A 126,760-nucleotide genomic window follows, 5' to 3' on the forward strand; every position below is an offset into this window, starting at 1 on the left:
CGAAAGGTCATCGTTGGCCTTGCGGAGCTTGGCCAGTTCTTCGTTGACGCTCCGCCGCTCGACCGCCCACGTGGAGAAGGTTTCATCCACAGGGACCTCGGGATCCAACCTCTCTGCCATGAGGAAGATATCTCCTATATTTTTCTTTAGGAGGCCCACCTCAGCACCTTTTATGTTGCGGCACTTTTGCACGGTGTGCAGGATTGACCGCAGTTTGTCTCCCATCTCCTCCCTGAAGACGGCGAGCGAGTCCATCTCACCCTTAGAGGGCTCCACCCTCTTCGCTGAAGAGACCTCCTTGGGGCGGACAAACACCACGCCGCCATCAGGGAGGATCCCGGTCCGTCGGCTTTCCTGCTGGGACACCGGCAATGTCGCAGGAGCCTTCTCTCTCTCCGTATTTGAGGGAGGCTTTCCGCCCCGGGACGAGGAGCAGGGTATTTTAGATGGTTGGGTACCACTACCCATCGCCCCGGGAGGGACCCGCCCCATCTGTGTGTGGCCGCTTAGCAACGGCCGTCCTCGTGAGCCCGTCATCACGGGACACCAAACATCCGGACAACTCGTCCTCCACCAACATAGATCGCGTCGAGCGCGTCGAGCGCGTCGACGACGCCGATGACGGACGAGATGCCCGTGACCTGGGCCGCGAGACGGGCCGCGACCTCACCGGTTGGTCCTCCATCTCCAAATCCGCCTCAGTTACTGAGTCTGACATGGACCAGAACTCAGCAGACCAAGGGGATGGAAACTCCTCATTACCCCCCCGGGGAACGGGAGAAAGTAGGTTTGGTGCCTGCTGGAACTCAGCCTGCAACCAACAGATGACCACTCCCAACCTAAGTTGGGAGGGGGGTGTTTGGGAGGCTAGCGCCTCAAAAACTACTTTCGGGGTTTCCCCCGGAGCGGACACACTGGGCAAGGGTGACCCCCTGTACAGTGCAGCCGCTCCCGGTGAAATCACCACAAACACCTCAGCACAACACAAGATAGAAAAAAAAAAAAATACTTAACCTAACTAACCTAACTATGTACAAAACCTAACCTAACCTAACTATATATAACATAATAAAAGAAAAGGATAAAAAAGAAGGAAAGAAAAGACGAAAGAAACAAACAAATAAACACGAAAGGGTTGCGCTTAAAAACCAATCCGAAAACCTCCCAAAAAATGTGGTCCAAAATGTGGTCAAGTTGTCAACCTAACTATATATGTACAAACTTAACCTAACTAATTAATAAAAGGAAAAAAAAAAAGAAAAGAAAAAAGAAAAACACGAAAGAAAAACAAATCACACAAAAACACTACAATAGTTGCGCCCAAAAAATGTGGTCCAAAAAAATGTGGTCAAAACAATCACTCCTAACCTAACCTAACCTAACCTAACCTAACCTAACCTAACCTAACCTAACCTAACCTAACCTAACCTAACCTAACCTAACCTAACCTAACCTAACCTAACCTAACCTAACCTAACCTAACCTAACCTAACCTAACCTAACCTAACCTAACCTAACCTAACCTAACCTAACCTAACCTAACCTAACCTAACCTAACCTAACCTAACCTAACCTAACCTAACCTAACCTAACCTAACCTAACCTAACCTAACCGGAGGTTATAGTTGTGGTCCTTTTACTATATTGAGTGAACAGAATGAAACGTCATCGCCTTTTACTTTTGTCTGCGCGCCATCTGTTGTCAAGTTGGTTAACTTACTTCCCATTTGTGGTTTCAAGCGCCATCTACTGCGCAATAGTCGGTCGTCGTTGTTTAATCGTCGTTGTTTAATATATGGCGCTATAGATGTCGCTATACTGAGTTTCGTCCGTGTACGATTATTATTATTTGATATTATGTTATAGTTGTACTATTTATTGTTATTATTAATAATAATAATATTATTACCCTACTGTGCTATTAGTAGCAATGTTTATTGTAGTGGTGTTAATGTTGTTGTGTAGTAATAGTAAGGATAGTTCTTTGCACACACTGTCTACGATTACCTCTTTCTATGCTGAGTAGCGCTGTGAAACTGAGGTTTTCCTTTACCTCTATGTGCTTGTAGTATCGATAGATTAGGATGTATACAGTTGTTAATAAAGTTAATAACGTCTAATGCATGGAGAAATAAGGGAATGAATCACACGCTGACATTAGTTCACGGGGTGAACCCACTCATCATCATCATCACACTATGTAGAGGTAAAGTTACTACAATATAGTACTACATACTACTATATAGGTTTTGAGTCTCATTCATTTTTTTTTTATTTTTCAACGCACGTGGCAAACAATTGTTACTGTACCACTCTGCTGTCTCTACTGTTTTTCGATCCTCTAAAAAAAAAAAAAAAAAAAAAAAAAAAAAAAAAAAAAAAAAAAAAAAAAAAAAAAAAAAACGAGTTCACGAGTATGACGGATGAGCCAGCCATCACTGCGCTCGACCATATTTTAGGGAGCCCAATGATCTTCTTCCTGAAAGGCTTCCTGACCGCCAAATGTTCATGGAGGATTTTGTGCACTTGACTCAAACCAATTATTGATTGTGCTTTCTGTTTGCTTTGGGAGAAGTGTAAATTTTGTACTTAAATTTAAATGAAACGACGTTGTGTCTTCGCGGTTGTATTTTGGCGACTGATTGTAATGTACACAAACGGTGGCCGGCCGGCAGAAACACACATGACTGTAACAAGCGGTCCTATATAGACCAACCATACCGCCCACCAAAAGGACTGTAAGTCCTTTTTACAAATGTAACTTAAAACTACACTGTATAATGTTTGATCATGACTAATTTCTGCATGTTTTAACTTTCCGCCCACCCTGGGAATATCATTCTTGTCCAGGTATGGGTTTAGTGATTTTAATCTACACTTTCTTTTCACTTTCTCTGTATTCTTTAGTAGTAGTCTATTTCTTCGGTTAATTTCTCAATATAATGTATTTGCTTCTGTGAAGTTTTAAATTATTGTATCTTCTAATTTGTTTGTATCAGTTATTTTCTACTTTATAAATCTGTTTTTATATTTTACGCTTTGCTTTTTCTCTCTACAGGATACTCCGATTGTCTTCATATGCTTTGGTAAATAACAACATTCTGTACATTTTTAAATATTAATCTCATTTTGAGGTGCATGTTCCATAAATGTTGTACATTTCTCTTTGAATTTTGGATTTTTGTTAAGTTCTCTTACTGTATTTTCTGTGTTTCCATTCCGAATTTTTATGTTTTCTTCTACATCTACTTGAGCATGCATTACAACGAGCGGTTCATTGCTCGGTGCTGTATTTATCTCTCCAAATAGGATAAAGCCCAGGGATGTTTTTTTTTTTTTGTGCACTTGGAGTCCCTGGTTTGCCCTTTGATTAATTGATTTTCTATTATTTTTGAATAAACCTTCACACCCAGAAGCAAATCAATTACCCCAGGTTTGTAGTATGTTGGATCGGCTAAGATAAGTCCTTGTACATGTTGCCACTTATGTCCAGTGACAACCCTCTGTGGTATTTTGGTGGTCAGTTGTTTTGACATCACATATGCTGATATATGATGACTGCTATTGTTGTGCCATTTAGATGAAACCTGAACCTGCACCACTTGCTTTAATTGTGACTTCTTCATAGATCCCATTCCAACCACAGTTGCAGCTAATTGGTGTTCTCTCTAATTGTAATAATTGAGCCGCCTTTTCACTTATAAAACTCTGTTCAGACCCTTGATCAATTAATGCCCTTAATACAACAGCATGTCCTTTGTTGAGGGTCCATTTTTGCAATGACACAGTGTATGATTCTCTTTGCACATGAAACACGCTTTTTCAGTAGTTGTAGCATGAAAAGTTCGTTCCTTAGTAGCTACTGGCCTTTCTTTTATTGATGATGATGTATAGGATTAACAAGCTCCAATGTACGAAATTTAGATTCCAGAAACTTCTTCAGCTCCGTCCACGAAGGTAAATCGTCTGAGTTTTCTTTGTATGCATACTCTTCCCACTCCTTATGTGACTCTAAGTCCAATTTTTGCACCACCAAATATATAATTACTGGATCCCAAGAGTCCGTAGGTATATATAAATTATGTAAATTATTAATACATTCTGAAGTGGTATCTAGTAATGATCTTATATTGTAGGCTGACTGTGTAGATATCGTTTTTCTGGCCAAACAATCGCTTTAAAATGGAGGCAAGTATCATACGCCTGTTTCCATACCTGTTTTTGAGAATATCCCATGCTTGATTGTAATTGTTATCTGTAAGTTGTATGTGTTTCAACAGGTAAGCTGCTTCCCCGGCAGTACTGGTCTTCAGATAATGTAACTTTTGCACGTTACTAAGTGATGTGTTATTATGCACCAATGATGTGAACAAGTCATGATATGTAGCCCAGTCCTCATATTTCCCTTGAATACGGGTATAACGGATCGGTGGACTGTATGGGTGTCTAAATGATGAAAACACGTAGTTTGCAATAATAATATATTAATATGTGCAATTGCGAACTATACGAAAGACAATGATAGAATAATAAAATAAATTGAAGTATATCAAATAGCATGACATATAAAAAAAAAAAGAACTCTTCAAAAATATAAATTTAAAAAAATTATAAAAATATCTTAAGAGTTCGGCGGTCGGTCGCCAACATACCGGGCCCCCAGTGGAACACTAACTGCCGGTGGTGACCGGCCGCGCTTCTATTGTAATTAAAATTAACCTAGCTATAAGCACCACATCACCCTCGACTATGTTCGACGTCATCCTGTGCGGGCTTCTTGGTCGTAGTGTCGGCAAATATTCGTGCAGCTACCGTGCCCAGATGTCCTCAATGGGGCGCAGCAACCACCTCCAGTCTTATCTGTTTGGTGGGTCGGCGATGGGCGGTCAATAAATATCATAGGTTATCGTCGTAATCGAGTATATCCCACTATATGTACATAAAGGGCCAGTCGCTGGTCTGTGGCTTAATAACTTGCCATTCCATCTTTATAATACTGATGGTATTGTACGCTCTTAAATTCTAGACTTTCTTTCGTACTGGGTGAATATGATGACAGAGCATCAGAAGTCGTACAAAGTAGCGACGACAATGTAGTATAATGAGTGATACTGTATTCGTAATAACCCGCTTTCCTCTGGTACCGGTGCGTGTTGCAAAATAGCTGGGCACGGGCTGCTTGGCCTTCCGCTCTTCAGGGAAGTTGTCTATTTCAGCTTGTTGAGGCGTCTTCTGGGCTTCTGTGACGTCTCTTGCACAAAGTCGTGAGGGAAATGTGGTGCCATCTAAAAACAATTTAGAATTTGAGAGTATTGGCCGAGACAGCTTAAACCGAAATAGACATGCATCTTGGAGAATACGAAGCCACGGAGGATCGGGTAATGGGACGCAGGAGAGCAAGTCTAGTAAAGTCTCCTCTGCGTCGGTGATGTTTACATTTAACCCGAAATCTAGTAGTTCTAAAAGAAATCTGAGAGGGCTAGGAATCCACCTCTCATTGTACGGATTTATGTAAGCAGTAAAATAATTAAATGACGGCCTGAAAGGATTGAATAAAAACGCGCGTAGAATAATCTGTGTGCATCGCGTAAGTGCCGTCTGTAGCTACAGTAGACGTATGGAGAGCGGTTTCAGTGGTGCTATACGCCCTTTACTACACATAGAAACATCACTGATAACACCGTTGTGTGTAAAATGCAGCGCGAGCTTATGCCTGAATGCAGTACAGGTATTTGCTCGTTTGTCATTATCCCTAATTGACGGTATATTTGTCGTACACAAAGAATCAGTGTCGTACTGTTGTTTTATGGGAGTATCTAGGACGTTATGACAGATAATATCGTCGATGTTTTCAGATGGATTGGATGATAATGAAAGTGCACCGTGGAGTACCCATCCCAGTAATGTTTTAGAGGCAACAGGTTCGTTCTTTTTCCGCTTCGTACTTCGCGACTGAGAGATAAATGCCAATCAGGAGCTCCAATGAGAACAGTAGGTGTAATGTTTGCGTATGAAAGTTCATCGGATAGATCTGACAGGTGCTGGTAATGCATGTAGTTGACGGTATTTTCATTCCGAACGCGCAGGCTTAGTGGGTTGATGGCACGTGCGTGCTCCACTAAGTAGCGGTCGGAAAGGTTACGTCCTCGGATATAAAAATTCACATAACCAACTTTAACGTCTTTAGACATACCATTTACACCTTCAATACGAAGATGCTCACCACAGGTGGATTTGGCGCCGATGCGCGTTGCTACCTTATCATCGATTAGCGTCGCAGTGCTATCCTCGTCCAGAAGCGCTGTGGTTTCGTACTCGCCATCAGGGCCTTCGAGGATGACCGGTAAGACTTTCAGCAAGCCACGCGGACGTAAAGGTAAACTTGTCATATTGATTAGGATGTCAGATGAGTTGATGGTTCTATTTGGTTCGTTGTTGTGACTATTACTACCAATATCACTAAGAATGGGTGAATTGTCTGGTAGTATTTGAGTGCAATGGATGTTAGATATTGGACTAAGAGTAGGATCATCGTGCGGCATGCCGTGAAGGAGTGAGTGGTGACGCCGTGAACATCCATTGACTCCGCAACATTTAACACGACAATTGTTTCACTTATGAGGGTTCGATTTGAGACAGCGATAGCAGACTTTGTTATTTCGAACCCAACGCCATCTGTAATCTACTGCGAGGGATAAAAATGTTTTACAGGATTTGATACTGTTTACAGTACGAACATTCGAGTAGATTATTACTAGAAGGCGTCATGCGTAATGTCTCCTTTTTTAAATGACTATCAGCCATAGAGGGATGCGTGGTGTATGGTTTGACAGTATAGTCTTGCACAAAATTATAACGGAGTTGCTTGTCCGCTTCTACTAATAAGAATTGCGACAACAACTCTAATTTTGGTAGACATTGTTGCTCACTTACGTAAGTTGCGGCAAAATCCGTAAAGCGAGCTCTAGTATATTCGCTTAACTTCAGTAAAATATACGAAATAGCTCCGGTGAATATAAATAATCGTTTTGATTCACTAATTTTAAAGTTGTTATAAAATTACGCAATCTGTACGCAAGTGAATTTAAATCCTCAGGAGAACTTAACTTAGGGGTGTTACGTAGCTCTGCGACCTCACGGGCGACGAGAATTTCTGGTCGGGCGTAAGTCTGCTCCAGTGTCCTCATGACGACCTGAGGGTCGCTGGAGGTCCACAGGAGTGATGCCATGGCCTGGTACGCTGGTCCCCGAATAGCGTTGTTTAAACGTGTTAGGTTCACTGCTGTAGAAAAATTGGATTTAGTCCTCTCGTAACTACACTTAAAGGCCATCCATTGATTTACGTCACCTGAGAAGGAGACGAGATCGGGCCTTTTGGAATGGTTAGACAGACTAGTGATTGCGTATGTAAGTTGTACTATAGGGTCCGCTGGTGGATGCTCAATTGGTGGAAGACTCGCAATAGTTGCGTAGTTGTTGTCGTCAATGGTACGTGCAGGTTTCGATTGGTTTGCGTGGTTGACATGTGGTACATGTGACGGGACCGTGGTGGAAAAGACAGCCGGCTGTAATCTGGGGCCTTGGATATCATCCAAGGTGACAGTCGGTGTCTTCCCAGGTATGTTCACATGTGCCATGGTCATGTTCGCATTTTGTTGTGAAACCCATGTCGCTGTACGTATTTCGGTATCGCGAATGGAAAGACGAGAACTACGTGAATGCGCAGACTTATCTTTGCAATCCAATGCGGCGAGCTTCGCTTCCAACTCTCTCTGCTCAGCCTCGGACTCCAGGCGAGCTAGTTCGTGCTCGCGTTCCGCCTGTAGACGTGCGAGCTCACGTTGCCGTGCTAATCTGCTCCGCAGGAGTTCCGCTTCGATGGCGGGCTTCTGAGCGCGGACAGTCGCGGACGACCGCGAAGACTGCGAGCGTTCTTTACTGCAACAGCTTTGTGTCTTATGAGATGATGATGTATGGGCATCGAGTCTTTGATGTGAGCTAGCGGTGTCACTAGGACGCTTGGTACAGCGAGATGATGCTGGTACCGAAGTGGTGGCGTCCGCCGTTTGTGCGACTATTCTAGCCGATGATGCCGATACGTTCCTAATTGCGGTTGTTGAAGCCGGCCGGTCGCGGAGCGATCGCTCGGGACGATCGCGAAGCGGCCGTTCGACTTCTACAGCCGTCAAGTTCGCAACTGATTTACTTTTGCTACGTGTTTCCACCATGTTAAACAATGAAAATTATGACGCAAAATAGAAATGATAAATGATAAAATGTAATGCAATATGAAAATGAAAATGAAAATTTGGAAAATAATTTAGGTCGATAAATTTCAACTTACGGCAGCGAAAACAACCAAAAAGTATGAAATTTCAGTATTACGGCGACGAAAGGACCAAAATATAACGGATCGGTGGACTGTATGGGTGTCTAAATAGAATAGAATAGAATAGAATAGAAAATCATTTATTCAAATAAACTTACATTGAAGCACTTTTGAATAGTCATAACATTTTTTTTTTTTTTTAATCTACCGCTCATTCGGAATGCTGTCTCATCACAAGAAGAACAAGCAAGAAACTTGTGTGTTGCTCTTTTAAATAATTTATTCTTACTTACAATTTAAGTTTAAGTGTGTGAATACAAACCACCGATTAGCACTAATTCAATTAAATACTCAAAAAGAAAAAAATATTGAATACATAACCAACTGGTTAAACAATTAATAAGAGGAAATCAGTCATAGTGATTAGAGCAGACCAGTCCCTACAAGCAGCACCCGTTCACGAGTATGACGGATGAGCCAGCCATCACTGCGCTCGACCATATTTTAGGGAGCCCAATGACCCGGCCCACCACGCCGCCACAAGTCTGGACATTTTAGTGAGCATGACTACTCAAAACACCAGACCACGTCATAGCTACTCACAATTGCCATCTAATGTTTATAGTATTCACATTTCACATAAGAATGCATGCGGCAATTAATACAAAACCCGCTACGCTTTCATATTTCTAAAATAATTGAATCAAGAAAGCAATGAGATAAACAAATTGATGAAAACACGTAGTTTGCAATAATAATATATTAATATGTGCAATTGCGAACTATACGAAAGACAATGATAGAATAGTAAAATAAATTGAAGTATATCAAATAGCATGACATATAAAAAAAGAACTCTTCAAAAATATAAATTTAAAAATAATAAAAATATCAAAAGAGTTCGGCGGTCGGTCGTCAACAACGGGGATTTCAATTCTGGGTAATTTCACTTGTGAAGTCCTTTCTTCAACGTCTACATTGCTATACGAAGTCGATTGTTGCTCTTTGCTTCGAGTCTGCATACCACGTAACATATCTTTCAGGTCCGCTTCTAAACACAAATACAGGTCTTCTATAATAAAATAATCTCCATTGACAAAGTAAGGTATGTCGGCACGTTTATCTAGAGGTGTAGATTTGCATAGATTTTGATTAGTTTCTTTGAAAGTGTTCCAATATTCTTCTATGCATTTTAATCTAGTTTCTATGTACCCTTGTGTTAATCGTTGCTTTGGACACTTCTTTAAATTGATTTGTGCTCTTTGTAATAAGCTTGCTGTGTCTTCTATTACTGTCATGTATTGTTCAACAACGGACATCTTGTTTAAAACGACGTTTCGTAAACACTTCAAATCTTCTAAAATCCACTTTGTATTGCTGCTCACTCCCAACAGCAGTAAACAGCTTGAATATGCTTATAATGTTCAAGTTTCAAAACGTTGTAATTCTATTATTCATTATAACTCACAAAAATTAGATATTACTCGAACTCCTTTTGTCTTGAGACCCGTGTTATAGTCCTATATAGACCAACCACCAATCCTTAAGCTTGCCCGGATCTGCTGATAGGTCACTCTTTTGTCAGTCTCTATCATACGCCGCACAACACGGATGTTATCTTCGGTTGTCGCCGTAGAAGGCCGTCCCTCACGCAAATCATCGGTGAGATTAGTGCGACCATGTTTAAACTCATTAAACCAGTTGTAAACAGTGGCACGAGACGGGGCTTCATCGTGGATGGCCGATCGTAGTCTATCATAACTTTCTTGTTGACTTCGACATCGAAAGCCATAAAAAAAAATCACACGAAAATTTTCTCGTGATAGTTCATAGTATCGTTACACAGACTATTTTCAATTTGCTGCCAAACCGTAAAACACATGACAAACGAATAAATTATACACTCAGTATTATTCGTAAAGTGTTCCATTTTCAAAATTTTAACACGCGACACGGTAATTTATATATTGAACGAACTGCTCTTTTTGTAATATAAAAATTGATTCTACATCAGCCGCGCTGCCCCACAATATAATACCATACGACATTATACTATGGAACTAACTTAAAAAAAAAAATACTAGCTTCGCTGTTGCAGTATCAGTTAACTGTATAATTTTTCTGATAGCAAAAGCAGCCGAGCTAAGTCTTTGGCCAGTGTGAATATATGTGGTCCCCACTGCAATTTATTATCTATTACAATACCAAGAAAAAATAATTAATATTTTTAATATGACTGGCCACCATGCATGGTCAAATGCCCCTTGTATATCTAAGGAGGTAGCAACGACATGTTCCTTGTTGCTCCTTGAATATTGAATTAAATTAATAGCATGATGAAGTGCGTGTGTCGTTGAGAGACCTGTTTTGAAACCAAATTGTCTTTTGTTATTTTGTTGTGTAATATATAAATGTTGATTGAGACGTTGCATAATTAACGTTTCTAGTATTTTTCCGAAATTATTGAGTAATCCAATGGGTCTGTACGATTTAATATCTGTGTAATCTGTTTTACCAGGTTTGGGAAGGATTTTAATTATAGCTGTTTTCCAATTTTTAGAAAATATCCGAGTGACAAACAGCGATTCATTATGCCTAGAACAATACAGAGAAAGCATGTGATGAACATTTGACATATGTCTGCCGTTAAGTGATCTTCTCCAGGTGCTTTCCTGGGATCCATCTCATTAACTGCGGTTAAGAGTTCCGTTTCCGTAAATGGTGTATCAGGTACTCTGTTTGGTTTTAGGTTAGCTATTGTGCGTGTTTTGATATGGCTGGGTTTACTTTCTGCGGTATCGTCAGGGATTTTTTTTTTCCATTATTGTTAATTCTGTTTCTTTGGAGTTTTGTGTATAAGTGTTTTGTTCAGTTTTCATAGTAGCTATTGTTGTGTTGATTTGGTTAGTGACTTCCCAGACGTCTTTCTTCCTTTGTCTCTGGCAGAATTCCCTAAAATTTCTAGTGGAAGCTTCCTTCATATCAGCTGAACTAATGAACAAGTATATCCTGGCTTGCATGAGATAGTTATGATACATGGTCCATGTGAACAATTATTCAAAATGCACCGTGTCTGGTAGATGGCAAATGTTCAAAGCACTATCCAAATGATGAAGAGAACAGAGAATTCAAATGATGAAGTAACCCAATACCAAATGGGCCGCTTATTTTTTTTCTTTTCCAATTCATGAAAGCATCCTGCTCACTTAGCTGTACACTTAGAAAATGGACAGGGAGTGTATTTCACAACTCAGAATGCAATATAGAGATAGATAGAGCACACCAGCCACCATCTATTATCTTAACTAGATTCCTATTGCGAAGAAAACAAGAATAACCAGTTCCAGGATACCCAAGTGGATATTCAACAGATTAGAATAGAATAGGTCGAATTTATTCCGTTCATCTAAGCAAAGACGAATATTTTTATTTACGGCTGTTATAAGTCAATGTACGTGTCCCAACATCATTCCAATACTTACAACAACAGTTGATGGTGAATTGTGTGGATCTTACAGAGAAGCCTGTTAGAAAATGATGCACATTGGGATCAAACTCTTAATGATGCTGTAATTTCATCACAAGGTCATCAAATACGAACATTGTTTTCCATTATCGTATCTACGTGCATCCCATCAAATAAATACAAAGACAATATGTGTGACGATATTTTGTTTAAAATACCGTCACACATATGAGTGTCATGTTGATCAAAATGATCAATCTGGAGACATATTCTCTAAACAACTCATTGATATTGGTAATAGCAAATTCTCTATAGACGTGCTAACTGGCATCACCTTTGCTGAGAGTTTTTGTCATTTAACTCAATCAAAATCTGAACACATAAAAAATAAAATAAATAAAATACTGATGTAAATGAATTAAATTTTAATATTCAAAATGTCATTCCTGGCGACGTGAGGACATGTTAAATAGTTGTTACGACAACAAACGAAGATATCGTGAACTATCCACTGGAATTTTTAAACTCACTATTTGCTAGGATGCCGCCTTACAATGTTCATTTAAAGGTTGGATCTGTGGTTAAAAACTGAATAATGTAATAGATGCAATCATATTGAAAGGAAAATATAAAGGAGAAAGAAAAGAAGACGTTTTGATAACCGCATCCCAATGATTCCGAGTGACGTACCATTCGAGTTTAAACGACTGCAGTTTCCAGTACGGCTTGCTTTCGCTATGACTATAAACAAATCCCAGGGGCAGTCGTTAAGTGTTTGTGCTATTAATTTAGAAAACCCATGCTTCTCGTATGGTCAATTGTATGTTGCCTGTTCCCATGTTGGGAAACCATTGGCTCTGTTTGTTGACGCGCCAGGTAATCAAGCAAAAAATATAGTGTATCATAAAGTACTACAATATAAATGAAACGTAATTTAAAATAATAAAAAAAAAAATTCATTGCGATATTTTTCCTCTACATCTGGCTCCGGCTATTTGTTTTGACTTTTTAATTTATTTCAGTGTTTTATCATTTTTATTTTTTAACATAATACTTGTAATGTTTAATTTATTTTATTATCTTTCTTTTGATTTGGTTACTCGCGAGTACACGAGTATACCACTTCATTTACGTTACCACTGAATGTGGTAAGGTCCACGGGTAGGAGCCTACTATTTTTTTTTAAGTTGGAATTAAAAATAAAAAAATAATAATAAAATAAAATATAAAAATGATATTTGCCAAGCGAGACAGTTCCCTGTACTGTTTGGATGTTGACTGTTGTATGTTGCGATAGACATCACCATCGTGACACTCACTCACCGGCATCGGCATCTACCACACGACGACGATACAAATGCTGCATCAGTCATAATCCCAAACTCTTCACGACGAGCATACAATTCAGGCGGGTCAAATCGGTCGGGCGGTATCCGCTGAATGTCTTGGCAAGAAATATGAATCTTATAAAATAGATCATATTGTGTGTATTATATGTTTGTATGTCGTTTCTTTATGTGCAGAAAGCTATTGCATCTACTCTATAACTATAAGTGACTTTTATGTGGTCAGTGATAAGCCATGAAGTCCACACCACATAGACTAATACCGTCATCATGACAACTCATCTTAACTTATAACCATCGTCTTTCAACTTTGATTGTAATTTATGAGGAGGCAGTCGAGGCGATTCCGATGAATTCAATTTTGAAATATTCTGAAATGAAGGACATCAGGTGTTGGGCGGAATGTTCTGTTGTTGTTTATTGTTTTTATTTGCAACAGACTGTGATATTACATTTCTTTCATATTTGTTGTAGTTTTATATTATACTGGCTTTTACTCGCGGCTTAGCTCATATTTAAGAAAAAAAAATTTATTTGAACAAAAAGTCCTTTGTTCATTCTAATACCTCCAAGGACATGTTAACAAAATTTCACGTGTAAAAAAAATATGTCTGTAGTAAAAAATTGTAATGAATTAAAGAAAATTGTAATGTTATGGAAATTCCTAAAAGTATAAATCATATAAAGTAATAGATAATATATTACTTTATATGATTTATACTTTTAGGAATTTTCATAATATTAGAATTTTCTTTAATTCATTACAATTTTTTTTTTCAAGATTACCTACAAGCACCTACATCACTGCGCTCGACCATATTTTAGGGAGCCCAATGACCCGGCCCACCACGCCGCCACAAGTCTGGACATTTTAGTGAGCATGACTACTCAAAACACCAGACCACGTCAAAGCAACTCACAATTGCCATCTGATAGTTATAGTATTCACATTTTACATAAGAATGCATGCGGCAATCAATACAAAACCGCTACGCTGTTCATATTTCTAAAATAATTGAATCAAGAAAGCAATGAGATAAATAAATTATAACGTTGTATGCTAATAAACTAATTATTTACTTGATATGTTGTCATCTATCAATTCGTCTATCCTGTTCTGTTGGACGGTTTTTGTCCCTAACTTTGCCAGATGGTCGGCATTTTCACTGCCTTCGAAAGAGAACTTAGTTGTGGTTTGGTTGGCGGCGTGTTGATAATATACGAGTAAGGACTGACATTAATGACAGATTTAATATATCACGAGGTATGCAATATATCCAGAATAAAAATAACAAATACTAATTACATGTAACAACTTGCCAAATCAATAATTAGTAAGTGAATAAATTTGTCGTTTTGTCAATATACTTTTCAGTGAATGTATTTGTGTTGTATGACTGTTGTGAATGCAATGAGGTTGGCAGCCTACAGTTAAGTTAATTAAGTTAATTGATATTTACTTAGTAGTAACCTATTTAAATATAAATATTTATTATTATTAACACGTGTCAAATGCAATTTAGTTACCTACCTACGTCTTTAATCTGCAATATTATCTTTCAACAGAAATATATATCAAATTCCTACATAATCTTCGTTTTTAGTATTTCATTTATTAAAGCAAGATAATTACAGAACAAATAACACCTGTGAATTCATAGAATTGTCTATGTGTCTATGTGTCTTGTATACTGTATAAGATAAATATTATTTGACTATTGTTTGTTTTTATATCTAATATGTATTACTAGATAAACGTATGCTTGCTTTACTGCAAGATGGTTATGTACCTTTACGTATGTATGCAGTATGCAGGCTCGCATACATGCACCCTGGCAATGATAACTCTGCCATCATTGTCGACGTGGACTTAAGGTGTCTTGGTCACGAAAAGGATCTGATTAATGTATGAATTAGTTCCGGGACAGGTCGAGCTGGAAGCTCTACCCATTGAGTTGATTTATGTGTGTCTGTATTACGTGATATGTTTTAATTGTAACGAATCAATTAGTATTTATAATGAACACATATTGTAGACGATTCGAATTTACAACTATATACATCCTGTACCTTTCCTTTTCTGTACCTTGCCATACATAGCATATTTTCTATGTCTATACTCTAAGAACACTGAATGTACGTCTGACGTTAAATCATTCTACAATAACATTTTCAGAATATGTTTTTTAATATATATCTATTAGCCAGCCTTTTGATATTATTTCCTCTTTAAACCTCTTTCTATGTCTAAATATTCAAATTAAAATTTTTAAATATCGTCGATTAAATAGAATTATGTAAGTTTACCAAATTGGAAGCTAGAATTGCCTACTTGTATTTATGTCAACTAAATTAACCACGCCGTCTTAATAATTATCTAAATACTTTTAAAATTATATACATATAATACTTTTGCGTAAATTTAAAACTTTAAAAATAATAATTTATATAAATTTAAAAAAAACTTTAAATGCTGCTAAAAAATGTACATTTTGAATAGTGTAATTTTTCTATTTAACCGACGATATGTAGAAAGATATCTGATGACTATTGTTCGGTGAGACGCAAAATGAATCCTGCAGAAGACTGAAGAAGCTTTCAGAGACTAGAGATATATACACTACAAACGTAGTAAGATGTTACTCTCGCATTAAATAAACTATATCTATGTATCACCCTGGCTCGAGTGGAATCTGTAACTCCAAGCACATAAACTGGAACTGTTGTATGGTGCTGTATTGACATCAGGCATCGAACATTGTGAAGCGTACCAGTGCCATGACCTTATGACCTAGTCCCTGAGCACTAGTCACCAACGCTCCGCGTCAGGGAGACGCGCCGAGGCGACCATCAACGAGGACCAGCTCCCTATTGCAAAATACAGTAAAAGCTATTTATTCGCTCTGGCTTACTTCGCGGATTAAAATAAAAGAACGTCACGTAGGAACGTATCCCCTATAATTCCATATAAATTATCATTCCGTGTGAACGGTTTCTGTATTCGCGGCGTATTTATGGAACATATACCCCGGGAGTAAAGAGATGTTACTGTCTCACACACTGTATCACAACTGACCGGTCAGTAAACCCAATATAATGTAATATAATATAATATTCACTCCCGGAGCTACGAAGGTTTATGTGTATAATACCGTTTAGGTCATAATTAAATTAGGTTTGGTTACTTCCTGTAAAAATGTATATATAACATTGTAATAAATTTAAATCCACATCCTTCTTTTAATTTTATTCATACACCTGTCCACTTAACGTGACAATATGAAATGACCCAGTTCGATGCACAATTAATTAAATGTAGCGAACATAGTACGTGGGATCAGATCAATACGTGACAACCGCGGACCTAAGGGACCGATTCGGTATTCGGTATTCTAGACTGATTTAATTTTTTGTTATGAATAACTTTTTGAAAGGATTGCTGATTGATTCGATCAGCAATGTTTGGTGATCGCCGTCTCTCCGTTACACTTTAGGACAACGTACGATCGTAGGCAGGACGCAGGAGGCAGGAGGTAGGAGAGAGGCGCGAAGTGAGCCGCGCTGCGTCGCTCCTCGTGGCGGCGGTGCGAGGGGTGTGCTGGGAGGCAGGGGGGAGGGGGGGGGCGGCGGAGGAGGAGGGCCGGTCACGACCGCGGCCGCCACTTCACACCGGTCGGATCAGTTCTGCGTCGGCGTGCGCGCGCGCATACGTACTCCACACTACACCGCCCGCCGCCCGCCGCCCGCCGCCCGCCGCCCGCCGCCCGCCGGCCGACGACTCTCTCCGCGCTCTTTTTTTTTTTTTGTCTACCAATGCAGACCGATTTCAATAGGAACTCTTAACAAAGTTTTATTGGAATAATAGTACGGGAGGACGACACGTCGCGTTTGTTGTGATAGGTGTACTTTCGTGTGCTTCCATGTTTTTTTTCGCGTTGCAACTTTTGCATCCCGAGTAGTGAAGTGAAGTGGCGGTGTGATACAGTTCTGTGCGTGTGTTGGATATCGGGTCGGTGCGGACCGAGCCGCGGCCGCTCGCTCCGGACCACTGTCCAGATTACTGTGAAATTATCTTCACGTAAAACACAACCGGTGAGTGAATGCTGACGAGAGCTATGTTATTGGTTTTCATTCGATGACTATTGGAGGTTTGCTGTTGGTGGCGTACACGCAGCGACCCCCACCCCCTCCACCCCTCAGCTCTCCCCAAACAAAATATACTCCTATCATCAATCATGACATCCTACGTTACGTGTTATAGAGACTCGAACCAGCTCTACGTGTAGAGCACCAGTCTTTTGTAGAATTTTAAGACCAGTGTCGATAGGTATACCTACGCACACACCAGGTTACGGAGGATCAGAACTTATTATGCGGCAGTGGGGACGTAACAACTGTGCAGTGGAATTCATGGCAGAAAGAAAAAAATGTCCATGTACGCACACAAAACAAAAACAACATCACAAACGAGCTCGCCAAAACGAACAAGAAATGAGGTACAGCGGCCTGTTCCTGATACAACGCACTACTTCATTGACGGGATGTTTTTTAAAACCAGAATTTTGGGGATATTATATAAAATAAATATTACTGCAGTGTGTCGATGTGACTAGGAGGGTCCTAACGCAAGCTTCCCTCTAATATTTATGATTTCTCTTATTGTAAAACAAAAATTAACAACATATAAATGTTCGAAAAAAAAAGGATAAACCCCATCTTCTTCATTGCCTCCTCCCGTCACGCGGGGCCGGCTTCCCCAATTCGTAAAGGGCATTTAGTTGGTAAGCGTGGTCCTTTGACAGGCCCAACTCCTGCATGTCTCTATGGACATTAGTCAACCAGATAGTTATTGGCCTGCCTCGTTGACTTTTCATTGTAGACATGGAGCGGCAATTCTTCGCTGCGAAAAATAAAGTGTAAACAATCAAAATTCGGAAAATATGTACGTATATAAAATAATATGTACGTACGTATCTTAAAACAGGTAATGTCGCTGTAACATGATAGAGTAGTACAGGCTGGGTACAGTCAATAAATACATTTATTAGTAGCTTACGAACGTCAAGTTTGTTATATTAATATGATTTATTTTACATACCCGCAATATTATACATAATACAATAAGTTGTGTTTTGTTGATGGCTGATAATGGAATGGTGTGTCCACCGATCAGTCTGTGCTAGTGTATGCTCTATGTTGTGATATTGTTATTGTCCGGCGGTGAAAAAATTACTTAATTGCCTTCAATGATATCTGATAAGAGGCGGGTTACATATGTACAACTTGTGTAAAGTGAACTATTGTTGTTAGTGCTGGTACCTGATATATTTCATCATTGAATTTAAATCGCTTCATTCACGGCTACTGCTTACCATAAGGCGAGCCGCATTATCGTTTGATAGCTATACTATGTAATTAAACACACACACACATATATACGAAATCCTGTCCTGTTGAGGGGGGACGGGGAGTGTTAGTAACGTGTGGACCTGTTGCTACCAATGTACCATACCAATTTGACTTCCACGCGGTTCCTCTGGACACCATCATGATAAAATACTGGTGGGCTAACTGACCTGACCTCATGTTCATCGTATCATCCCTCACTGGTGCTGCGCCAGCGTATACCGTCAGCGCAGGCGGGTGCTCCATTCTATTATCATCAATTCAAAAAGTGTCCTGTTGATGCGTTTCTTTCTACAATTGTACCCGTGAATTACAATACATAAAGTTATCTGACACACTCGCTCTCTCACGTTGCTTTGCTTTGAACTGTAAATACACAAACTTTACAAGTTATGTGGTGGTGTGGCGTGGTGCAGTAAATATTGACAGCAGCTACGTGTCGTCGCCTGTTTGATGAATTTTGCAGAATTTCACACGTCTGGCAACACCAGCACACGCGTCCACTACGTGTGTACTGTGTACACACACACACACATACACACACTCATCAGCCCGGACAAATTTTCAACATTCTCACTTAAGGTTACATGTCTTCTTCTTTTTTTTTTTTTTTTTTTTTTTTTTTTTTTTTTTTTTTTTTTTTTTTTTTTTTTTTTTTTTTTTTTTTTTTTTTTTTTTTTTTTTTTTTTTTTTTCGACTAGCAACACCAACGACAGTTGTCATTTTCAGCTGGCCGTAATAAATAAATAATTTTTAATAGTCTATCACACGAATATTATATTTTCAACATCGTTATTAGTGATATAATAGTGCAATAAGTGTCGATTATTGTTTGTGTACAATTTGGTAGTGTATTATTTGCAAAAATCGACATCAAAATAGTGTACCGGCCATCTGTCAAACTTCTTTCGTTGGTAAACAACTAATTTTAAAACTATTTTTATTACTATTTGTTGGACTTATTCAAAGAATTTCATAATATATACAAGTTTTATAGAAATATTCACATAAAGTTAAATTGATATTAATAATTGTGAAGTTCAGTTGTTGCGTACGTCGAAGGAAAAAATATACCCACAAAATATATTGTAAGTAATTTTATGTTTTATATTAATATAATTTGAAGGAAAGGAGCACAATCTAATTCCATTTACTTAATCTTGTAAAATATAGGTTGTATAAATATATCTAACAGAAATTATTCAAAATTTTAACACAAAATAAGTAAGGTTCAGTTGCTGTTCTCGTTGTGATACTTTGTTTCTTTTAGAAATAACTCACTTCACTCTCCCTAGTAACTATTCATATATTCAATAATGTCACTATCTACCCGTTCCACAACTGCACGGCAGACAGAGATGAAGCTTAAAGTGGCCCTACAAGAACTTCAGGCATCCAAAGATCTCAGTGACAAGTTGATCAGGGAGAGAGAAGAGAGTGAAGATGAAATTTTAAAAATTATAAATAAAAATACCCAATTAAAATCAGAATTGTCAGAACTTCATAATAGCCATCAGGAAGTTATTGAGCAGCGGGATCAGCTTCAAGAACTAATAAGTAGCTTTCATCAATGTAGTGACACTCATGAGCAAGCCTTGAGGCGTATCACTGAATTGGAGCTTGAGTTAAAGCAGGCATATTCTAAAATCAATGATCTAGACACAAGATTGGAATCTCAACAAAATAATGAGATTAGTAATTTATATGAGGAACTTATTAGTGTTGACTGTGTGCCTCCTTCTACTACAGTTCCATGCACCCATCCTGTTGTAATTGACCTTACTAGTGATACATCACCTAAATTAGGCAACTATAACAGTAACATTTGTATGTTGACTAATAATAAATTAAAAAAATATTTAAAACTAAAAAAGTTTATAATTAAGAATCGGAATATATTAAATAAGCGTTGCAAAAAGGGACAGTTATTGAAAAAAAACACTTTAAATAATTTAAAATTGCATGATTACATTAATATATGTAATAATAAGTTAGTGGAAAGCCAAAAGTTATATGACATTGATACAGACTACCTAACTTCAAAAATCAATAGTTTAGAATCTTCACTTCATGATTTAAATACAAAGTATATTATCTCTCAGAAACAAATCCAGGAGCATATTTTAGCAATGGATGATCTGATTGATGTCAGTAAATACAATGCTGACCGTTTTGAGTCGTTGACTAAGCATTGTACATGTAATCACACAAATATATCAAATAATAATTCAGTTGTAACTGTGCTGGAAAATGAAGTTCAGGGTGTTTGTGCCAGTGACTGTAACCCTAAGAGTAGCACAATGGTGTTCTCTGACAGAATAGGCTGTAACTTTGGGTCTATTTTAAAGTATCATCTTAAGGGTGATTTATTAAACTACTGTATGCCAGAAGCATCATTTACACAAATAATAAATAAAATAAAGTCTACGAAAATGAACAATATGACCACAATTGTGTTATTTTTTGGTAATAGTATTCAATTAAATAGGCAGGATGTAATTAAAGGAATTGAATATTTATTACAATTAAATGTGTATAAGATTGTATTGTGCGCTTTTCCTTACACAAAAGGACATCTTCATAAAAAAATTAACAGTAAGGTACATTACCTGAACAACTTATTACATACATTGACATGTCGTCATAGTGACATTTTTACATTTTTTGATACTAATAGTTTTATTAGTGATTTTTATTTGACAAAAGATACAATGTATCTCTCTAAATTATCTAAAAATAAAATAGCCACTTTAGTGGCTTATAATATTGACTACATGAACAGTTTACATGGTAAACTTAAACATAAAAATACTGACATAACAAATAATTCTATTAATATTTGTGACATAAATACTATGACTGCAGATTTAAACTGCTCACAAAGACAAAGGGAAAGCAATCAGAATTAATAATTGTTCATCAGAACATACAAAGTTTTCCCGGCAGCGAGTTAATTATACAATTATTTTTAGAAAAGTATAATATTGATATTGTCTGTTTCACAGAACATTGGCTTAAAGAGAGCAATATGATGTTCAATTTAAATAATTATAACGTTGTCAGCTGCTTCAATAGAAAGTCAGTTAACAGAGGCGGGTCTATGATAATTGCAAGAAATAATATTAAAGTAAAGGAACGTGCTGACATTGTTAGACTTTCTATTGAGTGTTGTATAGAATTATCTTGTATAGAACTAGAAAATTATATCCTTATATGTGTGTACAGGCCTCCTAATAGTGATTACAATGTATTTGAAGGGGTGATGGAGGATATATTAAAAAAAATATTTAATAGTATTAAAAAAATTATTGTATGTGGAGATTTTAACGTTGATATTCTTTGTAACACACCCACATGTACAAAAATTATTAGTTTATTTCAATCATTTGATTTAAGTCATGTCTTTCATGAACCCACTCGTGTAACTGCCACGTCTGCTACTTGTCTTGACAATGTTTTTTGTAACTGTGAGTATACAGAAAAATTCATAATAAATAAACTTCCTTCAGATCACTGTGGTCAAGTTGTTAAGTTTAACAGTCAGATCAATAAAGTCAACAATAATAAAAAATCAAAAAGACAAATAAATGTTTACAATATTAACAAATACAAAAGCGCGATTAAAAATAAATTGGATTTGCTGTTACAATCTAGTAATAATCCTGATTATCTTTACACCAAGCTAATTAATATTCTATCAGGAGAATATGAACAATTTTTCAAGAAAAAAGAAGTTTATGTTAAATCTAAATTCACGGAATGGGCAACAGTAGGTATACTTAAAAGTAGAAATATTTTGTTTGATTTATACGATCAAAAAAAATATCGATTTGATGACAAATTCACCACTTATGTGAAAAATTATTCAAAAATTTTTAAAAAAGTTTGTATTACGGCTAAATCTAATTATATTAATAAACAAATTAACCAGTCTTCTGACAAAATTAAAACCATCTGGGGCATTATAAATAAAGAAACCGGAAGATCTAAATTAGCCTATAATCAATTTGCATTAAATTATGATAATAAATTAATAACAGCAACAAAAGATGTAGTTAATGTTTTTGAAGATTTTTTTGCTAACATTCCGATTAACATTACATCTTCTCTGGACTCATCTCCATCTCGAGCAAAAGTATTACTAGAGTCTAATATCGGTTGTTGTGCTTTAAGATTTAAATTTTCACATGTTAGCCCCGTTCATATCATAAAAATATTCAAATATCTAAATTTAAAAAATACAGAAGACCTTTGGGGCATGTCTGTAAAAGTAGTTAGTTCTTTCATAGATATTGTTGCTCCATATCTAGCTACTATTTTTAATAAATGTATTGATAATGGCACTTTTCCACAATTAATGAAATTTAGCAAATTAATCCCACTATTTAAATCAGGTGATAAATTTGAGCCAGGGAACTATAGACCTATATCTATTTTGCCAGTTCTAAGTAAGGTGTTTGAAAAGATAATGTTAAATCAAATGTTACAACACTTTAGGGATAACCGACTGCTTCACAGTCAACAATATGGTTTCACCGCCGGCAAGTCTACCACTGACGCAGGTGTAGCGCTGATAACACATATTTTCCAATCATGGGAGAAGTCACAGGATGCACTCGGAGTTTTTTGTGACCTATCAAAGGCATTTGATTGCGTGGATCATAAAACACTTTTGTACAAGCTCGAACATTATGGTATAAAAGATAATGATCTAAAATTAATGAGAACTTATTTAGAGGATAGGGTCCAAACTGTAGATATTGACGGTATAAAATCTAAGGGAGCTAATATTGGGATGGGCGTTCCACAAGGGTCAATCTTAGGCCCCTTTCTCTTTTTAATTTACATAAATGACCTTCCCTTTATGGTAGAGAAAATTGCAGATATAGTGCTGTTTGCGGATGATACTTCGTTAGTGTTTAAAATTGGACGTCAAACTAATCAATTAGACGATGTAAATTGTGCTATGTCTGCTATATTAAATTGGTTTACATGTAATAACCTATTATTAAATTCCAGCAAAACAAAGTGTATAAAATTTACACTTCCTAATGTAAGACCAATAAATACACAGTTATTGCTTAATGATGAAATAGTAAATTTTGTTAATGATACAGTTTTTTTAGGTATAACAGTGGACTCGAAATTACAATGGGGGCCCCATATTTCAAAATTGGCCAATAGACTCAGTTCAGCTGCATATGCAATTAGAAGAATTAGGCAATTAACAGACGTGGCGACGGCTAAACTTGTATACTTTAGTTATTTCCATAGCATTATGTCATATGGTATACTACTGTGGGGTAAAGCAGCCGATATAAATACTATATTTATTTTACAAAAGAGAGCCATACGTTCTATTTATGGTATGGGTTCAAGAGAGTCATTACGTCAGTGTTTTAAAGATTCAAATATCCTCACCGTTACTTCACAATACATTTATGAGAATATCATGTATACACGGAAGAATTTAGAGAGTTTTAGAAAACTTAAAGACTGTACAAATAGAAACTTACGCAATAAAAATAAGCTAATTTTACCTAAATGCCGCCTGCACAAAGTCAGTAATTCATTCTATGGTAATTGCGTAAGATTTTATAATAAACTGCCAGAATCTGCACTAAATCTGACAGAGAGGCAATTCAAATCTTATATTAAACAATTTTTGTGTAAGAAAGCCTATTACAGGATAGACGAATTCATAGACGACAACATATCAAGTAAATAACTAGTTTATTAGCATACAACGTTATAATTTAATTTTCTCATTGCTTTCTTGATTTAATTGATTGATTTTAGAAATATGAAAGCGTAGCGGTTTTTGTATTGATTGCCGCATGCATTCTTATGTAAAATGTGAATACTATAACTATCAGATAGCAATTGTAAGTAGCTTTGACGTAGTCTAGTGTTTTGAGTAGTCATGCTCACTAAAATGTCCAGACTTGTGGCGGCGTGGTGGGCCGGGTCATTGGGCTCCCTAAAATATGGTCGAGCGCAGTGATGGCTGGCTCATCCGTCATACTCGTGAACGGGTGCTGCTTGTAGGGACTGGTCTGCTCTAATCACTATGACTGATTTCCTCTTATTAATTGTTTAACCAGTTGGTTATATATTCAATATTATTTCTATTTGAGTATTTAATAGAATTAGTGCTAATTGGTGGTTTGTATTCACACACTTAAACTTAAAAATGTAAAGTAATAATGAATTATTTAAAAGAGCAACACGCAAGTTTCTTGCTCGTTCTTCTTGTGATGAGACAGCTTTCCGAACGAGTGGTAGATTAAAAAATGTAATGACTATTCAAAAGTGCTTCAATGTAAGTTTATTTGAATAAATTATTTCTATTCTATTCTATTCTATTCTTCCACCATCCATTCTTCATTAGAAGAAAAAAAAATATTTGTATCAATATAAAAAATCAAGAAAAAAACAGAATATAAATATAATTAGCCGGAACAAACAAACAGACAGACTGACAAAATTGTAAAAAATGTTATTTTGGTGTATTTAAGTACCATATTTATATTCATAGGCATGTAGTTAAAACGGTTATTTCAATATTACACACAGACTCTACAATTTTATTTATATGTATAGATTATAATAATAATTATCTGCTACACAAAAGGTGTTATTTTTAAAAGAATCTACACACATACACACTGATATGTTGTGTTATCTGTTTATATAAATGCGACGTTTAAATAAAACCTTGCTGCAGCGAGCTGCGTAGTGTTTTAATAAATATAACGACGCGGTGAGGTAATTACGACCGGCCTGACTGATACACTGATACACTGATAACAGATAACAATCTCATCAAATACAAAGATGAAATAAATAATAATAATAATAGTCATACGCGCAACGATATCGATACACATGCAATAATACGAGTAACAGACACCTGATATGCACGTCCGTGTGTACATTACGTATACATATATGTATATATTACCTATAAAGACAGTGTCGTATCGCACACATACAAATACCTATAAACACAATAAGTACCTACATTTGCAGTTTTTAACGCACGATAATTGATAATATAGAATGAAACACGTGTTACAATCTACAAACTAATTAATATCGGTGATATAATGATTGCGATGTCTCACTGTGTGCCGTGTGAACTGTTCGTTTTTATGTCTGGTCGTAGCTATGTTATCACATACCCGCGGTGCACGCTTGCAACTTTATACCATCATGATGATACACACACACACACACACACACACACACACACCGAGGTAGCGACTGCTCCTTCTTTCCTTCCCTCTTTACTTCAGGCAGCGCTCGACATGCCAAGCGCCTGACTGATACATTTTCCAGATTTATTTTCTTCGACTACTTATTTTCGCAGACTGTTCCTTACGTTCTTCATATCCACTAAACTTACCTGACTGATATGTCATCTCCAGCATGTACTCGTGTACGAGTTTTTTTTTGTGGATTATAATGAAATGGTACACCCGCCTGCGCTAACGGCTTACGCTGGCGGGACACTGTAGTAGTGCTGTAGTGTAGCATGATAAGATGAGCATGAGTCATCAGTTAGTCAGTCAGTCAGGTCAGTTAGCCCATCGTGACAAATTACGAGGAATTTATTACGACGGTTTCTAGGAGGAACCGCGTGGTGGTCAACCTAACATACATTACTTATAACAAATATTGCTTTGGTACATTGTTTGCAATGGGGATTACTACTTGCCATTACTAACAATCCGCTTCCCCCCACTCGTATTAAGTATATTATATATATGTCCATGGGCTCCGGTCGCATATCTAAGTCGCTACTTCCTTTGTTGATGTAAATATAGAAATCATTTAAAATATATTGTAAAAATTTTTAAAATGATAATGTTACGATTTGTGTACATTTTAAATAGTCACCTACGTAATACATACTTACATGTTCCTCTATATTTATACATATATATACATAGGACGGTGGTGCTATCTATGCTATTAAGAGTCATTTGAATCAATAATCGTCATAAATCAAAACGTCCAAACAGCGAGCCGCACGCCGGCCGCCCGTGCGCCGTGCGCCGGCCGACCGGGCGACCGGGCGACACACCCGCGCGCTGATACCATTTACATAAAAGCCTAATGTGAGACGCGAATGTTACTTGTATTAGAGTGAAAAAAACTGATGTATGGCGAGTTTATAAAGCCATTAACACGGACGATTTGTTACCAGCGGTCACGACTACTACGCGACTTGTTTTTATACTACTATATATTATATATGTTGGCAACTAAACATACAACCCATCTGATGGTAAATGGTTACAGTAGCCTATGGACGTCTGAAACAGCGGGGTGTTACGTGCGCACTCCGCATCAACGACCCTTAAGAAACCTTAATATGCCCTTCTTGAAAACCCCATGCTGTACAGTGTACTTTAGCAGGGAATTCGACCCTATGACCCCCCCGATCGAACTGTTTGGTTAAATTATCCTGTGGGTTCCCGAACCCTTACACTCTCTTACAGTCTCATACTCAGACTGAAGTCGTATCCCTCAAGCGGGAGATGGCCTTCGGTCGCTCCATCCTTCTATCGTATGGTGAAGTTCTGAAAGCCAGCTGCGGCCAACAGCATTAGAGTAGTCCGAAAAAAAACCTCATGCTGCAGTTTCTGGAGAAAACCACAGCAAGGAGTTCATTTCACAGTTTCGGGGTGTCGTGGTTGTATTAGTGTTTCGCCAGCGATGTGCTGTAACAGTTCGTTACACTAGCTCATCTTTTGAGGGTCACAGGTTCGATGTTCGCAGAATACATATTAATATATATTTGTAATGTGTGTATATGTGTTTATATTTATTTCGTACATTTGTTTCATATTCTCACGTGCCTGGCAGGCAGGTCGCCGCCGCGCCGGTTGCGTGTCGCTCGCGGCTCTATGTGATTCCTTTAACAAACTGCTCATAAAGAAATAGTAAACACCGCCCCTTTACTGCAAAAAGTGAAATATGATTTTATTATTATACTAGTAGGCTGTTATTAGATTTGTAATTAATTTGCATATGGAAACACCTTTTAGGATCAGAAGTGGAAGTAGTTAAATAATGACCCAGTAGTTAAATCGCAATCTGCCACGGTAGCGCCGTTATAGCACCTCCTACGGGCAGTAGTCCTCCTGCATGAAGGTGGGCAGCATGTCGCTGGGGATCCACGCCACGAACACCTCCAGCTGTATAAAAGCCAGTTATATAAAAATTATATTAGAAAAAAATATAATTCAGTTGACCTGTGAGAGAATATTGCGGTGTAAAAGAGTTATAAATGTTCAAATATAATAAACACATATTAGACCTACACAATAAATAAGCGTTGGTTTTATTTATATAAGACTAGCGACCCGTCCTGACTTCGTACGATTATATTATAAATCTTTGAAATTCTCGGCTCGTTCTATACTATAACACGCATGTATTACACATACACCTTCGTCTTGAATCGCTCTATCTATTACTAAAAAAAACATGAAAAGTCTGAATAATTTAAAAGATATAAACGAACAGAATATTGTGATTTTGTTTCATACTATATATGGATGATCACGCTAGTCTGGCTGCAGTGTCTGAAGACGGACGGTAGGCCCGCGGTCACACGTTCACTCTATTAGAATAAAGAAACCATAAATTAGCTAAATCGATATTTAGCGTCTCTTAATTAATGGAATTCATAATAAATCTATATATTAAAAAAAAAAAAACGCCGCGAGGAAATGATAAACAGTGATGGGTCATTTAAATCAATATTAGACCTCCCATCATCATGTGTGTCTCCGGCGACATTAGCATAGCTAATGAAGACGTCGCAAAGCTTGCACCGCGCCACAATATAGTTATGATATTTATCATCGGATTAGTGTTCATTAATATTCTGTATATATCCTTGGAAATGTACGTGTTATGTATGGAGATCGTGTAGCGCGGTGGGTTGCATGTGAAAAGTTACAGCTAACTATACCACATCGTAGTATGGAGTCCAATCAATATGTCCAAATGTGTGATACAATGTACATATCACTGGTCTGACCGTAAATACTGTTACATAAAACTTGTTTTTTTTTTTTAAACATTTTGAATTTAGAACACGTATTATTTTAAAAACTTTTGGACTCTGGAAGACTGCCCTCATCTAGCCCAGAACTCAACCCTTTAGACTTCAAATTATGGTCAGATTTAGAGGACATGGCCTGCTCTAAACGACACGGCTGTATTGTCTTAAAAAATCTTTGGCTAAAGTAGTGGCCAAATTTCCCTTGGAAACAGTGCGTAAATCCATAGATTCGTGGCCAAACAGATTAAAGACCTGTATAAAAGCCAAAGGTGGCCATTTCGAATAGAATATTTTTTTATTTATTGCTGAGACTTTAATAAATATGTATGTATAAATTTTAATAATATAACATTACTTCATTTAAAAAAATGTATTTTAATTTGTAACAGTACTTATGGCTGGACGTATTAGGTCCTTACATATGAAATTGTCGTTTTGTCAAACTGGCCATTTTGATTTCAAATATCTCCCTTTGGTTAGGAATTCCAATTTCAATTTTGTACAGCTATTTACTCATGCATTTGTTTTTTGAAAATCATAATCATCAATCAATTGATGAAATAAATATATTATATTATTAAAAAATCGACTTTAGGCTACTCCCTTACAAAACGCCAATTTCATATTTTAGGACCTAATATGTGCATATCATGTAGTCACTAGTCACAGAGTACACGTACATAGTACATATGTAGCGCCCACACACCGACACCAACACCAGATGTACTTCATTCGACACTGTAGTTAATGTAAAAATCGCAGGATAATGTGCTGTCTTGAAAAGCCACATCATCGGCACTTCACGTCCACACTTCACATCAGCGACGCCTCGTCCTCGTCCTCCTCCCGCTCCCCCCGCCGCCGTCTCTATCTCGCACCGTTATCATTACTATATATTGGCGGCCGTCCAAAACTTGCAAGTGATCCACTTACGTACCGTCAGTGAGCAGTGAGCACCCTCACCGACCACTGAAGTTCATAACATCGTTATATTATTTGAATGCACACGCCGCGCCGCGCCGCGCCGCGCCGTACCGCTACCTACGGCTACGTATTATTTTTTTATAGATGACTAGCTACTCACCCCGTCTTCGCCCGGGTGTATATGTATTATATATATAAAACTATTCCTCTTGAATCACTCTATCTATTAAAAAAACCGCTTCAAAATCCGTTGCGTACTCTTAAAGATTTAAGCTAAATTACTAAACTTTTAAACTTTTAAAGATTTAAACTAAGTTAATTTTTGGGACGGTCGGACAGTGGTACGGACGGTTGGACTGGCGAGTGTGCTGGCGGCGGCGCGGCGGCGTGCGGCTCGCTTCACTCAGTGGTTTGCTCGCTTGTATAAAAGTAATCGTTTCCAATGTGAAATTTATTAATTTCAGTTCACATGTCACTACTTTCCATTATTCCACTGCTCCATACAATTAGGACAGATGTCAAGGTGGTCGTTGGAAGCGACAGATTGTTCCACGCATATATAAATAACATGTAGGATCATCGCTATTTTTTGTTTTACATTTCTTATTTAGAATGCAGTATCTGGTATATATATATATATATATATGTATGTGTTTTTGATGTTGGCGTCTGTGTTTAAAAGTAAAAGAGTTTTGTGTAAAATGCATTTGGTATTTGTGGTCGTGACCAACCGCCAGACTGCCGCACCGACCTCCACCGCCAGAACGAAATAGAACAATTAAGAGGTATCCAGTATCGCATGGCTCGGGGCTACGAGTTCAATATCGGTATTGGCATTGTATTTAAGTGTCTCATGTCCTGAGAAGTAGTTCCCCATTTTATTTACACCGATTCAGAACGTTCTTTTGAACGAATTGTTACTACTATATATTCATACATATGTTCTGAGATTATTTATAATTTTTATCTGTAATAATGTATGCAACAAAACATTCTAAAGTTGCTACTGATTCTAATTCTATTAAAGTATTACATGTGGCGTATGTTCTTAATATTATAAACGCGAAAGATTGTGAGTATAGATGCATGTTTGTTACTCTTTCATGCAAAAACTACTGAACGAATTTTGATGAAACTTTAATATAATATAGTTTATACATCAGAATAACATATATACTATTAATATCATGCTGGTGAGTAGGCTAGTAGCAAACCGAGTGCATCGTGAAGCTAGCGTATATAACTGGTGTGGTCGCGGCGCTGGCTCTCCTCTCGGCTTATTGAGGCACGTGGGTACATAGATGACATAGGTAGCTACATACAGCACGACTAGAGGTGAGATTCAGAGAGCGCGCAGCATCCCAGCAGCGCTGCAGCGCAGCGTCCGCATCGCATCGCATCGCCCACGGCCCAATGTCTGTCCAATATTAGAGTGTGATCGCGATCTATGTATACCACACGGTAGCTGTCTACCGTTACGTACGTACAGAAATAAATACATTTCCCTCCTCACCTATCCACCGTAAATACATTTTATTCCAAACAGTTCCGGTTCGAATTTGTGCTGCAACAATTTAGGAAACGAGTTTTGTATGTCGTCATAGGTTTCACGGATGTTTTGAGTTGCTTCCCCAAATTGTTCAAAAGTTCGCTATTAGACTTTTAATATACCTAACTACTGACACTAGGCAATAAAGTTAGTCATATATTAATTACCTGCAATTCACTACATGACGTTCATATTGAATTTCATAATTGTATTCATGAAATTGAATTAATTTTCTATAATATCAAATGTAACATTCAAATTCAAGTTTGCTATTTAGCAATTTGTATTCACACTGAATTTCAAATACTAGCAATACGCAGGTTTCTTGCTCTTTCTTCTTGTGATTAGATTGCGTTCCGAATGAGTGGTAGAATAAAAAAATATGACCGTTTAAAAGTGCTTAAATGATTATTATTTGAATGAAGATAATGTCTATTTCCAAGTAATTTAACAAATAGTTTATCAAATATTATTTACTAAAATGTTTTTGTGAGAAGTATTGCACGTAGTGCAGTTGCAGTGCTCGGGCTCGGGCCCGGCCCCGCCGCCCGCCGCGCGCCGCGCAGTCTCCGGCCTCCGGGCCGCGTCTATTGTAATAACAATGTGAAATACAAACAAACCAACCAATTATGTAGTACAAACTGTACGTAGTACTAATGATATGATACACACATGTGAGTTATGTCTTGTAGTTGAAACATGTATCATTTAGTATGAGTACGTCTCGTATCTGCTAATACTATAGTTTAAAAAGCTCAGTTTCTGCTGTGATGTGCGCGAAACATCGCACTTTGTAAATTGGATTTTATGTTGTAGGGTAAAATTGGGCAATACCATCCTGACAACCTGGATGAATGATGGTCCTCCACCGTGCGTTTTTCCAGAAACTTTTTGGAAAATTATTCTACAATGTGGTTGACATTGTAGAATAATTTTCCAACAATGGTATTTCCGATATACGATACGGTAGTTCAAAAAAAGAGTTTATTCCTATTTACAAAGCCGGCAACAGACTTGTAATTTTCCTGGTGATGCGGAGCCCTTGGGCGCCGGTAATCACTTACCATCATGTGAGCACCGCAAGTACGTCTGTGCCCTGTGCTATAAAAAAATCTAAAGTTATCACTTATCAACTGGTGGCCGTCATGCTTGTTTGTCTATACAAATTTATGTGTATTAAAAAAAAGCGAAATCTTTAGGGTTTCACTTAAGCGATGGTAGCCACATGGAACCAGCTGTACCTCCAGTCCAGTGCTGCGGACCAGGCGTGGTGGTGCCGCTGCTGGCCGGAGTCGGGGCGCGGCGTGAGTCAACATTGGCGTTTATTTGTAGCCCGTTGCCAACCGACATTTCCCCACTTTTCAAGTTTATTAGGTTTTTGCACCTTCACCGAACTGATTTGACTTTTTTGTGAACTTGTCTCTGATTAGCTGTTTTATTTTTAATATAATACTGAACAGTCATATTTTTTTTTCTTATTATCTAATGAACTGTGTGTTCTTTCTTTTTGCATCATTTGTGAATTAATGATTAAACCTCGATAAATTATTACCCAATTTGCTTCTCCCAAATAGTTTTCTTAAATTGTATCTATTATTTAACAAATTTTATTGATGTCAGATTTATAGTTGTGCTACCTACGCACCTCTGCGTATGGCGAGACGCCTCGTTACCGTAGTTTACTGGTTTGAGGGCAGGACGTAGCTCTCTGCCATGAATCTATCAGATAACCTAATTGATACAAAATATAAAACATGTTTTAAACAGACACTGGAATTAGAAGTAATCAGTGAAGAGAGTGCCTAGAGTTCGTTGAACTGTGGCTGCGGGCAGCACGTGTTGTTCTTGTATATATCAGGCGGTGCTAATTAAACAACTGTTGAACGTGAGCTTCCTCGTCACAAGACTATTTCGGAAGTCGGGTTTAATATAACAGCATCGCATTACTGTACGGCGACCAGTGTGTGTCGCAGACATCGCTACTCACGACTCACGACTCACGGGTCGCGACCACAACACTTGAACACTGTCGCCGGCGACAACCGGCCGGTGGATGCGGCGCGCGTCCGGCTCCGGCTCCGGCTCCGGCACGGGACGGGACGGGACGGGACGGCGCGGCGCGGCTGCCAATAATTGATTGAAATTGTATAGATTACAATAGAAACAATAGTTGATTGTTGGAAATTGTAAACTCAAAATGATATGTGATACGTTAGAAAGTGACAGACTGCGTAATACGTCTGTACTGTTTACACAGTTTAGTTTTATAATCTATGAAATTATATCACTAATTGCTCTGTACATTAAAAAAGTGTTTTTGGTAATGCCGGAAGCGGAAGCGGTACTGTGTGTGTCTTGTTGCAATAAAAATCATTAAGTCGAATATATTCATACAGATATTATAAATCTGAAAGGTCGTGTGAATGTCTGTCTGTTTGCGTGTTTTTATCATTTCACATCTAAATGGCTGAAGGGATGCTAATGAAATCTACCTGACAATATGACAATCTATATGACATTTTACCTCAACGGATCTTTAATCTCAAGTAAGCAAACGACGGGGTCACAGCGAGTTAATATTGTAATTGTCTGTTTGTATTTGTTAACATTGCGGTTTTGGGACAGACACATACATACATTAAAAATATTTAAACAGACTAATGTAATTGGGCATACCTTATGGCATAAAAAAGATATCTTCAAGTGAATAACTTCAGCGTGTACCTTATGTGTACCTTACATTATAGTAGAATGTAGGAGCGCGGGGAGAGTGCGGGCTAGTGCGGGCCGGTGTCGGTGGTGAGCGGCCTCGGCTCGGTGCGGCTCAGAGGGCATCTCTACAGTAAAGTTGCCCAATCCTATACTTACAGGCCAATAAAAGTTTCATTATTATAAGTTACTTTTTGATTTATTCTTTTTATAAATAGTAACATGAACTATTACTGTTACACAGTGGTATTCAATATGATCTAATAGCAAAGTTTGTATGATGTTATGATTCGACCCCACTCTCGAATAAAAGCTGGTCCAACATAACAATTTCGAGCTGCTCTCATTTAACGTACAGAGAGAAAATAACGTCGATTAAATATAAAAATTTCATTTTTCAAAGCTAGAAGCTAGAGTTGCCTCCTTGTATATAAGTCAATTAAATTAACCACGCCGTCTTAATCATTATCTTACTTTTAAAATGATATACAATACTTGTGTAAATTTAAAACTTTAAAGGAAATAATAATTTTGAATAATTAAAAAAACTTTAATGCTCGTCTTGTAAAAAAAATTTACATTTTGAATGGTGCCATTTTTTTTTATTTAACCCACGATATGTATTTATTGTTTAAATCGCAGCTAATGAATAATAATTAGTTTTTGTGAATTGATTTAATGTTTACTAAAATGTGATTTACTATGAGTAAATACCTTGACTACACGCGGAGTACATTGAAGTTGAGCCACACAATAATACACTTACTATAATATATTACGCGACTTTGTCCACGTGGAATTGAACTTTATTTATCTAACATAAAAGTAGCCTAAGTTACTCCTTATTACATCAGCTACCTGCCAAAAAGAGTCCCGTCAAAATCGGTCCAGCCATATCAGAGATTAGCCAGAACCAACAGACAGACAAAAATTGTAAAAAATGTTAATTTGTTATATGTATCGTATCTATATTCATATGCATGTACTAAAAAACGGTTATTTCAACAGACACTCCAATTTTATTTATATGTAAAGATTACTTGCAAATATAGCTCTACGATTTCTTAAAATTATGTACGTATAATTATATATCACTTAGCTATCTATTGAGTTAATTCATCTGACAAACTTGTTTTGAAACTTCAAAATGTAAAATTTGTAAACGAAAGCGCCATCTACAGTACGTAGAGAGAATCTACAGCCCATTGAAGTAGGATTCATAAATAGCATAAAGTAAGTTTACGGCATGAAGCCGCCGCCCAAACACAAACCGCCCGAATGAACTCGCGCGGTGTTCAGGCGATTTCACAGATGTCGCTGTAATACATATAGAGCAGCAAAATAGAAAACGGCAGAATCGTTTTTACGATGTAGCTGCAGATAGTTGACAAGTCGTATGCTTTGTAGATGGTGATTGAATATATATAGTACTCGTGGATCAGATGGCAGTTGAATGTGTTGGTGGTGTCGTATCGTGGGTACATTGTGATACGTGAGTGTATGCAGGTGGCGCGTGGTTGTGTGTGCAGGTGTCGGGCGGCGCGTGTGTGTGCGAGCGGCGCGCGCGCAGCATGCGCGGCGTCACGTGACCAGCATGGCGTCCGACGCGCGCCCGCGCTCGCCACCCAGCGGCGCGCGCAGGAGACGAGACTTCAACAGGTGCCCGCTGACCCGCTGATTACAGACAACACTACCTATACCTCAATGTCCATTATTTGATTCGTAACATCGACCATCATGTACATTAGAATTGAACAGCACTACTACCAGTATAACTGGTGATTTCAGGTGATCACTTTATCCTCGTATGATGGGAGACAGGAACAGGGTGATATTAAGTATTAGGAGATTCCTCCTGAATGTTTGTCTATTGTATGTGTATGTATGTTTGAAAACTGTAAACATCGGTACGAGGTCGCCGTGTCGCCAATTCGCCAACGTCCATCTATTTATAGGTGAAGCGTCTTCCGTTCGTCTGTTAGCCACCTGCCGTCCTCGCCCCTGCGCTCCGACTCGCGCAGAGCTCACGCTCGGCGAGCAGTAGGCGACCGTGCGATCTCCCGATAGGTTATCTAGCGACTGGACGGATCTCCCGCACGCGGAGACTTCGGCGCGGTTTCGAACCGCGGCGGACCGGGTCGCGGGGAATCCTCCCGGAATTCGGGTGCGAGTCGCGGGGGAAGCTCGGCCGCTCTAAATCGGTCGCACTCGCCGCGAATCCGCCGAGCGAAGCGCGCGCGACGCGACGTGGAGTGCGAGCGCGACGCGCGCTCGAGAGCGAGGAGCGAGGAGCGAGGAGCGAGGCGTGAGGTGTGACGCGTCGCGTGCGCAGGTCGCCGCTCGTGGCGCCGGGCGCGGTGCGGTGCTCGGTGCGCCGCGCGCCGCCGCCGCGCTCGTGCCCGTGCCGCTGCTGCTCCGAGGAGGCGCTGGCGGCGTGCCTCGGCCGCGCCGCGCCCGACCGCCGCACGCTGGAGCGGCTGCAGCGGCGCCTGGGCCGCGGCGCGCGCGACGAGCGGCCCTCGCGCCACCAGCGGCTGCAGGCGCTCACCGAGCGGCTGCTGCCGCGCGCGCCGGCGCCGCTCTCCGCGCCGGCGCTGCCCGCGCCGCCGCCCGTGCCGCCGCCGCGCGCGCGCCACCGCCACAGCCCCGCGCGCGGCCTCTCCGTCGACCGCTGCGACGACTTCGACGCCGACAACATCACGCTGGTGCGCGTCGAGCCCAGGTCCATCGTCGGCTCCTACGCCCAAAAGACTATACCGTACCGCAGCGCCTCCTTCTCGCAGGGCGACTTCGCTCAGGACGAGTATTATCGCGGTGCGGCCGTTCGTCAGCGTTCCATTTTCGACTTCGGAAGACGGCCGGCCGAAGCGGACGCCGTCGGCGCCGGGGCCGCCCCGCGCGACGACGCCGAGTCCTCGAGTATAGCCGCCGATGAGAACACGACCGAGGGCGGTTCGGTCGCCTCGGTCGATTCGGCGGTCGGTTCGGACGAAGGATTGTTGGCCCATGCGTCTCCGGCCGCGCGATCTCCTCCGCCGGACGCCTCGCCACATAAGCAACTCGGTGCTCGATCGTTGACGCATCCTCTTCCGCGTCGTATACCCTCCGTGAGAGAAGAGGGATCCGCTGACGCCGGTGGTAGTTTACCCGCGCTGATGGCGCCGCGAGTGTTGCACGAACTGCGTGAAGAAAGTGATGGTTCGCAGGCGGATAGTGCGCAAGCGCACAGTGAAGGAACCTCGCCGTTAGAGCCAGCCCAACCCTTCGCTTTTCCTCCGCTTCCCGCTCCTCCCCCTAACGCGTGTGCCAATTTAGACTGTGAATGTGCTAGCGTTCCTAATACGTGTGACAATACCGTGAGTGCAGTGGAAAGTTCTATTCCTGTGCCCGTATACGAGTGTATAGTGAAACAGTGGTCGAAAGAGTTACCGCCGGAAGAACCACAACGTTCCGATCATGCATCAGATGGGTCTTTAGATAGAGATAAAGAGGATGAAACGATTACGAGTGAACAAGTTGCAAATTTATTAGCTGCTGTACAAAATCCTTGTACTCCGGCTCCCGTCGGAGTGCGGGAGCGACGGCGACCTTTTGACAAAATTAAAAGAAGAAAAGGCATATATATCACGACAGCTAGCGATGACGGAGGAGAAGAGGACAATCTGACCTCCATAAATGGTTGTAAGCGCGAGAATAGTGACGCGTCTCTTCAAGAAATGCGGCTATCTACTGAGACTAGAAGTTCTTCATTATTAGGTGATAAGTCTGATGATTCATGTACAAATGGACCTCCGAGTCCCTGTCCATCCGACGTTCCGACTCTTATGTGGCCCAGATCAGAAGAGTTAAGGGCAAGAAGAGCGAGATTCTCACAACAAAGTTCTGACGAAAGAGAGGATGATTCATATAAGACGAGACGAAAATATGGGGTTACATCACGAGGAGATTCCCCTTCTGAAGCCGAGAGCGACTCCTGTTCGCGAGACCGCACGGCGTCACCCTCTCCGTTCAGTCCCTCGGACACATCGGATGTAGAAGCGAAACGACAACAGTATATGGCAAGTCGAGGACCATTTGGAAAGAATTTAGAAGCACCTAGTCGCTCGATGGAAACCAGTAGGAGAAGCTTTTCGGATGCCACAGTTCCTAGTCGAAAAACGAGTGCTGGAGCTGCAATCCCTGTAAACACGAGACCGCGAGGGCCAACACACGTGAGGGCGACATCATCTCCGTCTAAATTGGTCGGTGTGAAGCCGGGCGCCGATCTGCTGGCTGAACTGCTGCGTGGAAGCTCAGAAGCGCTGTCCAACTCGACGGCTTTCGACAACGTCGTCTTTACTCTGCATCAACATAATGTGAGTTCTATTTTATTTTTAATTCTATTTTTTTTTGTCTTGAATTGACCATCTATTGCTGACTTGATTTAAATTTGAATAATCAGAGTGAAACCTCAACGGGAATACTGTAGGTAGCTAAAACCTATACTATAGAATTCAATAATTATGAAATTAAAAAACGCCACAGTTTAATTGGCGAAACAATCTCTGTGTTATTATAATATTAAATATATATTAAACGTTTCATTTTAAAGGCCGTCGTTGCGTGTCCTCTGGTTGTCAGTAAACAGGACATTTCTGTTAGCTTTTTTATTATTCCATTATCAAATTCACGGCCAAATGTTTTTAAATACATGACTCGAGTTCTGCGGCATTTCGCGGTCCAATGTCGTCTGAGTCACGCGGCAGCTGTTCCAGAGACTATTAAAATCATAAGGGCACGGAAGTTTATTTACACATGTGTCACCGGCTCCGGTGTTACGGCCGGCTGTCTGTATTTTGACATGCAAATTAAAAAAATAATACAAGCGTAATATAATATTATACAACAATGGATGTTAATCTTTGAACATTGTCACTCCATCTTACTGAACATTGCAAGCCCAGTAACTTTGTTTTACACCTATTGTCAGTAGGCTCCCATTCCGGCTGTACTTCTTAAAATACCTAATGTACGGAGTAGAAGAAAACTGGAAACATTGCTATCATTATTTTTATTAATGAATAATAAAATAAATCTCGTGTTGACTTTAAAGTGTTTTATGGGGTTGTTTAACGGTTTAGTACATCACCTTACTTCCGAGGGTCGCGATTTCGATTCCTCGCACGGCACAAACATTTGTATTCAAGAGTATGAATGTCCATATCTGGGTGTTCTTTTTGTATATTATGTACGTATTTACAAAATAATGTATTTTAAATGATTATTGCAGTTGTCTAGTACCCATAACACAGGCTTAGCTTAGCTAGAAGCGCTGTGAGAATTGTCCACGTTCATTACAAAAAAAAAAACAGTTTACACAAATTTTAGTTACACAGAAACTTATGACGTATTATTTTTGATGTTACGGTGGTAGTTTGTTTAATTGGTATCAATATTTTTTTTTTAAATAGAAATAGAAATAATCTTTATTCAAATAAACTCATTACAAGCACTTTTGAATAGTCATATTTTGATTCTACCACTCATTCGGAATGCAGATTCATCACAAGAGGAATGAGCAAGAAACTTGTTTGTTGCCCTTTTGAATAGATGTTTTTTTTATATAATAATTACAGTATAACAAGTAAGAGGCATGCGATAATCAACATAGAAATCGCTACGCACTCATTTAGTAGCATTAGTGTAATCAGATAATATTGTCAGTGCTATGGATTTAAAGTTTTTCTATAAAAACAGTATTGTCGTTAACGAATTCTTCAATTTTATAGTAAGCATTTTTCGAAATTCTGTATACTAACTTTAATAGTAGTAGACCGTACGTTGTAAATGTAACTTTTATTGATGAATGTGAATACGTCATTTTTCACTTTTTTAGGTTAGATTATTAAATATTTTTGCTATCCATGGCAACTATTCCACGCAGACGAAGTCGCGGGCACAGTTAGTTCTACATATATTTCCACATTGCAGTCTCTCTTGTAGATTAATTTTAAGTCTACAGCAGGTATTACCTAACAGGATAACAAAACCGAAGTGAAGCTTACATATAAAGGAATAAGCTCTTTTCTTGAAGGTTTCAATATCGTATCGGTTCGGAAATACCATTGCTGGAAGGTGATTCCACAATGTGGTTGTGCTTGGTAATTCATCCAGATGATCAGGATGGTACGGATGGACGCTGCAACTTTGCAGTTAAACTGTTGCTGCAGTTTTTACCTTGAACAAGTTCCTGTTTAATGGGTTTATTTTAACAAATCCAGAAATATTCTTGAACACAAAGTGACCGTTGTGTAATTTGCGTGTTGCGAAATTGTTAGTAAACGATCAGTAAATAGTTAGAGCAGAGAGAGTGCGGCACACGCGTGCTACAGAGTAACGTTACTACCGCCGGCGTTGCTGTTCATTTGGAATTAAAACTCAAAATATCTTTATTCATGCAGGTCTATTACAGACCCTTATGATATGTCAAATGTACCGTCAGTTCGGAATGATTTCGAGACGAGAAGAACTGACAAGAAACTCAGCTCGTATTCTTTATAAATAAATGTTGTACATGTTTACAATAATACAGATTAATTTTTAAATTCAAATTTGGGAGAATCGAGTGGCCAATTTGGAATACAAACCACTGCTGCCGGAGTGGCCACGCTTGAATATTTTTCACAATTAGTTCTTTCAGTGGCGACTGCGATGACTGTGTGTCTGTATTTTTGTTGGGGTTAAAAATATGTATTATAATTTGTGTCCGTCGCATGGAAATCGCCGATGCACGGCCGCCGCGGCGTGGATGATTCATGAGGTCAAAAAACTATGTAGTGTTTCTTTATTTAGATCCTGCCGATGGCTGGATCGGTTTCACAATCGCAACTTTTATAAACGATAAGTACCGTAGCAATCGAGTGATCTGTTCGCGCCGACCTAATAATAACCAGATTAAACTCATAGTACATTCATATCCCGACTCATTTGTCCGGCTTCATCCATTATTCCTTCGCCGTTCAGGCAATCAAACTCTGGAATGACTTACCTCTTGATATCAAGACCGCCATCAGTAACCGCCACAAATTGCGGGAACATTATTTAAATTTGTAACTTTTGTTACTGTGCTTCTTCTTTTTTCACATCTTTCTGTTACTTCCCTATGGTCTCTCAATATTTTCTTACTTTCAATTTGGGGCCGTACTAATAATTTGATTATCGGATCATTATGTATTTATTTATATAAATATTTATATATATATGTTTATATTTATATATCTTTTTGTTGACATGTCTCGTTTATATTAGTGCACCGCCAACAATCTGTCTCTGCGCCACTCATGGTTGGTTGCCTGGTAGATAACGCCGCATGGTATTAACTCCGCCATGTGTACACATTGTTTTTGTGCATTAAAGTTAAATAAATAAATTGTTGACAATTAGAATTCGCCAGTGATTTATACAATTAAACATTGCGACCAATATGTATTGTATATGCGTGTAGCAGCAGTACCTGCACTCGATGTACATATACACGTGTAGGCTTGCTTTAGTTATTGATCTGAGATGCACACACACACACACACACACACACACATACACACACATTGGTCGCATTATGTCAGTAAGTAAATGTTTGTGAGTGCCAAGACGTTTTATTATTCGATTGCATTCTGCCTTTTGGACTTTGAACTTGACTTTAAAACGTGACTGTGGTTGCAGCGGAGTTGTTTTAGTGGCAGACTTTGATGAACTAATATAAATAGTAACCGGAAACATAATATTATTTTAATTTATTTATTTATTTATCAAATTACATCCTCTTGGTAAGTATTACAGTGTAATACCTATTAAAGCACTCACCAAGCTATATATAATAATAATAATAACAACCTACACATACATATACATACATATATATATATACTCGTAGATACATACTCGTACATATATAGAGCTATCACTCACATTATTTCCTCTATAACCTCTATGCCTGTTAGATGTGTATTTAATTCTGTATATGCAAGAGTTATAAAGATATTGTAATGCAAGCTCTTATTATTTTGGAGTTAAATCTATAATTAATGTATTCCATACATTTCTATTACCTCGTATCTGCCTCTACTACAAACAAGTAGAGATTTGCACACATACAATGTGAATCAATTTATTTAACTTTACTTAAACATTGGGCATACTTGGGATGTTTTTAATAAATATGAATGAAAATTAAGAATACATATATATGCTACCGTTTTCTTTGTTGAACTAGTGAGTCCTACAATCGTGTCGTTGTTAATGTGAGTTTGTTTCTTAATTACTCAGTTACGGTTAAACGGAAAACGAATAGACTTAAAATGTGGTACACTGTTGCGAGTTCACACGGGCGGCGCCGCGGGGTACTGCTAGTAATCAATAACGCCCAATCGAACATTCTCGTTACAAACAGACAGCAAAACAATGTACGGGAAGTACGCGCACCATTACCATAGTGCACAGTCATGGTTAGTGGCCAACTCTTGGACGGCGAGTTCCAAGAACACTGCCACCACTCCATCACTTTCTGTTCCGCGCCGTATTAAAACTATTATTACCATAAAATCAGCTCGAGAACTATTCGGCGTTCACAATAATACATTGAAATCTAGAATAAGTATACTTGTATAATGACATTTAAAGGATGCACTAGAGGTAGACGAGTTTTTACATTCATCGGAGATGGACTGTTAAAAGCAATCTGGCCAAATAGTAGCGCGGGGAGGCTGTAAATATATAATATATACACCAGCTGTCCCGGCAAACGTTGTTTTGCCATATAAAATAATAATGCTATAAAAAAATAGGGGTTGGTGATAGAAGGGTGAAAATTTAGTGTTGTATGTATTTTTTAATAACACATAATAAAAAAATATAAATCAAAAATTTGCCCAAAAAATTAAAAAATAATGTTAGGGGTACCCCGAAGTGATAGTAGCCGATTCACAGACCTACTGAATATGCATATAAAATTTCATAAATATCGGTCAAGCCGTTTCAGAGGAGTATGGTAAATAACATTGTGACACGAGAATTTCATGTATAAGATATACATATATATATATATATATATATATATTACAGTTTCATTGACTGTGTCACTTCACGAATCGATCAGAGATCTCGTTAACTGTCATATGATATCTCAACGTGATCCTTTGTGGTCTCGCACTCGTGTAATTAGCGTGTACTGTATTCATCGAGTTGACTTCATTAGATACAGTTCGAGGAGGGCTGATGTCGTTCCAGTGTTATAGAAATCAGCCAAAATATGCCCAAATATTATGATTTATTTTATAGAGAAAACACATTGTTTTAATCCGTCCATTTAATTCTAGAAATGATTGGGTTACCTGGTAATACCTGGTAACTAGTATATAATAAAAATAGCAACAAATCATTGTACATTTAAATAAAATTGTAGTGTCTGTTTATAATATTTGAATAACAGTTTTTTACTACATGCATATGAATATAAATACGGTACATACACCAAAATAACATTTTTACAATTTTAGTCTGCCTGTATGTTTGTTCCGGATAATCTCTGAAATGGCTGGACCGATTTTGACGGAACTTTCACTGACAGGTAGTTATGTATGTATGTAATAAGGAGTAACTTAGGCTACTTTTATTTGACTGCTTTCGGACGAAATTTTGTACACATGTTCTTGGAAATATTAGAATGAACATAGAATACTTTTTATAAAAAACAAATATTTTTGATTCAATGCGAGCGAAGCCGCGGATAAAACCTAGTAAATAATAAGTAGTAACAATATATAGTGTAGAGTTTGAAGAGTAATCATTTAGTCGTTAATTTGCTACCAAATAATGTGGTTTGTTTATTGAATTGATTATCTGTTAGTGTTTGGTATCGCGGGTGGTGTGGTGGTGTGCCGTGGTGTGTCGCTGGCCACGCGCCGCTGCCAGTTAGTTGCAAGTGCAGTGTTTATTTTAGCGGCGCGGCGCGGCGCGATATAGAGCGGGGATCGATCTGAGTGAGATTTAGATGTACATAAGTAAGTATATGACATAGTAGCGGAGGGCTGGCGGCCGGCGTCACGTTTATTTCGGGTGTGGCGGCCGGTACAATCATTACGTATGTCATCGTGCTCGGCAGAAAAACGACGGAAAACTAGCAGCAACGTCGACATTTAGGATCCGCGACCGCGACTGGAGGCTTCGCGAAATTAATTTGCAATATATTTATTTCAAGATATACACAAATACGATTTTAATAATAATCTCAGGATAATTCACAAAGCGCCATCTAGACCCAAGTTAAGCTAGATTAAGCTTGTGTTATGGGTCCTAGATAACTGATACAAATACATGAATATATTTATTTTCGTAAATACATAAATATTATACATACATAGAAAACACCCAGACCGATACAAACAATTGTACTAATGAATACAAATGTTTGTGTCGTGCGAGGAATCGAACCCGTGACCATCGGAAGTAAGGCGGTGTGCTAGACCACAAGACCACCGAGACCGTTAAATTTATATTTATTAACTCTTACTTGCTTGTGTTTTATCCATTTTTAATATCGTTTTTAATTAGAATTGTAATAGTAATAATCTGTTTAGTATAAGGTAGGCCGAAAAAAGAGAAACAGACGGATGGACTGTGTGAAAAATGATATGGCAAGAATGGGAGTAAATAAATAAATATATATAGTAAATAATAAACAAATAATTTCAGGCGTTCATAGGCTACGGTAACTATTTACCATCAGATTGGCCGTATGCTTGTTTGCCATCATAGTAGTATAAAAAAAAATAACTGGAAAAGAAAATCATATTACGCCGACATCAAATGAATGGGATAAGGAAGAAGCAGATAGATGATGGTTAGTATAGAGAGGACATTGTACAATGTACACACAAAAAAATTTACGACTTTTTTTAAGACCCTCAGAAAAGTGCTTGTAAGTGGTGTAGTGTGAAAGAGAAAAATAAGTAAATATTCCTGGGCATATTATACAGCGCCATCTAGTCACAAGCTGTGCAACCAGGCCACTGATAACGGTTATACTCACGAATTGAACTGTTTGGGGGCCGTCCATTAATCACGTGATCTTTTTATAAGCATTTTTTACCCCCCTTCCCCTTTGGTGAGGTTTAAAACTACCCACCCCCCTCCCCCACTCAACATCACGTCTATTTTGGTACCTACAAAGAATCATCTTTAAATACAGGTATACAGTATAATCTTATTTTATTCTGAAATTAAGGACCATGATAAAAATGTCTAGACAGAAAGGTTGCAGATTGTTTTTGATTGGCATAAAATAAATACACGTGATGTCTTACTAGACCCCCCCCCCCCCCCCCTTGTGATATTTCATAATTTTTGTCCATCCCCTGCCAGGGGGGCACGTGAGGCTTACGTGATTAATGGATGGGCCCTCGGTGCATATATTGCAGCCGCAACCTTCAGATTGTTTACAACGTATGTAATATCGTCGGTATATTTAATAATAATAATAATGTGTATTTTATTAAAGAACTGAGATTCGTTTCCGCTATTTAGTCCGCCGCGCCGCTCGCCAATTCTCCATATAAGGAGGTAAAGCGAGCTGGCAACACTGACACACGGCGCGTCGGTCGCGTCGTGCGTGTCGCCACGATTTATGTGGTAATTTGTCTTTCGAATATTGGCAACTTTCTTCAGTAATTAAGTGGAAATTTTCGCTTCTAGCCGCGACTTTAATTAAACTTTTATTTGCCGTGGTACTTTTCAACTGTTTGTATTTATATATTACTAGCTACTCGCCCCGGCTTCGCACGGGTGTACATGTATTATATATATATCTATTAAAAAAAACCGCTTCAAAATCCGTTACGTAGTTTTAAAGATTTAAGCTTGCATAGGGACGGATAGACAGCGACAGCAACTTTGTTTTATACTATGTAATGATTCTGATGATTTTTCGTAGGATATAATAACGTATTATAAAATATATTGGAATAATGTAAATATACAAACATGCGTCGTGGATTTTTTAACTGGATAAATACATAAAATTGCCCCTCTTTGCGCTAACACTACGTTCTTCTGGCGGGGCACCAGTCCAAGATGATATTATGTTATGTTATTGTTATGAGCATAAAGACATGTCATAGCCTATCATGGCGAAATTAACAGGAATGAGGTAGACCTGTGACGATGCACTGCAGTTACTTGGACCTAGTCCCCGATACTAACAAGTCCTTCCCCCAGCGTGGATACCAAGAGCTAAATATTTATGTCAGTCTGTATATTAGTATGCTTCCTAATAAATGTCATAACTATTTATGAAGCAGTAATTATTACGAATTTTAATTATTAGTTTAGACATTTACGGTCCTTATCGCTCGTGACATTGTACATCTGTATGTCAGGATTTCAACGTCGGGGTTCAAATCCGGCACCCAAGATGTGCTACTAACATCATAATATGACTGCAGCTATATAGCTACGTATCCTGTTAAAGATGTAGTTTGCCAAGTGCAAACGCATTTTTCAGTGTCAGTATATATATATGTATGTGTTTGTGTCTCGATTGAACTAAAGAAGACGCATCGTCATGTGTCACCGCGGCCGGCGCGGCACGGCGCGGCCTCACATACAACACGCAACGTTCGCCGTCTGTACTGCACGTATGTATATATATATATATATATATACATACACACTCGTGTATGTATGTATGTATGTACGTATGTAGAGGCGGCGCCGGACAACAAAGGCCGGTGATTGTGTTAATTGAGCGATAGTAAGCAATCGTCCGCATCATTACATACATGTAGGATTACAACGCAGATAATTCTCTAACAATACATAATTATTATACTTATTAATCTCCCATCGTTCAATACATTAGGTTCACCACTATATGTATGTGAATCGATTTAAAAAAGTAACAGTTCATTACTGTTGACTCTGCAACGTGTACGAAAGCTAAGTGACTATTATCTGAGGACATATATCATTACATAGCATACAACAAAGTCGCTGTCGCTGTCTGTCTGTTCCTATGTATGCTTAAATCTTTAAAATTACGCAACGGATTTTGAAGCGGTTTTTTTAAACAGATAAAGTGATTCAAGAGGAAGGTTTATATGTATAATATACGTGCACCCAAGCGAAGCCGGGGCGAGTAGCTAGTAAAATAGAATAGAATATTATATGGAATTACCCTTAAATAAATTAAAAACATCTGTTAAATCATATTTACTGAGCAAATCACTGAACGATTACTTGAATGACGAGCGTGCATGGCAATAGTAGTTCATGCACTGAATTTTCATTTAATGTTAGACATAGACACCTATGTAAATATACATTATAAATAAACTGTCATTTAAAAACAATAAATAAAATATACAACTGAGTTTCTTGCCAGTTATTCTCAATTGGATCTATATACTGAACTGTACGGTAGAGAAAAAATGTTTATACAAAAAAAAATACATTTATAAGCGGCTAAAATGTTCTACGTGAATAATTGATTTTTTAAATTTTGAATAATCTAAATATATATATAACTCAAAGGTGACTGACATAGTGATCTATTAACGCACAGCACAAACCACTGAACGGATCGGGCTGAAATTTGCCATACAGGAAGATGTTAGGACGTAGGCATCCGCTAAGAAAGAATTTTGATTATTTCTACCCCCAAGGGGATAAAATAGAGGATGAAAGTTTGTATGCAATTTTGTCAATTTTAAACCGATCGGGCTGAGACTTTGCATGCATAAAGCAACTATGACGTAGGCATCCCCTAAGAAAGGATTTTGATAAATTCCACCCCTAAGGCGCGAAATAAATAAAGACTAAATTAACGCGAGCGAAGCCGCGGGCAAAAGCTAGTAATTTCATATGTATCTATTAGGGAGAGCGACATCTCTCTTATCTATCTTGCTTTGCCAAAAAAAAAGACCAACTTGTCAGTCGTTACTGTTCGTTATTATTGTTGTCAGTTTTATATTTAATATAAGCTCATTTTGGTTAATTACTTATCTTTTTTTATTAAACCTACGGCCCGGCCCAGCGACGTAGGTTCCAGTTTATTCGCGTTAAAAGTCAGCTTGCAGTTAATTGCATGTGATTTACGACATAAGTTGGTTATAATTTATAAATTACGGCCGTATGTAATTAAAGTTCCTCCGACACTCGTCCTGAGCGTGTGTCAACCCACCATCGTACCACCATCGTATCTGCTTGTCATCGAGATGTTATTAAACGAGCCCCATCTTGAGGAACTGGCTCATACTCGTGAACGGGTGCTGCTTGTAGGGACTGGTCTGTTCAGGTTCCGAACACTGATTAGACTTTTGCTTTTGCAATAGCAAGTGCTGGTGGTTAATCTATTCTCCCAAATTTTAATTTAAAAATTAATCTGTAAACATTTATTTGAAAAGAATACGAGCTGAGTTTCTTGTCAGTTCTTCTCATCTCGAATCATTCCGAATTAATGGTAGATTTGACATATCATAATAGACCTAGACATAGACATAGACACATGAATAAAGATATTTTGAATTTGAATTTGAATTGTACCTACATATTTGCTTTCTTTTTTAATTAGAATGCCCCAATAGCAGTTCAGTAGCATAGTTACCATAATATATATTAATTGAAATAGGACCCATTTGTGTATGTAAACATTAGACAACACATTAGATGGCAACAAGAGCTTCAATAACTGATCACAACTGATCCTCAAAATCGATCAGAAATACAACGTAGAGACGTCAAAATAAAGGCTAGTAATGACCATAATATGCGATCATATATAATTTTCTAGCTATGTGTGAAATTTATAGGTAAGCTAAATTATTGTAGAGTTTCATCAAAATCCGTTCAGTAGTTTTTGCGTGAATGAGTAACAAACATCTATCCATACTCACACACTGCTAACCAGTGGGGCCGGTGTCCTGCTTCTCTTGCCTGTAATTTGACTGCCATATCACATACATCATACAGCTTACAATGTAAGCAATTTAACGCACAAATAGTTCATATATTTTCTTGCAATAGGTAAATTATGTTATTTCTTGATGGCTGGTTTATATTTGTGTGTCTTCAAAAATATTAACAGTCATGGGAATTTCCAAGTAGTGTCAGCACGCAGGGTTCAAATGGCGGACAATTTTCCGTTGCGTGTTTAGTTTGGTGGTGCGGTGCTGATGTTCACTCGCAGTATTAACTATATCACAGTACATACGCGTACGAGTACTTCCGAATGTAACATTTTCACAAATTCCTCAGTTTGACATCGAAGTTATTAAATTAGTTTGTAATTCACTTCAAAGTATCGCAGCATCAGTGAGATGTGTCTTGGATCATCACAGTAGCTCTTTATTTTCATATGTTTGGGTAGCATTATGGTGACAATTGAAAATACAACCCATGTGAGGGAAAACGATTATCGTAGCCTGTGGACGTCTGAGACACCAAAGGTCATATGCGCGTTGCCGTCTCTGCGCTCTCCCCCCCCCCCCCCCCCCCCCCCCCCCCCTCCCCCTCCCATTTTTTTGTACATATTGTAATGTTGAGTGTGGATTTTGAATTATTCTTTTAATTTATCAATTGAAGCGCTGTGTATCGGTCATACGTCCATACCACCACCCCCCCCCCCCCCCCCCCCCCCCCCATCGCCATCCTAATGGCTCGCGGCCGGTGTCGTAAGTAACAGCGAGTGTTGAGAATCAGCTGGCACGGGTCCTGTTGACTCTCGTTTTACGTCAAAAATACACGGACGCTTTAAATAGTTTCGCCAAATCGCCACCGACTCATACCTACGCGTGTTTATTTATTGTACGCATTCATAATGTTTTTAACTGTTCAAAAGATCCCCCGTCACGGTGGCTATGGCTGTTACAGATTTATAGGATGTTTTTTTAAATGTGTAAGTGCACGTAGGTCGTGACTGGTAGGGTGGGGATGTGGTCAGCTGGCGGATGGTGAGGTGGTGCTTTAATCTCTAATGTTGTTGTCCGTAGCTAGCCTTTACAGCTTCACCGGACGATAGGGGCGAGAGCAGATGGCACTCCAAACCCGCGGAAGGATTTATGCCGCTGTATCCTTCAGCTGACTCCCGCCTGACGGATATAATTTTAGTCTGAGTTCACCGCTAGGAGTTCGAACCTCAGCTCAGGCCGTCGTAATCTCGACCCCCGTTTGAATTGGACGGGGGACCGATCGGTGAGGGGTGAGGTTGTGTGGACCGTGGGTGTAGCGGGTGCAGGGCGCGCCGGCTGGCGCTGCACTATCTATTTTAGAAATAAACTGAATGCCATTGCCAAGGAATTCTGTGTTGTAATTACGCAACACCTGTATCTGACCACATACAATGAATGGGATACACGTCATTATTTTTAGTTGCCTGCATTGTAGCGTGAGTCATTTGTTGTCGTGCGCGGCGCTCAAGTGACACGCTGATGATCGTAGCAAGACATCACCAAAACCTGATCCATCGCTACTACAGTCAATAATGTACAGAACTGTCGTGTTTGCATTGAGACTAGGTATTTATGAAGGTTAATGAAGTAAGAGACAAGACAGAGAAACTCACTACCCACGCTTCTGAAAGGACCCGGCCGGTAGGATACACATATACATGCGATAAGGTCGGCTTTTGTATCAGTTTATGTAAATAATATAATAAATGGAGCCACTTTGCAATACTGTATATTATCTAATCGCTGGTGTTTCATCTCTCATCAGTCAGTCGTTGTGGTAACTGCACCATAAAGGAAGGGAAGGGAATAGGGGCTAGCCATGGGTATTAGGAATTCCATTGCAAGCAATATACCGTGGGTCGATTTCCACACGGTTCCCCTGGAGACCGAGTGATTTCTTCACAATGGGCAAACTAATCTGACCTCATTCTCATCCTATCATCCTTTACTGATGCCCCGCCAGCGTATACCGTTAGCGCAGGGGATTGCATCATTCAAAAACTGCACCATAACATTTACTGGCTGCTCTGGAAGGCAGATGGGTGCTGGATATATTTACGGCAAGTTTTCCTCGTAGTGCTTGGTCGCCTGTAACTGTGTTATGCAATGCCCCCACATGCGGTATATAGTAACTAATTGATTGCTGTTTATTTGCGAGATATAGTTAGAGATATGAAGCGCCGGGGCGGGGCGGGGCGGCGCGGCGCCGGCTTCACAGCCACCTCTTGAAGTGCTATTATTCCACAGTGGTCAACGAACCTACTGTTATCAGTATCGCGATAAGCTATTATAAACATTCGATAATCGTCTAAAATTATAATACTTTAAAATATCATATACATCAGATTAAATATAGGTCAAACAGTTACCAGGGAGACGGCCTCGGTGCACGGCTTCTGGAAAGTTTCACGTTAGCGAAAGTTATAATCACGTGTTTTTAGTAGTAAGTAAAGTAAGTAAAGTTAAAGTAGACTAAAATATTTAATATATACTCCATGGCATTATATCGCACAGAAATACAAATTACAAGTGTTAAAAGGTTCCCCTCCGATCGATCCCCCGTTCAATTCAAACGGAGATCGAAATTACGATTCATTAGGTCTCACAAACCACTTGTTGCATATTTACGAGGAAAACTTTGAAACAATGGCTCAAAGGTTTCCTTTCGAACTTCAATTGATGTTCCAATCGGAACAATTGGTGTTCTTTCCTATTTCGCACTAGGAAATCATCCGTCATACTCGTGAACGGTAGCTGCTGGGCGCTGGGGACTGGTCTATCCGGGTACTGATTACATTATTGCCTTTTGACAAAAAAGTAAAAGTATATGCCGGTGGTCACTACAGTCTCCCTAAATAAAAATAAATTTTATTTTTATTTTTGTTTAGGGAGAATGTAGAAAATAAAAATAAATTTTATTTTTGTAAACTTGCACATGATGACAAAATTGCAATATAATATTCTGGTGGTCACTATTCTCCCTAATTGGATTTAAAAATGATTCTGTATTTTTGAAACTTGTACACGTATATTTGAAAACAATAAGTGATGAGTTGCTTGTCAGTTGGTCTGAGGTCGAGTGCGCTCCGAACTGACAGTGGGTTAGTTAAGTTCTTGTTGAAAATGTTTATATGTGTTAGAGGTGTGCGGGTGTCCGTCGTAATATGTCACAAGTCATCATCGTCACGTCACGGATCAGTGGTCGCCAGTGGGCAGCAGCCCAGTTCGTTGACTGGCGACCAGCGGCCGAACTGAACCGATCCGATGGTGTGTACGTCGCCAACTCGCACCTCCCCCCCCCCCCCCCTCAGCCCTGTCATATCACTGCCCTAAATACATTTTATTGCCAATATTTTATTACTTTGTAGTTTATGTGTGTTTTATTCACTGGCTGAGTTTGAATTTTTACATATCGTGATGTTTTAGGCTTGTCTTTAAAAGCATTTTATTCTGGAACTTTCTGTTAGTCAAAGTTAGCGTCATATCTACGTGTGGGATAATCTTTGAAAACAGATTTTGGCGTGATTAGGTAGTGGCGTGACGTACGCATGTTCATAATTACATCGAGTTCACTATTCATAGTTAAAGTCGCATTTCTTTATCTACATTAACATTTATTTATGGTGGTCCTATGGAAACTAGCATCCTTCGGTCCCATGGGAAACATCATGGCAAACATATCACAGCCCCAATACAGCCTTCAACTATATAAAGAAAATTACAATCGTTTTAGTATATCCTTATTCCTGACCTAACAATATCTAATGAACGAATTTTTACTATATTTTACCGTCTTAGAAATTTTCTAAATAACTCTTGTTTTTAGTTTTACACCAAGAATCTACGAGTACCCAGTTACAAAATAACGAAACAATTTCTTTAAAATTGTTGTACTTCTAGCACGTACAACTCCCTAGAACTCTACAATATCAGTGAATATAAGTATTTCAATAGTATTATATATAGTTATATCATTATTAATAATCATTATATTTGCTTGGATCCGATTTGACATCGTACACTACGTACGACACGAAATTATGTTTGAGAATAATATCTGACTGACAGACGAACTCTGGAGTCATATATTATCTTTGTGCAGTAAGTCTGCACCCGAATAATTAGGTGGTCACCACCACATAAGTAGTGGTAGTGGCGGGGAGCGGGAGACGGGAGACGGGAGACGGGAGGCGGGAATCGGGAGTCGGGTGTCGGGAATCGGGAGACGGGAATCGAGAGTCGGGAGGCGGGCAGCCTCCGTAGAGCCGCGTCGGCACACACAACACGTCTCAATGTTTATGTTGCGAGAATGTTTGACTGACTGCCAACATTTTTGGGTCACGAACGCAGCGAACAGTTAAGTATAACTAACAGTTTAACGATTGCTCGTTATATCTCGCGATAGGATCGCACCGTTACATTTGGAAAGAAAAACAATAGCGTCTCTAGGTAGTAAGGTTAATGGGCCTGCATAGTATCCGAGTGTGACGCGGCCAGTACCTAATGCTCATTTACGGACCCTAACAGTAATGTTTGGATCGTTACATGATTTATACAATTGGAAACCGGAAGCTCCTCTATAGCTTTTAATGAGCTTCCAAGTAGCGATTGAGTTTTTATTTATAACTTTATATATATTATCCTTACTTATTATTTTAATACAATAATACATTCTTGCCGACGGCCTCGGTGGTCTAGCGGTTTAGCACAGCGCTTTATTACCCACGATGGTCGCGGGTTCGATTCCGCGCACAGTATATTATGAGAATGATTGTATTGGTCTGGATGTTTTCTGTGTATTTTGTATATACGTATTTATTAAAAAAGTATTTAAGTATATCTATCTATTCTCTTCCCAAAACACAAGCTCTGCTTTTTTTATAGCATAAAAATAGTAAAGTCTTGTAATTGTTTTTGTATTCTTTAACTGTCGGTGGTGTACGTATGTATGTATGTTATGGTGACCCATATCGTAGTGTTAATCTAATAATAATCCTGTAATATTTTCACAATTAGTCCATTTGTTTTTACGTGAAACGGTAACGAACTAACAGATAAACAAACAAATTCGATTCTATATGGGTGCCTAAAAACTGTCTACACTAGAAATAAAGATTATAGAGTTTCAACGTTGCTGCATGACGTACACACATATTATTGGGGTAAATAACAATTTTTATATTTCGTAACGCTTCATCATCATTACATAGTATAAAACAAAGTCGCTGTCGCTGTCTGTCTGTCTCAATTAGAGTTGCCAGATTTTTTTGAGCCTATAAGGGGCAAATGCTTAAATAGGCAAAAAAATATAGGAATTTAGTTTTTTACCCGGGACAAATTATCAAAAGACAAATTGTCCGGCGTAGATCGATGGATTTAATAATAAAAAACAGAGTACGATTCAAATACGGGACAGAGTCAGTCCCGTCGGAACATTTTGAACTAAGCCTAAAATACTGGACGTCCCGGGAAATACGGGACGTCTGGCAACGCTGGTCCCAATGTGTGATTAAATCTTTAAAACTACGCAACGGATTGTGAATCTGTTTTTTTTTAATAGATAGAAGAAAGAGGAAGGTTTATATGTATAATACATGTACATCCGGACGAAGTCGGAGAGAGTAGCTAGTTAAATAATTAAATTTCACGTCCAACAGTGTTGCTACATGACAGACACACATATTCTTGGGGTAAATAATATTTTGTATATTTCGTAACGCGTTATGTTATTAATTACATATCGGGCCCGGGTGTCACTTGGGTGATCGTCTCTTGCGTATCGCTGTGTGTGTGTGTGTGTGTGTGTGCGGTGCGGTGCGGCCGCTGCCAGGTTCAACGTGCTCTATAATAAATCCCACTAAAGTTTATCGCCAAAAAGAAGCCGCCATTACTGTTATTTGAGCATCTCGATCGCCGCGTACAGCCCTGCGCGTTGGTGTCAATCAGCCAAATCATTTTGTATAAGGATTTTTTTATTTTATATTAAAGGTACTTTGACGGCCTCGGTGGTCTAGCGGTTTAGCATACCGCCTTACAACCGATGGTCGCGGGTTCGATTCCTCGCACGGCACAAACATTTGTATTCATGAGTATGTTTGTTTGTATCGGTCTGGGTGTTGCTGGCAGCTTGTCTTTCATTCTTTTTATAAACTTTGTTTATTTGATATCTGTTTTTTATATGTCAGTTTTGGTTCTTGTTATTTTTCGCTGTGAGCCCTTTTGGGAAATATACCTACATGATTATAACTATTATTTGATTTTTTATAAATTGTCGTGTTCCCGCTCCAGTCACAGTGTGTGTTTTCTATGTATAATATGTATGTATTTACGAAAGAATATGTATCTATATATTTGTATCAGTTATCTAAAACTCATAACACAAGCTTTAGCTAGCTTAACTTGGGTCTAGATGGCGCTGTGTGAATTGTCCTGAGGTTATTATTACTTAATAGTTGTCGTTACTGAGAGTGGGCCTATGTTAGCGGGCCGCGGGTTGAAGACCCTCGGTGTAAATGAATCCTTGCAAATGATATGGCGGCCTCGCGGCTCGCCCGCCGCCGCGGTACTGTTACTGTTACTCGTGCGCGGCGCGGTGGCGGCCACCTCGCGGTTTGCGCGCCACTTTTAACCAGTCATTGGTAGTTCGTATAGTAGATACGAGTACGTAGGTACACACTACACATACACACAGACACTTTGAATTGTTACGTGTACATTCAATTGATACCGGTGGGTCGTTGTACCGCACCATGATTATAATCTCTAAATTTAATTTGGAATGTTGTACGTACTTAACTACTTACACTATACTGTGACGTCGGATAATATTGTCATCTGTACAACTAAACATGTGAATTTATTGTTGAACAAAGATTAAGTGCGTAACGGTTTCTATGTTAATTGTCGTATGCCTAATCCTTGTTAATGTAAATATACTTAAAACAACATTTATTTAAAAGAACAACACACAGAAATGTAAAAAAGCTCCGTACTACCTAAAGGTGAGTGGTACCAGCACAAGCGTAGTGTGACGGGGCCCCGTCTAAACATTTTTTTGCGGGCCCTTACGACGGGTAAAGACTTCTCACAAAAGAAAAAAAAATGCACGAAATTAAAATAAATATTTATTCATCATAATTATCTATCTGTCACTTTAATGTAATGGCATTTAATGACAGTTAAATGTACACTCTCCTAGTCTTTTTGTCGGCAAACTGATTTATTACTGAGTTATAGACCGTTTTGTCTCCTTCATTACGTTTAAATTTTATTATTGTATGGTTGTATTAGTTTTTGTTTGAGACAAATAAAGATTATTATTATTATAGCTGATGGGGGAAAAAAAGAAAGAAATCGTTTGACTTTTGTCATATGTGAAATAAAAAAAATTGGGAAAGTTAATTTTTGCTTACACACGTTGGGGGCCCCGTAGCCCGGGGGCCCCGTATTACTGATACGGCAGATACGGCGGGAGCTACGTCCTTGGGTGACAGTATAATTTTTCTATTTAATCAACGATATTTTTAAATATTGTCTATTAAATAGAAAAATTTCATTTTTTAAAATTGTTAATTGCCTCCTTGTATATAGTCAATTAAATCAACCACGCCGTCTTAATCATTATCTAAATACTTTTAAAATTATATACAATACTTCTGTGTAAATTTAAAATTTTAAAGGAAATAATAATTGAAATAAATTAAAAAAAAGACTTTAAATGTTTCTCTTGTAAAAAAAAAATGTACATATTGAATACTGACATTTTTCTATTTAACCGACGATATGTGCATGTCATGTATTACATGAGCAGCACTGCAGCAATCACGTTATCACAGTCGGCCGTGATACCACTAATGCGGTACTATTACTGATAACCTCGGTGTTCTAGTGGTTTAACACGGGTATTACTTTACTAACCGATGGTCGCGGGTTCGATTCCTCGCACGGTATACATTTGTATTCATGAGCATGATTGTTTGTATCGGTCTGGGTGTTTTTTATGTCTGTAAATAAATACACATTATAATCCATAATGTGTATTTATCAAAAAATGCATCCATGTATTTATATCAGTTGTCTAGTACCCATAACACAAACTCTGCTTAGCTTGGGACTAGATGGCGCTGTGTGAATTGTTCTGAGATATTTTCTTATTATTATTACTTACGGAGGACTACAATATCATGCCTCTTATAATATAATTTCACGGCCTTATCGAAATAACGGTGAGCCCTACAACCGTATCACAGTCTTACAAGCGAGCTGCATGGCGGGCGACTGATGTAGGTGAATATAGGTATTTAATATAATACCTATAGCTTATTATTATTATAAACGCGAAAGTTTGTGACTATAGATGGATGTTTGTTACACTTTCACGCAAAAACTACTGAACGAATTTCGATGAAACTTTACAGTAATATAACTTACTAGCTACTCGCCCCGGCTTCGCGCGGGTGTACATGTATTATACATATAAACCTTCTTCTAGAATCACTCTATCTATTAAAAAACCGCTTCAAAATCCGTTGCGTAGTTTTAAAGATTTAAGCATACATAGGGACGGACAGACAGCGACTTTGTTTTATACTATGTAATGATGTATTAAAAATAAGTGAAGTTTGTGCGACAGTGACAGAGTCGCACGCAGATCACTTTTCACAAAGTGTATCGTGGTGAAAAAGTATCTTGACCAATAGTAGTTACATTGCCAGTTCCACATGGGTTCCACAGCTGTGTCAGTACAAAATAAAGTCTCTATCCACGTCTGTATGTTTGTCCACTTGTTTTTTACCCATAACATCATTCCTTTTATCATCAAGACGAACTTTGATTATAACTGTTACCCATTCTCTTTTAACCTATATTATTCATTGTAAACATGTACAACATTTATTTGAAAAGAATTCGAGCTGAGTTTCTTGTCAGTTCTTCTCATCCCGAAATCATTCTGAACTGACGGTAGATTTGACATATCACAAGAGTCTGTAATAGACCTACATGAATAAAGATATTTTGAGTTTGAATTTGAATACTGCAATATAGTTTTCATAAAATACTTCAAGGGGACATCAGCACCGCACCACCAAACTAAACACACAACGGAAAATTGTCAAAATGGAATGGATGGAATTTATCAAAATCCTTTCTTAGAGGATGACTACATCATAGTAGCTTATGCAAGCAAAGTCTCAGCCCGATCAGTTTAAAATTGACGAAGTTTCATATAAACTTTCGTCCCCTATTTTATTCTCCTGGGGGTAGAATTAATCAAAATCCTTTCTTAGCGGATGCCTACGTCATAACATCTACCTGCATGCCAAATTTCAGCCCGATCCGTACAGTGGTTTGGGCTGTGCGTTGATAGATCACTATGTCAGTCACCTTTGAGTTATATATATTTTGATTTGAATTTGACCAAATTTGCATCTTGATTTAATTAATAAATTTCCTTGTCCATGATGGTGGTGTACGAGTGTAGAAGTTCTGCCACGATCATTCACGACTGTTCACATGATGGAATTAAATGCTTAAAAATAGTGAGTACAAAAACAGGGCGCATAATATGGCGCTCCCGAAATAGAGACAGTGACGTCACGCGGTATTAAACATACGCGCGTATGAAAAAAACGGAGTGAGATCGCTGCTCGCCTCCAAACCACAGTATTATAATATTTTTCTAACAGTAGCACAACGTCTTGATATGGGACAAAGATTTTATAGCAAATAGAGAATGTACTTAAAATACAACGGCGGTCCCATAACTGACTCAATATTTTAGCTCTTTACGTCCACCCACATCGCTGTATATTGCAAATATATAATTTTCTTGGTATACGTGCTTCGCCCACACTTTTTGCCAAATTATTGTTCGTTTCTTTATATGAACGTGTATTTCGTTGTGCTATAATGGTAAAGGTAGTTATATTATGAAGCCTAGTGAACGTCAGCTGCAGTTCCGAGGGTTGGTTGACAAAAAGTCACAAGATTTTTATTTCGTTTTTGATAATAATAGATCTTATGCTATATAAATTTAAAGTATCGATTCTAATTTAGATAATTAATTTTAAGTTTGTTTACTGCTCACTAGAAATAGGACCTGCAGTTATAACTTTAAAGTGATATTAACTTAAAAGTTATAATGCATAAGGTTTATTATTATATAAATATAATAGTTTGCGAGGATCCTGCTCCTCAACCCACTCCTGGAATTGCAGTTGACGCCCATAGGATTTCATAATATATTTATCTTAAGCATTTTATAGATTTTGTCGTACTTGTAGTTTGTAAACTGTGGCGCGGCGTCGTGTCCGTGTCGTGTCCGCGTCGTGTCCGCGTCGTGTCCGCGTCGTGTCCGCGTCGTGTCCGCGTCGTGTCCGCGTCGCGTGCTATATATCGCGTATAGTAACCGCAGTCCGCACTTACAACAACAAGCGCTATATGATTGATTTAAAGGCATCGGTAGATTAGTCAACCTATCAACTCTTCAATCAGCCGCCAACGATCGATGTATTTACTGCAAACACGCTCACTCACCATCAATAAACATCAATACGTATCATTTTAGTACGTTCTGTACGTACAGACATACCAGCACATTAGAGTTTTCAACCCCCGGATACAAAATTAATATCAACTTTTTTGACGTGAATTTTTTTTTATTTATCCGAATATTTATAGCATCGAAACACCAAAATCATAGTAGATAAAACGATTATATTGCGTCTTTTTTTATTTATTACACTTAGACCGAGAGTGTGAAGTGGAGCGATTACTCATATACATAGAATTACATACTCTACAGCAGTCTATTTTGTTAATGTATGATAATGGAATGGTGCACCCGCCTGCGCTGACGGGGCACCAGTGGATGATGATAAGATGAACATAAGGTCAGGTCAGTTAGCTCAACATGGTAAATTCGCCAGGAATTTATCACGATGGTTTCCAGGGAGAACCGCGTGGAGGTCAACCTGACATTATACATTGCTAGTAATGGGGTTCATGTTTCACATTACTAACTCTCCCTTCTATTAAATACTGCAACTACAATACGGTATTCGAATTAAAATTAATTACAGAAGCATATTATATATACGCTCAGATATTAGAGGGTTTCACTCTGAACAAAGAACAAAAGTAAAAATAGAAACATGTTTCTATCAAAGTTTAATATGGAACAAACATACTCGTATAGATAAATTTCTAGCTACTCGTGACGGTGTCATCATCATCATCTCAGCCCGGAAGACGTCCACTGCTGGACATAGGCATCCCCCAAAGATCTCCATGACGATCGGTCCTGCGCTGCTCGCATCCAATGCCTTCCAGCGATTTTGACCAGATCGTCGGTCCACCTTGCTGGAGGGCTTCCCACGCTGCGTCTTCCCGTCCATGGTCGCCACTCGAGGACTTTACTGCCCCAACGGCCATCTGTCCTACTGGGCAGGGGACATAGCTTATGTGCCCTGTCAATTGCCACTTCAGAATCGCAATTCTTCGGGCTATGTCGGCCACTCTGGTTCTTCTGCGGATCACCTCATTTCTGATTCGATCACGCAGAGTAACCTCTCCATTGGTCTCTGAGTGACTCTGAGCTTGTTCATCGTAAGTCATCACTGGCAACACACATTGGTCGTAAACCTTCGTCTTGAGACACTGCGGAAATTTGGACGAAAAGATATATCGGAGCTTCCCGAACGCTGCCCATCCGAGTTGGATTCGACGATTGACCTCTTTCTCGAAATTGGATCTAGCTTGATAGTTTGCCGTAAGTACGCCCGGGTGTACATGTATTATATATATAAACCTTCCTCTTCAATCACTCTATCTATTAAAAATCGCTACAAAATCCATCCATCCATTCCATGCACACAAATGTGACGAGTGTGCATGGCAATAATTGTTCATGCACGGGATTTTGATTTAATGTTAGACATAGACACCTATATAAATATACATGATAGATACATGTGATATACATATGACAGACTCTATGATATTGATTTTCTTTGTAATCGACATTGCTCCATGCACACAAATGTGATCATGTACCACAACAATATAATGACAGCTACCAAAAAACTTATGCACTAACTATATGATGCAATTTCAATAATCTGAATAGAAAAACTGAATCGTTGTATGTATAGTCTATTACAAGTGACATTCTCCCGTGTACCTCAGAAAGGAACTCCTGTCTGAGTTGGCCTTCAGCCGCTCCATAAGTCCTTCCTTTGGTTTGGAGTGCCATCTGCACTCCCAATCGTCCGGTGAAGCTGTAAAGGCCAGCTACGGCCAACAGCATTAGAGTAGACCGAAAGAAGCGGTACTACCGATCCTATATGAGAGTTTCAGTTTCAGTCTGTCTGTAAATTGAGGTAGGTGGCGACACTCGGCGCGGGAAACGATTGTCAACCTCGTTTCCGCACAAATGTAATATTTACAAGAGATACTTACATTATTATAAATGTTGTGTTTATTTTGAATTTGTCTAATTAATTATCTCTCTGACAGACTTCGCGCTACACATGTTGTGTTCTGAGGAATTGTTCGGATTAATACCAGCTGCTAAGTTGCACCACCGTACCACCCGCCAGAAACTAAAATACCATCCTGATCATCTGGATGAATGGCGGTCCTCCACAGTGCGGTTTTATAGAACCTTTTTGCCAGGCACAACCACATTGTGGAATCACCTTCCAGCAATGGTATTTCCGAGCCGATATTAGCTAGTTAATAAATAAATAAACAAAAAATAATTATTGCCGTTCCATTATTATTAGCGGGCGGGGCAGCGGACTGTGAACGGCGGCGGGGGACAAAACAACGCCTATTTATAATTAATATTCACAACATTCGATGATAACTCATAATTCGACACGACACATCCGAAGTGGGTCGCCGGCGTATTTATAAACGAGATTAAGTCCAGATTATTGAGAGACACCATCATCTGCGGCGTGTCGCGTTGTGTCGCGTCGTGTCGCGTCGTGTCGCGTCGTGTCGCGTCGTGTCGCGTCGTGTCGCGTCGTGTCGCGTTGCGTCGCGACGCGTCGCGTCGCGTCGCATCCCGCACGTCGCGTTGAGTTACTTTCAGCCATTATAAATTCTTTTAATAATTTATTTTCATATGATTATTAACTATTTTCTCTCTAATATGTTTCATTTATGTGTATATTAGGGTTGCCAGGCCAAAATTTATAAAATCAGGATTGAAAGTTCAAAAAACCAGGACTATCCAGTTTAAAAACAGAACGCAGTAGTAGTGTGGCAATAGTTATATCAATATGTAGTAACATTCAAGTAATTAATATAATCAGGTTTTTAATAAAAAGTATTTGACAGAATTATACTGTTGACTATCAGTAATTAAGAGGCGCGCATATTTTAAAAATCCAGGACGCTGACAAATTACTATTAAGGACTTCCCAGGACACTTCAAAAACTAGGACATGTCCTGGGAGAACAGGACGGTTGGCAACTGTAGTATATATCATACATGTTATGTAGAGATTCAATATTTAATCTGTGACGTCTTGACTGACTGAAGGTCGCGAGTGTCTGATTGGATTTTCAGTATCAACTTAGTATCAACGCAGAGCTTAAGCCACGGCGCTTAGTTTTTTTTTATCTCAGGACAATTCACACAGCGCCATCTAGACCCAAGTTAAGCTACCTAAAGCTTGTGTTATGGGTACTAGATAACTGATACAAATACATAGATTTTTTTTTCGCAAATACATACATATTTTACATAGAAAACACCCAGACCGATACAAACAATCATACTCATGAATACAAATGTTTATGCCGTGCGAGGAATCGAACCCGCGACCATCGGACGTAAAGCGGTTTGCTAGACCGCTATACCACCGAGGTCGTCAGTGGTCGTCAGTTTGAAATGTGAAACAGGTTCTTGCTACTCAGTTACAGTAGTACTTCCTCAAATCAAGAAGTAGTGGGTTTAAGGGACACGATAAGGCCTAAAATTATTTTTTGAGTTCTTCGTAGGGTAGTCAGGAAAACACTCGATTGTTATGATAGCTACAAAAATAAAACTTGGGGTAATAAGACCTTTGGGAGAGATGTACACTGTACAGCTCTACGTAGCGGGTACACTGCGCTAAATATATCCACTGTCAGGTGCTTATATCATTGTTATGTCTGAGAATACTGTGCCGTAATCAGTACATAGTATATAACAGAGTCGCTGTCGCTGTCTGTCCGTCCCTATTTATGCTTAAATCTTTAAAACTACGCAACGGATTTTGAAGCGGTTTTTTTAAATAGATAGAGTCATTCGAGAGGAATGTTTATATGTATAATACATGTACAGTGTACACCCGGCCGAAGACTGGGCGAATAGCTAGTGTATGTATATATTATTAATATTAGTGTTGAGTAATTATATTTGTGTACGGTACATCGGTATCATTATAATAAATTACCATAAACCCACAATATCGACACTTCACATCCAATGAACACTCTGTGAACGTAATCAGACGGGACGGGACGGGAGCTGTTGATTATAAAATGTAATCACAAACACAACCATACATACATTCATACACACATAGGTGTACACGAGAAATATTAGAAACTAGCTTTTACACGCGGCTTCGCTCGCATTGAATCCATTAAATAAGTAACGGAGTAACTTCATTACTGGCTGCTGGATGGCAAAATGTTGATATTTTATTTATTGTATTTTATAAAAAAAAATGGGTTTTTTTAATAAAAAGTATCCTATGTTCATTCTAATACCTCCAATAACCTGTGTACAAAATTTCATGATGATCGGTTCTGGAGTTTTTGCGTGAAAGTGTAACAAACATACCTACTTTCACATTTATAATATTAGTAAGAATTATTAGAAATTAACAATTCATTTATTTACCACTAACAAAATCAAGCTTGCCACTCCCAAGTATCATCTATACATATAAATAAAATTGGTGTGTCTGTTTGTAATATTGAAATAACCTCTTTTTACTACATGCATATCAATATAAATACGGTACATACACCAAAATTGTTTTGGCACATTTGTTCCGGGTAATCTCTGAAATAGCTCGACCGATTTTGACGGGACTTTTATTGTTAGGTAGCTGATGTAATAAGGTGTAACTTAGGCTACTTTCATTTTAGAAAAATAAAGTTAAAGTCCACGCGGCCGAAGTCGCGGGAACATCTAGTACAGAATAAGATAAGATTTACATTCAAACGTTTCGTTACAAAATACTTATTAATTTATTGCATTCTCTACCATAATCTGAAATAAAACTTGAGTTTCTTTCTAGTTTTGCTAAACTGAAACTGCTAGCAGTAAAAAACTAATGATTCAGTAGGTGGACCCATGGCGCTAGTATATATATACACATATACAATCATTAGTCAATGACCGTGAGGTGAGCTTTGATTACTTACGAGAGTACGTATATGTTACGTAAGGCGCGAGTAGTGCCGCGGCACGCGCCTAGCTACGTACATTCGTTGCAAGAATACATTCATTCTCATGTTCTATTCAAATTGTTTACTTTAATTTTGTTTATATATTGCATATTTGTAACAGTTTTATGTGCCGCGGAATCTAGGCCAATTACTGATACAAGTAATACTGCAGTTCTACTGCTACTGACTGCTAACGAGTAGCGTGGAGTGGCTTTGGATAGTTAGAAACGAAATTCAAATTCAAATTCAAATTCAAAAATCATTTATTCATGTAGGACATTTTAGCCGCTTATGAACGTCAAATTTTTACACTATAATTTGATTTTTTTTCCTACCGTCCAGTTCGGTTATTAACCGGTTATTAACCAATATTATATTTATTTATTTATTTAACTTTAATGCATAAAAACAATGTGTACATATGGCGGAGTTAATACCATGCGGCGTTATCTACCAGGCAACCATGAGTGGTGCAGAGACAGATTGTTGGCGTGGATTGTTATATCCCAGTTGTTGCCGAGCGCCGCGCCGGTCCTGAATTTGAAATAATATGGACTCAAAATCGTGCACCTATATTTTTTATTTATTTATTAAAGGAAAACCAAGGCTGTATACATATATTAAATCAATATAAACGTCATACTAAGCCACTGACAGGCTTTCACAAATAACAACAGACTAATTCTGAAAAATATGACATCACTACATATAAAGACAACAATCTATATATCTATATCTATATATATAACTCAAAGGTGACTGCCATAGTGATCTATCAATGCACAGCCCAAACCACTAGACGGATCGGTCTGAAATTTGGCATGCAGGTAGATGTTATGACGTAGGCATCCGCTAAGAAAGGATTTTGATTAATTCTACCCCCAATGGGATAAAATTGGGGATGAAAGTTTGTATAAAACTTTGTCAATTTTAAACCGATCGGGCTGAGATCGACTTGGCATGCATAAATCTACTATGACGTAGGCATCCCCTAAGAAATGATTTTGATAAATTCCACCCCTAAGGGGATTAATTAACGCGAGCGAAGCCGCGGGCAAGAGCTAGTACATTATAAAGTTAACAGAGAATATGAAATTAATAAAGGAGCAAGAGTACAGTGACAAATAGTGAATTTATATAAATATATACATATACATGATCTTCATAATTATTATTTATTATATATTACAAGCCGCTAAATAAAGTATAAAAGAATTTCGCTTCTCGTTGTCTCTCTGTACCCATTGTACAGGGCTCCTTACATTCGGGCCGCTGGCTGGCATGACAATTCCCTATTTTTAAATATTTATATTTTGTATTGGTTGCTATGGTTTTGTTATTATTTCTCATTCCTTCTATTGCTCTTGCTTTCTTATATAGTTGGTTACGACATATATTTTTATAATACACTGTTACTCTTTCATATTGCGCCTTCAATTACCACCATCGTTGGCTGCACCGACCCCAGTGCACCCCCCTATACACAGTCCCACGCACCTATGTATGTTTTGATATTAAAAAACGCTGATTTAGCTACGTTTTTTTAATAGATAGAATAGATAGAGTGACTCAAGAGGAAGGTTTAAGCTATATAACATTCCACTACTGAGCACGTATCTTTAATTGCGCGATTACCTATAGTCCACGCGGGCGAAGCCGCAGCGGAAAGCTAGTTTATTATTAAAAGAAGGGCTCACTTAGTTGGTGTCTCGCTGATTTAATATTATTACAAAATAGATTTAAATTAACCGTTTAAGATAATTTATTAAAATTGTTGCTAGCTCGCCAGAGAAATGAATTCTGCTTATAATTAGATGACACTAGGGGAACAGATAGGAGAGGATTGTGCTTTGTCGATACTCGTGGTACGTTAATGGCATGAAATGATCTTATAGGTAGAGTTTCTCAATAACACTTGCGTGTGTACCCATTAGAATTGTCAGATGTTTTTAAGCCTATAAGGGGCAAATGATTAAATAGGCAAAAAAATACGGGAATTTAGTTTTTTACTCGGGACAAATAAAAAAGAAAATAGGGACATTCTTTATTTTTATATATTTTTATGATGAGCAAGTCAGCTTTAACATATTTTTATTGATTTTAAAATATTTATAAAAATCAATACTATTAGAATCGTTAAAAACGGTCATCGACTCGCTTTATATTAAATTAGGGGTATGAAGATTGCGTGCGTGAGTATTTTTGTCTAGCGTATATAGATCGATTTAATAATAAAAAACGGAGCACAGTTCGAACACGGGACAAAGTCAGTCCCGCCGGGACCTTTTAAACTAAGCCTAAAATACGGGACGTCCCGGGAAATACGGGACGTCTGGCAACGCTAGTACGCATCATTACAGGTGCTGCGAAGCAGGACATTATCGCAATGAAATTTCCGAGCTGTAAAGATAGTAATTACTGTAACGACTCCATCCATAGCTTCGTAGCGGACGGCCGCCACTCGAGCCGGCGCGGCGGAACGAGCACGTTCCGAACAAAAGGGACATCCTGATACCTATCTATAGGCGGTCGTGTCAGGCGTTTCCCTGAAAAATGTGCAGAAATTTATGAAACTGAACTCTATCCTGTCGTATTAAGGTCGCCGTGAAGCGAAAACGTTACGTTGCGCGTCCGTAATATGGAGCGTTCCTGTAGCCGAAGCCAGTTGGTTTTCAGTCAGTGCCGCGCGCGGCGCCACTGTCGACGGTGGGCGTCGCAATGCTCTCCCAAAACAACCCCGCGCGCGCTACGGCCCGCTGAAGGGAAATTCAATTGCAGCGTACGAGTATGTAGGGCGCCGGCCCGCGCCGCGCGTCCCACCGACATCACCGAATTGTCGAGTCAGGCGGTCGATTGTGATCGGTATTCCACTATGGTTTACTAATAACGGTTCAAAAATAGTGTTTTATGTGTTTCACGGTGAACGGGCGGCGCGGGGCCCGGCCAGTCCGCGCACTCCTCTCGTCCTCTGGTCCTTCGTCCGCGTCCTACGATGCTCCTACTATACACAGTCTCACTGGACTCTACTACTTGTACTACCTCTACTAGTCATGCCCACTGAAACCTGATTGAAATTAAGTCATAATTGTTTTCAAAATGGAGTACTAAACAATATATAATACGTCATGTTTCTTCATTTTTGTCATCCAGCGTTTGCTATTGTATATATCATGGTACTTTAACATCGTTTGCTTTAACATATTTTATATAAAATGCATTTGGAAGTAGTGTTTATATAATTTATGAAAAAACATATATTTGGTGTAAAGATTTTTTGTTGTTTATATGTGCCTATCTGTAAGCGATCTCATCGTTGGGATCGGAATGGATATACTACATTGTTAAGTTTACAAAATAAAATCGATGACAAAGCATAGATAAGATGGGATAAGACCAAGCGTAATCCCATTATTAATAAAAAAAGGTACATATATATGGGGATCGTTGACGCTTGATCCTACCTGGCGCGACGCAGCGCAGCATCTCTGCTGGGGTCCTGATTAAAGGTACATTGATGACTGTGTCAAGGTCCCGGCGTTTCAGTAAATGTCAAAGGTGATACACCGACATGTAACGCGACGGTGACCACACCACCAGCTCTGTACAGGCCACCATTTGAATACCATGAATAAGTAATTGCACATAAATATTGCTCACACGAATCTGTTTTACGACTACATACAAGTCCCCACAGTGTAGCAAATATTATACACTCTATGAGTAACAGAGATTAGAAATATTTAACTTTTATATATATATGTATATGTTATGGATGTAAATTTTACTGTAAAGAGAACGGTAAATAAATGTTATATTTTTGTTTCAATGCAAAAAAAACATTAGCAAACTAGTAACAATACCACTTCTCCTAAAAAACACCGTTAACAATGATAACTTTAACTTTGGATAAGTTAATCTAATTTGTTTCTGTGGCAGTATGTCAATATGTTTGTATGTTTGCGTGTAATTGTCCACGAAGCCTTGCATCGATCCACGTCAGTTTGGAACGCACAAATGACATTCCGACCTGACGTCGATCAATTTTAATTATCGGTCGCGAGATAAGATTAAGATCTGATCTTTTATTTCACTAAATATTATTTAAATGATAAAAAAGAAGGGCTTACGAACTGTGTGATCTCCCACTAACTGTTTTGGTTTTTGACATCACTTTCACTACATTACACAATATTGCGTTAGTCCATGCTGTATCCAAAGTCACATGAAGTTTATTTATATATATATATATACTAGCTGATCCGGCCACGCGTTGCTGTGGCTAAACTTCTTGAATAAAATAATATTGCGATAAATTGAGATGTAAGCTATCCTATCTTTTAAGTTGGATCAAATTGCACAAAATGTGCAAATCAAATTTGTAATCGGTTCAGTAGTTTCGGAGTCCATCGTGGACAAACAACGTGACACGTAATTTTTATATATAAGATAGATTCGGAGATAATTATTACCATCCATCCCTTGCTTTAGTGTACCATGATAACCCATTAGCGTTCTACTCTTTACTATATGAAGAGGAATAGCTCTCTGTGGCGTACACGGCGTATTTTATTCAAGTTTTCACTCTCTTGCTTCTGTGTGATATTTATTCTGTGTGCTTTTTACGGAAAAGCGTCATCAGAGGTCACCACCAGCGGAGTATTGTTTAGTTGAGTTGCAGTTATCATCTTTCATCAATTGTAAGAAAGCTAGCAGGGTGAACTGGTCAAGAGACATCACAGCCAGTCAACAGTTTAGTAATAGTGATTAAAAAAAAAGTGTTCTTTTATTAGTAAACATTGTACTAGAGGTATTCAGCGTGTGTCCACGTGGCCTGTAGTTTCGTAGCGTGCTTGTGTTTCATGTTAATTTCTGCTCTCAGTTCCGAGTCGTGTATTGAATTATATTTAGCGTGTCCTTCTTGTGTATTTTTATTGTAGACTAGCTGTATCCGCGACTTCGTCCGCGTGGAATTTAACTTTATTTTTCTAAAATGAAAGTAGTCTAAGTTACTCCTTATTACATCAGCTACCTTCCATTAAAAGTCCCGTCATAATCGGTCCAGCCATTTCAAAGATTAGCCGGAACAAACAGACAGACAGACAGATAAAAATTGTAAAAAATGTTATTTTGGTGTATGTACCGTATTTATATTCATACGCATGTAGTAAAAAACGGTTATTTCAATATTACAAACAGACACTCCAATTCTATTTATATATATGGATCAGTACAATACGTGCAATGTCTTCTGTAACATACGTTATTGTTTCTTTTATGTCCACACAGGAATGTCCATTCTTACATTTTATTGGGCAATCGCTGTGAATATTTCGAATGTGGAAATTAATGTTTATTGCATTCACACTTGTGGATGTTTCGCTGTAATTCGGTTGCCTTGGCATTGTATTCGGAGTGGCCTATGAATAGATAGTATTATTGTTTAGATTATTACAGATGTTTGGTATAAATCAATACATCCCGCTGCCACTTTGCAGGCTTGTTTGAGATGTGGGATGTGACGTTGGATGCGCTACTTTGATATTCCACCTCTCTCGACCATTTTATTAGTTTGCTATAGACTTGTGTGTGCTTACAAAGTGTTAATATGTTTCGATACATAATTTCTTCTTCTATAAAGATGGTTGTGTTTTTATTTATACTACGTAGGTGGCAAACAAGCATACGGCCCACCTGATGGTAAACGGTTACCGTAGCCTATGGACGCCTGAAACACCAGGGTATCACGTGCGCGTTGCCGACCCTTAAGAAACTAAGGTTTCTTAAGGGTCATCATATACCCTTCTTGAAAAACGCCAGGCTGGAGTCTCTCGGGAAAACCTCGGCAGGTAGTTCATTCCATAATCTAAGTGTACGCAGGAGGAAGCTCCTCTGAAACCGCACTGTCCGAGACCACTTAGGTTCCAGCGTGTGGGGATGAATTCCCTGTTGATGGCGAGTGGTGCGATGGTAGAAGGTAGCCGTGGGCATCATGTTGAACAATTCCTCAGAACACAGTCCGTTGTATAATCGGTAGAATAAACAAAGCGAAGCTAAGTCTCACCTCAAACTAACTGGTTCGATACCGCCAGAGAGATTGGGATCATCGACATTCTCATAGCACGTCTCTGAAACGAGTCAAAAGGACCGAGCTGGTATCCAGGTGCTCCTGCCCAAAGATGAGAGCAGTACTCCATGTACGGCGGAACCTGCGACTTATACAAGAGAAGTCTCTGGTGGCAGTGAAGTACCGCCTCGCTCTATTCAGCACAACGAGCTTTTTGGACGCCAGCTTGACCTTTTCTTCGAGGTGACTATGGAACTCAATTATGCTAGAGATATCGACACCGAGAATCCCAATACTCTTAGAAATGGTAATGGACATGTTCTGAAATAGCGGAGCCACAGCAAAAGGCAGCCATTCAAAGAGGGAACGCTGCCAGTATCTTCGGAACCTTGTCTAAAGGGACTCCTTTTAATAATATATTTTAGTTATTGTAATATATTTTTTAAGGTAATTTTAGCATCATCATTAGGCATCCTCTAAGAAAGGATTTTGATAAATTCCACCCCTAAGGGGATAAATTAACGAGAGCGAAGCCGCGGACAAAAGCTAGTTGATTATAATAACATTTTGTCTGACCGCCGTTGAGTAGGGCAGGCTTCAATACCTACTACGGTGCTCTCATTTCTCAAATGTCAATCAAACCTGTTGCCTTTTCGAGAAATATGGCAGCCGTAATCAAGAGAAAATATCAATATGTTAATATTATAACACTACCGTGCAACTACTCGTATGTTATGTATACCAAAAGAGAAACTAACTAGACTTTTGTATGGTCGTAAAGCTGAAATATTAAGAGTCCGACATTTAACACAGGAATTTCTTATTATATCATCATTACATAGTATAAAATAGTCACTGTCTGTCCGACTCTATGTATGCTTAAATCTTTAAAACTACGCAACGTATTTTGAAGCGATTTTTTAAATAGATAGAGTGATTCAAGAGGAAGGTTTATATGTATAACTCATGTACACCTGTGCGAAGCCGGGGCGAGTAGCTATATATAAGAGTAACAGGTCGTTTTATCATATTAATCAATCACATATGAAATATACAAGAAGTAAAAGTGGAAATATCTTAAAACCTATGTGATTGGTAAGAGGGTTAAATTTTGTATGACTCTAATTACAATAGTTGTTACAATGTCATTTCCAAATTGAAACATTTGTAATATTGAAATAACCGTTTTTTAGTACAAGCATATGAATATAAAGGCGGTATATACATCAAAATAGCATTTTTTACAATTTTTGTCTGTCTCTCTGTTTGTTCGGGCTATTCTCTGAAATGGTTGGACCGATTTTGACGGGACTTTAATTGGCAGGTAGCTGATGCAATAAGGAGTAACTTAGGCTACTTTTATTTTAGAAAAAATCTTTTTTTTAGAACAATAAAGTTAATTTCTACAGCAAGTTGAAAATAAGTAGTAATAACTGTAACCTTAGATAAAAATTTAAGAATGGAAAGAAAGTTAATTTTATTGGTGTTTGACAACCACTTGTATTTGAGATGTAACTAACTACATCCCCTACTGTTATGTAGGGTTATGCAGGCCACTTAATATCTACTCTAATATATCCGCTAAATTCGTGTTATGTATCTCGTTGAAACTAAACATTATCCGTATCAAGTGGGAATAGTTTCGCAACATCGGCTACCTGCAGAGAAGCAGACCGTTGCTGCTCCGATCGTTGCCTGTTATAAATACATAAGGTTTCCAACGCGGTGACCTAATTATCGTTCTAAATCGATTCTGTCATCGATACATCGATGGTATTACGAGCGTATCGCAGTTAGTATGGTCTCACGACGTCCACGTGTACAATAATTCACTAAATCATATTTATAAATCGGTCTCGTGGTACACGTCACTAAGTGTCAACTGACTAAAGACTGACTAACATTAAAGGGAAATAAAATATATTAGTATTATATGTTGTTAGTTTATAACTAATACTAACATGACTGTATAGGTTTAAGTATTAGGTTCAGGTGCATTTTAAACAAAACTTTGTTTAGTATTGGACTCCTTACATCCGGGCCGTTGACTGGTACGATAATTACTTATATTTAAATATTTATGTTGTATATTGGTTTTTATTATTTCTCATTCCTTCTATTGCTCTTGCTTTATTATATAGTTGGTCAGGACATATATTTTTATAATATACTGTTATACATTCATATTGCGCCTTCAATTACCACCATCGTTGGCTGCACCGACCCTAGTGCCCTATACACAGTCCCACACAGTAATTTTAAAATGATGCATTGTTAAGTTAGTGTATGGTAAACTTTAAACATCTACTGAAGTTCATGAATAGAAATATATATACTTCAATTTTCTTTCGATATCAAGGAAGAACAAATCCGCAAGAGTCAAAGATCACAGCCTGATGATGAAATATGTGGCTGGATATAATCAAAAGAACCAAATTCAAATCAAAGGTGTCCTTGACTTGAATTTCAACCTTTTGTTTATTCTAATCGCATATAATAGAACATTATTGACTCTTAATTCAGCTTTAGTCTGCCTGTAATATTTAAAATACTAATAAAACCGAGTCAACATATAATGTTTTAAATTTTTTATGTTTTAGTGTAACATTATAGTATTGAAGCTTTCCGTAATCCCAAGTACTAATCCTTAGTTAACACCACAGTTTTAAGGAGCTTAATTCTTTCCACGTTTACTCTGTCTTATTAATGGTTTATTTTATTATAGTCTCTTATTACTACTTACTAAAATATATTAAAATATACGGATTTAAATTTATGGTGAACGGAACCATTCATATTACAATATAAACGGAATTGATCGACTTGGCTACACTTGTAGATACGCAGTTACCAGCCGTCGGCGGCGACGCGGACGGTAACAATAGAGCCGGTCAGACGAGTGGATTATGAAGGACGAGGACACAGGGCGGGTGTAACACGACCCTTATGTCTTTTACGTGGTAAAGTCACGCCGCCGCCGGCTTAATTATTAAGGCATTGTTGTCTCCTTGCAAATGCTGTTAATATGTATTAAGATGCGTACGTAGCAATATAACCACGATCACAATCGACTTCCGACGCGGCGTCCGCTCTTGTATTTGTACTAAATCACATTTACATTCATTTAGTGATCATTATTCCTGTTGCGATACTATGTCAGTAAAAATAGCGCATAATTACTCAGTGATATTTAGTGAAGTAAGTTCCAACATTCCAATGGAGATGGATGCTGTTAGTGAAGTGTAAAATGCGTCGCGACTGCCTGAAGCTGCGGCTGAGCGAGCAGCACGGCGGCTCCGGCAACCTGTCGTTCCACACGTCCGACTCGGAGGACGACAGCTCGGAGCAGGCCGGCCGCGCCGCCCGCCCGCCCCACCACGCCGCCCTCCTCACCATCGCGGCCGGCCTGCCAGCAGCTGTGGCCGCCTCGCAGGTACACCCACACATAACATCTGGCATAATCATAAATCAAGGGCTAAATCATACAATCTGGGTGTCCCACACGCCTGCCCACAACTAGAGTTACCAGATTTTTTTTCAGCCTATAAGGGGCAAACGCTTATATAGGCAAAAAATACGGGAAGTTAGTTTTTTATCTGGGACAAATAAAAAACAAAATTATATTGTGAAATTCTTTATTTTTATGTATATTTTACTTGGGAGCAAGTCAGTTTTAACATATTTATAAAAATCAATACAATTTTAATCGTAATTAAAAACGGTCATCGACTAGCTTTTTATTAAATTAGAGCTATGAACGTTGCGTGCGTGAGAATTTTTGTCTAGTGTACATAGATCAATTTAATAACAAAAAACGGAGCACGATTCGAATACGGGACAAAGTCAGTACCACCAGGACATTTTAAACTAACCCTAAATTACGTGACATCCCGGGAAAACTGACAACGCTACTCACAACCCAGCGCCACCTGACGTGGCACACTACCTGTAAACTGTGTCCATTACTCTTCTGGTACTTTTATATCGTGGAGTGTACAGGTCATCTCAAAATATATACAATATATTGACAAAAATAATTAATTTGAAATGTATAATTTATATATATTTGTAATAATATTTTTTTGACTCATTTTTTTATAACATTCATTTAAATTACATACAAAATGCACATTTCTTTCCCAACTCCACCTGGGAGGGTGTTTTCCCGACTAGCTACCTGGGAGGGTGTTTTCCCGACTAGCTACCTGGGAGGGTGTTTTCCCGACTAGCTACCTGGGAGGGTGTTTTCCCGACTAGCTACCTGGGAGGGTGTTTTCCCGACTAGCTACTTGGGAGGGTGTTTTCCCGACTAGCTACATGGGAGGGTGTTTTCCCGACTAGCTACCTGGGAGGGTGTTTTCCCGACTAGCTACCTGGGAGGATGTTTTCCCGACTAGCTACCTGGGAGGGTGTTTTCCCGACTAGCTACCTGGGAGGATGTTTTCCCGACTAGCTACCTGGGAGGATGTTTTCCCGACTAGCTACCTGGGAGGGTGTTTTCCCGACTAGCTACCTGGGAGGATGTTTTCCCGACTAGCTACCTGGGAGGATGTTTTCCCGACTAGCTACCTGGGAGGATGTTTTCCCGACTAGCTACCTGGGAGGGTGTTTTCCCGACTAGCTACCTGGGAGGGTGTTTTCCCGACTAGCTACATGGGAGGGTGTTTTCCCGACTAGCTACCTGGGAGGGTGTTTTCCCGACTAGCTACCTGGGAGGGTGTTTTCCCGACTAGCTACTTGGGAGGGTGTTTTCCCGACTAGCTACCTGGGAGGGTGTTTTCCCGACTAGCTACATGGGAGGGTGTTTTCCCGACTAGCTACCTGGGAGGGTGTTTTCCCGACTAGCTACCTGGGAGGATGTTTTCCCGACTAGCTACCTGGGAGGGTGTTTTCCCGACTAGCTACATGGGAGGGTGTTTTCCCGACTAGCTACCTGGGAGGGTGTTTTCCCGACTAGCTACCTGGGAGGATGTTTTCCCGACTAGCTACCTGGGAGGGTGTTTTCCCGACTAGCTACCTGGGAGGGTGTTTTCCCGACTAGCTACCTGGGAGGATGTTTTCCCGACTAGCTACCTGGGAGGGTGTTTTCCCGACTAGCTACCCCGACTAGCTACCTGGGAGGATGTTTTCCCGACTAGCTACCTGGGAGGGTGTTTTCCCGACTAGCTACCTGGGAGGGTGTTTTCCCGACTAGCTACCTGGGAGGGTGTTTTCCCGACTAGCTACTTGGGAGGGTGTTTTCCCGACTAGCTACCTGGGAGGGTGTTTTCCCGACTAGCTACATGGGAGGGTGTTTTCCCGACTAGCTACCTGGGAGGGTGTTTTCCCGACTAGCTACCTGGGAGGATGTTTTCCCGACTAGCTACCTGGGAGGGTGTTTTCCCGACTAGCTACATGGGAGGGTGTTTTCCCGACTAGCTACCTGGGAGGGTGTTTTCCCGACTAGCTACCTGGGAGGATGTTTTCCCGACTAGCTACCTGGGAGGGTGTTTTCCCGACTAGCTACCTGGGAGGATGTTTTCCCGACTAGCTACCTGGGAGGGTGTTTTCCCGACTAGCTACCTGGGAGGGTGTTTTCACGACTAGCTACCTGGGAGGATGTTTTCCCGACTAGCTACCTGGGAGGATGTTTTCCCGACTAGCTACCTGGGAGGGTGTTTTCCCGACTAGCTACCTGGGAGGGTGTTTTCCCTGACTAGCTACCTGGGAGGGTGTTTTCCCCGACTAGCTACTTGGGAGGGTGTTTTCCCGACTAGCTACCTGGGAGGGTGTTTTCCCGACTAGCTACATGGGAGGGTGTTTTCCCGACTAGCTACCTGGGAGGGTGTTTTCCCGACTAGCTACATGGGAGGGTGTTTTCCCGACTAGCTACCTGGGAGGATGTTTTCCCGACTAGCTACCTGGGAGGGTGTTTTCCCGACTAGCTACCTGGGAGGATGTTTTCCCGACTAGCTACCTGGGAGGGTGTTTTCCCGACTAGCTACATGGGAGGGTGTTTTCCCGACTAGCTACCTGGGAGGGTGTTTTCCCGACTAGCTACCTGGGAGGATGTTTTCCCGACTAGCTACCTGGGAGGGTGTTTTCCCGACTAGCTACCTGGGAGGGTGTTTTCCCGACTAGCTACCTGGGAGGGTGTTTTCCCGACTAGCTACCTGGGAGGATGTTTTCCCGACTAGCTACTTGGGAGGGTTTTTCCCGACTAGCTACCTGGGAGGGTGTTTTCCCGACTAGCTACAAGGGAGGGTGTTTTCCCGACTAGCTACCTGGGAGGGTGTTTTCCCGACTAGCTACTTGGGAGGATGTTTTCCCGACTAGCTACATGGGAGGGTGTTTTCCCGACTAGCTACCTGGGAGGATGTTTTCCCGACTAGCTACCTGGGAGGGTGTTTTCCCGACTAGCTACATGGGAGGGTGTTTTCCCGACCAGCTACCTGGGAGGGTGTTTTACCGACTAGCTACCTGGGAGGGTGTTTTCCCGACTAGCTACTTGGGAGGGTGTTTTCCCGACTAGCTACCTGGGAGGATGTTTTCCCGACTAGCTACCTGGGAGGGTGTTTTCCCGACTAGCTACCTGGGAGGGTGTTTTCCCGACTAGCTACCTGGGAGGATGTTTTCCCGACTAGCTACCTGGGAGGATGTTTTCCCGACTAGCTACCTGGGAGGGTGTTTTCACGACTAGCTACCTGGGAGGGTGTTTTCCTGACTAGCTACTTGGGAGGGTGTTTTCCCGACTAGCTACATGGGAGGGTGTTTTCCCGACTAGCTACCTGGGAGGGTGTTTTCCCGACTAGCTACCTGGGAGGATGTTTTCCCGACTAGCTACCTGGGAGGGTGTTTTCCCGACTAGCTACCTGGGAGGATGTTTTCCCGACTAGCTACCTGGGAGGATGTTTTCCCGACTAGCTACCTGGGAGGGTGTTTTCCCGACTAGCTACCTGGGAGGGTGTTTTCCCGACTAGCTACCTGGGAGGGTGTGTCTTGTAGAGCGCCGGTAGTGGCTCGTTTGCATCCCGGCCGCGCCGCGCCGCCTTCCACCTCGCTGACTGATAATTCATTTTGAGCGCGCACGCCTCCCTCTTCTCTCTGTACGTACTAAAATGATTTAGAGACTCGTTCCATCATAAACCATTCTAACATATTTGTTTTAAGGACATTGAATATAAAATACATATATTCCGAATGTATGAAAAATAAAAAACTGACCGTTTAAAAGTTCTTTTTGTGTTTTATATTTGAGCCTAAATAAATTAGTGCTGGTTGGTAGTTTGTAGTCACACGTTTAGACTTTTAAAATGTGAACTTACAAGGATTGTTTAAAGAGCAACACACAAGTTTCTTGCTTATTCTTTTTGTGATGAGGCAGCTTTCTGAATGAGCGATAGGTTTAAAAAAAATTGTTGCCTATTCAAAAGTGCTTAAATTAAGTTTATTTGAATAAATTATTTTCTAATCTATTTTCTATTCTATTCTATTATACATTCTTTTTTATACTTAATTCTGTTATGTCGTGTATGTTAATAGTTTTACCAATATATATCTCTGTATATCTAGTGTTTTCGTATATCTATACACAAATAAAATTAAACTACAACAAAATGAACAGTCAAGTTATATAGTCTCTACCGAGAGTTATATAGGAAACTGTTACTTTTAACTGGTATTACTAACTGGTAGTCACTCGTATGTAACGTTAATAGTTTCCAAGTAGTACATTATTTAGTATCGTAGAGTGGAGATATTAATAAATGTTGTCTATCGAAAGCTTTAGATAAGCTGAATGTCTGATAACTCCGATAACATCGAGGGTCAACCTAATGCCATACTACATACGTACATTACATTCATTGATATTACGAGAACAAATTCAATTTGACAATATTTTTAAAGTATTTTTTAAAAATGTGGAGAATCAACCATCGCATCCGCGTCATCGACGTTTCCTAGTTATGATAGAACAATTAAATAAGACTGTCATTAGAGACCGAATCGCTTACTTGTATTATGTCCATTGTAAATATTACGTTATTATAAACTAACTGTTGCCCGCGGCTTCACTCACGTAGTAGTAAGTATTATTATTAATTAGTTTTTGCGGCTTTACTTTTGTTTAGCGTGTGTAAAAAATTAGGGCCCACAAAATCTGAGAAGATTTATACAAACTTTCATCCTCTATTTTATCCCCTTAGGGGTGGAATTTATCAGAATCTTCTCTTACGGGACGCCTACGTCATAGTAGTTTAATGCATGCAAAGTCTCAGCCCGATCCGTTTAAAATTGACAAAGTTTCATACAAACTTTCATCCCCTATTTTTAACCCTTGGGGGTACAATTAATCAAAATCCTATCTTAGTGGATGCCTACGTCATAACATCTACCTGCATGCCAAATTTCAGCTCGATCTGTGCAGTGGTTTGGGCTGTGCGTTGATAGATCACTATGTCAGTCAACTTTGAGTTATATATATTTAGATATACACATAGCCACAACCTGGTCTCATTCTCTATATAATATGCATAAATAATAGCGGCCCATCGTAGCCGCTAAAAAAATGTTGTCAAATTTCTTTTTGCCAGACACAACCACATTGTGGAATCACCTTCCAGCAATGGTATTTACGATACGATATTGAAACCTTCAAGAAAAGAGCTTATTCCGTTTTAAAAGGCCGACAACGTACTTGCAATTCCATTGGTGTTGCGGGTGCTCATGGTTGGCGGTAATCACTTACCATCAGATGAGCCTAATGCTCGTTTGTCCTCTGTGCTATAAAAAAAAATGTATTTTTGCTCTTGTCTCTATGACTTGCTGAATAAATATTATATTATGTACCCGTATAAGATTTGTTGATTCTCTTACAGCTAATTGGTACATATTTGAGTATACAGTCATACAGCCATATACTACAACATATATGTATGTTGTTTTACAAGTAAATATTGCTGAGCAGTGTATGGATATTTCACACAATACCAACTACTAACAAACTACAAATGAACTGAGAGTTTCAGACTCCTTTATTTACGTGTTTGTTTAGTACGGTGGGATTTGTTTATTTATATATTTGTAATATACGTTGGTTATCCTATTGATATCTATACATCTATACATATAAATAAAATTGGAGTATTTGTTTGTAATATTAAAATAATCGTTTTTTACTACCTGCATACGAATGATAAATACGGTACATACACCAAAATATATATTTTTAAAATTTTTGTCTGTCTGTTTGTTCCGGCTAATCTCTGAAATGGCTGGACCGATTATGACGAGACTTTTTTTGGTGGGTATCTGATGTAATGAGGAGTATCTTAGGCTACTTTTATTTTAGAAAAATAAAGTAATGTTGCAAAATTTTACGCGGACGAAGTCGCGAGTACAGCTAGTAGTATTATATAATTGTGCACGTTGTAACAGTAGTACCGAGACAGCTGACCACTAGATCTCACGTCTGTGGGTATTGGGTTCAGTTCTCTGGTCGATTCGTCATACGAGGGTGACATTGGTGCATTAGTTTATATTTCACAAGTATAGGGTGTTAGCATATTAGATCACTGAATTATCTAAAATCCCTAATTACGAGAGTAGTGACGAGCGTGCATGACAATAGTTCATGCACGGGATTTTCATTTAATGTTAGACATAGACACCTATACAAATATACATTGTAAATAAACTGGCTTAAAAAAAAGTAATTCAATTGAGTTTCTTGACAGTTCTTCTCAATTGGATCTATATACAGAACTGGACGGTAGGGAAAAAAATTGATATTCATATGTGGCTAAAATGTCCTACATGAATAAATGATTTTTTAATATAAAAAACAATTAAAATTGAATTCTTTTACGAGTGCCTGTGACTCTTTATAACAACTTTTAATTCTGTACTTCTAATATAAATAGGCAGATAAAATTTTGACGCCATGTTATAATATGTAACGATATAGCAAATACGGTGCATCGCCTACGCGCGTTGTAATACAACTTTTAGGTGTATTTGTTACATGTATAATACATGCACACCCGTGCGAAGCCGGGGCGACTAGCTAGTTAAAGTACAAGAGAGACATTTTCGCAGGTTTAGTAGCGCAGTGGGGTCGCCTACGCAAAACTCTACTGGATTCTAAATAGGTTGAAATGCAAATTTTTATTGAACTAGCCCAAAATTCACATTTGTACTGTTATTCTATCGTTTCATTACCAAGTAATATTGAATATATTACTTAAAAAAATTCAAAATATCTTTATTCATGTAGGTCTATTACAGACTCTTATGATATGTCAAATCTACCGTCAGTTCGGAATGATTTCGAGATGAGAACTGACAAGAAACTCAGCTCGTATTTTTTTCAAATAAATATTGTACACGTTTACAATAATACAGATTCACATGTAATATTTAAGTATATTATTTATTATTCATGTATAATCATTACATAGTATAAAACAAAGTCGCTGTCGCTGTCTGTCCGTCCCTATGTATGCTTAAATATTTAAAACTACGTAAAGGATTATAAAGCGGTTTTCTTTAATAGATAGAGTGATTCAAGAGGAAGATTTATATGTATTATACATGTACACCCGGACGAAGTCAGGGCGAGTAGCTAGTAAGTAATATACTTAAAAAGGTTATGGATTGATATTTATAATTTAACTAGTTACCCACCCCGGCATCACACGCGTGTACATGTATTATACATATAAATTTTTCTCTTGAAGCTACAAAATCCGTTGCGTAGTTTTAAAGATTTAAGCATACATGGGACAGACAGACAGCGACAGCGACTTTGTTTAATACTATGTAATGATTAAAGTTTAGTACATACATATAACTCATAATGTAGATCTTTTCTGTTATTAGTAGCATACATTTTGTAGTCTAGGTTTAGAGGTGTCGCGTATTGTCATATTAGCGAAGGTCGCGGGTTCTTTCTGCGCAATACAAACATTTATATTTGTGACTACGTTATTATTCTGGGTATTCTGTATGTACATAAAGTATGTATGATATTAACAGAAAAAATATATTTTATGTTTTGACCTTGGTGGTCATGCTAAGTCTGACTGTTCTTAGAAATATAAAGGTGAGACTCGTGTTTATACAAATGTGTACAGTGATGTGTTGTATTGTTTGTGCATTTAGAGTAGAGGAAGTAGCAGGCTGACTGCTGACCACGAGCAATATAACGAATTGTATTGTTAGTAGATGAATTCATGTTACAAAGATATTTTTGCCCCTCCGATCGATACCCTGTCCAATTTATACGGGGATCGAAATTACGACGGCCTGAACCGAGGTTCGAACCCCTAGCGATGCCCTCAGACTAAAATCGTATCTGTTAGGCGGGAGTTTGCCTTCAGTCTCCATAAGTCCATCCGCGGGTTTGGAGTGCCATCTACACTCGCCCCCTATCGTCCAGTGATGCTGTAAAGTGCAGCTGCGGCCAACAGTTTTGGAGTAGACCGAAAAAAAAGATATTCCAAGAATTTTGTGGATTTATTATTTGTTTCGCGATATAGACTTGTACTTTCTAATATTATAAAACATCCAAACCAATACAAACAAACATCCGTTATACTCATGAACGGGTGCTGCTTGTGGGGACTGGTCTGTTCGGGTTACGAACACTGATTAGACTATTTGCTTTTGCAATAGCAAATGCTGGTGGTCACTCTATTCTCCCAAATTTGAATTTAAATGAATCTGTATTATTGTAAACATGTACAACATTTATTTGAATACGAGCTGAGTTTCTTGTCAGTTCTTCTCATCTCGAAATCATTCCGAACTGACGGTAGATTTATCATATCATAAGAGTGTAATAGACCTACATGAATAAAGATTTTTTGAATTTTTTGACGTAATATATTCAATAATAATAAGTAATGAAATGATAGAATAACAGTACAAATGTGAATTTTGGGCTAGTTCATTAAAAATTATCATTTCAACCTATTTAGAAACCAGTAGAGTTTCGCGTAGGCGACCTGCCGCGCTACTAAACCTGCGAAAATGTCTATCTAGTATGATACCTTTAATATACTCCTGAATACAAATGTTTATACCCTGCTAGAACTCGAACCTGTGACTATCGGAGGTAATGCAGTGTGCTAAACCGATGGACTACCAAGACCTTCTAATTAATTTTTATTGATAATTTCTATCATATAACTATTATAGAAATTATCAATTAATTAATTACCGTGGTATTCACTTGTATATACAGTTACTCTCTGTTGGTTTCACTTCGTTAACATTCACTTGTCACAACTATAAAAGAAAATGAGTTCCATCTCGATACGAAGACACAACGAGCGACATTTGAAAGTAATAAATACTGATTCCCGGTGGGACGGGCCACATAATAATCTAGTGAAATTACAAAATATATGTATGTATGTTTTTTTTTATACCACGTAGGTGGCAAACAAGCATACGGCCCATCTGATGGTAAACGGTTACCGTAGCCTATGAACGCCTGAAACACCAGGGGTATCACTTGCGCGTTGCCGACCATTAAGAAACCTTAATATACCCTTCTTGAAAAACCTCATGCTGTAGTCTCTTGAGAAAACCTCGGCAGGTAGTTCATTATGTATATGTACATTACACCTCAATCTTCAGAAATGACACTTATAATCTATAATCTCAGGCCAATTCACACAGCGCCTTCTAGTCCCAAGTTAAGCTAGCTAAAACTTGTGTTATGGGTACTAGATAACAGATACAAATACATAGATAATTTTTTTTCATAAATACACAAATATTATACATAGAAAACACCCAAGCCGATACAAACAATTATACTCATGAATGTTTGTACAGTGCGAGGAATTGAACTCGCGACCATCGGACGTAAAGCAGTGTACTAGACCGCTAGACCACCGAGGTCGTCAAAGTATTTATTTCTAGCCCCGCCAAAATCGTTCCAGAAATTGGCGGGTCATTTTGGAATCCGTTCATTTTTAATTTCTTTATACAGGTAGATAGTACTAGACCGCTAGACCACATAGGTCGTCAAAAACACTTTACAGTACTAAGATGTCTGTTGCGATGCTTATCATTCCAATGTATATATATATATATATACATATACTAGCTGCAACTATATTACCTGGTCTTTGTCGTCGTAGAGCGTTTTTTTTAATTAACTAAATAATATTTCTAGAACAAAGTAGCCTAAGTTACTCCGGACACATTCGCTATCTGCGAGTTAAAGTCTAGTCAAAATCTGGACAGCCTTTTTAGTATTTGTTTATAAATAACAAACAGACACACAGGCTAAAAATGGGTAAAATTATTTTTTTGATGTAATCACCTATCTATACTTTCGTATGCATTTAGTAAAAAGTTGTTAATTTGCAAAAATAAACAGACACTTTAATTTTATTTATTTGTATACATTTAAATCAAAACAAATGTACAAACAGACAGAAGTTTCCGTAAACTTTATAATGTAGATTTACTTTGGGTTTTTACCTCGTTTGATATTTAACTTTGTCCCTAAACTCAAAGCGCACCCAGTAGTCAGTAGAGTGTTCCACTTCATATTCATGGGGCAAATGACGTCGCGCGACCCCGGCCCATTAAAAGCCCATATAACGGAACTTCAAGTACTTACTTTTCCTGTTTTTAATCCCTCCTATAAGTCTTTAATATTATTGTAAATATTGTAAACTATATATACACACATATATATTGTACTAGCTGTCCCTGCGACTTCGTCCGCGTGGAATTTTATTTTATTTTTCTAAAATAAAAGTAGCCTAAGTTACTCCTTATTACATCCGCTACCTGACAATAAAAGTCCCGTCAAAATCGGTCCATCCAAGATTAGCCTGAACAAACAGACAGATAGACAAAATTGTAAAATAAATTATTTTGATGTATTTACCGTATTTATATTCATATGCATGTAGTAAAAAACGGTTATTTCAATGTTACAAACAGACACTTCAATTTTATTTATATGTATAGATATGTTTACTTCATATATTGTATATCGAGATTGAGATATAATAGTAACACTGGACAATCCACCGCCATCCAGCGCCATGTAGTCCCAACCTAAGTAGAGCAAGTGTTTTCAAATTCAAAGTCAACAATCATTTATTCATGTAGGACATTTCAGCCGCTTAGGAACGTCAAATTTGTTAAAGTAAGTTAAGAAGCAAAAAATGTATAAAATAAAATGTTTAATATTGATTTACTTTGTTAGTGGTAGTTTAGAACTTAACTTAATGTGCTATCGTTGTCGTCGATCTCATATTGTATTTTACTGATAAAGGCTATAACAGAATAGCAGAGAGGGTGGACTCACTGCCCTCACTGAGTTACAGACCGTTTTGTCTCCTTCATTACGTTTAAATTATATTATTGTATGGGCAACAATTGTATTAGTTTTTGTTTGAGACAAATAAAGATTATTATTATTATTATTATTTAGGTTAAAGCAATAGAAATAGAAATAGAAATAATCTTTATTCAAATAAACTCATTACAAGCACTTTTGAATAGTCATATTTTGATTCTACCACTCATTCGGAATGCAGATTCATCACAAGAAGAATAAGCAGGAAACTTGTGTGTTGCTCTTTTTAATAGATGTTTTTTTATATAAATAATTACAGTATAATAAGTAAGAGGCATGCGATAATCAACATAGAAATCGCTACGCACTCATTGTTAGTGTAATCAGATAATATTGTCAGTGCTATGGATTTAAAGTTTATCTATAAAAACATTATTATCGTTAACGAATTCTTCAATTTTATAGTAAGCTTTTTTGCAAAGGAACTGTTTTATTTGACATTTAAATCTTTTTTCTGGCAGATTTATAACAGACTCTGGTATTTTATTGTAAAACCTTACGCAATTGCCATAAAACGAATTACTAACTTTAGCCAAACGACATTTAGGTAAAATCAGTTTGTTATTGTTATGTAAGCTTTTATTGGTATTGGAAGCAATGGTAGCAAGATTTTATTTTGATTGTATTTATTTACTAGCAGTATACTTGTAGATATATTTTAATTGTGAGCTTGACGCGTACTCTGATTAGGAAAATTGTAAATTTACAAATCACTGAAGCCCGCTTTGGTTGGGTTTTAGAACTGCCTGTATATATTTGTTGTATGACTGTCATCCAATACATTTCATGGTCTTGTTTACATCACACAATGCGTAGTAAAGGTGCGCTCGTGAGATGAGAAATGGCAATGTCTCATCACTACTGTCTGATACAGTCCACTTCATATTTATATGTTGTTATTAAGAGACTTATTTTTAGATAGATTTCTTGTTTATTTATGAAAACAATGCACAAATATATAAATAAACGTGTACATGGAGTACTTAATAACTTGAGGCACTAATGTGTATTTACTTACAACCAGATATTTATTTTATTTATTTATTTTTTATTAATTTATTTATTGCAGTATCACAAATATATATATATATGCATACCTACAGAGTGCGGTTGAGTTTTTACAATTTTTAAAGAATTGCGACATTGAAGTGGCAATGGGCTGGGCACATAGCTCGTAGGACAGATGGCCGTTGGGGCAATAAAGTCCTCGAGTGGCGACCGCGGACCGGAAGACGCGCGTGGGAAGGCCTCCAGCGAGGTGGACCGACGATCTGGTCAAGATCGCTGGAAGGCATTGGATGCGAGCAGCGCAGGCCCGATCGTAGTTGAGATCTTTGGGGTAGGCCTTTGTTCAGTGGACGACTTCCGGGCTGAGATGATGATGATTTCATAAAGAAACAAACAGTTTTGATTGAGCGAAGTTTGGTTAATAACTTGTGTTATTAACCAAATAACTGGTGTTAATGTACAAATCTGCGGTTTAAAAATTTGCCAATTTACAAAAACAAAAGGATATAAATATGAAGCTGCCTGTACACACAAGATGGCGGTTATCACATCATTTTCATAATAACTTTGGTGTTGTGTCATTCTGCGGCCTTATTACTGGCTGGTACCGTGCAGTAGTTTTTATGTTTCCGTATATATGTATAGGTGGATAAGACAATCCCATGGCTTTAATATTAATTTTAAAGACATATAAATTACTTTTTTTACTTTTATTATTAGTATAGTTTTTTAAATTCAAATTCAAGATATCTTCATTCATGTAGGTCTATCGCAGACTCTTATGATATGTCAAATCTATCGTCAGTTCGGAAGTATGGGTGGTAGAATACATAAAATGTGACTATTCAAAAATGCTTACATTAAGTTTATTTAAATAAAGATTATTTCTATTTCTATTTCTATATAATGTAAGTATAGAGTGGCTGCGTTTAAAGATATACTAAACGCAGACGTAGCCGCCGCTCACAGCTAGCTAATGACAGTTGCATTTAGCGTGCACACGTACTTTTGAATGTGATAAATGTAGTAATAATTGTACGATGTTCGTGCATCCACATATTTATCGTGATTAATCTAATCGATGGACATTATCAAGTTTAAACATAAATATAGATCTATTTATATATCTATGTATGTATATATTTTATATATAGTATATGTAATGTGTGTTATTTTCTGATATTTATTGGTATTATTATCCTTACTCTATTATTACCTTTATATATATATTCTTCCATTCTCTTCATGCGCCACCACTTTTGTTGTATTTCCTCTACCTAAAGGTTGTCTGTAAGAGATTGCTTCTTGTGATAAGACAGCCTTTTGTACTTCCACATATATTTTCTGTATAATTCTTATGTATTAATTCTATTAGTGCAATAAAGAGTTTATAATTAACATTATGTCATGAGAGATAACTAATCATAACAATAATTATAATTAAAGTCATTACAAGGAACTTACAACTGAAATAATCAACTAAAGATTATATCAATAAATGATCTGATATTGTGATATTTTGTTATCAAAATATTTCTTTTTTAGAGACAACTAACGCCATCTATTTCCTCTTAATGTTAGTTATTGCAACTATTGTCATAATAATGTAGTTTTGTAAAGAATTCAAAATAATTTACACAGGGGATTTCATTTTTTACTTGTACCTAATGGATCTACTGTGGGAACGTACAAATTAAACGGAGGTTCGATAGTTGGGTGTCTACCTTGTTTTTTCTCCGATTCTCTTACTTCTTCTGCTGCTCATAAACATGAAATGGCATCCAACGAGGATACATGGCAGGACACTTCAAAACACTATGTTATAATATTTCTTAGGAGAAATTACGCTCGCTTGCCAAACAACACATTGTTTGAGATGTTCCGGAACAGAGGCTATTAAAAAAAAAAACAAAAAACCTTCGTTGCTACATAAATACAAAAATTATTAAAATATATATTGTTGTCACTTCTACAAAATTATATTATCAGCAACACGGTCGTTATTTGTTGTCAAAATAAATTAGAGATGATACTTTTGTTGAAATACTTGTTTGCTGGATATTGCAATGTTTAATTTGTTGTATTAATGATATTAAAAATGATTAGAATGAATTTAATAGTGACGCCACGGAATGTTCGAGAAGAAGTGAAGAAATGTATATAAAGTTAAATAAAACAACATCGATGTTCCATGCGTGACGTTCCAAATTTGAATTTTATAATTTTATTTTTGTATTATGACGACCTCGATGGTCTAGCGGTCTAGCATCCCGCTTTACGTCCGATGGTCGCGGGTTCGTTTAATTGCACGGCACACATATTTGTATTCATGAGTATGATTGTTTGTATCGGTTTAGGTGTTTTCTATGTATAATCCTTGTATCGGTTATGTAGTACCCATAACACAAGCTTTACCTAGCGTAACTTAGGACTAGATGGCGCTGTGTGAATTGTCCTGAGATTATTATTATTATTATTATTAAATGTAATTATATGGCTATTTACGATCGCAAACAATACTTATTTTGATATATTGAAATAGAAACCTTTAACCTTTCAATAACGAGAGTGGACAGTATCAGACCCTGTCTCGGGACTCCTCCTTTTAATTCACTTTATTAATTTCATTTTCTTTGCATCCGATTCTGTACAATTATAATGAGATTTCATTCATCTAAACCCACGCGCCGTTCCGACGTCTAACAGAATATTTAAAATTGAAAAAGTTCCCCCAAATTTTTCTCTTCTCCGTACAAACTACAGTTTGGAGATGGACTTCAGAATAAAGGAATTCCTCTGCCTCTTTGAAGATAATCCAAATATTTAGTCCGTTATATTCTTACCGTTATTAATGTAAGTAGGTAATTTTATATATTGAAGAGATTCATCTTTTTATTCGAGATACATATTTAATTTAAAACACAATTAAACAGTAATGAAATGTAATTTACATTTGAAAAGTGTATGGTGTAAATTGAAATGTTATTAATTTTATAAACGCAAAAGTTTGTGAGTATTGGATGTTTGTTACTCTTTCACGCAAAAACTACTGAACGGATTTTGATGAAACTTTAGCGTAATATAGTTTATACATCAGAATAATATATAGGCTATAAATTTCATGCGGGTAAAATCGCAGGCACAGCTAGTAAATGTATATGTTTTGTTAATGTTCACGGACACTCTTTCCTCCATTGAATGAGGGGAATTAAAAAAGCCAGCGTTGTTAAGATCAAATGAAGTTGGTATCCATTTTAATAAAGTAACATAAAATTATTTTTTGTGTATATACTAGCTGTATATACACAAAAAAAAATTTTTTCTTACTAAATTCTTACTAAAAATATTATATTACATTAGGAAATGAAAGTTTGTCAATATGGATGAAAGGATAACGCAAAATCTACTGAACGGATTTTGATGAGACTTCTCAGTAATATAGCTTATACATCAGAATAACACATATAACCTTCACACGGGTGAAACTGTAACAGTTAGTGACATAGAATTTTATAGTTTTTAACGAATTTTCGTTTACAATTTGGTTATGATGAGTTTTATGTTTGACGTTATGAAACTCATGACCTATATAGAGAATATATCGTTGACGATAGCAGGTTCACTCCACATTCCACATTGAATACCAATATGCTCCGTGAAATGTTAAAATATAAATTGCTATGCTCATCACAATGGCAACACTCACTAAACAGTCTGGGAATACTGGGCCAATAATCCCATAGGGCAATGCATAGCCATACATAAATTTAATACCGAAGGTCTAGATCTAGAGGGAAGGTGATGGTTAGTAATTGGAACCAGTAACTCTCATTGCTAGCAATGTACCATGTTAGGTCGACCTCCACGCGGTTTCTCCTGTAAACCGTCGATAAAATCCTAGTGAATTTGTCACGATGGACTAACAGACCTGACCTCATGTTCATCTTATCATCCTCCACTGGTGCCAGCGTAAACCATTAGCGCAGGCGGGTGCACCATTCGATTTTCATCCACAAGAAAAAAATTCCGAATGTCCCCTACTGGGAGTAGAGTCGTGATCATATACCACTTAAAAATCACTACAAGTAAACAGAGATGGCGGCGGTGGCGTGTCGTTTGAAGGTCTTTCTATTCTTGTGACATTTATATTAAAAGTTTTCTTTTACCAGTATTCTGTAGCTTTTTTTTAACAGTATTCAGATTCAGCGAGAGACCGTATAAAAAATATACGAGCTCTACAGACCTTGTAACGTAATATTTAGAGGAATGAACATCACGGACGGGAACAAATTAATAGCAGAAAGTTCATAAAATAGGTCCTTATATAATAATAATCTCAGGACAATTCACACAGCCCCATCTAGACCCAAGTTAAGCTAGCTAAAGCTTGTGTTATGGGTACTAGACAACTGATACAAGTACGTAGAAATATATTTTTTCGTAAATACATACATATTATATAGACCTATTTACCTATGTTAGGTAAAATTATAGGTTAGTTCTTTCCCACCACTACCAATCAACCGCTTTCTGTTCTTCTGTTCTTATTGGTTAGCTGGTAGAGAATGCCATATGGCATTAAGCTCGCCAAATTGTACAATTTTTATATATAGAAAACACCCAGACTGATACAAACAATCATACTCATGAATACAAATGTTTGTGCTGTGCGAGTGCGAATCGAACCCGCGGAAAGTAAGGCGGTGAGCTAAACCGCTAGTACACCGAGGCAGTTGTTCTGGGCAGTAGGTCCATATTATACATTTAAAGCTATTATAAAAAATAATGTCAAGATTCTGATTTCAGACATTGAGAATATTGATTACATCGTGGTTGATTCGAGGCCTTTCCGATCTCTCTCCCGTTAAATTACGACGGCCTGAGCCGAGGTTCAGATTCGAACCGTGAAAATTGTTCCTATTATCAATATAATTTACAATTTATTGTATTTTTTGTTATATATTGTAATAGGTAGATTGAAGAAGTTACATCGCAAAAGGTCGTGCCACCAAATATGAACTATAACTGAAAACTTTCGCGCGTCAGCTTTTTCTCGTTAACTCTTGGGAGATGCAAAATAAGAAACTAAATTAATACAAAAAACCGATTGCGGAAAGAATCGTCTAAAACCAAAATGCGTACGATTTGTATCACAGAAATAAATACAACATACAACAATGTTTAGTTCTCGTGAAGATATTGGGAAAATATGTAGCAAAGGAGAGGGAATCACTTCTTTTATTAGATCATTTCATAAACACAGTGAAATTGTCGATTTCGTTCGTGTCAGTGCCTACCTAGGCAGATTGGATTTTCAGCGGATGTTGTTACCGTGGACTGCCGACAGCGGCGCGTCGCGTCGGTGTGTCGGAATGTCGGTGTATCGGTGTGTCGGCGTGTCGGTGTGTCGGCGTGTCGGTGTGTCGGTGTGCCTGACCTCGGCAACGATCGATACCTCGTTAATATCGTACCGATCGCAATCGGATGCCCTCTCACATGTAACGGATGTGACATGCTTCAGCCCGCTTCTCATTTACCTGCACGGTGGCAATTATTTTATGATTGTGTAAAACTACGGACAACTATTATTCTCATGCCTCAAATAATGCTATATTTACCAATTAGGCAGTGTTTTACCTATAATGGTAACATTTTTTAGCAAATTCGTTGCCGTTTTGACTAAATATTAATTTCTGAATAAGATTTATCAAAATAAATTTAACGTAAACGCGAATCCGCGACCATCGGTAGTAAGACTGTGTGCAAAACCACTAGACCATCGAGACCGGACATAGTCAATGTACTTCTGTTTAAAAACAACTTTCAAATTAAACCAATGAAATAAAAAGTCATTTATATGTTGTACTAATATTTTTTCCCTACGGTCCAGTTCATTATGTAGAATTTCAAATGAGAAACACTGGCAATAAACTCAACTGAATTTTTTTTAAGTTACAACTATCTGAAGTTGAATATATTTTCGTAGGCTATAAGAGAAAGCAAGTTTGTAAGTATTGGGGTGTAGTAACTAAAATGTTGTTTGTTTGCAGGACACGAGGACCCACGTGGTGGTGGAACTGTACGAGACAGAGAAGTCGTACGTGGACGCGTTACAGATACTAGTCAAGGTACGTACACCACACCTCCCATACATACATACCCCTCCGATCGATCCCCCGTACAATTCGAACGAAGATCAAAATTACGACGGCCTGAGCCGAGGTTCGAACCCCAGTGGTGCCCTCAGGCTAAAGTCATATCCGTCAGGCGGGAGTTGGTCTTCAGCCGCTCCATAAGTCCTTCCTTTGGTTTGGAGTGCCATCTGCACTCGCCCCTTATCGTCCGGTGAAGCTGCAAAGGCCAGCTGCGGCCAACAGCATTAGAGTAGTTAAAAAAAGTTAAATGAAATAATATAAATTCATTAGTTAATCTGTGTTGCTATAATTAATATATCAATTGAAATGTATGATGCTATTTTATGTACTGTCAGGTTATATATGTATTGTAGAAACTGTTAGTACATCCTTCTCTGATCCTCACTATCTATCATTATATATATGAAATTCTTGTCTCAAATAAAAATATAGATATTTTCCATTCAACGCTGGTCCAATTCCAGAGACAATTAAATTTCCACCGTAAACAAATTATATTTAATACTAGCTGAACCCGTGACTTCGTCCGCGTGGAACTTAACTTTATTTTTTTTAAATAAAATTAACCTAAGTTACTATGTAATAAGTACTTCAGCTACCTGCCAGAAAAAGTCCCGTCATATTCGATCCAGCCATTTCAGAGATTAGCCGGAACAAACAGACAGACAGATAAAAATTTTAAAAAATGTTATTTTGGTGTATGTACCGTATTTATATATGCATGTAGTAAAAAACGGTTATTTCAATATTACAAACAGACACTCCATTTTTATTTATATGTATAGCTGTACCAATTTTTTTTTAATATAAATAAAATTCTGTGAACATTCATAGCATTACATAGTTATATATTATTTTCTATTTAGTTTACTTTTTATTATATAACCTTATCTAGCGTATATTGCATGCGTCTATATAATTTATCTTTTAGGCATATATAGTATAGTGTTGGATTACAATCCAGTTTTGTACCGAACTACACGCTTATAATTATGTTATTATATTGATTGTAATCTGTTTTGTTTGCTAATAAATTCAAATTCAAATTCAAAAATCATTTATTCATGTAGGACATTTTAGCCGCTTATGAACATCAAGTGTTTCATTTTTTTCCCTACCGCCCTGTTCGGTATATAGATCCACTATAATTGAGAAGAACTGACAAGAAACTCAATTGAATTACTTATTTTTTAAAAGCCAGTTTATTTACAATGTATATTTATATAGGTGTCTATGTCTAACATTAAATGAAAATCCCGTGCATGAACAACTATTGTCATGCACGCTCGTCATTCAAGTAATCGTTTAGTTAGTAATAGGCTTTGCTTTAATAAATATATATATATATATATATATATATAGTGCCGACTAACGAGGGAGACGTATCACATAAATTCAAACGAATGAAAGTTGTCCCTTTTTGAATTTTTCTTACGCAATCGCTTCACTTTCTATACAAAGCGTATTGAATTTTATCGCCGCCATAAATTATCAATTGTCCGCAACACCCACCAATTACTGTACCCGTACTTTCGCCACTCTCGCAGCCTCCGTCCGGTGCTGCGCCGTAAAATATGATCATAGGTCAGCGTGTGCGTCTGTCTGGTCCAAATTAACTGCGGAGTGACAAATTCATTATAACAGGACATGTTAATGGCGCCGATATATCAGCGCTGGTTGCGTCCTGCGACTTTGTCTCGTTTGCTCCTTTGTTTCCATTCTCCATATATACACAGTCATACTCAACACGTTCAAATAATCTATAATTTGTGATCTTTTTGTATTATATATATTTGTTTGTTAGAAACTAGCTATTCGTCTCGGTTTCGCCCGGATGTACATGTATTATACATATAAACCTTCCTCTTGAAGCACTCTATCTATTAAAAAAAACCGCTTCAAAATCCGCTGCGTAGTTTTAAAGATTTAAGCATACATAGGGACGGACAGACAGCGACAGCGACTTTGTTTTATACTATGTAATGAAGGGCCACGCTCTTGTCGGTGGAGTTTTGGCCATCTCATCTTTGATCAAATTACTTTACATTTTTAAATGTTGATACAAAACGACTCCAATTTCGATTTTAAATTCAATGTTTTGAAAAACTAAACGTATTGTGAATAATTTATTTTCCGTTTATATTATTTGCGGTGAATTGATTGTGGATCGGACGGCCGAGTTCATTTTTCATTTTCACCACTGGACACATAATACAAAAGTCAAAGGTTGCGTTAAATGTTCTGCCACTGTCCTAGTATCGTGTGTATGTGTGTGTGTGTCTGTGTGTGTGGGCGCTCTGTGCGATGTGACGTTGTGCGTCGTTTGCTTTATTCAACTGTCAAACTACTGAACTTTGTTGCAAACTTTTGCAGACAAACCGTTCCGGGATATCACGAAATTCACGAATTCACTTTAGACAGAATAAACTATAACTACGCAGTAGAAAATAAGAGTATAAGGTTAAATTATTGTTTGCTGGAGGAATATTGCTATGTTTTATATGTTACTAGCTGTTGCCTGCGACTTAGTCTGCGTTTCCGTCGTTTTTCGTAAAATAAGTAGCCCATGACCTTCCTCACGGTTCAGTGGTTTTGATGTGTATTCCTAACATTTGCCTTCACAAAATTTCAAAAAATATGACCATTCAAAAATGCTTGTGTTGGATTTATAATCTTTAATTATTACTATTGGACATAAGCGTTTATTTTATCAAAGTTGACAAAGCCTATTCACTAAACGATTACTTAAATTACGAGCGTGCATGGCAATAGTTGTTCATGCACGGGATTTTCATTTAATGTTAGACATAGACACCTATATAAATATACATTGTAAATAAACTGGCTTTTAAAAAATAAGTAATTCAATTGAGTTTCTTGCCAGTTCTTCTCAATTGGATCTATATACTTAACTGGGCGTTTATAATATAGTAAATAAAAATGTTTTGGACATTCCACTTACGCCGCTAGATGGCGTTACTATGTAATGTAAAACGCGCTATTAAGATTTTTTTGTGCTTTTATATAGTCAAACGGAATGTTGGTATCTGAACCCCTTCTGATTGATCCCCGTAATTCAAACGGGGATCGATATTACGACGGCCTGAGCCGAGGTGCCCTCAGACTAAAGTCGTATACGTCAGCCGGTAGTTGGCTTTCAGCCGCTGCAGCCTTCAGTAGTTGTTCAGGAGTGTAGTGAAAAAATTAAAGTACAAAATAAAATTGATTTGACGTTCATAAGCAGTTAAAATGTCCTACATGAAAAAGTGATTTTTGAATATAAAATTTGATTTACGTAATGTGCACTAAGAAGTAATATGTACTAGGAAGTAGCAATTGATTATTTTCTATTTTACTAAGAACAGCGATAAACAAACCAATTTTCTTTGAATCTATGGGTTGGTTGATCTCATGATACCGTATTGATTGTTTACATTTTCCGTTTGTAATGCAATGCATTGAGAATTTTCAGAATAAAGTACACATGCATAAAATATAATACATACGGACGGACAATATATCTTTAATAATATCGGATTTATATTGACGACCTCGGTGGTTTAGTGGTTTAGCACACCGCGTTACTTCCGATGGTCACCGGTTCGCTTCCTCCGTCATTTGTATTCATGAGTATGATTGTTTGTATCGGGTGTATCTGAGTGTTTTCTATATGTAATATGTATGTATTTGTGTCAGTTGTCGTACCCATAACACAAACTTTAGGTAGACTTGGGTCTAGAGATAGCGCTTTGTGATAATTCACAGGATAATTCTTGAGATTATTATTATTATAATCGAGAAATATCTTAAGATTTACTGTTAACTAGCTACGCACCTCGGCTTCGCCCGGGTGTATATGTATTATACATATAAACCTTCCCCTTGAATCACTCTATCTATTAAAAAACCGCTTCAAAATCCGTTGCGTAGTTTTAAAGATTTAAGCATACATAGGGACGGACAGCGACAGCGACTTTGTTTTTTACTATATATATATAATGATTCATATGCATGCAATCAATCATCAATTAATCTATACAAATCTATACATATAAATAAAATTGGAATGTCTGTTTGTAATATTGAAATAACCGTTTTTACTACATATGCATACGGTATATATACCAAAATAACATTGTTTACAATTTTTGTCTGTCTGTCGGTCTGTTTGTACCGGCTAATCACTGAAATGGCTGGTCCGATTTTGACGGCACTTTTATTGGCAGGTAGCTGATGTAATAAGGAGTAACTTAGGCTACTTTATTTTAGAAAAATAAACTTAAATGACACGCGGACGAAGTCGCAGGAACAGCTAGTAATGTATACAACAATGATCATACTGACAAATCTATTATAGTACGTAGGTGTAATCACATAGCTACAAGAAGATAATCTAAATATAAACTGAATGCATCATCGGTCGTAGTGTGCTGACGTGCAGTATATAATTTTTTGCAGAAATATCTCCAACCACTCAAGAGTCCGGAGAACTCTGGACTCTTGGACGCTTTCCTGGTGGATGAGATCTTCTACCAAGTGCCGGCGATCTTGAACGTGCACCAAGTGTTCCTGGAACAGCTGAGATGTCGCCTCGAACAATGGGATCTGCAGCAGAAAGTTGGCGACGTGTTTTTAGAAGTGGTGAGATATTTAGATAGATAAATGCTTCATTCAACAATCACAAACAGACAGACATACGTGAGACATAATTTTATAAATATAAATAAAGTTTATAAATCAAAAATGCAGGAATATAAATATTATATATTACATTGAATTTACAAATACAAATACATTAAAGTACTAGCTGTGCCCATGGTTTCACTCGCTTTAATTTCAATAAAAGATATAGCCCATAAGCTATATTACTGTGAAGTTTCATCAAAATCCGTTCAGTACTTTGTGCGTGAAAGAACAAACATCCATACTTACAAACTTGCGCGTTTATATTATAATATTAGCTACTCCCGGCTTCGCCCGGGTGTACATGTATTATACATATAATCTACCTCTAGAATCACTCTATCTATTAAAAAAAACTGCTTCAAAATCCGTTGCGTAGTTTTAAAGATTTAAGCATACATAGGGACGGACAGACAGCGACAGCGATTTTGTTTTATACTATGTAATGCTTAAGATTACGATTTAGTAGTAACTGTGTACAAGTTATATGAAAAATATATATATATATAAAGAGCTTGTTTAATGTTCTAATTTTAAAGAACTGCAAATATAATTTCAGTTTTCCAAACCCACCGTGATGGAGACGTACATGTCTTTCATTTGCAACCTGAAGAAGGCGAAAGAGACCATCAAGTCTGCGGCGGCGTCGCGGCCGGCCTTCGCACGGTTCCTGGAGGCGATGGCCCGCGAACACAAGGGCAAGCTCGCGCTCGACAACCTGCTCATCAAGCCCGTGCAGAAGTTCCCTGGGTACAAGCTGCTCATACAGCGGCTCGTCAAACACACAGGTACACCACCATCTACCAGCCACTCGATTGGTTTCCATAACTCCTTACAAAATCGGTGAGATTGTTAGTAATGTAGTCCGCATTACTAAGCCGACTTGGGTTTTTTTTTGTGTGATAATGGAATGGTGCACCCGCCTGCGCTAACGGTTTACCTGGCGGGGCACCAGTGGAGGCTGATAAGGTAAACATGAGGTCAGGTCAGTTAACCCATCGTGGCAAATTCCCTAGGAATTTATCACGATGGCTCCCAGTAGGAACCTCGTGAGCTGACATGGGTTCTAACCCACGATGTATAAATCTAAATATATATAACTTAAAGGTGACTGACGTAGTGATCTATCAATGCACAGCCCAAACCACTGGACGGATCGGGCTGAAATTTGATGCATGGAAGGGTATGCAGGTCGATGTTATGATGTAGGCATCCGCTAAGAAAGGATTTTGATTAATTCTACCCCCAAGGGGATAAAATAGGGGATGAAAGTTTGTATGAAACTTTGTCAATTTTAAACCGATCGGGCTGAGACTTTGCATGCATAAAGCTACTATGACGTAGGCATCCCCTAAGAAAGGATTTTGATAAATTGAACCCCCATGGGGATAAAATAAGGGATGATGCAGGATGTAAATGTATTAGTACCTAATGGAACGAATAAATTTAACGAAATGAAAAAAAGAAAAACAGTAATAATTTTTAGATCTTTAGGCTACTTTTATTTTAGAAGAATAAAGTTAAATTACATGCGGACGAAGTCGCGGGAACAGCTATATATCTCCTTTAAACGCCACGAGACATCATATGTGGGTTGTAACCCACATATGATGTCTACTGGCGTTTTCTCTTCCATTTCGCAAAATCTTGAAAACTTTGTTAAGTACAATTCTAAGTTTGTGGGAAAGAAAATTGTTAGTAATGTAGACTGAATTTGAATTTGAATTTATACATCTAAATAATATTGGAGTGTATGTTTGTAATACTAAAATAACAGTTATTTACTACATGCATATGAATATAAATACGGTACATACACCAAAACAACATTTTTTCAATTTTTGCCTGCCTCTCTGTCTATCTGTTTATTCCGGTTAATCTCTGAAATGGCTGGACCAATTTTGACGGGACTTTTATAGGCAAGTAGCTATGTAATAATGACAGTAACTTAGCCTACTTTTCTTTTAGAAAAACAAAGTTAAATTCCACGCGGGTACAACTAGTTACTTATTCTTCTTGTGAAGAAACAGCTTTCCGAGTAAGCTGTAGATTTAAAAAAAATTGTTACTATTCAAAAGTGCTTTAATTAAGTTTATTTGAATAAATGATTTTCTATTCTATTCTATTCTAGTAATAATTTAAAAAGGTGCATCATGAACACCGCGTGTATTTGCTTTATGGATGTTCTATTTCCGGAGCGACATTCTCGTTTCACGTACGTCGTTTGACTATTGTGGTGGTTTCCATAACGTCAACGTTGAAGTAAACAGGTTGCAGCATCTCGTGCTATTATTAATGACCATAACAGATGAATTATGAAGATAAAAGTGATTGTACGTTATTATGTGTTTGGACGTGGGCAATGATCGTATGTTGATAGCAACAATATAAGAAAATTTTATTGTTTTATACATAAATAGCTTTTGCCCGCGGCTTCGCTCGTATTAATTTATCCCCTTAAGGGTGGAATTTATCAAAATCCTTTTTTAGGGGATGCCTACGTCATAGTAGCTTTCTGCATGCAAAGTCTCAGCCCGATCGGTTTAAAATTGACAAAGTTTCATACAAACTTTCATCCCCTATTTTATCCCCTTAGATTAATTTCAGCCCGATCCGTCCAGTGGTTTGGGCTGTGCATTGATAAATCACTATGTCAGTCACCTTTGAGTTATATATATTTAGATATTCAAAATTGTGGATTTAAACTGTTGCAATTGAACATTTTTAGCAATAGCGTATCTATTAAAAGCAACCACTTCAAAATTTAAGCATACAGGACGGACAGACAGCGACAGCGACTTTGTTTTACACTATGTAATGATAATGCATAATCTTTTTTTTTAGTCAAAAACGAACTGTTGTACTTGTAATAAAATGTTTAATATCTGAGATATAATTATTTATATATATTGTATTACAGATCAATCTCATCCCGATCACAAATACCTACTGGATGCTCAAAAGGAGATTCTAGAGTTACTTGAGTTGATAAATTGCACAGAGAGGGAAAGCTTAGAACAAGAACAGCAGCAGCAGACCCTGAGGGAGCTGGAACAGGTGATCGAGGGCCTGTCCAACCTGGCCGCCGCGGACAGGACCTTCCTGAGACACGAGCCCGTCACCATGCCGGCCGCGCAGGGAGCAGTCAAAGACAGGGCACTGTTCCTGTTTAACGACACGTTGCTCATAACCAGCGTCAAGCGTAGGACGGGTACCATAAAGAAACCCATTCCGTAAGTTGTGATCAATTTGTAAACGTGGTCAAAGTTTCTTTAGTAAAGGATATTTACTCCTAATTAGAATTAGGCGTAAATATCCTTTAGAAAAACCATAAGCACTATGGGGGGATTTTCTCTAAAGGGGGGAAAACATTTGTGCCACAGTATAGATACAGCAGTGTTTAGTAGATAATATTGGATTTGTTTTCAACATCATCTGCTTCTTCCTTATTCCATTTATTTGTGGTCGTAATATGTTTTTCTCTTCCATTCATCCCTGTTCGCAGTCATCTCGTTATTCACTTCTTTTCTTACCATATCATCTTTCACACATCCCACCCATCTCTTTTACTGCCTTCCTCTGCCCTTATAACCATCCACATTCATTTGTAACACCTTCCTTAAAATATGATCTTCATTCCTACGCATTACATGTCCATACCATGATAGACAATTACTCTTCAACCTCTCCGACACCGGCGCCACTTTCATACTTCCTCTAATGTATTAATTCTTTATCTTATCCATTCTTGTCATACCACACATCCACCTCAACATTCGCATTTCAGTTGCATGCAGTCGTCTTTCATCCATCGCCTTTACGCCTTGGATTTGTCTTACTAGCCATTATTAAATGCAATTATTATTTTGATGTGCCTAAGGAACCCATAGGCGTCATCTTTTACTTTTTGCTTATTTTGGATGACGCGGGGGGGGGGGGGGGGGGGGGGAGTCTAGAAGATGATTACGTTATCGGGAGTTATTTACTTTTTTACACGAATGGCAACTCTCACATTGTCTTTGCTAAAAACAAAATACATTAATTGAAAAATGTTTACGTCAGCATGGGGAGAGGGGATAAGAGCTTTGCTTACTTTCGCTGACAAGCTGAGTAAATCTAAATATATATAACTCAAAGGTGACTGACGTAGTGATCTATCAACACACAGCCCAAACCACTGGACGGATCGGGCTGAAATTTGGCATGCAGGTAGATGTTATGACGTAGGCATCCGCTTAGAAAGGATTTTGATTAATTCTACCCCCAAAGGGATAAAATAGGGGATGAAAGTTTATATTAAACTTTGTCAATTTTAAACCGATCGGGCTCAGACTTTGCATGCACAAAGCTACTATGACGTAGGCATCCCCTAAGAATGGGGATAAAAATAAGGATTTTGATAAATTCCACTCCTAAATTAACGCGAGCGAAGCCGCGGGCAAAACCTAGTAATTGTAATAAATCTGCTTACGTAATACTTGAGCGGCACCTATGCTTCTGTTACAGAACGTACCAAACTAACATCGTAAGTCAAATGGAAGGCAATAAATACAAGTTATTGATGAGGATCTCGCTGGCCGACCTCGAAATAGTCACAGGTAAGATTCTCAGTTTCGATATTGTCACTACAATTTTTTAAGATTTCATAAAATGTATTTTTTAATTATAATATAATATATCTCTTTACAATTCATTCAATAATCCCAATGGTAAGCAGAAATTGTGGTACTAAATAACTACAATAAACTAAAATATATGACGACAATAAATAATAAACTTAGAAAACACTCAGATCGATACAAACAATGATACTCATGAATACACATGTTTGTACTGTTCGAACTCGCGATCATTGGAAGTAAAGCGATGTTCTAAATCGCTAGTCCGCCGCGGCTGTCAGTAAAGTTAAATTAACGCTTGGAATTCTAATTAATTATTTGATGGCCTCGGTGGTCTAGCGTTTAGCACACCGCCTCACTCCCGATGGTTGCGGGTTCGATTCCTCACACGGCACATACATTTGTATTCATGAGTATGGTTGTTTGAGTCGGCCTGGGAGTTTTCTATGTACAGTATGTACGTAATTACAAAAAAAATCGATGTATTCGTATCAGTTATTTAGTACTCATACACAGCTTCAGATAGCTTAACTGGGGTCCAGATGAGGCTGTGTTAATCGTGCTGAGATTATGATTGTCGTATAAACGTGTCGGTATGGGCGTGGTCCCGCAGCGAAGGAGGAGAGCGCGCGGCGCGTGGCGGCGGAGGTGGCGGCGCTGCGGGCGGACGTGGGCACGCTGGCGCGCATGGCCGAGCTGGCGGCCGGCCTCCACGCGGCCGCCGCCCGCGCGCCGCTCGACGACCTCCTGCGGGCGCACCTCGCCGCGCTCGGCCGCCAGCTGGCCGCCCGCCACGCCGCGCACTCCGAGCTCTGCTGCCTCGAGCTCGCGCCGTACGTACCGCGCGCACGTGGCCGCCGCCCACACCCGACGCCCGGCGACAACACTCCTCTATCATTCTTTGAGCCACTTTACGTTCTCCCGCACGTAAAGTTGCCCAAAGAATACGAGAAAGAGTATGCGCCCGCTCGTGATCTCCCGCGTCCTTAAAAGAAATCATTTATAATTGTATTGATTTTTTTTTATGTTCATTCTTTTACGCATGTTTATTTTCAAGTCTATAATTATATCTTCACCATTTTGCGATAATAATTAATTCTTACAAAATGGTATTAAAACTTGCAAAGTAGCAATCAACTTGCAAGGATTCAGGATTGCGCGAATTCCCAGTGCTTGCGACTGTTCTAGTTCTCTTTGTACATAAATGCATATTCTTTCCGACGTAATGCAAATTGCACGTGAAAAGCATACATGTAAACGCAACATTTGGTATTATAAATCTTGCCTCGTCGATTTTTCATCGTACTACTTATGAGCCTTTTTAATGTTTTCCAGGAATGGAGCAGAAAATTTCACTGTCATTTTCTCAAAACCCGAAAAAAGAAGCAGCTGGGAAGAGTTAATTAACGAAACCAAACAAAAACTATGTGAGTAGCGTGAATTTCAAAGTATTATGCGACTACAGTTAGGGATGTCGACTCTCCTGCAATAGTGATTTTAATATGTTTTGGGTATTTCTAAAAAAGAAAAAACTCACTGTGCAGTATTGAAAATAAATGGTCACGATTGTTTTTTCATTCCTGGCTCTGCTTCATGTAACCACTAATCAGCATGACAGAGCAAGTGTGTTGCAAAGAAAGAAACCGAATGCGTATGTCTTCAGTAAAAGCGAAGTTATAAGTAGTACCCCGTGAACGATCGCTCAATCATGATCGCATGATGACCTTGACCGATTAAGTCAAAACAGTCAGTAGGGAGAAATGGCGAGTTGTCGTATGGGGGTTAACATCTGCCTTTCACAATGCTACATAGAAATCACGACCGGTGTGTCAAGAGTGGATCCAATAATAAGAAGGACAAGTAAAAGTCGGTTTCCGGTAAAAACCGACAAATGTTAGATAAAAAACAAACCCCGAAAAATTTTATGTTTAAGAATTTTATCGTCTTCCTGCTTTTTTAACTTTTTAACGAAATATTTAAATCAGATTTGCCCAGCTGTATGAGAGGGTGCGGACGCGACTTTGAGATTTTTATTCACTAAAACTCCTCGGTGTTTCTAAACACCGCGATTAATGATGGACTCTGCACCGTCGGACGCATGGGAGCATAAAATTTGGCCCCAAGCCTGCTGCGTTCTCTTTGGCGGAACAGCTTCGGAGCGTGGGTACGGGGACTACTCGGTCCCCACCCTGTACGGTCCCACTCCACTGAGCTTTGGATCAGAGCAGCGACTGTACCTTCAGCGACGCGAGTGACACGTGTGTGGTTGCAGGCGCGGGGGAGGGCGGGGGCGCGGGCGCGCGGCCGGCGCCGCAGTTCCTGTCGCCGGTGCCCATCAGGAAGACGCGCGCCGGCCTGCAGTTCACGTGCGCCGCCCCCACGCGGCCGCCGCCCGGACACCCGCCCGCCGTCTGGGTGAGTCCTCCTCCTCCACTGTCGCCGGACGCTTGACGTCGCTCTGATGATTCCCGATGCGGATGCTGTCGACTTCCGAGCGACGCGGAACGCACCTGGACGACGTATAATTTTATCAAGTTTGATACGACACGACGCATAGCGAGACCTCTAGATAGAATCTATCTAGAGGTCTCTCTCATAAATTCTTTTGAGAAGTTATTTCATCACGAAGATTTCCGGTTCTGGTCATCCGCTAGCACTCACGGGCCGCCCGCACGATACGGGCCTCCAGCAAATGCACCTTACTTGAGCATTCAGTTGCGGGGAACAGCTCTAGCGTTGTTCTTACGAGCCTCATGGCGAAACCGGCTACCGTTATGCAGCCGGTTTAGGGAACCAAAAGAAAGGGTGGTAATGGCGTTCGCTAGGCCGACTTTGGCCGCCGCCCTGCGACGGCCTTAGCGTTCGGTCGGGTCGATGATGATGATGGTGACGGTGAGGTGTGCGTGTGCAGGTGTGCAACAGCGACGGGTACGTGGGGCAGGTGTGCGTGCTGACGCTGGGCGCGCGGCCGCAGGTGTCGTCGTGCAACGGCGTCTGCAACGCGCGCATCCTGTGCGTGGCCTGCGTGCCCGCGCCCGCCCCCGCCCCCGCCCCCGCCGCCGCCGCCCCCGCCCCCGCCGGCCCCGCACACGACGCCGCCGCCCATCTGCTCACGTGAGTAATCTTCAATCTGGACTAAGCACGAGCTGAGTTTCTTGTCAGTTCTTCTCATCTCGAAATCATTCCGAACTGACGGTAGATTTGACATATCATAAGTCTGTAATAGACCTACATGAATAAAGATATTTTGAATTTGAAATTCTGGGTATTTTTTAAAACTAGAATTCGCTTGCGAGGCACCAGTCAAGCATATTAAAATAAAAATAAGGTCAGGTCAGGGTTATACCATTCGCCGTTATTTAAGATGATATTTTCCAGGAGGAATCGCATGGCGGTCAACTGACCTGACCTGATGGTACACTGCTAATAATGGAATTATTAATCCACATTATTAACGATCCCCTTTCCTCCAACACTCAGTATTTGATTCTTGGCTGCGTCTTCAATGCACATTACGCCATTATCAGAAAATGCATGTTGATCTATATTAATACTTATTAATACGTAATATTATATCATATATTAGATCATCATGTCTCGTTCATCATGAATCGTATGTACGTTGCAGGAGTACGAGCTCCTTGAACAGCATCAGCTCGGTTAAACCCGGCATCAGTATATCGGACCCCGACGACAGCTGTAAAAATATACGACTCGACAGGTATTATATTGTCTATCTTTTTTCTCAATTTTCTCGTATATCTGTTATTTGCTATACTAATATCAGTTGCAGGTGTTTTGTCAGTTACTAATGTGTTTTGGAGGATAATTTTGGCCGGGTTATGCCCCGTATTCTGTCTTTGCATCTTTGTCTTTATATTCGGTCATACCTTGCGTGCTCTATCAATTTCCAACTGAAGGTTTACAGTGACCGTAATGTCACGTTGCAGTTCGTCGTCGAGCGAGGAGGAGGACGAGGGCTCGTCGACGAGCGAGACGCAGGAGGCGGAGTGTCCCGGCCCCCCCGCGGGCCCGCCCCCCCCGCGGCCGCCCCCGTCGCACGCCAAGAGCCTGAGCTCGCCGCACACGGGCCGCTCGCCCGCGCCCGCGCTGCCCGTCGTCAAGTCCAGCTCCAACCCCGCCGTCGACAAGACGCCCATGGGGGTCGCCGCAGGTACGCTTAGCTTCTTAGCGTTCCATGGATTCACCGCAGGGAAGCTCCGACCAGCTTCCGGGACTCGTGACCCGGGTGTAGTGTAAGGGGCCCGTCGCCGACGTATCTCCACACTCGCCTTTACCGCTCGCGTTTCTCTCCCTGCACGTTCAAATCCGCTAGTGCAGCTTTAAATACACGTTCTATTATATTATCCAGTGCAGTTTCAAATAGGCCAAGATCTTTTAGAAGATTGTAAAGAGTTTTTGCTGGTATACCTCCCGCCCTCACTTCGACCCCATTTAGATTAACAACCTTAACTCTTACGAAAAAGCGTGTAGCAATAGGGATACTCGTAAATAATAGAATACTTTTCATTTCATCGTTCCAACTATTTATTGATTAAAACTTTAATAATACGCGTGGAGACGAACCTATGACTATTGGAAAGATAGACAGTGTTCACTATCACTATACCGTCAAGAAATGTTTACTTCATGAGTGGTCATTGTCTCATTACTACAGGTGCCATGGGAGGTGGTGCGGGTGTCACGGGGGGTGCGGGAGGTGCGAGCGAGGACCGGTTCCAGCCGACGATGTGGCTGGGCACGGAGGACGGCTGCGTGCACGTGTACAACTGCGGCGACAACGTGCGCCTCAAGAAGAACAAGCTCAAGCTGCACCACCCCGCCGCCGTCCACTACATACTGTGAGTACCGCACCACACCACACACACCACCACACTATTTTATCTTAACACATAATTGGCCACGATTCATGGTAAACTTAAATCCTTAACTTATTTCTTTCTACTGTCTGTTGCAGGTATATTGAAGGCAAAGTGTTCGTAGCTTTGGGAAACGGAGAACTTGTAGTGTATTGCAGAGATATAGGTAAGTTTAAATTTATTTTTCGCTGCTAAAACAGATACACTTTATTTTTTTAACATTGAGGACACCATAGGGGTGTACAAAAATTTTAAAAGACAATAATGTGTTCAATAATATAAACACTATTGTCGTGATTAGATTATTTTGGGTTGAGATAGACCAAATAACAGTCTGCAGAACAGAATTGTTCAGAACTTGGTTCAGAATAAGAATTGTCGATGATCTTGATCGCCAGAGAGTATCGAACCACTTAGCTTGAGCAGAGACATCGCTTCGCTTTATGTGTTCCACCGAATATACAACGGACTGTTCTGAGGAAATGTTCGACATAAAGCCTACGGGTACTTTTACCCTCGCACTACTTGCCATCGATAGGGAATTCATCTACACACGCTAGAACCTAACTGGTCTCGGACAGTGCGGTTTCAGAGGAACTTCCGCCTGCGTACGCTTAGATTTTGGAATGAACTACCGCATAAGGCACATAATTAACGCAGAATGGATGAAGTGGCGGCAGGTTACGGATACGACGTGTGACTCTATCTTTATCTGAGTGCTGGTCCTTAAAACGAACGGATGAAAGACGACTGCATGCAACCGAAATGCGAATGTTAAGATGTGTGTATGGTGTGACAAGAATGGACAAAATAAAGAAGGAATACATTATAGGAAAGTAATAGTCATGCTATGGGAATGTAATTGCTTAGGAATGAAGAGAATACTTTAAAGGAAGTATTACTAGCTATATACTGGCTGGTTTTAAGGAAGGCCGAAAAAGAGATGGATGGATCTGTGAAAGATGATATGGTAACAAAGAGAGTAAATAACGAGATGACAAATGGGTGGGATAAGGATGAAGCAGGTGATAACTTTCCAGGTCCATATATTTAAGAAAACGCTGGATTTTGACTCGTTATATCGGTTGTACCGCTCGGGGCCAAGTGGCGTCCAGACCACGTGGCAGACCACGTCCAGAGCACGTGGCAGACCTCTTGAATGCAGGTATTTGTTTCGCAGACGGTGCGTGGGCGGAGCGCGCGCGGGTGTCCCTGGTCGCGGGTAACACGGGGAGTGCAGGGGGCGGCGCGGGGGGCGCGGGCGGCGCGGGGGGCTCGGGGGCCATCGCCGGCATGCTGGTGTGGGGCGGCCGGCTGTGGTGCGCCACCAACTCCTGCATCAAGATCGTCGACCCGCACACGCTGCAGGTAACACTCCTCACGTTCACGGTAGGCGAGATCTTCTCATGTTTGGAGTGATTGAAGTAAAGTTTTGACTAATAAAAGAGAATAAATATTCTTTGAAAATTATTGTCCAAATTCTTTAGATTGTGATATCATCACCCTCATCGGGGTCCACCTCGGGGTCTATAGACCCCGGTAATGTTAAACTCCGAAACATGTCATGTAGTTGTAGTCCTGCAAATGGAAGATCAGTGAACTTTCTTAATTGTATAATTTTAAATTAATTTTTTAACTGAGGTTAAATATTTCGTTTAATTTGCTGTCGTTCAAGAGCTGTAGCTCGTTGTGATTCTTCTGTATAAACGTCTCCGACTCCGAGTGGAGTGCTGGACATACGATGATATGTCAAACGTCGCATGGCATCCGGCAGGTGGAGGAGACATTCCAAATAAGTAGCGAGTCGAAGCCGATCAGCCACATGGCGGCGTGGGGCGGCGCGGTGTGGCTGGCGCTGCACAACGCGGCCGTGCTGCGCTGCTACCGCGCCGCCAGCCGGGAGATGCTGGCCGAGATCAACATCACACCGCACGTCACCAAGATGCTGCACGGTAATAAACCCTCACCATCCACGCTCCACACACTGTCCACACTCCCACACACTCCTCACACTCTTCACACTCTGCACACTCCGTACACACCCGATATTTCCGTTAATTCTTCATATAAATGACCACAATTAAGTATGTTTAAAGAAAAAATTCAATTGTGCAATGACCAAACCCGATAGCAAAAAGCAATAAATAGCAAAAGGAATATACCATATAAAGAGATCGGTGAATATCGTAGTTTTCTACTTTTAAACACATTTTTAAAAGTTAGACAGTGGTGACTCGATTAATAATTTGTGATAGTATCGATTAATGAGTAGCTTTTTTCGACTCGGTGCGGCGAAGCGCATTTTCTGGGTCGCTGGGAACAGCGTATGTATTTAAAGTTTTTTTTTCTTCTTTAATGCTGTTGGCCGCAGTACAGCTTCACCAGACGATAGGGGCGTGTAGATGGCACTCCAAACCTGCGGAAGGACTTATGGAGCGGCTGAATACCAACTCCCACCTGACGGATTCGACTTCAGTCTGAGGGTTCGAACCTCGGCGCAGGCCGTCGTAATTTCAATACCCGTTTGAAGTGGACGAGGGATCGATCGGAAAGGGTTCAAAGCTTTTCGGTCCAATCTCAATATAAGATCCCTCAGTGAACCTGATTACCGTTTACTGAAACGGTAATGTAGTAGTACCCGGTCCTCTCGGGTGCAGTGAACGGTATGGTACATGTGTTGGTGTTACGCAGGCTGCGACGACATCATCCGGCAACACAAGGCGGCGTGTCTGAGAGTGACGGCGCTGCTGGCGCACGGCGGCTCGCTGTGGGTCGGGACCAGCGCCGGCGTGCTGCTGACGGCGCCGCTGGCCCGGGACGCCGCGCCCCCCGCGCTCGCAGGTACCGCCCCCGCCCCCACCCCCCGCCCCCGCCCCCCCGCCACCAGCGCCGGCGTGCTGCTGACGGCGCCGCTGGCCCGGGACGCCGCGCCCCCCGCGCTCGCAGGTACCGCCCCCGCCCCCACCCCCCGCCCCCGCCCCCCCGCCACCAGCGCCGGCGTGCTGCTGACGGCGCCGCTGGCCCGGGACGCCGCGCCCCCCGCGCTCGCAGGTACCGCCCCCGCCCCCGCCCCCGCCCCCCCGCGACCAGCGCCGGCGTGCTGCTGACGGCGCCGCTGGCCCGGGACGCCGCGCCCCCCGCGCTCGCAGGTACCGCCCCCGCCCCCGCCCCCGCCCCCCCGCGACCAGCGCCGGCGTGCTGCTGACGGCGCCGCTGGCCCGGGACGCCGCGCCCCCCGCGCTCGCAGGTACTCACACTCGCTCGCACGAATAAATTAACATCAATTCACAATTCCAGGAGTCCCCTACGGGCACACGGGACACGTCAGATTCCTGACCGTTGTCGAGAACCCTGTACCACCGAAGCAATCCACGCAGAAGTCGACGCAACCCTCGCTCAAGACGAAGGCGCTGAGTCGCCGCTCCGCCAACGCAGACAAGCTGCAGAAGCAAGCGGAAACTAGCCAGGTCAACCAGGAGACGCTCGTCATCTCGGGCGGGGACGGCTACGAGGACTTCAGAAGTTCCTCGAACACGGAGGACGCGGGCCGCGAGGATTCCACGAATCACTTGCTTCTGTGGAGAGTGTGAAGCGAATTGAAGCCTATTCCTTGGGTTCTAACTTTAGACGCTTCCGCAGAGAGGCCCGGCTGGATTTACTTTGGGATTGACGTAGGACGAGAGGCAGCGCGACCGCGCCACGCCGCGCCGTGGAGCCTCGAGTTCATATTAAATGTTTCGTGGAATGTGAATGTTAGTATTATTCCAGCTTTCATTTTTACATAAACGTTGTATGCTAATGGTTAAAATTATAATAAAAATATATGTTTGGCGCCCGCGAGCGTGGTTGAGATTATTAACTATTAGTTAGGACATGAAATGTCAAATATCACTATATGAATAAAGTTTATCAGAAAAAAGAGATTTATTTTACAGTAGCGCAGTATTATTGAAATTGAAGTAGATGTTGCGGCCGCCGTTGTAGCGGTGGGTAACGTGTCACTATATTTTTTACAATATTGTTAACCCGTTTTGGAGTCATTTACTGTATGGAGTCATATCAATGCAAATATTGCTATTCGTGTAGCAAACTGTTTATTGAAATAAGTATTAAAATATTGTGTGCCTAAAGTGTATATGAGGCGGTAGTAATTCACAGTAATATATTGTTGGCTATCATTACAATTACGAATCAAGTAAATTCTTATTGTCGTCTTATTAACGAGTTATAGGATATCCAATGTACAGTTACTTCTATTACATGTCACTATCACTAGATACTGTCTAAATGTCATAATTATGTTCGAATGTATTGTATGTAGGTGGCCATGAAGTAATTAGATAATATTCCGATCTGTTTAGCCTCGTATTGATGTTGGGACGCATGTTCCCGGTGGTAAATATATTTAGAAGTAGACAGTGTGATTGCTCAAAATCTGAACAATCTTACCTTGTTACACATAGCAGTTTTAGAGATACAAGTTTAATAAAATTATATTTACCAACGATGATGTATCCTGTATTCATAACAGCCGAGTAATAAAAGGATGTCACACTAAATGTTTTATTACTACATAATTCCAATTTCTCCAAATAGATAAAAAGGATATGATACCAGTCACACAATAAGTACGCACACACGCGCGGTCACACACACACACACACACACCCACTGCACTTACTTGGTTTCAGCCTGCAACTGTGGAAAAAACCAGCAAAAGCTGAGAGAGTGAGACGATAGTGAGAATAATAATATTTATTTCCAGAAAAAACATAATCAATTGGAAACTTAATTTTATGATATGACGTCAATATCCCATCATAATCCAGTATCCTTATCATCCAAGTCAGCTAACTACCTCACCTGAAAAGATCTGGTAAGATCTGAAACTCGGCGTGTAAGTATATTATTTAATATCTTTAAACTTTAAATAGTAGAAATGCATTTCTATTACTAGTTAATGTTTGGGAGGAGGGCATGTCATAATTTTATAATTACTTTAAATCACAGACAACATAATATTACATAGTCGGATGAGAAATAAAATATATATAAATCCCATTCGATAGCTGACATTCTTTTTTCTTATAACTCAAACGTGACTGACATAGTGATCTATCAACGCACAGCCCAAACCACTGGACGGATCGGGCTGAAATTTGGCATGTAGGTAGATGTTATGACGTAGGCATCCGCTAAGAAAGGATTTTGATTAATTCCACCCCTATGGAGATAAATTAACGCGAGCGAAGCCGCGGGCAAAAGCTAGTTAATACTATAAACTCGGAAGTTTATGAGTGTGGATGGATGCATGATTGGATGAACGTTTGTTTCTTTCTCATTCACGCAAAACATATAAATCAGGACACTTCACACAGCACCATCTAGACCCAAGATAAGCTAGCTAAAGCTTGTGTTATGGGTACTAGATAACTGATACATATACATAGATTATTTTTTTTGGTAAATAAATACATATTATACATAGAAAACACCCAGACCGATACAAACAATCATACTCATGAATACAAATGTTTGTGCCGTGCGAGGAATCGAACCCGCGACCATCGGTCGTAAAGCGGTGTGCTAGACCGCTAGACCACCGAGGTCGTCTAAATAATAATAGTAATATTAAATCATATTTTTTTACTACAATAAAAAAAAAATAAGACGTAGGCTAGGCTATAGGCCTAGTATAAATTATATATTTATGTAGAGTTTTAGTTATGCTACCTTAATTTTACTATACACGTTGATTAGAATATAAATGTATGACCTATTTAACGATGCTAGTAATGTCTGGTCGTCACAATGAAACTTGTGTTCTGTAGGAAACCGTACAGTGTAGTAGAGTTTATTATGAAGCTGAAGATAACGCTATTGACGGCTCCTCGCTCATTGTATCTCGATTGCTATTCAACTAATGCATTGTCTTACTTGGGTCTATAATGTTAACTGCGTATCTGATGTTCGATCTTGTAACAAAATCGAGTATTTTTATACTAAAGTTAAGCGGGTTTAACGCAATCTTAGCTGATGATGCGGTTACACGCAAGCTCAAATAGTGCCTTTCCGCTCTTGACTTTAAAGACCCAATGTTATAAGAGACAGGAAACACTGATGCTGGGAGAGAGTTACACTTTGCTGCTCCTATAAGGAAAGATGTTGCAAATCGATTGGTACGAGCAGCAGGGATGTCAACATTATATGGGTGGAACCTAGAGCCTAGCCTGTCTCGGCTATGTCTTGTTTTTTTTTTATTGATGATAATGAAATGTTGCACCCGCCTGCGCTAACGGTTTACGCTGGCGGGGCACCAGTGGAGGCTGATAAGATGAATATGAGGTCAGGTCAGTTAGCCTATCGTGACAAATTCACAAGGAATTTATCACGATGGTTTCCAGGGGAAATGCGTGAACATCAACCCGACATGGTACATTGCTAGCAATGGGGTCAACAGCCCACATTTCTAACAATCCCCCTTCCCCCTCCTACGTCTGGTTGTACGGTGGTACAGTAAATATACATGCAAATACCAATCTCTCCGAAGATAAATTGTTTAAATCTCCTAACATAATAAGGTTGAACAAAGAAATGCATTCAACAAATAGTTACTTTATTCAATTCTTTTACATATAAACATTATAATCTATTAAAAATATAATAAATAGTACATTGTCAATATCACTATACTTTTATATTAAACACCGATTAAATATTGGCGGTAAACTTATGTTCACAATTCGGTTAGGTTTTAATTGCATTGTGTAGAAATTTCATTGATAAAATCCTCCAAATGGTCGTCGATGTTGTTGGATTCGTCTGACTTTTTCCCCCTGCTCACGAAATACGGGTCAATTTGCAGCTGAGCCGCCAATTTTTTCAAAATTGTCCGTCTGTCTCTGTCGTTATCGTCCAAGGTTCTCTTGGTTTTATTTCCGTTATTTTTTATCGATAATAATTCAATGGTAGAGCAGATTAATTCCTTCGCTTTTTGTAATTCGTCTTGTAACTTTGTATAATTTGCTATTTTAACGTTTTCTACGTCTTTTTTGCCTCTAGCTATGTAGTAAGGGTCATTTCGGACTGATTTAACTATTTCTTCGATCGCACCACGTCTATCCCTTGCAATTTGAGACAAGTCATAGTTGATAGAATATTTTTTACCTCTTGAGATAAAATATGGATCATCCTCGGCGGAAGAACGACTACTTCTCTCAACTATGATGTAATGTGGCTCTTCTGCATACATTTGATTATCATGCACCGTACCAGGCTCTGAACCTTTCAAATTGTTTGCTATCCCTGTATTGTACATACTCGGTAAATGTGGTAGACGAGATGCCGTTCCGGTAAATATGCTTTTTAACTTTCTATCTCGCGACTTATTGGCCCAAAAAGAAGTTTGTGAGTCTTTCAACCGCGATAGATTTTCTATATTACCTTGTACATCGTCAATGGCGTCCAATAGTGACTGTCCCAAATCTTGTTTTCTTCTACCCCGACTGGCCCAAAAAATATCGGAATCTCTTCTGCCGCGATTAGCCCAAAATGGTTCAGATTCTTGTCTCCTTCCACGGCTGCCCCAAAATGGTTCAGATTCCTTTCTTCGACCTCTATTACCCCAAAATGGTTCGCTTTCTTCTCTCCTCCCACGATTACCCCAGAAAGGTTCAACAACGTCACGTCTTCCACGGTTACCCCAAAAAGGAATATCTTGGCGCCTACCTCTATTACCCCAAAATGGTTCGTCGTCCCGTCTACCTCTATTACCCCAGAAAGGGGAATCATCTTGTCTTCGACCTCTTGTACCCCAAAACGGATCGTCTTCTTGTTTTTTTCCTCTATTTCCCCAGAAAGGACCCGGGGACAAGTCTTCAACTTCTTCGTTACTGCGCCTACCACGGTTGCCCCAAAACGGCTCCTCAATATCTTCTCTTCTATGCTTTATATTTTCAGTTAATTCATCATATCTATCATTTGTTGGAAAACAGTTGCTACAGTACTTATTAAGAAATACAGGATTACTATTGAAATCTCCTGAATTTTCAATATCATATACTTTATCTTGAATAGTGTCAAAGCGCTTAACTCTATTTGCTCCAAATGGCAATCCTTTTGTGAGTTTGTTATCATAGTCTGCCGTAGTCTTGTAGTCATGAATATATTTCTGTCCCCCACTAGGTTTCTTCAGTTTCCTCTCGTCCTCATCATAAAGTGACCTTTTTATACGGTCACCATTTGATCTGACGCTGTTGTGTTTGGTTTGGCCGAGTTTTGCTATCTTTGCCTTATTAGCGCCGTTACCAAGAACAATATTAGTCGATATGATTAATAGAAAGAGAAGAAATATATACAGCTTTTTACGCATCTTGGTGCTATCTGAAAATAAAAATTCCAATTAATACATGTTTAAAATTTTTATTAAACATATTTAAGATTTGTTCACACTACTTTAGACAATTTAGTATAACTTTTTTCAGTAGCACATAATGATGACATACTACATATGTCATGGACAAGTAATTTAGAAGAAAACTCGAAAACTGCAATCAAATACAATAATTGTAATTGTTATGTTAGTTTTGATTCCTGAAATATATCTAGTGTAATAAAGATTATATCATCATTACATAGTATAAAATAAAATCGCTGTTGCTGTCTGTCTCTATCTATGCTTATATCTTTAAAATTATGCAACGGATTTTGAAGCGGTTCTTTTTAATAAATAGAGTGATTCAGGAGTAAGGTTTATATATATAATACATGTACACCCGTACAAAGCCGGGGCGAGTAGCTAGTAAATAAAAACAGTAATTCGTACTGAAAATTCTGTGAGATTCTAACACGCTGTTAATGATTCCTTTTGATATCAATGGATAGAAGTCCAATAATTAATAATATTAAAAAAAATTAAATTATTATTTTTTTTAACAAATTTATTGAAAAAAACTGTACTTACATTTTACAGACGATGTTGCCAAATATCATATTTTTACTGCAATAATCGTAACTGTATGTTGTATACAGCTACTACCGATGTGAGCTTCTGTCTGGGGTCTCAAGCTCTCTCCTGCAGCTTTTATAAAGGGCGTGCGAGTAGGCGAGCTCCCCAGGGCTGTCAGAATAGATTCCATTTGTTGCTTTTTTGTTTGTTCTGTAATCCTGGTGGGAGCGAGTGACTGTTATTAAATTAAAACAACGCTCCGTGCCTATTGCTTCTGACTTGTGTTACGGGACCGACGTAAAGGGGTAGTTCTTGCCTCGATCTTAAGTTTATGTATGAAATAAAATATCAATTAAAAAAAATACAATTTGTATGTATATCTACATTAGAAATTAGTAACCCGCTCGTGGTTGATACGAGTGCAATTATATGTTTAATTATTACAAAACAAAGTAGCTGTTGTTCTCTGTTCACTTTATATATTTTAAATTAAGCAACATATTTTAATGCAGTTTTCATTAATAGATAGAGTGATTCAAGAGGAAGATTTATATGTATAACACGTGCACACGTGCAAGGCAGGGGCGGGAGCTTGTTGAAAATAATAAAGGTCTAATAAATTACTCGCTGTACAATGCAGCTTTCTTGGAAATTATTAAGTTTATTAGTGATTTTCAAGTTATCTATCACAAATAAAAAATGTATTACACTTAAATTAGATTAAATTACTCGTATGTACATAAGGAACTGACATAAACAAAAGAGGTCACAGTTATTGTTAAAGTTTAACTTGTTTAATATACATTAAAAAACCGGGTCTTAACACGAATAATAGAAATAGAAATAGAAATAATCTTTATTCAAATAAACTCATTACAAGCACTTTTGAATAGTCATATTTTGATTCTACCACTCATTCGGAATGCAGATTCATCACAAGAAGAATGAGCAAGAAACTTGTGTGTTGCTCTTTTTAATAGATGTTTTTTTTTTATAAATAATTACAGTATAACAAGTAAGAGGCATGCGATAATCAACATAGAAGTCGCTACGCACTCATTATTAATGTAATCAGATAATATTGTCAGTGCTATAGATTCAAAGTTTTTCTATAAAAACATTATTATCGTTAACGAATTCTTCAATTTTATAGTAAGCTTTTTTGCAAAGGAACTGTTTTATTTGACATTTAAACCTTTTTTCTGGCAGATTTATAACAGACTCTGGTATTTTATTGTAAAACCTTACGCAATTGCCATAAAACGAATTACTAACTTTAGCCAAACGACATTTAGGTAAAATCAGTTTGTTATTGTTACGTAAGCTTTAATTAGTGCAATCACTAACTCTTTTGTCAAAAACTGTCTGTATTCCTTCTGGCATAGATGATATTTTAATAAGGCATCAATAGTCGATAAGTGTACGGATGCTGTGAGTGCTATGTGTCGGGAACTTTCGTTGAACAATCTAGTGACGGTAGATGAAAAAACTGCCATCACCTATCTACTTTACATTGACATCGCATACTCAAGTCAGCTCGTGACCACGGCTAGTGCAACCTAGTCGAAACGTCGAGAGATGTAAATACCTTTATCTTATATATAAAATTCTCGTGTCACAGTTTTCGTTCCCATACTCCTCCGAAACGGCTTGACCGATTCTCATGAAATTTTGTGAGCGTATTGAGTAGGTCTGAGAATCGGCCAACATCTATTTTTCATCCCCCTAAATGTTAGGGGTAGTCCACCCCTAATTTTTATTTTTTATTATTTAGACAAAATTTTTAGTTTCTATTTTTTTATGATACAACATACAAAAATACATACAAACCTAAATTTTCACCCTTCTATCATCAACCCCTATTTTTTATAGCGTTATTAATTTATATGGCAAAACAATGTTTGCCGGGACAGCTAGTTTACCATAAAATTATTCGAGTTAAGACAGGGTTAATAATTTTAAACATAAGATGTGACAATATTTGTCTGCAACCCTACTTTACTATATGGAAATTTGGGTCGGAAATTCAATGAATATGTTATTTATTGAAATTTTGGTTTATTTTTACAGATGTCGATGATATTGATCTTGATCTTGACCCTTGAAATCATTGAATTTATCAACCAGAAATCGCAAAGAAGTAATATTATTGATATGTAAATATTCTGGTCTATTTATACATTTGTACTCTCTCTTGATCTCTAAAGATGAAAACACACTTATCGGGATGTGATCACGCCTAGTGAAGCCACAATGCCTCCATTTAATCTGATCACTAGTAATATTGATGATGTGTTATAGAATAGGATAGAATAACATTTATTACATCACACATCACAACACAATAAAAACGATGCTGACAGCTGCGTATAAATTATTATATGAGTATAAATATATATAACTCAAAGGTGACTGACATAGTGATCTATCAACGCACAGCCCAAAACCACTGGACGGATCGGGATGAAATTTGGCATGCAGGTAGATGTTATGACGTAGGCATCCGCTAAGAAAGGATTTCGATTAATTCTACTCCCAAGGGAATGAAACTTTGTCAATTTTAAACCAATTGGGCTGAGACTTTGCATGCATTAAGCTACTATGATGTAGGCATCTCCTAAGAAAGTATCTTGATAAATTTCACCCCCAAGGGAATATATTAACGTGAGCAAAGCCGTGGTCAAAAGCTAGTATAAGATAAACGTAAATAAAAACAATGCATTAAATTAGATATAAAATCATTATACATAGAAAAAAAATAAAAAATGAACAACAGAGTAACAAACAAATAAATATAGAAAAATCACTCTACACCACCCTTCAAAAGGCGGCCATTTTGAATACCTGTAGAACTGTACGAAAATTTCTGGTAATAAACGTAAATGAGTAAAAATAATGAAAATAGGTAGATGTTTGAACAGACGTTATTTATTGCAGAGCGCAGTGGCAGAAGTATTATAAAATAAAAATTATACAAAAAGCATCATATTTTGAATATGGATAAAAAGAATACAAAAACTGCCAGTGACTCTCATTGTAGGTCATGGCACTAGAACATTCGGGAGCACGGATCACGTCAGATTCAGTCGCTACAATGCTTCTCAATAAAATACGTCTGTTAAAACTCTACCTATTTTCATTAATTTTTACTAAATGACAAAACACCTATCACGTAAATTAAAAGGTTCACAATATATACATACACACACACACACACACACGGCACTTACTTGTTTTTGGCCCGTAAGAGTGGTATACGCTGTAAAAAGTAAAAATCCAGCACAAACAGCACATGCAAATAATTGTATTAATGAGTATGATTGTTTGTATCGGTCTGGGTATCTATGTATGTATGTGTTTACAAAAAAATATCTATATATTTATATCAGTTGTCTAGTACCAATAACACAAGCTCTGCTTACCATGGGACTAGATGGCGCTGTGTTAGTTGTTCAGGGTTACTTATTTATTACTAGCTGTTCCCGCGACTTCGTTCGCGTGGAATTTAGCTTTATTTTTCTAAAATATAAGTAGTCTAAGTTACTCCTTCTTACAGTAGCTACCTGCCAAAAAATGTCCCGTCAAAATCGGTTCAGCCATTTCAGAGATTAGCCGTAACAAACAGGCAGACAGACAGACAGAAATTGTAAGAAATGTTATTTTGGTGTATGTACCGTATTTATATTCATATGCATGTAGTAAAAAACGGTTATTTCAATATTATTTATAGTTCTCTGGCGGTGTCCCGGAGTGCTCCACGCTCGATATTCCGATCGCGTATAGAAATAGAAATAATCTATAAATAAGTTTGTTTATAAGCACTTTTATAATATTTTTTATGATTCAACCGCGAGTTTCGGAATGTTGTTATCTGCCGAGGAAGAATCAAAATATTTATTTAGCTGCACTATTTGGCAGATGAGTGGAGAAGTCTTCAATATATCGTTTGCGATGATTATTAGCGACTTTCGATATAATCTATACATATATATAAAATTGGAGAGTCTGTTTGTAATATTGAAATAACCGTTTTATACTACTTGCATATGAATATAAATACGGTAGGTACATACACCAAAATAACATTTTTTACAAGTTTTGTCTACCTGTCTGTCTATCTGTTTGTTCTGGCTAATCTCTGAAATGGCTGGACCGGTTTTGACGGAACTTTTATTGCAGGTAGTTGATGTAATAAGGAGTATATTAGGCTACTTTTATTTTAGAATAATAAAGTTAAATTCCACGCGGACGTAGTTGCGAGTAGCTAGTAATTAATAATTACACTTATGACATGTTTTTTTTTTTTATAACACAGGGGACAAACGGGCATGCGGCTCACCTGATGGTAAGTGATTACCGCCGCCCATGAGCACCCGCAACACCAGGGGAATTGCAAGTACGTTGTCGGCCTTTTAAAAAGGAATAAGCTCTTTTCTTGAAGGTTTCAATATCGTATCGGTTCGGAAATACCATTGCTGGAAGGTGATTACACAATGTGGTTGTGCGAGGCAAAAAGTTTCTAGAAAACCGCACTGTGGAAGGCCGCCATTCATCCAGATGATCAAGATGGTATTTCAGTTTCTGGCCGGTGGTACGGTAGTGAAACTCAGCAGCTGGTATTAATCCGAACAATTCCTCAAAACACTCCCCGTGATATATGCGGTAGAAATTCTTTTATTTTTTTTATAGTCTCCTTATTATACTTTAGAAAAAAAAATCCGATCTGAAAGGGCTAAGGTGGTGCTTCGTGTTAAGATTTCCCGGACGTCCGGCGTCCGCGGGCGACAGTGACGGCCGCGCCGCGCCGGACGGCTGGATATTCGTTTCGTTTATGATTAAGGTTAAACCCTAGTGACTTAGATTCCTAGCACTGTGCAGTGTACACACTATTACATAATATCTCAGGACAATACACAGAGCGATCTAGTCTATTTTATTATTTCATTGAATTAGTGCTAATCGGTATTTGTATTCACACACTTAAACTTAAATTGTAAGTAAGAATAAATTATTTAAAAGAGCAACACACAAGTTTCTTGCTTGTTCTTCTTGTGATGAGACAGCATTCCTAATGAGCGGTAGATTAAAAAAAAAATGTTATGACTATTCAAAAGTGCTTCAATGTAAGTTTATTTGAATAAATGATTTTCTATTCTATTCTTTAGCTAATCAGAGCTTGCGTTGTGTTACTAAACAACTGTTATAAATACATATTGAATTTTGAATTTGAATTTTTGAATTACCTACTGATTTTGATGGGGCTTTCACTCGAATATCAGACTAACAATCTGACATTCTTAATAGTGGGTAGATATCTTATGCTATCTGTGATAATAGTGCAAAGGTAATAACAGTTACATTTTCGGATTTTAAAACACTACCGTCCTTCAGAATATGATTATAACTAGTAATTTGGAAATCAAAATATCTTTATATATAGGTCTACTACAGACTCCTAGGATATTTCAAATATATCATCAGTATGAGAGTGCTCTAAAGCGCTAAGAAGAACTGACAACAAACTCAGCGCTTATTCTTTTCCAATGAGCTTGTACATGTTTACAAAAATATAAATTTTGACAAACCTCGGTGGTCTAGCGATCTAGCACACCGCTTTACGTCCGATGGTCGCGGTTTCGATTCCTCGCACGGCCCAAACATTTGTATTCATGAGTATGATTGTTTCTATCGGTCTATTCTCTCTGGTCTCGGGTATTTTCTATGTATAATATGTATGTATTGATGAGAAAAAATTATCTATGTATTTATATTAGTTGTCTAGGACCCATAACACAAGCTTTAGCTAGCTTAACTTGGGTCTAGATGGCGCTGTGAATGTCCTGAGATTATTATTATTATTAAATTCATATAATAACTAGCTGTACCGACAAACGTTGTTTTGCCATATAAATTAAAGTCGCTATTAAAAAATAGGGGTTTGTGATAGATGGGTGAAAATTTAGGGCTGTATGTATTTTTTAATGCCACATTATAAAAAACTCAAAAAATGGTCCATAAAATTTAAAAAAATGTTAGGGGTGGACAGTCCTTATCACTTAGTGGTCTTTATCACTTAGTGGTATGAACAATAGATAGTAACCGATTCTCAGACCTACTGAATGTAAAATTTCATAAAAATCGGTCAAGCCATTTGGAGGAGTATAGTAACTAACATTGTGACACGAGAATTTTATATATAAGATTTAAAAAATCACCTGTTGATATTTACAGCCTGTGCAGGTCAGTATGGTCATACCCTTAGATTAGTAGAAGCGGGTAAAAGAGTCTGCGAGGGCAAAATGATCACATATTATTTTTTAGAAAAAAATAAAAAAGTCAATTTAAATTTTTCTTATTTGTTTTTTCATTAATATTATTTATTCATTAACTCATCTCTCACGGGTTTAGGTAGCGAACTTTGAATAAGGGCGAGCACAATAGATCTACATATACAGGTCTTATGTTAGCATCTGACACTAACCCAAACCAATAAAAAACACATCTTCATTTGACCATAGACTTCAATAATAAACAAAAGAGTATGTATGCGTGTATGTGTTGAATACATGGTAGTATGTGTATTATTTTGTATTAATGTTTTATTTTGTATTATTGTTGCTTTATTGTATTTTTTATACATTTAAAGAAATATCAGCTCTCTGCTTTCCTTCTCTATATAAATGATAAGAGTGCGTAAATTCTACATCTCCATTCGCGCATTTTCCTTAAAAAAGGGAACAAAGTTTTTACTTTACATATTGATTATTACAAGTTTTCTGTAAGAGATTACTAATAGCGATAAGGCCACCTTTCGTAAAACATATTAGTGGTAATTTATTGTTCTTCATTTCATCATCATCATCATCATCAGCCCACTGTAGTCCTCTGCTGGACATAGGCCCAAGGCACGATCTTCAGCCCTTCTCTTCAAGTTTATACCCGCAACCCTACGTATATCGTCGGTCCACCTAGCTGCGGGCGTCCTACACTACGTTTGCCAATTCGCGGTCTCCACTCCAGAACACGCCTACTCCAGCGAGCATCGGTTCTGCGACAGATATGACCAGCCCACTCCCACTTCAACTTACAAATACGTAGAACTATGTCGATGACCTAAGTTCTCTGGCGAATTACTTCGTTACGGATTTGATCCCTCAAAGAAACTCCAAGCATAGCCCTTTCCATAGCTCGCTGAGCGACTTTGAGTTGGTGGACCAGTCGTATCGTCAGTGTCAACGTTTCGGCACCGTTTATTGGTGCGCAATAAAGAGTTATTATGATTATTATTATATAGATAACAGAAGAAAGTGCTCTTTGCAAATTAGAATTAAACCATATTGGTTTATTTCTAAAATAGCTTGAACTGAGACATAAAATATAATTCTAAAATGTCAACGACTACACGTGCCAGTCCTGCAGTGACGATATTAACTAATTTAATCACTTTCCATCGTGTGGTCCACTCTGCCCGTGTTTCCTTCTCGGCCAGTATTCCTAGGGGTGTTTCACTAACGAGATTGCTCGTGTCCACATTACCCGCTCCGGTAAACAATCTGCCCCAACCTCCCCCGCGAACTCTATATAAGCTGAGCCTCTTAGAAGAAATTCCATTCTGTTTCGCAACCGTACCAGAAATATAACCATCCGTGCTCTAGCCAGTGAAGCTGATCCGTACCGATCAGCAGCTTGAGTATAGCATATATACTTTTATATGTGCTTGATTCGAGCCGCTTGACAGTAAACGGAACTATGAATGTACTAGCTGGGCCCGCGGTTTCACCCGCGTTAAATTTCAATATAAAATATACTATGTGTTATTCTGATGCATAAGCTATATTACTGTAAAGTTTCATTAAAATCGGTTCAGTAGTTTTTGCGTGAAAGAGTAACAAACATTCATACTCACAAACTTTCGTGTTTATAATATTACTAGTTACTCGTCCCGGCTTCGCACGAGTGTACATATATTATATATATAAACCTTCCTCTAGAATCACGCTCAAAATCCGTTGCGTAGTTTTAAACATTTAAGCATACATAGGGACGGACAGACAGCGACAGCGACTTTATTTTATAGTATGTAATGATTAAAATTAAGATTTATAACCGACAGCCTACCATCAATGTCCAAATTAGCGAGTGTTATCTAGACACGTGGCAGCGTGTCAAGCCGAGTTTCAAGTAAGAGAACTGGCGAGAAGCACCGTGTGTATATTTACACGAACCATTTGGAGCCACTTTTGACCCCCTCATAACTCAAAAACTTTCACATAAACCTGTCAAATTTGGTTCATATATTGAGACTTGCGAGATAAATATGTGTTCCAAATTTCATAAACATACTTGTATCTCAAACGGTTATTTAGATATTAACGTCCAAATATCGTCATTTTTATATAGATCAAAATTATATCCCACTTCCAGATGACCTAGGAAGTTCAAATTTGGCATACAGATAGGTAATTAGGTGAATATAAAGGAAATATAAAGCCAAGTCAGACCTTAGGCTACAGTATATTATCTTAAGTTATAAGAAGAAATTATATTTTATATTGTTATAAATACATTTCAGGACAGACCATTGAACTTGGCATCCATTTAGATCTCACCTCTTTTGTCGTAGAAGTTAACAATCAAGGCATGTATCATAATATTAAACTCGGCTATCATTTCACATTTATGTTTTTGATGGGATTTATATTATCAGTATGTAGTTATTTACAGCATCATGGAGCAGTGGTTTACTACGTCGTCTTACACACCAAAAGTACTTGTGTTCAATTTTGTGTCAAATTACATTTCAACTGATTCTCCAGTGAAAGAAGCACTTCATGCCGATACTATCATCCTCCACTAATGCCCCGCCAGCGTATACCATTAGCGTATAGGGGGGAACCATTACATTACCAGCTAAACTAATGTATATTTGTATGTATGTAACTATTACAACAGCTACAAATTTTTAGTTAAACATAAAAGCTGCAGGTGGTCACAGATTCGCAGCTTCAAATCTGGCAGACCCAAATTGACTTTGTGGCAATTTATATTTCAAATAATTCTCCAGTGAAAGAAAGCATCTCATACTCATTCTCTCATCCTGGTTGTGTTGATGCCTCGCCAGCGTATACCATTAGAGTAGGGGGGAAGACCATTTCTAGAATATATAAATATATATATAAGTAGATACATAATGATCTGATAATCAAATTATAAGTACAGCCTCAAATGATTCGAGTTACGTGAATTCACGCGGTTCAATACAATACGACTGTTTACCTCACACCATTCACGTTTACATTCCTCAACTACATGTTTATCACCGCTGATGATGTACAGATGATGATGGGAACAGTGAGTAATACAATTGCAATTTATATCGGAATCTAAATAGATAAAAGCGACACAGAGAGGTGGTGTTTGCAGTCGCTTACCTGTGTGGTTCTGTGATTTATCACAGGTATCACATTGAATTTGAAATTATTAACGCTTATGTCAGTGTGTCATTTATTTGTATACATACATAGAATAGAATAGAAAATCCAATTCAAATAAACTTAACTTAAGCACTATTGAAAAGTCAAAAATTTATTTTTACCGCTCATTCGGAAAGCTGTCTCATCACAAGAAGAATAAGCAAGAAACTTGTGTGTTGCTCTTTTAAACAATCCTTGTAAGTTCACAGTTTACAAGTCGCAACGTGTGAATACAAACTACCAACCAGCACTAATTTATTTAGGCTCAAACATAAAAACACAATAAGATTAAATCAGTAGTAGTGATAAGAGCAGATAAGTCCCTACAAGTAGCACTTGTTCACGAGTATGACGATTGAGCCAGCCATCACTGCGCTCGACCATATTTTAGGGAGCCCAATGACCCGACCTTAATCAGCCGTCCTGTTTTTGTATATATATAACCATTACAATAGCTACAAATTTTTAGTTAAACATAAAAGCTACAGGTGGTCACGCATTCGAGTTTCATAATTTCGTTTTCGTGGCAGCGCTAACTCTTAAATCGTAATGTTTATTTGCATAGTTGTACTGACTTTATACAAAGTGTGAGTGTAGTAAAGTACGGGCGTATGTTACATCGGTTAGAACACATTTGTTTTTTATAATTATCAACACTCGAGACGTATCAAAGGTAATCGGGAATGTTGAACGTACTCGAGCTGGCTGAGGATAAACAAACTTACCTACTCGCGTGCTCCCGCACAATATTGTACAAGATGGTTTCAAACTTATTGTATAATTTTTTTATTCTCTAACTAGCGACTCACCCCAGCTTCGCACGGGTGCAATCAGCGGCGGATCTACCTAAGGGCTTTTTGCTGCAGCCCAGGGCCCCAAAATTGAAACAATATTTAGAATATAAAAAAAATATCTAGAATGTTAGAAAACCTATCATTAGATTGGCAACGCTGAGATTCAACTCATGCAATTGCGCGTCTATAGAAAGGTACGGGGAATTTTTGGTCGCTTGTTTTTGGTCGGTGTATTTTTTTAGTTGAGTAATATAATTAGGTAGGGCCCTACGTAGATTTAGCCCAGGGCCCCACAAATTCACGAACCGTCCCTGGGTGCAATGGTGATCCTAAATATCGGGTGGGGTCCAGCCAACGTTTGCAATGTAAGCGCAATGTGTTTATTTACGACATCACATTACAAACATCTAAATTTATCAGTGTTTCTCTACAATATTATGCATGTTACATATAAACCTTCCTTTTGAATCACTCTATATATTAAAAAAACCGCTTCACATAGGGACGGACAGACAGCGACGGCGACTTTATTTTATACTACACTGGCCACTCGCCCCGGCCTCGCTCGGTTGCATATGTATTATATATATACCTTCCTCTTGAATCACTCTATTTATTAAAAAAACCGCTTCAAAATCCGTTGCGTAGTTTTAAAGATTTAAGCATACATAGGGACAGACAGCGACAGCGACTTTATTTTATACTATGTAGTGACGTAATATTTGAAGTCTTTAGATAGATAGATAGATAATTTATTTGCTAGAACACTGTTTTCTATACAGTAGGTCTTACTGCGTCATAGAGTACAAATGTTCGCCTCATTAATAAATAACTCTGCATAATAACACAGCGCCATCTAGTCCTACGATAAGCAGAGCTTGTGTTATGGATACTAGACAATTGATATAATACTAAGTAATCGTTTGTGTAGATATATGTATGACAACTGATACATAGATATATAATGTTTTTGTAAATACATAGAAAACACTCAGACCGATACAAACAATCTTACTCATGAATACCAAGGTTTGTGTAGTGCGATGAATCGAATCCGCGACCATCGGAAGCAAAGCGGTATGCTAAACCGCTAGACCACCGAGGTCGTCAAGTAAATATAAGCACTTTTGAATAGTATTTTTTTATTCTACCACTCATTCGGAACGCAGACTCTTCACAAGAAGAATGAGCATGAAACTTGTGTGTTGTTCTTTTAAATAAATGTTGTTTAGGATTACATATTTAAGAGTTTTATCTTAATACATACCAGCAAATAAAAGTTGATATAAATAAATGAATTCTATACAGATATATGAGATATTTTATTTTACCTCATGACCGTGTAATTGCTTAAATTTTAATTAATATTGTCAAGTAAGTGCGGAGCGTCAACCACTTTCTGAGGCTCACCACACAAACAGACAAACGTTACTCGAGTTATTTATTCAGCATTCGTAGAACCTCTCCCATCACACGAGGGCGGGGGCGGATCGTGAACTTGTGGGGCCCCGGGCTAAATCTA

The 126,760-nt window shown here is 38.7% G+C and overlaps 2 protein-coding genes across 2 annotated transcripts; one reads left to right on the forward strand and one right to left on the reverse strand.

Moving 5' to 3' along the window:
* Nucleotides 1-16,893: 16,893 nt before the first annotated feature.
* On the forward strand, nt 16,894-109,716 carry LOC131842379 (rho guanine nucleotide exchange factor 17-like). The gene is made up of 20 exons (XM_059190922.1): nt 16,894-17,233; nt 35,340-35,469; nt 36,143-38,165; nt 91,738-91,815; nt 96,301-96,483; nt 97,085-97,313; nt 99,446-99,758; nt 101,032-101,123; nt 101,758-101,994; nt 102,488-102,578; nt 103,436-103,559; nt 104,056-104,258; nt 104,773-104,865; nt 105,095-105,318; nt 105,823-106,006; nt 106,123-106,190; nt 107,205-107,392; nt 107,799-107,976; nt 108,716-108,869; nt 109,308-109,716. Exons 2-20 carry the CDS (start codon nt 35,405-35,407, stop codon nt 109,612-109,614), a joined length of 5,034 nt encoding a protein of 1,677 aa, XP_059046905.1. The 5' UTR covers nt 16,894-17,233; nt 35,340-35,404; the 3' UTR covers nt 109,615-109,716.
* Nucleotides 109,717-112,654: 2,938 nt separating this feature from the next.
* Nucleotides 112,655-115,073, reverse strand: LOC131842359 (uncharacterized). The gene is made up of 2 exons (XM_059190898.1): nt 114,987-115,073; nt 112,655-114,406 (listed from the first exon to the last, which is right to left on the reverse strand). The coding sequence occupies exon 2, from the start codon at nt 114,393-114,395 to the stop codon at nt 112,779-112,781; it is 1,617 nt and encodes a 538-aa protein (XP_059046881.1). The 5' UTR covers nt 114,396-114,406; nt 114,987-115,073; the 3' UTR covers nt 112,655-112,778.
* Nucleotides 115,074-126,760: the final 11,687 nt, after the last annotated feature.

The sequence above is a fragment of the Achroia grisella genome, unplaced genomic scaffold (assembly GCF_030625045.1).
Source record: "Achroia grisella isolate CSIRO2021 unplaced genomic scaffold, CSIRO_AGI_Agris_v1 utg2167, whole genome shotgun sequence".
Lineage (NCBI taxonomy): Eukaryota > Metazoa > Arthropoda > Insecta > Lepidoptera > Pyralidae > Achroia > Achroia grisella.

What these genes read in the sequence shown, in the direction of transcription:
- LOC131842379 (XM_059190922.1), top strand. Translation starts at nt 35,405, where the DNA reads ATGGCGTCCGACGCGCGCCCGCGCTCGCCACCCAGCGGCGCGCGCAGG. An exon ending in AAAAATATACGACTCGACAG is followed by an intron (nt 104,866 to 105,094) that starts GTATTATATTGT and finishes GTCACGTTGCAG; the next exon opens with TTCGTCGTCGAGCGAGGAGG. An exon ending in TCGACCCGCACACGCTGCAG is followed by an intron (nt 107,393 to 107,798) that starts GTAACACTCCTC and finishes GGCATCCGGCAG; the next exon opens with GTGGAGGAGACATTCCAAAT.
- LOC131842359 (XM_059190898.1), bottom strand. Translation starts at nt 114,395, where the DNA reads ATGCGTAAAAAGCTGTATATATTTCTTCTCTTTCTATTAATCATATCG.